At 50.0% G+C, this 143,018-nt stretch overlaps 1 protein-coding gene across 3 annotated transcripts; it reads right to left on the bottom strand.

Annotated features, from left to right (window-relative positions):
• Positions 1-58,661: 58,661 nt before the first annotated feature.
• On the bottom strand, positions 58,662-126,791 carry SLCO2B1 (solute carrier organic anion transporter family member 2B1). 3 transcript variants are annotated; one of them, XM_056327898.1, is made up of 15 exons: positions 126,639-126,791; positions 112,697-112,799; positions 101,240-101,377; positions 100,977-101,139; positions 99,273-99,500; positions 98,118-98,216; positions 94,990-95,120; positions 85,043-85,151; positions 78,001-78,165; positions 76,216-76,408; positions 75,208-75,364; positions 69,933-70,102; positions 68,033-68,097; positions 67,236-67,356; positions 58,662-66,180 (listed from the first exon to the last, which is right to left on the bottom strand). In XM_056327898.1, the coding sequence occupies exons 2-15, from the start codon at positions 112,775-112,777 to the stop codon at positions 66,006-66,008; spliced, it is 1,995 nt and encodes a 664-aa protein (XP_056183873.1). In that variant the 5' UTR covers positions 112,778-112,799; positions 126,639-126,791; the 3' UTR covers positions 58,662-66,005. The 3 variants fall into 3 exon arrangements, with proteins under 3 accessions (XP_056183873.1, XP_056183874.1, XP_056183871.1); XM_056327899.1 differs by lacking the exons at positions 101,240-101,377; positions 112,697-112,799; positions 126,639-126,791 and having other exon boundaries at positions 100,037-101,119; XM_056327896.1 differs by lacking the exons at positions 101,240-101,377; positions 112,697-112,799; positions 126,639-126,791 and having other exon boundaries at positions 99,273-101,119.
• Positions 126,792-143,018: the final 16,227 nt, after the last annotated feature.

The following is a 143,018-nucleotide window of genomic DNA, read 5'->3' as shown; positions in this document are numbered from 1 at the left end:
ACGTCTTAATGAGGAACTTAAATGCTGGGTAATAGAAATAACAGCTGAAACACTGTAGATTTCAATGCATGGATGGGACACAGGGGACTCGTCATGAAGCACTCAGCCACCTTACCTCTTGCTGGCAGGTGCCCCTGACAGTGGAAACTGTCCCAGAAATGGGGATAATGTGCTGTGCTCTGCCCCTACGGAGCTGCACCATGGTGGCCCTTCTGGGAAAGAAATGTCCCCAGGATCCCACACCCAAAGGCAAATTACTGCACGGTGGGATGTGACAGGCAGCCAGACAGAGGAGTTAAGCATGTTTGCAATATGCTGCTAATGAAAAAATGGGGAGGGAGGAGGATGGGCAAAGGGAAAGATGAGGCATGTGGCCAGGGACTGGAAATGCCAGCTGGATAAATCAAAGGACACACCGAGGTTATAGGGGGAAGCAATGAATGGCCACAGAAGCAGCATTGTCCCCTTGGAGGGCAATTAACACTTGATATACTTTGATGTTACTTGGCTTCTATATTTAATCTGAAGTCAACAAATCTTATCAAGGAAGGTGCTGGGCTTCGGGGGAGCTGCTGGTGCAGCTCAGACAGCTAAAGGGGCAGCCAGAGCTATGTCCCCCTGAAGAACGTCTGTACCTTGGTCATGAGGTCAGCCTCAAATGGTGACTCTCTGATAGCAGATTGGCCCAGCTAATCAGTTAATTGGGTTTGCATGTTGTAAAAAGGGTCCCTTGAAGTTAAAATCCCCTCCAGGGAGGGCTTTCCGACAAGCCCCCTCCCTCCTGATGGGATGCCAGGGAATTAAGCTTGGGTCCGGGTCTGATCAGCCCTTCCTTTGAATTTGCAGAAGCAGCACAGTCATGTGAGACTGCTGTTGCTCTTGGTTCATCAGAAAGGTGACATAAAAAAAGCAATGAAATGAAGCTTTAAAATGGTAATGTCTTATTTTTCTGATGTCTATATACCCGGGGGCTGATAAATATTCGCATTCCCCTTGATAAAAGCCAGTGCTTTAGAACTGTAATAGGAAGTTGGTCTGCCTTGCGGTTGAGTATAGATCTCGATAAATTCTAATCAGCTGCTCAGGAATAGACATGGGGGAGTGGGGAATTGATAGATAAAGTATCAGCTATTAAAAGAAACACCGTACAGCTTCTCTGGGCTGGATAAATCAAGGAGCCTTTTATATTCACGTTTACGTGTAACCGAGGAAGGCGAATTGATGAGGACTTGAGTTGTACTCTCGTGTCGGATTAAACTCTGATTTATGGTCTGGAAGATTACATTTAAATGTACCTGCTGTGGAAAATTCTTGTCTCCATTTTTAGCCATGCTTCTTTCCTACCAGCTAGGTGGTTAGTCAAGAAAATAAAAAAAATCCAGCAACTTTTCTAGCAAAGTTGAAGAGCCAAACACATATTTCAGCTGGACACGCAGGGGCTAAACTCTGCTCTCCGTTATGTCCATGTGACTTTGCAAAGATCATTTTGGAAGCAACATGTGCTCAGACCAGAAAAGCTTAAAGCAGCCTCTGGCCACTTTTCTCCTCTGAGCCAAAGCTGGTGTGTTTGGTGCTGCCACCCGTCCTTGACTCTTGGGGTCTGATGCATTCAGATTCACTCGGTGGAGGGAAATCTTGGTGATGATGGAAACATCAGAGGCCTTTTCTCACCTGTGTGCTGACCCATCTGCGGTGGAGCTATCTGCAGTTTTACTTTCTCAAGTTGACCAGGTCTATTTATCTCAGTCAGGCTTCTCACTGGTGCCACCAGCAGTGCTGGGGACAGCCTGGGGTGCTCTGCACTGCATCACTGTAGTGCTCCAAGGATGCTCTTCAGCATCGACCCTAACCTCAATGTGGTGTGGGTGCACGTGATGCCTCTTGCTGCTTTATTTAGCTGGGAACTCAAAATCATGAAAAGAGGCTGCTGGAAGAGCTCCTTCTTGTCAGGAAGGGAGCTGGCAGCACTTAAGGGATTTGAGTGAATAATTTCTTGGTGCCTCTCACTCAGGGGCTTTGCAAGGCTCCAAGGCTTTGCCTGACTTTTGGTGGGCAGAGAGGTAGGAAGTGGCTGGGGAGATTAACAGCAAGGTTCAGGAAGTCCAAGTGCCAGTTGCCGGAGTGACCAGAAAGAGCTTTCCAGAGAGAAAATGAAGGAAGAAATGTTACTTGGACAATAAACCAAGGACTCAGCTAGGCAGGGTGACTGTGGTGTTGGTCACGGGCTCTGGTGTATGTGAGGGCCAGGACTGAGTGCTGACCTTGCTCCCTTGGGACTGGCTGCAGTGATGAGCTGGAGCTGGGAATCGTCCCCCTTCCCTGGTGCAAGGTGCCTGTGGTGGGCTGACCCAGGCTGGATGCCACCAAGAAGCTCCATCGCTGCCCTCCTCAGCTGGGCAGGGGAGAGAAAATATAAGGAAAGGCTCGTGGGTCGAGATGAGGATGGGGACATCGCTCAGCAGTTACCGTCATGGGCAAAACAGACTCAACTTGGGGAATTTAGTTTAATTTATTACCAACTGAATCAGAGCAGGATAATGAGAAATAAACCCAAATCTTCAAAACACCTCCCCCCACTCCTCCCTTCTTCCCAGGCTCAACTTCACTCCCAACTTCTCTGCCTCCTCCCCGCCAGCGGCGCAGGGGGACGGGGAACGGGGGCTGCGCTCAGTCCATCACACGCTGTCTCTGCCGCTCCTTCCTCCTCAGGGGAAGGGTCCTCACACTCTTCCTCTCTCCAGCGGGGTCCCTCCCACGGGAGACAGTCCTCCACGCACTGCCCCAGCGTGGGTCCCTCTGGTGTAGAATCCTCCCCGGGCTGCGGGTGGGGGTCTGCTCCCCCGGGGGCTCCAGCACGGGCTGGGGGCACAGCCTGCCTGGCCGGGGGCTCCATGGGCTGGGGGCACAGCCTGCCTGGCCGGGGGCTCCATGGGCTGGGGGCACAGCCTGCCTGGCTGGGGGCTCCATGGGCTGGGGGCACAGCCTGCCTGGCCGGGGGCTCCATGGGCTGGGGGCACAGCCTGCCTGGCTGGGGGCTCCATGGGCTGGGGGCACAGCTTGCCTGGCCGGGGGCTCCAGCACGGGCTGGGGGCACAGCCTGCCTGGCCGGGGGCTCCATGGGCTGGGGGCACAGCCTGCCTGGCCGGGGGCTCCAGCACGGGCTGGGGGCACAGCCTGCCTGGCCGGGGGCTCCATGGGCTGGGGGCACAGCCTGCCTGGCCGGGGGCTCCAGCACGGGCTGGGGGCACAGCCTGCCTGGCCGGGGGCTCCACGGGCTGGGGGCACAGCCTGCCTGGCCGGGGGCTCCAGCACGGGCTGGGGGCACAGCCTGCCTGGCTGGGGGCTCCAGCACGGGCTGGGGGCACAGCCTGCCTGGCCGGGGGCTCCATGGGCTGGGGGCACAGCCTGCCTGGCCGGGGGCTCCATGGGCTGGGGGCACAGCCTGCCTGGCCGGGGCTCCATGGGCTGGGGGCACAGCCTGCCTGGCCGGGGGCTCCAGCACGGGCTGGGGGCACAGCCTGCCTGGCCGGGGGCTCCATGGGCTGGGGGCACAGCCTGCCTGGCCGGGGGCTCCAGCACGGGCTGGGGGCACAGCCTGCCTGGCCAGGGGCTCCATGGGCTGGGGGCACAGCCTGCCTGGCCGGGGGCTCCAGCACGGGCTGGGGGCACAGCCTGCCTGGCCGGGGGCTCCATGGGCTGGGGGCACAGCCTGCCTGGCCGGGGGCTCCATGGGCTGGGGGCACAGCCTGCCTGGCCGGGGGCTCCATGGGCTGGGGGCACAGCCTGCCTGGCTGGGGGCTCCAGCACGGGCTGGGGGCACAGCCTGCCTGGCCGGGGGCTCCAGCACGGGCTGGGGGCACAGCCTGCCTGGCCGGGGGCTCCATGGGCTGGGGGCACAGCCTGCCTGGCCGGGGCTCCATGGGCTGGGGGCACAGCCTGCGTGGCCGGGGCTCCATGGGCTGGGGGCACAGCCTGCCTGGCCGGGGGCTCCAGCACGGGCTGGGGGCACAGCCTGCCTGGCCGGGGGCTCCATGGGCTGGGGGCACAGCCTGCCTGGCCGGGGGCTCCAGCACGGGCTGGGGGCACAGCCTGCCTGGCCAGGGGCTCCATGGGCTGGGGGCACAGCCTGCCTGGCCGGGGGCTCCAGCACGGGCTGGGGGCACAGCCTGCCTGGCCGGGGGCTCCATGGGCTGGGGGCACAGCCTGCCTGGCCGGGGGCTCCATGGGCTGGGGGCACAGCCTGCCTGGCCGGGGGCTCCATGGGCTGGGGGCACAGCCTGCCTGGCCGGGGGCTCCAGCACGGGCTGGGGGCACAGCCTGCCTGGCCGGGGGCTCCAGCACGGGCTGGGGGCACAGCCTGCCTGGCCGGGGGCTCCAGCACGGGCTGGGGGCACAGCCTGCCTGGCCGGGGGCTCCATGGGCTGGGGGCACAGCCTGCCTGGCTGGGGGCTCCATGGGCTGGGGGCACAGCTTGCCTGGCCGGGGGCTCCAGCACGGGCTGGGGGCACAGCCTGCCTGGCCGGGGGCTCCATGGGCTGGGGGCACAGCCTGCCTGGCCGGGGGCTCCAGCACGGGCTGGGGGCACAGCCTGCCTGGCCGGGGGCTCCACGGGCTGGGGGCACAGCCTGCCTGGCCGGGGGCTCCAGCACGGGCTGGGGGCACAGCCTGCCTGGCTGGGGGCTCCAGCACGGGCTGGGGGCACAGCCTGCCTGGCCGGGGGCTCCATGGGCTGGGGGCACAGCCTGCCTGGCCGGGGGCTCCATGGGCTGGGGGCACAGCCTGCCTGGCCGGGGGCTCCATGGGCTGGGGGCACAGCCTGCCTGGCCAGGGGCTCCAGCACGGGCTGGGGGCACAGCCTGCCTGGCCGGGGGCTCCATGGGCTGGGGGCACAGCCTGCCTGGCCGGGGCTCCATGGGCTGGGGGCACAGCCTGCGTGGCCGGGGCTCCATGGGCTGGGGGCACAGCCTGCCTGGCCGGGGGCTCCAGCACGGGCTGGGGGCACAGCCTGCCTGGCCGGGGGCTCCATGGGCTGGGGGCACAGCCTGCCTGGCCGGGGGCTCCAGCACGGGCTGGGGGCACAGCCTGCCTGGCCGGGGGCTCCATGGGCTGGGGGCACAGCCTGCCTGGCCGGGGGCTCCATGGGCTGGGGGCACAGCCTGCCTGGCCGGGGGCTCCATGGGCTGGGGGCACAGCCTGCCTGGCTGGGGGCTCCAGCACGGGCTGGGGGCACAGCCTGCCTGGCCGGGGGCTCCAGCACGGGCTGGGGGCACAGCCTGCCTGGCCGGGGGCTCCATGGGCTGGGGGCACAGCCTGCCTGGCCGGGGGCTCCATGGGCTGGGGGCACAGCCTGCCTGGCCGGGGCTCCATGGGCTGGGGGCACAGCCTGCGTGGCCGGGGCTCCATGGGCTGGGGGCACAGCCTGCCTGGCCGGGGGCTCCAGCACGGGCTGGGGGCACAGCCTGCCTGGCCGGGGGCTCCATGGGCTGGGGGCACAGCCTGCCTGGCCGGGGGCTCCAGCACGGGCTGGGGGCACAGCCTGCCTGGCCAGGGGCTCCATGGGCTGGGGGCACAGCCTGCCTGGCCGGGGGCTCCAGCACGGGCTGGGGGCACAGCCTGCCTGGCCGGGGGCTCCATGGGCTGGGGGCACAGCCTGCCTGGCCGGGGGCTCCATGGGCTGGGGGCACAGCCTGCCTGGCCGGGGGCTCCATGGGCTGGGGGCACAGCCTGCCTGGCTGGGGGCTCCAGCACGGGCTGGGGGCACAGCCTGCCTGGCCGGGGGCTCCAGCACGGGCTGGGGGCACAGCCTGCCTGGCCGGGGGCTCCATGGGCTGGGGGCACAGCCTGCCTGGCCGGGGGCTCCAGCACGGGCTGCCAGGAATCTCTGCTCCGGCGCCTGGAGCCCCCCTGCCCCTCCTGCCCTGGGGGGGCTGCAGGGCTCTGCCTCTCACACAGTCTCACCCCTCTCTCCAGCTCAGTCGCTGTTCCCCTGGGTTCCCCCTCTCTGAAATCCTTTATCCCAGCGGCGCTGCCACCGGCGCTGCTGGGCCTGGCTTTGGCCAGCGGCGGGTCCGGCTGGGAGCCGGTGGCACTGGCTCCACTGGGCAGGGGGGCAGCTGCCGGCACCTTCTCACAGAAGCCACCCGCTACCAGAGCCTGGCCACACAAACCCAATACAGTATCAGTTCCCAAAATGTTCATTGCAGTTGCCAGCCAGAGGATGTCTGGAGGGAGTTGGGTGAGAAATTAAAATATTTTGCTGATGGTCATTTCAGATGCAGTTGTATGTGACTATTGATGCACTGGCCCTCGCTGCGGGGTTCTGTCCTGTGGAGAAAGGTCAGGATTTGGGGTGGCTGCTTGTAACCACTGAAAATAATGCAAATACAGACCTAACACTATAGATCCTTCCCTGGTTTTGTTTCTCATTTTCTTCCAAGGTTTAATTTAAGACCCCTACCTGCCTTCAGAGAGGGATGGCAGTGAAGCTGCTGGGCTCTTGGGGAAGCCTGGCATCTTGATGTGACCTTGGGCACTCCTGGGGACATTGGAAAATAAATTTTGGAGGTTAATGTTTCCCCAAAGGCACAGACAGGAGTTGGCAGTGTATCCTGCCACCATCAGCCTGGCCTGAAAACAGCAAAGGAATAATTCTTACTGACTTCTAATTTGCGGCTTTTGTGTCTCATGTGCTCAGGCTTTCCTCTGAAAGCAGGAGGGCTAGAAAGAATAATAGTTTTGGCATGGTGACTGCTGTTCTCACATAATCCCCTAACTCCCAGAGCTGCTGCTTTAAGCCAAGTTTTTGTAATGCAGCTTGTGACAGTCCAGGCATGTGGCCTCATGCTGCTGCATGGTGATGGGTCAGGTTGGTCCAGGAGGCACATGGAGTGTAGTGGATTGATGTCCCTTTGGGCTGGTCTCTCACATCTTCCAAACCATGTGCCACAAACACTCCCAGATTGCACCTGTCCTCTCCTTGGCTTTTGTCCCTGTCTTGTCCCTGAGCCAGATTTGTTGTGTGACATGGAGCAGTCTGTGAAATACATTTGCCTGGACCTGGCTGCCCGGATGATGCTTCCCTGAGCTTTCCATTCCCAGCTTCAGTAAGACCAGAGCTGCTGCCTTTCTCTTGCTCTGCTGCAGACCACTAGCCCAGATAAAAAACTTGTTTGCAATTACCAGACAGAAGAAAGAGGAGAAAATTGCACATCATTGATCAGATGAAGGAAAGACAAGAAAAAATGAGGTAGATTGGATACCGTGTGGGACAGGGTCTATGTTGTTCTCCTGAAATGCTGGTGGAAGACCTTGTCCGCTCAGAGCCAGAGGCACACCACCGAGCAAACATCAGCTCTGGGAGGATCACTGATGAGACTGGGCAGCAGCACAAATCCAATACTTACCCCTTTGGGAAAACCGCATTCACTGGGATTGGCAAAAGCACAGATAAACTACATGGAGCAGCGTGGAGGGCAGCATCTAGGCTTTGCATGAGCATCTCCTTCCATCATCTCTTGTCCCTGATTCTGGACCTGTATTTTGGACCTGGTGGCAAGCACGTCTGGACCCAGCAGAGTGCATCAGCCCTGGCCCCAGGGTGAGCTTTTTAGAGGAATTTTGCCTGGGATAAAACCTGGCTCCCCTGCCAATATTGGTCCTTTTCACCCTGCAGGAAATCTGAATACTGCACCTGAACTGCCTACAGCAAGTAAAGGGTGGAAGTGTGATGGGGAGAAGATGTTTAGCCCAGCTGAACTGGGCTGGTTGGGTAGCAGTATGGCTTTTCTATCCCTTTTCCCTCTGGCATGAGGGGACCATGACCTTAATTCATAGAATGGCGCAAATAAATGCACATAACTCTGCCTACAGGTAGCTTGACCATTCACGGTGAACAGGTAATCACAAACACGTGTTTTGCTGAGCCTGGTTGAAAGTGGCTGAAAGCCCAGACAGCCCTGCTCAACTGGAATGAGTAAACCCTGTTTCATCCCATCACCTCTCTGGCATCTAACTCTGCCAAGGCTCATATCCGTTTCCAGAAACAATGTGGGACAGCTGGGGAATGGAAGAGGATAGGGTCACCACCACCCTCTGTCTACCTGGTGCTTTGCACACCCTAGTGAGCGCAGCATCATTTCCAACGTTAGCCTCAGCAAGGTATCATGCAGCAGCATGGTCTGTCTTCTCCAGGCTGAATTTTCCTGGTTACCCATCTCACTGGTTTGCTTTGCATGGGCTAGCAAAAGCAGGTGCTGGATGAGGCTGTTTTCCTTCCCTGATCCTGTCCTGGGGCTCCCACCCCTGACCTGGGGATACTGTTGTCAAAGAAAGAGGTCTGTGAAGCATCCCACTCACATGTGGACCTTGGAAACACCTCTGTGTAGCTCCTGCTGCTGAACAGTCCTGGCATGTTTCTGAGGCAGCATGAGGGGAAACTCTTCAGAAGCTATTTGGAGTTATTGATAAGCCAGGTGGGAAATCCTCATCTGATGGAGTGCCAGCAGCCTCTGCAGAGTGGTTTGGTGGAGCTCGACGTGCATGAGCTGCACAAGCACTTGCTGGATCCCTCATTTCCCAGGACAGATCAAACTTTCTGCTTTGCTCAGTCCAGCCCACGTAGTGGTGGTGGTGGGATCCTGGCAGGTCACTGGTGTGTTTGCAACCGCAAACAAGGTGGAGAGCTAACATGTGTTCAGCATAGGGGATGAGGCAGGAAGCAGCGAGGGAGAAGCACCAAGGAGGGAGGAAGGCAGCCATGTAGGTGCATCGTCTCTGGAGGATTCAAGAGGCAGAGAAAAGTGATGTGCATTTTAGACCAGCAATAAATCCCCATCCTGCGTTGTGTTTACCAGCAGGGAGGGTGCCTAAAGCATTCAGCTTCCCCAAACTTGGGTGTTTAAGTTTGCTCCTCAGTAAAGACTGACAGTGACAGCAGCAGTGTCCATGCAGAGGAGAGCCCAGCCAGCTCCTGGCCTGCCCAGAGCTGGGCCTGTGCCATCCCCACTGCCTGCAGATGCTCAGGCCCCTGGATAAAGCCAGCACATGCCTTTGCACAGCCTAACTCCACCCTGAGCTCGGGCAGGGGGACAGGGCAAACCTCACCCACCTCGTGCCTGTGATGGGAACCACCACCAAAGCCTCCTGTGTAAGCAGTGCCCAGCTCTCGCCCATCCCCTCAAGCCTCTTCTGCAAGGGAAACTGGTCCGAGATGGGTCAGATCGGCCTTGGCAGGGGTATTACACCCATGGCACCAGCCTTGCTTAGAAATTAAGAGCATAGTGACCCTGGGGGGAAAAGCTGCTTGGCTGACTGCTGGTGAAGAGCTCTCATTTCCACCTCTCACAGTGTGCAAATAGCTATTTGCAAAGGGAACTGGCTCAAAGCGAGACATTAACCATTCGCTTCCCCCCCCCCCCTTTTCCTTCCAATGCCTGTAACTGATCCTTCAAGGCACCTGCTGTATGCAAAATGTGTTTTCTTGCCCGTTTCCAGGTCAAGCCTTGCTGCAACATGAAAAGGTTTTGTCTTTGTTCAGGTCCTCTGAGGAGGAAGGAAGACAAGAAGAGACCAACATCTCCTCTTTGAACCATGACTTTTAAGTCACTGCATGTGTCAGGGCAGGAGAGGAGTCCTGAATGCTTGACCAAAGCTCACCTGGTCATCTCTGGAGGGATTACCCTGCTCCTGGATTCAAATAGTCTTTTGACAGTGAAAGAGCAAACACCGCTGTTGCTCCCTGGCCCCTGTAATACAGCAAGGCACTTTGTCCCAGACAGTTTCTAGGGCCACATGAGATGGAGGTAGACTGGAGCAGCTTGGGGCTGGGGATGGTACAGAGCACACGTCAGTTCACCCCAGTGTTGGTGGCTGTGCAAAATGGAAAGCATATTACCTAAAAAGAAAGCTGCTCAGTTGCCTGCAACCCCCCCTGCCCAGAACATCCTGAGGTGCTCTACAGCCCCATCCAGCACCAGCGAGAGGAAAAATCTCACAAATTTGTCAGGAGAAGATGAAAACCAGAAGGCACTTTCCACCAAGCTCACATGCACTTGGTTTGCTCTTCCCTCTGAACGCCTTCTCCAAGAGAAACCTGCAATGGTCCCCTTTGATGGCTGGAGCTGCAGAGACCTGCAGACACTCAGGTGCCATCTCCAGCCTGGGTTACTGGGCACCACCATCTTCTGTGAACAGGGACCCTGATGGAAACATCACAGAATCACTGAATAATTGAGGGCAAGGAAGGTTTGGCTGGTTGTTCAGGACCTTGTGCTTCCCCGGTCTGAGCATTTCCAGGGATGGAGAGTCCACAGGCCCAGACTGCTTGGACTCCCACTGCTCCTGCTCCGCCAGCGCAGCTGCCTCTTTCCTGTCCCAAGAACGTGCTTTCCTGGGAACATCTGGGAGATGCACCTCCCTTTTTATTTAAGAAAAACAAAGTCATCATTTGTTTTGGTTAAATTTGAATTGTTGCAGACCTGCAGGCTGGAAGTAGAGCTATCAGCAGACAGCCCTACTGCTGAGGGGCACAGGAGAGCTCAGTGCCAGTGGCAGAGCTGAGAGCAAAAACCTAACTCCATCGTTCCTTGTGTCTTTTTAACCATGAGAACATTTTTCCTTAAAAAATGTTCGAAAGCATCAGATGAACTATTTGATCCATCAGTAAGCAGGGTAAAAAGGGGGTCCCTGTGTCTCCAAATCTGTGGACACAGCAGAGGGATGCATTGGGGTCCTGCTTTGTCTTTAGCACATTTGTATCATTTGGAGCCTGTTTTCTGGGGACATTGCTCTCCTCCTCTTTCCCTCTTTTAGAAAGCAGAGCAGAGAGTACAATCTACCTTGTAAATACCTTCCAAATTCAGCTTAAAAAAAAAAAAAAAAAAAGGGATAGTGTCCATCCTGAGAATGCTCCAGGCTCTGAATATTCACTTAAAAGCCTGGCAAAGGAGGAGAGTTCAACTTTCAGCCTCATTAACTAACGAAGCTCCCCACAGCTCTGCTGTCGCTCGCCAGCCACCACTGCCCAAGAGGGGCAGGTCCTCGCTGAGGCATCGGAGAGGGCTATTTTTGAGCTGTGCTCCTTGTGCATGTTAATGAAGCTCAGCAGGGGATGTGAGCTATTTATTCTCTTTGGTGGAAATGCAACCAGCCTGTGGACTCGATGCACTTGGGCGGATGAATGCTGGGAGCACATTGGAGAGGTGAATGTGAACCAGAGCTCATTTCTCTCCCCTGCCCCGTGGAGAGAAAGCCAGCACTGCTCCATCTACCAACACTCCACCATGGGTCTACCCTACCCTTGGTGAACTCTCCTCCAGGTGGGAAGGTCTCAAGGGTCACCCTTCTGGAGAAGCCGAAGAGGTGTATATAGACATCATGACCTATGTCCACCAACAGCCTTGGAGACACTTGGCAGCTCGGCATGCAAAGCCCCTTGGCCATGGTGCCCCCAGAGATGTTTCTGATGGGAAGCATCCCATCCGTCCCTGTGGAGTTTTGTGATGTGCTGAAATGTTTTCACTTTTAGCACAGAACGAGAAGTGAGGTTTTTTATTGCAGGCTGAGGTGACCCAAACTGAGTCACTTCTGTTTGCTGAATCACACTCCTTTGTTTTTAAGTCAGTTTGACATTCATCACCAGCAACATTTGCTGTGAGGATGTCAGAGGAGATGAGGAACTTGGCGCTCCTCTTTACCTCCTCTTGTAGACCAGGATGGGGACCTGGCTGGTCTGCAGTGAGCTCTGTGTGATGATGTGGTGCACTCTGAAAAATAGAGAAAAGCCCAGAAAAGTTATGAAGCACCTGAGCTTCTACTCCTGTGACTTGCTGGAGCAGTCAGACCAGTTTCATCCAGGACCAAATAAGCAAAACTCAGACTTTCTGATATTGCTTAATATTTCATCCTTGTCCTTCTGCTCCATGGGGAGTTTCTGTATTTTGACACTTTCATTAGGTAGGAAGGTGGGTTGGAATGAAGGTCGGAATTTCCCAAGGGACAGAAATTCTCATTTTCTCTCAGGCCAGCCCAAATAATAAATCTGCAACCAATTAAACCTCCCACTTATCCCTATTCCATGAACCATGGCCTCTTGGAAGTTCATGGCCTCAGCTGAGGTGAAGCCCCTCTATTCCTTTCACTCCAATGGCAGAAGCTGTTGACCCTAGGAGACACCATTTTCCTGTCTTTTGGTGATTTCATTCCAGGCATTCACCTGGTCTGCTTGTACTAGCTGTAGTTTCTAGCCCATGGCTGCTCTGGTTTGTCTTTACAAGGCTGCCGGCAAGCACTCTGGATTATTTACACATATTTTGATTGCAAACATCAATTAGTTTGGTCACAGCCAGGCCCTTGTAATCATTATTCTTGCAAGGACCAGAAGCTTTTAGCCTGCTTTGTTTGTTTTTTAAATGTCAGAATCAATGGAGTTTGCAAACATGGAGAGGGAAAGCGATACACATGGCCCGTCCTGATGTCAAAGTCAGGAACTAGAAGTAAATTTAGAGACTTACAGGTTCAGAAAAAGGGTTGTGGGTGAGAAGAGGACAAGAGAGAGGAGAAATGGTGGTAGTATCTGACAGAGACATGGAGAAAATTTCCTATAGCAGAATACAGTGCAGATAATTGCTAGGTCCACCAGTAAATCCCCTGGCACTTTGAGAACGATCCTTATGATCTTTGCACTTAACGAGGGATTTTCCTCTTAACAAGTTCTCAGCAAGTTCACACTCGGCAGGTACCAGTGCTCTGCCCCTGGGCAATGGCGAGGTGCAACCTGTCAAAAATGCCCCAGAGCATCAGATGACTGAGCTGGAACACAGATGCATATATGCTGATAGCAAATATAGAGGCATAGTGCTGAGTTCCCCAGTGCTTGAGGTGTCAGCAACTGGGATGGAGGTTAGGGCAGAGCAGGGAGAGCTATTGATAAAAAAAAGCGGCATGAACAAATGGAGAAATACTACTTGAAAAATGGGGCTGTAAGGTGCTATTGATGAGCCTCTGAGACACTCAACGCTCTGCATTTATAAGTGATTGCTTGAAGACATCTCTGTCAAAATCGAGTGTGGAGATTGAGCGCACCCTCAGTCGGTTTGCAGATGACACCGAGCTGGGGGCAGTGTGACCTGCTGGGGGGCAGGGGGCTCTGCAGGGGGTCTGGGCAGGCCGGGCCGAGGGGCCGAGGCCAGTTGTATGAGGCCCAACAGGGCTGAGTGCCGGGCCCTGCCCGTGGGTCACACCAGCCCCCCACAGCGCTGCGGGCTGGGGGCAGGGGGCTGGGAACTGCCCGGCGGGGAAGGGCCTGGGGGGGCTGGTCGGCAGCCGGCTGGGCATGAGCCCCCAGTGTGCCCAGGTGGCCACGGCGGCCAGCAGCGCCCTGGCCGGTGTCAGCAGCAGCGTGGCCAGCAGGGCCAGGCAGTGCCCGTCCCCCTGTGCTGGGCCCTGGTGCGGCCGCCCCTCGAGCCCTGGGCTCAGCGTTGGGCCCCTCACCCCCAGGCAGACCCGGAGGGGCTGGAGCGTGTCCAGAGCCGGGCAGGGGCTGGGGAAGGGGCTGGGGCACAGCTCTGGGCGGGCGGGGGGAGCTGGGGGGGCTCAGCCCGGAGAAAAGGGGGCTCAGGGGGGCCCTTCTGGCTCCCTACAGCTGCCTGGCAGGAGGCTGCAGCGAGGGGGGTCGGTCTCTGCTCCCAAGGAACCAGCGGCAGGACAGGAGGGAACGGCCTCCAGCCGCACCAGGGGAGGTTCAGGGTGGGCACTGGGAGAAATGTCTTCCCCGACAGGGTGGCCAAGCGCTGGCACAGGCTGCCCGGGGACGGGGTGCAGGCACCGTCCATGGGGGGGTCAGAAGATGTGTGGATGTGGCTCTTGGGGACATGGGTTAGTGATGGACTTGGCAGTGCTTGACTTGATGATCTTAAAGGTCTTTGCCAACCTAAATGATTCTGTGATTCTATGATTCTATGTAATCCTGCTAGCAAATACCTCTGCATATGCATATCCTCTGCAGGTAAGCCTAAGAGACCCCTCTCAGGAGCTGGGGCTCATCCTGGGTTGATATCTTGTCTTAGGGTCATCACCGGGAGAGGACAAGCCATACCTCCTTTTTGCAGAGAATCAGGAATTGGGATGGATCCCTATAGGGAACTGTCATCGATTCTGGGGCTGTGTCATCCCGGAGGGAGAACAGCAGTGTGTGGCTGTAGTCCTGTAGCAAGTGCGGGAGGAAGGAGATGAACCTGACTCATGCACTGCTGCTTCTGCTTGCAAATGGGAGTTCATGGAGGATGCTCAGGAACTCAAAGAATTTGTCGAGGCAGGCAGCTTGGACCTGGGTTGTTAGGAAGATGGATGGGGACCATATGCTTTACTAACATCAGGGACACAGATGAGCAGGTTTGAGGCAATGGATGGCTGTCAGCTCTGTCACAGTGTCAGGCAGTCTCACATTTGAAGGATTTCAAACCCATCCTTTATTTCCAAGTAAATAGTAACACCAGACGGGTACTCTGGCTTCCAAATCATCCACCTCCCCAGCTCCTCCTGGGTGTTCATGGACGTATTGTACAAGCTGTCCCCTTGCGAGATGACTGCAGGTGCCTTCAGACCTTTCTGATGTTTGCACAGGGTGAGGATAGGAAAGGACCTCCAGGAACAATAAGGGAAAGAAAGAAATCTGGCAAGGGAAACAACTGCAGGGACAGGAATCAGCCCAGGAACATGGGAAACAAGAAGAACCTAGATTGCTTTAGAAATTATGGAAGAAGCTTTGCCTGTGCAGAAGAAGGGGTGCTGGTGGGGAGCTAGGTGGGCTGGGGAAGTGGGCAGAGATGCTGAGAACCCGTCTGTCGTGGGATCAAAGTCTGCAGCATGGGCTGTAGGGGATAGGTGGGTGCTTGCCTTTAGATCCACTTTTTCCCTTTGAAACTATATTCCTGCTGTGGAAGGTCTCAAGGGCCGATTACTGCTATGGCTTGAATTCACTTAGACTTCACGGACTTGCTGTGCCCAGGGTGGGAAAACATGAGACCTGGAGACCTCCAAGGCAGCTGAAGAGTAGAAAATGGTGCAGCTGGTCCTGCTAGGAGAGGGAACCTATCCCAGGGAACAGACAGCTACGGACATGGGGATGTTACCAGCACCATTCACCTTACAAGATGGCACTGGGCTACAGCGGGCTGCTGGATGAGTGAGATCTTGGGTGATTTTGTGAAGAACCTTGTCACCTTGGAGAAGGAGGAACATGTGCCCCTTGCATATACTTCCGGCGTTGACTTTAGTCAACAACAACAAGCATCAGCAGCCTCTGAACAAAGTTACCACCAAGAAGTCTCATTACCTCAAATACAAGCCTTGCCATTCAGCCCCCATTAAACTACACTATGAAATGTGGCTGCCCTGATTCCCAGCAGTGCTGCATGGTGGAGCGAGCGCTGCGGGGTCTCCTAGAGCTTCCTGACATTTGATTTATCAGCCCAAAATGCTGCGTCACCATGAGCAACTTGCGGTTAATAACTGATGCAGCAGAGCACTCGGGGATGTGCAGGTGATAGGTGTCACGAATGTGCAAAATGGGGCTTTGGCTCCAAGGTCAGGGTTAAGTAAGGCTGCGAGATGTACTGGGGAGCTAAAGGGCAGAGGGACAACTCCTTTGCCCTCTCTCTATTGCATTTTGCAAGACGTAGGAGGGAGTGTGACTCTGCTCAGCACAGGTTGAACTCTAAGCCATGTCTCTAAGTTTGCAGCAGTTCTGCAGAACCTGCAAAACATCCAAGACAGTTTGGGGAAGGGCAGAGGGATGGAGGGAGATGACAGCTGATAAATCACAGCGAGAAGATCAGGACTCTCAGGACACAATGGCTCCAAGACTCGTGTGGAGTGCCCTACTCGCACCCCACCCTGCAGGCAGGGTGACCCCCAGCTGTGAGCTGCCTGCAGGGGTAGGAATTCATCGCACCCCAAAAGTCACCAGTCCCAGGCCTGTTTACATAGGCAGGACCCAAAGGAATGGATTTGGGCCTCAGAAAATTGAAATTAAGGTTGTAGAGTGTTCTCATTTTTTTTATAGCCTTTCCCTCCCAATCTTTAATCAAATGTTTCTTCAGCTTTTTATATAGTTCCTATCAAAAAAACCCATCTGTAGAACAAAATTTCCTTCACTTCTAGTTTAATTTTTTTTTTCTGCGAGTGGCAAAATGTTCTTGTCTGAAAAATATTTAATGAATTTTCCACTGTCGCTTGCATTTATTAGCCGTGATTTCCTATTTCTGGCAACATGCTCTGCCATTCCCATCTTCCAGAGCCCACTAAATTATTCAACCCATTTATTTCTGACTTTGGGTATTGTTCTGATCTGCCGGTATGCACTAGTCAGATGGTAATGGGGAAGCTTTTCTTCCTCAAGCTGGGGAATCAGCCCAGGCAGCACCCGATGTGAGTGCACAGGGACACTTCTCCCCGTCGCACTGATTTTTAGCAGCTCCACTGCAAAAGTCTCTACCATGCTCAAGTCCCTCCTATGCAAGAAACTGTCCTCGGGTGGCAAGCAACGACCCTGCCCCCTCACTCTCCCTGATCCCACTACCCCATGGTCAGAGAAAGCTTATCCTGTACGTGGGGACTTACCCAAGGCATGGATATTTGTGGGAACAGGCTGGCTTTAATGACCTCCTGTATGGGAAAAGCTCCTCCAGGACAACTCTGCCTTGTGCTATGGAGAAATCCACTCTGTCTCCAGTTTCCCACAAACACAATGTCGTACCTGCTCTGAAAGTGGACTGACCTGTTAGTATTTATCTGGTGCAAGGGCAGGGGGGGTTAACTGGGAAAGCAGCCCACATGTGGGAAAACTGTATTTTCACACACTGCCTTTCTAACATTTGTTTGCCAGAAAAGAAATATACCTCCAGGCATGAAACAAATTGGTGCTATTTATGCACCCTCCACCCATAAAGCAATCATTTCCTGCCTAAAAGCTCCGTGCTGTTGGAGAAAAGGACTTTATTATTTTGGAAAGCAGGGCTTCTGGGAGGAGATCATTATCACAGTTTAAAAGCTGGATAGAGACTTATCCATTGCTAAAAGTCTGGTATTAAATGTACTTCTGTTTACTGATATTCATGCTTTCCACCTGGCAAAAAAATCCCCCACCAAAAACCCAAACCAAAAATCTCGATTTAGTAAAGGATATTGGTATATAAAGTATAAACCCATCAAAAAGATTTTAGCTGCATGCTCCTTTTGATTGCCCAGTACCCAGCTTTTCACCAAACATACATTACTGCAAGCAGGTGACTGAGGGGGGATAGGCTGAGAGAAACTGGGAAACAAGAGGTCACTGGTCCTGTTTTTCCCTAAAACAAGGAAGTCAAGAACTACATTAATAATTGAAGATGTAATTCAGAGAAAGTGTCACCCCTTGCCTAGGGGTTTGTGGCCCCAGACCACAGAATAGTTGAGTCTTCTCCGCCAGGAGTGCCTTGCTCTCACACAGTCATTCTCTGCAACATCTTTCCTGCCATTTGGAGATATATCAAGGTCTATTCATCTTGCACTGCTTCACAACAGCAATTAGCATGTGTCACACCTCAGCCATCCCATAACGCTGCTGCACCATTTCCCAAAGCTCTGATTTGACTGCTCTGCCTCTCCAAAACACTGTGAGCTGCTCCTCCTTGGTTTAAGCCCCTTTGTTGTCTGTTTCTGCACTCCATACCATTGCTTCTCCAGCATGGGAAGACTGGCTCAGCTTGACCTGGGAGATGGCAGGCATGGATGAGTTTCTGGAGAATGTCTTTTTGGGTTGTCTTCCATTCTTTCCTTTACTTTTCTGGATAAACTTCAGTACAGCCACATCCTTGGTGTCTCCTAAGTCCCTCCTCGGCTAAGTCCCAAGCTCTGATGCCTCCTGAAGTTCTAACAGCAGTTAGGTTCACAGGGTTTTATGACCAATGCTCCCACCAATGACCAAAACTGACTTTTTGTAGTTCCCCCTGGCTGAAGATGCCATTTCCATCCATCCAGGACATTAGCTGCCCGTTAAAACAATACTGCTTTTCTATCCAGCATTTGCACAGCACCTGGCAACGGCATCGAGTCCCCAGGGCAGCTCCTCAGCACTGCAGCAACAGTAATAACTGCACCCTCTGTTGTCCATGGGCAGCTCATCTTGTTTGAGGCTAAACCCTGCCACAGGTGAAGAGAAGTGCATGCTATTTTGAATGCAGGAGGGCTGATTTTCTCTGCCCACAGGGCTGTTCTGCCTGGGACATGCTCAGGTCTGGCTATGGTGCAGGCCCAGCCTGGAGAGGCTCCCAGAGGTTCTGCATGGCTTTGGAGGCTTCCATGGCCAGACCACCTGGAGATCTATGCACGAGGTCCTAGGAGGGCTACAAAACTGCACACACTCATCAGGGACTCAGATAAGTTTTTATTTTTGAACCCGAGCATCTTCTTGTGTTTGCATGATGCAATATTTGAGATAATAATTCCTCTCGGAGCAGGGTTGTACTGCAGAATACACCAGTGAATGACCAGGCTGGGTCTGGAAGCAGCAGAGCTTGTATTACCTACATTTTTCCTCTTATTTGCAGAATTCAGTCTCCTGTTACCCTGGATGAGAGAGAAGCTATTGCAATCATAATTAAATGTCACATACATTTAACAGAGTGCAAGTCTCTATTCCACAGTCCCTCTTCCATCTGGCTCCAGCACAGCTGAGATCAGACTCTTCACAGCCTGTGAAATGATATTAGGGCAGTTTCTGTTTATCACAGCCATGATTGATGCCTGCAGTCAGCTCATGATATAATGAAGGGAGTTCAGGCAGTACAATGGGGGTGTATATTTAGAAGATTAAATAGTACCTTGTGAGCCATTAAGTATCATAACATTAGCACTGGGGAGGTAAATAAGAAGCGTAACATAAGGGTTGGTGAGTCACCGTATCAGGGAGTTGCTCTCCGTTCAATAAAGTACCTATTCTTTCTTAAGAGAGAAGAGTTGGAGCTGGATGACACTTACTGTGAGCCCTTTCATACCACTGCCTTTCCTTCTGCAAGCTCTGCAGATGGCTTGAACGAGTGAGTCTTTCATTTCCCTGCACCAGATGGGGGCACAAGCTTGTGAGGGTGGCTGGTGAGTGGTTTGGCCCCCAAAGCTACAAGCTTGCCAGTGGCAATGTTCTCCAAACACTGCCAAGCCTATCTGCCAAGGGGAAGAGAGCACATCTCCACAAACAGAGCCTTCCTGGGATGCCCCATCTCCTGCTGGACGGCTGTTTGCTGATACAAGCCATCATGCCAGACAGAGATGGATGGGGGTTTCAAGCCGTATGAGAAATGGGCATCTTTTCAGTATGGGGCCAAGGAAAGTGCTATGCAGCCTGGCAGTGCCATGGGCAGCAGCTAGTTCTGGTAGGACCTACATCCAGGGATGAAAACAAGCTTGAGCGAGAAGCCCAGGGATGTTTACCTTCTGCAGGAAGGTGAAAATGATAGCAAGGAAAAAAGATTTGGCTGTTTTCATCATGGTTATTTAAGTAAGGAGTTGTGCAGCCAGGCTGACATGGTAGGACATCTCAGATGTGTGATGACCTTTTTGGCTGAAGCTCTGCTCTTCTTCATGCGTGTCCGCTTCTCTACAAGCACTTGTCTGCTGACAGGGTGACTTGTGCAGCTGTGGCTACTTTTTTGGTTGAGACCTCTCCTAATGATGGTATCATGATTATGGTATCATGATCGCCTGCATCTTTGTTTTGGAAGTAGTGCCAAAGGTTCACACTTGGTATTGAGTCAAACATCTGCAGAAGAAAGCAGAAATGATAGCACAGCACATCAGGTGTTCAGAAGGGTATAGTGTTTTTGTGAACACCATAGGCCACCCCTGGGATCATGGCGGGGAACCAGAGCCCTGTGCTTCACCCAACATCCCAGATGCATGCTGAGCCCACACTATAGATATTTCCAGGACAAAAGTGGAACCAAGCTTTACTTCATTTCTGATTTGCAGTTGCCCTGGATGGATAACAGACAAGAAGAGGAAATCTCTCAGGAGCCTGAGCTTCTGCTGAGCTTGCAGCAATCCCCTTGTGTTGCCAACTCAAAGCCACCAGTGCTGTTTCAGCCCTGTGTTTGCCCGGGACCGGACACCCTCCATAGGTCCTCCCGCAGTCCTCAGAAACCTGGCATCCCCTAATCCCGGAGAGTCTCCTGGCACTTCTGTGCAACCACCTGTGTCCTTGTTCCTGCCAACAGCCTTGTTCAAAACTTGTTAGATCAGGTCTGCAATTAAGTTCAGCAGGGGCTGGTTTATGACAGGTAATCACTGGGCTGTTGCTCATAGGTAGTGACAGACCTCACCGATCACAAATAATTTTGATGTCTACCTTGCTGCATGCCAGTTTGTATCTTCATTTCAGCTGCAGTTTCCCTATTTGAGCTGACAGCAGCTCTCACCATCTGGAGAGAGGTGTGCTTCTCCTTGGCCGAGCTGTTTAGCATGGAGCTGCCGGAGCATTAGCAGGCATCAGAAACTGGAAAGCGTCAGGTGTTTATTTCTCCACAAGCTGTTCTGGGATGTCTATAAATAGAAAGTGTGCTCCAAAGTGACCTGAGAGCAAAAGCATGTTAGATGTCTGTGTCTGGGTGACCTGAGAGCAAAAAGATGCTAAAGATCCATGGTTTGGTGGTCCAAGAACACAAAGCATGCTAGATGTCCATGGTGGTGGCTCTCTGACTAAAATGAGGCTAATGCTGACAGCGTGGTCCAAAACCACCTGTTCAAGGGAAGTCCTTTCACTGGTTGAGGTGAGCTTTGCAACAAGCCCTTAATTTCTACAGGTGATGTTTCACAGTGAGCTTGAGCTAATGGTAGCAGTGTGTGGAGAGTAATGGGCTCTGCCTTCAGAAAATCTCCTACCCTGCCACGCCCTGGCCATGCCTCCCAGACAGTCCCTGGTCTGGTGCAGGGGTTTGGTTGGCTGCATGACCCAGTTTGGCCAGAGACCATTTTTCCAACACTGTTCGTTCAGACAAGGTCTTGGGGACAGGTCCCTGGGCAGCCCCATGGAGAGGAGAGGGGTACAGCAGAGGGCAAGTGGGATTCCACTTTTGGGGTATCAGGTTGTCTTGGATATAGCAACCTGGAGAGCCCATGCACAGAGTCTGCCTTGGAGTGTCATGGACCCAGAGGAACCTTCTGCTTGGCTCTCCACCTGGGACAAAGGCTATTGACTTGTCCAAGCCCACTGGGCTTTAGAAGAGGTCTTTGCCTTGCAAATGTCTTGGTCAGAGTGAAGATATCCCCTATAAACCACCTTGTAGCTGGAAAAAAGCTATACTGTATGTCTGCCCACCGAGAGACTGCAGAATCCAAACGTCCATGGATTTCCTCTGGGGCGGAAGACAAGGTACCGAAAGATGGAGGTGGAGACAAGGTGACCCATTGGATCTTTGCCATCTGTGATAGGAGATGTTGCAGAGCCTATTTCCATGATAATGCTGGCTCCATCTAAATATGGCTATGTGAAAAAGCTAATCAGAAATGTTCATAACGATCTCGTGTCTGTAGGGGAATTTGGGCTCGTTCAATGAGCAACATTTCACAAACATGTTTAATTTCAACAAACAGTTGAAAAATTCCCAGAGTGGAGTGTTCTTGTAAAGTTGAAATGGAGCAGGCTCATTTTCCCTTTTGGAACTGTTTTCAGGGGCTTTAATTTAAGCATGTTATAATTAAAAAAAGTCCCAAACCAGGCCAGAGTACCGTCCTCTTTAAATCAAAAGCAAAACAAGACCATTTGCCTTCGCAGGAATTTTTTTAAAAATTATTCTGAACAGGGAAAACTACAGATATATAGAATTTCATAAAATAAAATAAAACAGGCTTTGTCCACATCTGGGGTTGGGTAAGACCTGTGGGCTGGGGGATTAACTAAGTGATTTTCCAGCATCAACCATGAGACCACACAGAGATTTCCACAGTGTGGATTGCTACTCAATTCAGTGCAGAAAAGTGAATTATCCCAATCATCAGTGTCCTTCTGGCTTTATTAAAGGCATCAAACAAGGAACCAGCATTTCTGAACTACTTTGTCAGAGAGAAGAAAACCTCCTAGAGCAGGAATATCGACAGAGTTTATAAACTCTGTCCTGACCTCACCTCCTTCACATAAACTTGCTGGCTGAGTCAGGACGATAAATCTGCTGCATCTCATTCAGGAAGGGAAATGATTATCCATCCCTCCGTAATGAAAGAGATTTTATTCTGAAGCCTGCTGTGTTGGTGATTTGCAGACCTTCCACGCGATGGGAAGGGATTTACACAGCAATAATGCAGCTGTGCATCGGTGTGCTGCTGTGTGGCACTTCCATGTCCCCCAAAAGTCATCCAGATGATTGTGCATTAATGCTGGCCACGGGAAGGAGAAAAAGAAGCAGGAAGAAAGATCTCAGCTGAAATCTAGAAGCAGATGGGATAAGGATGAGGCATGGAGGGATAAAGTGCACAGCGTGCTGGCTCCAGGGCTGGGAACAGGGATTTTGCACCAATACACAATGATCAAACACAAGGGCAGACAAAGGGAAGAGCAGCGGGATCTGTTTGGAGATTACCAACACTAGTTCATTGAATAAGATGGTTTTGTGCCTTTTGCAAAGGTCTCTCGCAGGGCCTTTGGGGAGTGCAGCAGAAAATGGAAGATGTGCTCACTCAGCCTGGCAAAGCCGAGGTTATACACAAGGGCTTGAACCAAGGAGCTCTTCCCATGCTGGATGCAGCCTTCCTGGACTAGGGAGGCAGAAGGGTTAATTTTCTCCTTGACAGCAAGAACCAAGAGCTTATTTATGATGGACAGCAGCTTAGTGAGGCCATGTTTAAACAGCCTTATAAAGAGCAGAAGTGGTTTGAAAGCTCTGAATGGAAGCCAGTCAATTTTATTATTTTTTTTTTAAAGGCTCAGCAGGCTCTAAGCAGAGTTTGGCTTTGGTGCATGGCAGATGGCTCAGGAGATGTTTCTCTGCTCTATACATAGTAATTTTTGACCTAAATCTACTTTTGCCTCTTCTACAGAAAGCACACGTATTTTTGCCGGTATGGGAGATTTCCAGACCTTTTCCAGGCCAGATCTTCTGGGAAAGGAGAGGGCAAAGCCCACTTCCATCCCCCGGCAGGACAACAGCCCATCCCAGAGACCACACCAGGTGCTCTGAGTTAGTAGGGCCAACAGCTTTCCCCTCTTGAGGACATGGGTGCAACTGGGCCAAATTCATTGCACCACTTGAACATCTTTCTCCATGTTTTGGAAGCCATTTCTAGGGTACAGTTCAAGGCTGTGGGATCAAAACAAGCTTGGAGTCTGGCTCAGCAGAAATACCTGAAGTGAAGCTGCATTGCCCCTGCATGTGCACCTCCATAGCAGTGTCAATGATGGATATGTCGTGATGCAAGAGTGCCTTTGCTTTGGCCACAGAGAAGCTCAGACCAACACCTGGCAAAATGTCTGATTAAAAGCAAGATATGTATGAAGAAAATGAATACTGGACTTCAGTGCAGCTGTATGCAAGATGAGTAAATCCATGATCTCAGGAGGAATTTTAAAACCTATTAAAATGTAATGCTTCTTTCTGCTAGCAATGCCTTTTGGGCTGGTACTGCCAGGGGTTTATTTCCAGTCCTAGTTGCTCATCCATGAGGAGCCCTTAGAGATGAGACAGGATCTGAGGCCACCTTCCTCAGGCACAGATGATGTAGGGTTTATTTGAACCATCAATCCCCAGACCCCAAAGCAGGAGGGTGTTACAGGGCTACCTGCAGTGCTCCTGGCAGGAGATCAGGACCGGTGGCCAAGGCTCACCCTGCCACACCACTGCTTTGCAGCCAGCAGCTATGTGCTTCCACTCTGCAGGTTTTCATTCCCCTACTTTTGCCAGTGTTTAAAGAAGGAAGAAGAAATGAAGTCATCAGGGATTCTGTAACACAGGAATCCTTTCAATGTGCTAATGCACTTGCATTAGCGCTAATGGGCAACCACCACCAGCAGGCTCTTGGGAGGAGGGAGGGTACAGAGCCGAACTGCGCTGAATTCCTCTAATGCTTCCTTAATCCAACTGTTCTTTAAAAGTGTAATGAAAAGAGCTCCTGTTTACAAATAACCAGGGTATCGCAGAGGTTTGTAGCCATCTTTGGACTGTCTCGCTCTTTGCTGAGACAACAGCCCTGGGCTGCGGGTTTGTCCTTGCATTGCGTTACCAAAGCCCACCCCTAAAATCAGAAATCAGAAGTGTGTCCAGTTATATGACCAGGCTGCCTAAGCTTGGTCTGATGTACAACAACAACAACATTTGCAAAGTGCAAATCGCGCTGATGGTTACGTAACTGAATTATCCTTCCATATGCCAGACAGCAATTCTACAGTTAATTGATTTTAATCTAATCATTTGTAGCCAGCCGCTAGTTTTAATCAACCCTGCCCACCCCCAGCCCATCGTTTTGCATGAGCCATCTTTCCAGCAATTACTGTATTTAATTATATGAAAGTCTGGTTACGTTTCATTAATTCTTGTCACATTACCACAACCCTCTATTTCCACATCCAGAGTCCAGCCACCTCATCATCATCATCCATTACAGTATACAAGCAAAGGCAGATCCTGGTTCCAGTTTCATTAGATTTTGAAAGCTAATTAGCAAGATTCAGAGGAGGCAAAACATGGTTACTCACCCCTTTTCCTCTTCCTCCTCTTCCCACAGCTGGAGCAAAGCCACAGCCTGGCTCCAGCATTGAAGACCTGCTGCTTGCCTGGGGGCATCTGGTGTGGAGGCATCTGAAGCAGGGCAGAGCCCAAAGCAGTCTCTGTTTTCCAATATGCTTCATTTTCCCTTGAGGAAAGGCACTTGGGACCTCCCAGGTGAGGGGGATTATCCTGTTCATGTATGCTATTCAATTTCCAGCTCTTATTAAGAAGCATTAAATGCATCCTTGAGGATGGGCAAAGGGAAAGGCACAAAACCTTGTACTGGTTTGGGTGCAAACACAGCTGCGAGTCGCTGTGCAACAAGGTGGGTGGTCTCTATAGGTGGTGGGTGATGGAAAGCAGGGGCAGGGGAAGAAGGAGGAAGAGGAGGGAGAGTGGGAACTGACTTCCAGGAGGATCTGAGGGCAAATTACACACCACAGACCAGGCAGCACCTGCAAGTGCAGGCAAGAGCTTGGATTTGGTGCAAGGCTGGAGAAGTGACTGTAATTGGGGTCAGTGGGATGTATTTGGCTAGCACTCAGGATGTGATCTGTGCCAGGGCAAGAGGCAAGAGAGACAAAATTCCCTGTTCAGCCTGGTTTGGCTGACTCCGGAGGCTCAGAAATGGTGGCCCAGCACATGGCCCAATTTGAATGGCCAGGGTGTCCGTGATCCATTAAGAAAAGCCAGATTTGGCCAGGAAAATTGCAAGCAGAGCCAGATTTTTAAGCAAGTGGGAAGTTCAGGGTCTCTTGGATGTTCAGAGATGTTGCTGGAGTGACGTCTGCTCCAACCTGAGCCCAGACTCAGGTCCTGACTTTGCATGATTTCAATACCATTGGATTACTGAAATGTGATGCCCCTCAAAAAGCAGGCACTGGATCCCAGATGCACAAGCGGCCAGTGCCTGTACAGGAGACCCCAGCCTCCTCTTCCCTCCACAGAGTTCCATACTTGTCCATTTCCAACAGGGACACAACCCCACTGGCCGATGGGGTGGGCCAGGTAGATCACCAGAGGTCAGACCTGTCACTGCTCCTGTGGCAGGAAACCCTCTTCCTGCTCCCATCAGTGACAAATGACTAAGTGATGCTGGGATGAAGAAACAGGAATCTTCCCGAGACTGGGGTTTGAGGAACATGCAAAGGCATGGGAGGATTTTGGCTTTGGAAACGCTCTACCTACAGGCTGCCCATTTGTCTGGGTGAGTCACCTCAGACATGGGGTCCAGTTTGTTTCTATTTAAACAAAAAATACCTAATAAAAATGAAGGATTGTTCCATGTCTAGTTGAAAACCACAGCAAGCCCTGCTATTCATGTAGGAATGTGGATATTTCCTTCTCCTAAAGCATTTTTGTGAGAGTCCACCTGCTGCAGCCTGCCTGGAATTACATGTGGGGGAAAGGAGATGCCAGGGGGTGTCATAGGGGGTGTCCCTGCATCCTTCTTGCCATCCTCCTGCCGATGCTGGGGAGATGTGGGCTCTGGAAGTGTCCGGGCCATGGGGCTGGAGCATCTCTGCCCTGTCCTGTGTCTCTCCGGACATAGAAGGGCAACCCCTCAATCCAAGGAGCAAACCCAGCTCAGGGGGACAGAAACCCCACGCACCCAAAATAGGTCAGAAAAAGAAGACAATCACTCCAAATAAGGAGATGTCACATATAAATAATGTATTACCAGCAGAATTGTATAATGAGGGTTTTATGGACTACTAATAAAACAAACCGTAAAAGTCTCATTGCTGTCTGAGGTAACACAGCCAGCATGAGCAAGTAATTTTGGCTCTGGAGACAATTTTGTGTTTAATCCTTTGTCTCACCATTTAGGCCAGTTTTAGACAGATATGAATTATTGAATCCAGCCAGACCTGCCCTGCACTCCAGCTAGCCGTGATCTCAGTTGCTGAAGAGTTGTAGTAACACTGGTACAACCACAGCAACAGTACTCTCATAGGGGCTTCTGTGTGATGAGCTCATGAGCTAAATGAGAGAAAATTATATGTATCATAGAATCACAGAGTGGTTTAGTTTGGAAGGGACCTTCAAGACCAGCCGGTCCCACCCCCCGCCAGGGGCAGGGCCCCCTCCCCCCAGCCCAGGCTGCTCCCAGCCCCGTCCAGCCTGGCCTTGAGCCCTGCCAGGGATGGGGCACCCACAGCTGCTCTGGGCAGCCTGGGCCAGCGCCTCGCCGCCCTCACGGGGAAGGGTTTCTTCCTCATGTCCAACCTAAATCTCCCCTCTCTCAGCTTCAAGCCATTCCCCCCTGTCCCACCACTCCCTGCCCTTGCCCAAAGCCCCTCCCCAGCTTTCCTGTCGGCCCCTCCAGGCACTGGCAGCTGCTCTAAGGTCTCCCCGCAGCCTTCTCCTCCCCAGGCTGCACAGCCCCAGCTCTCCCAGCCTGTCCCCACAGCAGAGGGGCTCCAGCCCTCTGACCAGCTCCGTGGCCTCCGACGGGCCCGCTCCGACAGGTCCGTGTCCTTCTGATGCTGAGGACCCCCGAGCTGGATGCAGCGCTGTGGGGGGTCTCAGCAGAGGGGAGCAGAGGGGCAGAGCCCCCTCCCTCGCCCTGCTGGCCCCGCTGCTGGGGATGCAGCCCAGGGCACGGGTGGCTTTCTGGGTGTGAGAGCACATTGCTGGGTCATGTCGAGCTATATGATAACTAGAATGATATTACAACCTTGATGCTGGTAATTGCATAGATTTTCATATCACCTCTACATGTGATATGAGCATTTTATACACATTTATGATGCTATAGATACACTTGGTATTAATTACTCATAATTTCTATGATTATCCAACATAAGGCAAAATAGAGAGTACTCCAGCTGAGAGTTGACATGGGAGGCAGACCCCCAGCCGTGTGGCTGGGGCAAGGTGGGGAGCACAAAAGCATTCTTGCGTTCCAGAGGGAGCTTTCTCCATATCCAAAGGAAAATGCATTATGGTGTCTGCCAAGCCCAGGATGATCTTGATTGCTCAGAGAGGCTTGTCAGCTCTTTGTTGCAGAGAATCTGGCATGACTGGAGTGTAGAGTGGTGCAGATGATTAGTGATGGAGACTGACTGGGTATGAGGGAACATGTTTGTGCAGGAGAAAGAACCACCTATATCTCTGTGGCTTTGGAGGGTTTTGTGTTGGACACCAGAAAGCCCCATCAGTCTCCTTCCCTGCCTTTGCCAGACCCTCAGATGTACTGAAGCCACATGAACCCATTTTTAAAGCAGAACTGCTGGGGATCCAGTGATTCTCTCCTAGCACGCTGATCTCCACCGACTGTGTCCACCTCAGACTTTCAGTCTTAGGTTCTGGAGAGGTGGCCAGAGCTGGTGAGGAGCAACAAGCCCTCATCCCCATGTGCTGTAAGTCCGCGGGGCTGGATGGGTGGACAGCAGAGGGCTCTCAAGCCTTCAGCAAGAACAGTCGCCCAGCTGGGAGGATGCCCCATGTTCGCCGCTCTGTGAAACTCATTTGGGCAGGCTGCAATGAATCAGCTGCTGGAGATAGCGATGGTGTTAATAGGAATTTACTTCTGCTGCGGAGGAAGCTTGTTCCTTGATGAAATGCTGCCCCTGTCGCTGCCAAAACAGAATGGTGTGATTAAGTACGGCCAGGTTTCCCTGCTGGCTCCACTTTTGCCTGGCTGTATTGCTAAAGCTTTTCTTGATAACTACCCGAGGAATTAAGCATCTTTTGGAGATAAAAGGGGGGTGAGGGGGTGGAGAGAAAAATAAAAAGCTCTGTTTTCTAGTGCAGAGAACCTGTCTCTGCAGAGCAGTGCTGTGGGTGATGAAGTGCTGGGAAACTCTTTGAGATCAGGCATGCTGGGTCCTCCTCTTCCCACCCCACAGGGACTTGTCATCAATCTGCCTTTGGCACGAATCTGAGCAGGGGAAGGAGAAAACCCCCTCTCTCCAGATGGGTTGGGAAGAACCTGGAAGGTTATTTTGGTATTTTGAGTGGGAGTTGGGATGGGGGAGGATACCAGGCTGGGTTTTTCATCTTTCCCACATTCCCCATTGGAAAAAAAATGGAGTTTGCACACACACACACACCCCCCTCCCGAGGCAGGAAGGATGTACAAAAGAAGCAGTGGTGGGTTTTCCATACCGGGCTTGGGATTGCTAATCCCCCAGGGATTCACATTCCCATTGTCGTCCACATCCCTTGTGACCCTGCATCTTCACCATGCATCGGGTCCCATCTATGCGATGAGGACAAGGATACATTTGTTTGTTTTTATTTTTGAATGGCAATGGCTATTTAGGAACCCAGACCAGAATTAGGCACTGTTCTGTGCAGGCTCTGCCCTGTGAGATACTCAGGGATGTCGGCGAGTCCCTTGAACCCACAGCACGGGCAGCACCAAGGCTCTGCCATATTCTCTGTGCACATCCCAGTCCCAGAATAAAGCTGTCCCGTGCAATGGGACTGCAGAGATCGTGTAGGTTCATGCCATTTCCCTGGGCCACATTCCCTGCCTTGGTGGGGTGAGAGTGGGAGAAGCTGAGGGTTATCACAGCCTTTGCAAGGCTGGGAAGGAAACTGCCAATAACACCTTGCCCCTTGCCACTGCTGGCATCTATTGTGGAGATCTGCCTTTTTCATTTATGTGTAAATAAGCCCTTTTCTTTCTGACACCGAGCAGTTCTGCAAGTAACTCAGGGTAGGAGCTCATCCTGTGCCTGGGCTGACTCTGAATGTGCAGGGGGAGTTCAGAAGAACAAAAGGCTTTCAAAAAAACCTCCTGTCTGGCTAATCCCATATGACCTGACATCATCCTCAGTGTGGAGAACAAGGTGGTGAGCTTGGCTGCCTCTGAGCACACCTATTAAATTGTGTCCGCTCCGTCATGAATTATGTATCTTTACATTTCCATTTCACCACTGCCGCTTGTTTGATGAAATTCTCCTCTGTTGATAAAGATTAAGCCACCTTCTTCAAAGTAAAACGTTGAAGCAGCCCTGTGTTTAATAAACCGGAGGGAGAGGGAATTGCGTTCCCGGGGCAGGGTTTGCACTGCAGCACTCCAAGTTTGCAGCATCATCCTCTGGTGCCTCCTAGAAGCTGGGAGAAGAGGCGAATGCAAACCAAGGGTGGGTACCCAAGTGTGAAAGGTTTAACAGAGGTGATGGGGTTGTTTTATACAGTATGCAATGTGTGGAGGTGAGCTGAGGGCTGGCAGACTTCATCCTGAGCCTTCCTTGTCTAAACACCAGTGCTTGATGTTGCTTGAGATGCCCTGTAGCAGCCAGCCCACTCCCCAGCAGACATGCCAGGAGCAGAGAGGCTTCCTCTGAGCTACCTGCAGCCCTGCATGGTGAACAGAGGTGATGATTAGCTGCCTGCTTTCTCATCAAACCTTGCATGCAGGAGGGAAGTGATTTACTCAGATATCATAACCTGAGAGGCTGACACAAATCCCATCACCATCTCTGCCTCCGTCTTGTCTTTTGTCTTTTCCCTGGGGAACAGCCCAGAGCCCTTACAAAAACCATGGCTCTGATTCAGGCAGGGGGCAAGCCTGCCTCTAAACCACCATGAGATACAGCACCGACTGCAACAGCTCATGGGTTAAACAGCTGAGATGTCATGCAGCCATTTGCAAATATTGGTCACAGTCAAATACAAACAGCAGAGTGCATGTGGACCTGCTGCTCCCTGTAGTGACAGAAGCTGGGGATGGTTTGTCCTGGTTAAACACTGTCGGGAATGCAGGAAGGTGTGTGCATGTCTGGCTTGGACATATTTGTAAGGTATGTGGTGTCCAAAAAGGGGATCAAGGATGGTCCAGATGCCAGTCCTCAGGAGTTTCCCCTGGATACTTTGAGATCCCAGTGTGCAAAGGCAGGAGCGTTTCTATAGCAGATACTACCAAGAAAGCTCTCTACTGGGTCAGGGGCTGGAAAGTACTCAGAGAAAGAAGAAAACAGGGTCAGAGTCAGGGAACACTAGCAAAAGCAGTAGTATTTTTGTGGAAAAAGGTGATCACTTGTGAAATTAAGAGACCAGGAGGGTTAAGTTCGTGATGTTAAAGTTGCAAGTGCATACGCCATCTGGTAGGTCGGCACTGTGCATCCTCGGAGCAGCATGCACTGGCAGGGATGGGGGTGTCCACTCACTTCTGCAAGGAGTCATGCAGTCTTTTCCATCAGCTTGGCAGCTTCCATCCCAAAAGCTTAACAGGCTTTTTCTTTGGGTTTTGTCCTAATACTCTATCTGGAGTATAAGAAGAAGCTACCACCTGCCATGAGTGGTTTTACAGAAGGTAAGAGTGGAGAAGAAACATGTAAATGAGATACAAACCAAACCAGGTTTGGCATCACCCTTCAGGGCAGCGGTAGCCCAGGAGGAGAGGACACATCTCCTGCCTCCTCATTCCCCTCAAAGCATATATTCCCAATGAACAGCCAGAGTCCACAGCAGGCTCAGAAATCTGGAGGTGCAAGTGGAAGTGGGAATCTCTGGGAATGGCTGCCTTGAGCCATGTCCACACCACAGCATTAACTTCTGCAGGATAGATAATTATTCCTTCATTGAGCATGCATCTTCCCTGCTCCCCACCAGCTGAGTTCCCCTGCCTATCCCCTCTCAAGACCTCTCACACGTCGACCCAGGCCTATCTGAAATGCTCCTGCTTTATTTCTGCCTTTCTCTGATGGCATCATGACATAACTCTTTACAAAATACAACACAAACAGGAGCAATACACCCAGACAGCCCCATTCTCCATTTGACCAGTGAGCCAATATTTGCTTTGCTGTTTCATTTTCTGAGAGGAGGGAAGATTGATGGGACAGCAGGCATACGGCAGACATAACTCCCTTTGTCTGCAAAGCCCATCTTCTTCCTCTGCACAGGTGTGAGCACACACGCAGTTTTTCCTGGGCTGGTTAGAGCAGAACGTCCCTGCACCCCCACCTCACGAGTCTGCTGCTGACCCAGTAAACCTTTCAGGGTGTCATACCTGCCTTAGGGTTATTTTCCTGCTGAAAAACAGGTTACTGAGGCTGGATTTCTCTTAACCCGGATCATTTTGTTTCCCTGGTCTAACCAGCTGCCATGAGAGGTGAGCTGCAAAGAAAGGGTGAGCAAGAAGAGCCAAGCAGAGGACAGCCTCCTAAATAACCTTTGCTTTCAGCTTAAATATTGAAGGCATAGTCCTTGCACGGTATTCATTACTAGCAAGTCATGAATCCCCAAAGCTCTCCAGGGTGTGCTATAAGTGGTTTTTTTGGCTGTTCTTAGCTTTTGAGTGCCTTGCAGCCTTGCTCACGCCTACTCAGCCTCTGTGGCTGCTTTCAGTCCCCAGCAAAACTTGTCCTTCACCTCTCCATCCTCTCCATGAAGCTTTTCTCCTGGCTGCTATTATTTGTGGACTTGCCTCCTCCTTTTTTTTTTTTTTTTTTACCAGAAAGAAGCATAACTCCTTTGTACACTGTTTCTGAAGATTATAATCTGTACTAGCTTGAGCCCACAGAGTAAGAATATGGACGCCTGCATAGTTGTCAAGTGCATGGTCTGTAGTCTCATTCACATGGATAACATCTGCATGAACATATCTTCTCATATTCATCAAAGGGTAAAAGGTTTGGAATGAGGGTAGGGATTTTACAAGGACATGTGGACATGCTGTCAGATGTTTCTGTAATTGCTTGCCAGCTAGCTAGCCATTAAATCAGCCACCAAACTCTCTCTCTTCAACAAAATGTGGGCAGTTTTCCTTAATGAACCCACTAGAAGATGAGGATGCTGTGTTTCTGGTGGTGTCTCTCCCTGTCAGCATCTTGTCAAGCTATGCACAGCTCTGGTTCACCCCAGGAACTGGCTGGAGCATCTGCCCAGCCCTGCCCTGAATCTCACCTGCTGTCCTAGGGCCCTCACTGGGACTGGAAACGCAGAGCCTGGAGACAGACCCAGGACCTGCCTGATGATCCTTTGCTCACGTGGGCAGGGAGACTGTGGGTGGATAGCAAACTGGAAGGAGCCTGGGGAGGGACTTTGGCAAAGCATGGGATGTGGATGCTGGAGACACATCAGGGAAAGCTATGGATTTCCATCTGTATCTTGGAGCTGGTGGTGGCCACCATAAACAACCCTGTAACAAGCATCCTGTATTCCAAAGCATAAAAGCATTTGGTGCAGCCACAACAGCCCCGATGCACAAAACTGCCCTGCTTATCTCCTTCCACTGCCCCATCCTGCCAGATACCAGGCACCAAGCAATTTGAGGCCAGATCCACAGCATTTAGATCACTGTGGACAACCGTGTGGTGCAAAGGTGAGGAGCAAGCTCACCCACAGCCTCCTCACTGTGCTGTGGCTCCAACTGCAGAGCATAAGCCCCTCTTTGCCCAGCTGCACCTTGCAAGAGGGAAGGCAGGGCTGAGTCAGGCCACGGTGCTGCTGCCCAGAAGCTCAAGCAAGGACTGTCCTTGCAGCCAAGGGGCTTCTAACAGAGCTGTGCCCTGAAGGTCCTGATGCAAGTGAGGCTGCTTGGATGATTTACACTGAAGGTTATGAAGCTCTGTAGCCTCCAGAGGACCTACCCATACGGGATAGCTGGATGAATTGGCTTCCTCTATCTCTGCTTTCTTTCCCCCAGCAGTTTGTCAGTAAATCAGAGAGATGTCAGATGTTATCAGCACTTGCAACTCTTTTTTTGGAAGTGATACAGAAGTGCATAGGTGACTTTGAGAGTGCTGAAAAAAGGAAACAAGAGGTTAATAAATCTCCTTCTTAGAAGTATCCATTCTAATGTCCTTACCCCATTCCTGGACTTGCACAGAGATGTGACACCCCCTTATTCCTTGGCCACGTTGCAAAGCCCTCTTTGAGCTCCCCTCTCTTGCTGAAGGAAGGAGAGGTGAGTATGTCTTGGGAGAAGGGAATCACTCCAGGGATGAGTTATTGCAGGGGAAATCTGATCAGGCTCCCAGTTCTGACCCTCTGCCCCCTGTGCTTAGCGCAGCCCCACACTGCTTTTGATGGCACCATGTGGATGTACAGCAGCTCAGCTCCAGGGAGGTGAGGGCAGTTCCCCAGAGCAAGCCAGAATTAACCTGTCAGGGCATCTGAGACAGTAGCAGGGAAAGAGGGGAGATGGGACAGATTGCAGGGCCAGGAGTGATGCTGGGTACCTGGCTTAGGCAGCTGCATCCCACCTGGGGCTGGCAGTCAGCTCCCAGCGGCAGATGCCCCGAACAGGAAATGTCCTCCTGCATTCCTTCTGGCCTCCAGCCAATCTAGCTAGCATGGCTCATGTCCTCATTGGTCCTGTGTCCTCTCTGCCACCCCTGTATGGAGGGAAGGCTGAGATACCTCAAGGGGTCTCACATGGTTTCAGGTGCTCATATACAGGCAGCTGGGCTGAGCTAAGGGATTTAATGGCATATATGAGTGTCTGGAGCTGTGTTGGAGATGCCCCAGGTGTGGAGGAGACCTGGAGGCAAGGAAGGATGCTACTGGCGGCTGAACTGAGTCCAGTGGAGGATTGTGTTGCTGGTGCATAGGTGCTTACTTTAGGGTGAGCAGAATTGCTCTCCAGACTCCACCAACAGCAAAGACTACATCTGCACTGAGTATAACAGGAGGTTAGACGCTGAGCACACACACAGGCGTTTCTTCCTAGACTTCTCCATTCATGTGTCTACATGCTGGACACAAACCCTATCCACATTTTCCACCAAAATGAGATTCCCCAAGACTACTCCATGCCATAAAAAGCTTTGAGTGGTGTTATAGTTGCTTCCACTAAAAAGCTCTCTCTACTACCTCTGCACCACAGGTCTGACCTGCAATATATGGGGCTGCCCCAGGTCCACAGAGCCCATATCCAGACGTGTGCTGGCATGAAGCCTACGCCCCCTTTGCTATTGCCACTTCCAAGATCAATGCAGGCTTCTCTTCCACTTGCTCCTCAGCTTTTCCTCTCGAGACAGACATGGCTGCCCCATCCAACAGTCAAACCTGATCTTCTCTCTCCTTTGCACTTTTCAGGTTGTTCTCCAGAAGTGCAGCTTGGCACTGGAAGAGATCTGCCACCTATTAATTAACTCGGTACCCAATGGGTGTCATCACGCTGAAGGGATCTTTGAGGACAGCATTGAAAATGATTAAGAGTTAGAAGGGAGTGATTTATTGGCGGAAGATTAGAAGAGTTAAATATATAAAGCCCAAGTGAATGATGACAAAGGAGACTCTGATGCCTGTGCAGAGTGGTTTGAAGGGTATAAACACCCGAAAAGAAGTGGCATTGCTGAGATGGGGCATTTCACCAAAAGCCTCTGGGGAAGGCTCAGGGCAAGGAAAGGGAACTGCTCTCTGCAAGCCTTCAGTTATCAGGGGCCACACTTCCAAATTCACTCCTTTAATTTAAATGCAGTGAAGGATAATTGGCTCTAATGCACCAGAGACGTTGTTAGAAAGCCAGAAGCTCAGTTTCTCCTCCCTCTTCCCCAGCAGAGGCTCCTCAGTGCCTCAGATCGCTCTGTGTTCAGCACTGCTGCATCCTCAGAGCTCTGGGGAAGCAAAGACCAGCCTAGTACCTGACAGGCTTGTCCTGCTGCTGGCACATATTGCAGATGCCGGTCAACGCGGAGGCACAGAGAGCAAAACCTGCTTTCCTCTGAAGCACTGGATTTTGCTATCATAGACTTGCTTGATCAGAAACGTCAATCTGTATGTGTTGGGCAGATGCTGTCTCTGCAGAGTGAGGTAAATGCGGTGCTGGGAAGCCATAAGTTATCCACGCTGGAAAAAGCCTCTCATGCAGGGTTGTGAATAGCAAGATCCGTCCAAAGGTGCTATGGATGCGCTGTGTTTCCTTCCTATTCACCATGAATGCCTGGGGTATATGCACATGGGAATACTTGTTCCCAGCAATACTGGTTTCCTTGCCTTCCTTCTAGCAGAGTTCACCTCTGTGTCTTAAAGGGCTGCAAAATGTTCATGCACTGTTCTGATCACAGTTAAATGATAACCCAGCTAATGAGTTCCTTGGTGCCAGCTGATGTAGCTGAGAGGTCACTGCCAAACTATTCCAGTGTCTGTGCAATTAAACATCAGGGTCTTCTCCCCAGTTTATCTGACCTCACTTCTTGCATAGAGCTGCAGCAATTACCCAAAGCTTCCAGAAGGCAAAAAAAACCAACATAAAAATAATTGTGTTGCAGTTAGTCTAGTTCTTAATATTTTTTTCTTTTAAAAGTTTGTACCTCTTAAACGAATGCTAATTATACTTTTCTTATGGGCAGCATTTTATCAATACAGCCAACTGGGACTGGAACACCAATTAAAATCAGAGAGAGGAGAACTACAGCTGTAGCAGAGCACCTGATTTTTTCAAAATTATGACATCAACTTAATTGCAACTTTCCAATCCATTTTCCCCCCAATTAATCTAAAGTGCTCTATTCTTAGGAGAATTTCGGAGCCGTGATAAAGCAAGTCAATGACCTGTTTTCTGACCCTCTGTTAAACTGCTAATGACTTTTTTGGCGGGTTTCATCTCCATTTTAATTGATGATGGACACAGTCAAAACCTAGTTAGGAAGTTGTAAGCAAAGCTGAGCTCTGCCTTTTGTGGCAGGGCCATCCAGTTTGGCTTTGGATGTGGAGAAAGAGAGTGGCTAGAAGACTCAAAACTGAGATGTCAGCTGTAAAAAAGATAAGGAAGCAGTGCAGTTAACGCTGAAGAAAGAGCCCAGCTGAACAGATTGTTCCGCTCCACCTAACTTGCATCAGGACTTTGCTGTGTGGCTCCTTAATCCACTGTGTTGGAGCAAGGCTGCCCTGTTTCCAAAGGAAAGAAGACAGGAGGTGGTGTTGGCAGCAGGGAGACGGGAAAGCCAGGGAGACGGGAAAGCCAGAGCCTTGTACATGTCCATGACCAGCTGATGATCTCTGCTGGGTAGGAAGCCATCTGCCAATACTCTGTACCTCTCCTACCTGAACGCCCACCAAAGCTGCAGCCCACAGCTCTTCTCTGTCCTGCCCCAGAGCTCAAATCCCGCAGTGTCTCACCTGTTCCTCATTTCCCATTCCTCTGCCCTGCAGCCCTGGTCCTCTGTCCAAGCTCCTTCTTTATCCCGGGATATCCCCATCTCCACCAGGCTCCTCTCTCTCACCTTGCCCCGTAGCCGTGACTGCTTGGTTGAGACCAAAGGTGTTCTCAGCCCAATGTCTCATGTCTAAAGCAGATGCCAGGTGAAGAAGAGGGAAGGATGCACAGTACTGCCCCCAAACAGACTGCCCGTTCCCTGCCCCTTTGCCTCTTGATTCTTCTCTGGCTTTACATGAAGAGGCAAATGCTACCTCCTCCACGGGGGATTTCCATCTTTTGCAGCTTCCAGCATCTCTACTTACAAAAGCACACTTGAGAAGGATCCTCAGGGCAGAAGGGAGGACATGTGTAGGTCTGTAACTGAAAAAACGCTGAAAGATCCAATTCCTTTGGCATTAGTGAGTGCTTACAGGCTTCTCAGGAACGCAGCGTGCAATTATCTGCACTGCTTAATTGCTAACTCTCCTTCAGCCTGTGCCAGCCAGGTCTTAGAATCATAGAATGGTTTGGGTCGGAAGGGACCATAAAGATCATCTCGTTCCAATACCTTTCACTAGACTTTCATCTTCTTCAAACAATGCCCAGACATGAAGCAGGGCAGCACAGACCAGGGATTGCTCCCAGGCAGCAAAGTGGACAAACCCTCCAGGTTTTGTGGAGGAGAGGACTCAGTGGCGTGGGCACCGCTGTGCCACACTGCCTGCCCTTGGGGCTGGTGAGCATCTCCCTGGGTTTAGCATGGGAGAGGCAGCGAGGGGGTTCCCTCCTCCCATCTCAAGGTGCTCACGGACTCGGTGATTTTCATAAGACCATTATGATCAAGGAGGGAGGCCGTGGCATTTTGACAGCAATGCATAATTCTTCAAAGGAGTGGAAAATCTCCACATCCACATCTGTTGTAGTGGGTAATTACCCTCAGTGTTAAAAACATGTGGCTTCTTTGCAGTTTGAACCTGCAGTGTTTGGCCCTTATCTGATAGCCATTAGCTGGCTGGAGGTAAGCCTCCTGTCCTTTCAGGCATCCTCTGCCTTCATTGGGAAACACAGAGAGCAATTTAACAGCCTCTTAACCTTTGCTGTAATAATCTCCATAGCCAGGACTTCTTTCATCTCTTGCGGTAGCGCGTGCTTTTCTGAAATCATTCGTATAACTGTTCCCTGCAGCCTCTCCCATTTATTTCTCTGCTCTTTTAGAGCTTGGACACAGGAACAGATCCATCATTTCAAAATGACTTTCCAAAGAGTGCAGCTACAGCTAACAACACCTCCTGGCTCCTGCACAACTTTCTCCTCTGAGCGGATCCCAGAGCTGGGTCACCCCAAAATACATGGTGCTCAGCTCACGGCCTGCTCGTAGCAAACATAGTGCAAACCATTACGGGTGTTTGGGGGGTGTGAGACTGGATTAGTAGAAAAGAAGACTGAGAAGGGACTGGCAGAGCTCAACTAGACACCCACTGTCCCCAAAAGAGGGTCAATGCAATTAAACCCCTCTTGGCTGACACCTGGCTCAACCCCAGCCTCCCTCCCTCCACAAGCACTCAGCCCCATGCTGTGTTCTCCTTCTTAGCCTGATTCTCTCTCACTGTAATTTCAGTCCATGACTTCTTGTCCTGTCCCTGGAAGAACTGTTTATTCTCCCCATCTTTGAAACGACCTTTTACATAATTGAAGACTGCTATTGTGTCTCCTCACAGCCGTCCTTCCTCCAGATTAAGTGACACCAGCTGCTTCCCAATAGCTCATGTTTTCCCGGCCCCTAATTATTCTTTTTACTGTCACATGAACTCTCCCTGGGTTGCCCTTGAACTGCGATGTTGAAACTGGACCCAACTTACAGTGGTCTGTAAGTAGAGAAGAGGCAAAGCACCACTTCTGCTGTCACCTCCTCACTGTGTCAGCCCTGGAGAGATCTGTACATGCCTGAAAAGGGTAAATAAAGCCTGATGGATGCCATGGGTTGGTATTGCTCCTGCGCTCCAGGAACTGGCTTGGAAGAATCATAGAATCACAGAAGGGTTTGGGTTGAAAGGACCTTAAAAAGTCATGTAGTCCCACCCCCCTCCAGGGGCAGGGCCCCCTCCCCCCAGCCCAGGCTGCTCCCAGCCCCGTCCAGCCTGGCCTTGAGCCCTGCCAGGGATGGGGCACCCACAGCTGCTCTGGGCAGCCTCTGCCAGTGCCTGGCCACCCTCAGCATAAAAAGTTTCTTCTTTCTATCTACTCTGAATCTCCCCATTTCTTTGTTTAAAACTATTCCCCCTTGTCCTATTGCTACATATCCTGCTAAAAAGTCTCTGTCCCCATCTTTCTCATAAGCCCCTTTTAAATATTGAAAGGCCAAGAGGACGCTGCATCTGGAATTGCAGCATACCAAGTTTCCTAGCAAGCCTTAATGCTGCAAGATCATGGAGATAAATAGGTTGTGGTTCTCCAGAACCAGTTTTGCTCGGGGAGCCATGGTGACAGTCCTGAAATTACTGAGGACATTGCTGTCACAGAAAGGAAGACTGAGGATGTATGACAAGAAGGCGGCAATTAAGATGCTCCCGAGGTATCCAAAAGTGTGATGTGCCATTCATCTGTGCCAGAAGCCCTCCCATTTGTCAAAGCTTAAAGAGAATGAGACATAACTGACCTGGAGGAAAAAAACCATCAGTGAGAAGCAATTGACAGTCATACAAACGAAGCAGGTCATATTCAATTCTCTGTTCACAAAGGAAACCATGAGAAATCACTGAACCCAGGTTTTGCTGGTGATGATAGAAGGAACTAATGAGTCTGGAACTTTTACGAGCAACTGCTTGTGCTGCTGGAGCAGGGTGATTACTGGGGAGGGTATATTTTTCGTCATGATAACCATACTGTATATTTGAAGGTTTCTAAAGGGGGAAAAAACCCCACTACTTACAAGCTACACCAAATTTTATCATCTTCTGTCTGTTTTCACTCAAGACAAAGATTTCTAAGGGTCAGAATTTACATACAAGCTTAGCTCTTTGTGGTACATTCACAATATGTTAAAAGCCCCAGTGTCGTTCGGCGCCAAGCAGTCACCTCACAGGTCTCTTGAAGATTTTGGCTCCAACTGAAATTGATTGTGCAATTATTTCTGGAAAACCCCACTGTAATAGCTGACATGCTGGCCCCAACATGGGCCAGTGCCCAGGCACAAAAGTCCCTACAAGTCTCTTCTGCACCAAGATTTCTCCTTCTTCTCTCTTTCCACTAATCTGTAACAGGGATATTATTTGCATTCAGAGAACAGAGGTGCTTAGAGCTGACTGGAGACATGACAGAGAGAAGCCAGGAAGGTAACTAAAGCAGGTGGAAATGCTGGCTGAAGAAATGGAGTATTTTTATTCTTGCAGTGTCTCATAACCTCTAACTTCCACCTGGAAGCAACGAGGTTGGTCTTTAGGATGTCATACAAAGACAAAAAGGTCATCTGAGTTGGAAAAATATGTACAAGACTGAGGATGTAGCTAGACTAGCCTTGACCTTAGAGCCTCTAGCATCATTGCCATTCCTGCTCATGCCCATCCAACCATGAGCACCACAGCCAGGTTGCTATTTCATCTGATTCACTTGGAAACAAAGAAAATTATGAAAAAGAAGAAAGTAAAGTATGAGGACAGTGCATGTATCTTGTAGCAACCTCTCTCTTCTTAAGGCCAGACACAGAAATTTTCCCATTTCACATCAGCTGAGACAAATACCATGCCCAACTGGCAGGAAGAAGAGCTGTGCCTTCTCCCAGATCACCCAGCACAGTGGGAAGGACATCCCTGTGACCAGAGCACCACATGCCTGTAGAGCTGGCGGTATCACAGAAGATTGCCTAGCCCAAAATCTGCATCAAAGAGTGGTGGAAAGTGGCTGGAACTCCCCTCCCTTCAACTCTTAGGTTGGGAGAAGGGCTTTTTCAACAGGTCTGCTCACCATAACACCTTGTTTTGCCTTGCAAACAGAAAGCAGCAAGCAACTGCATGTTGGCAAAGAACATCACACTTTAATGTGAGTGAAACACATCCCAAGAAGGAAAGGCACAAATTTCTTCTATACCCTCCAAAAAGGGAACCTTTGCCCATTCCTTTTGTGCTTTTTTCTTCTCCGTGCTTATTATTGCCCTGGGGACCATTGGCTTGGATTTCCCCATGAACGCCTCTCAGATGTTAGGCATGTCCCTGGAAGATAGCTTAGGGTAGGAGAACCAGCTCCCATCCCGGAAGGGTCCCATGGCTGTCTCCTTGGCCTTGGATGCAGTCCTTCAGTCTGGAGCTGCAGGACCGGGACACACACATGGGACTCACAAAAGGTGCCCTGGGCTGCAGGCTCATGGCTTTTTGGAGCATGAACCCCTTACTGTGCAGCCACGTAAGTTCTAATGAAAGGTTTTCCTACTTCTCTGGGGTTTTATTTCAACAAAGAAGCAATTTCCCAGTCAGTTTTAGTTCTTCTTGATACGCTGCCTTAATCTTTGGTACTTTACGGTATTAAATAGCTGCCAGGTTTCATTGCAGGAGAGCGCAAATCCCTGTACTTCTGCCCCAAAAGGGCAGAAATAAACACAAATGTATTCACAAGTGAAATCACTCTTTTTTTTTCTGTCTCACTTATCTCTGGTACTTGAGCAAGACTGCTCCTGCGGCTTTCTTCTCCTTGATCTGGTGTTTTTTCTGTTCCCATCATCTTCTTATCCTCTTTTTTTCCCTTCCTTGGATCGCTGGAGGCTCTACCTTTTATGCACAAACCCAGCAGCTTGCTTTAATCAAACATAGCAATTAAGGAACTCTCAATTACAAGTGTCACCCATGTCATGATTTGTTCCTTCAGGACTGTGAGGCTTCAGGATTTTGAGTTCACTCTATTATTTCTGTGTCTGAAAAAGTCTGAGGGGAATTAAGCACAGAGGATTGGATCACAAAGAGAAAGCACCCCAAAGAGTATCAGGCCCTCTCTCCAGCATCCCCAGACTGTTCTCTCTGGGGATTCACCAGTTTTATCCTGATGCTTTTGCAAGCTGACAGGCACCAGATACTTAACAGCTTGATGGGAAGTCTTCCCTGCCCTCCCCATGGTACATGAGGAGACTCCAAGCAAAAAAGAGGATGACTCTTTCCTGGGGTTTTTCATACACCCATTTTAGTATAGAGAAAAAAGATGATGATGGAAGTCATGAAGACAAGAGACTGTTTCATCCAAGGATGAAAACCAGACCAGGCAGACATGCCAAAGCTGTCTTGGCTGAGTCAGACTGTCTTCAGCACTGCCTGTTCTCTCTATGTGCACTCCAACCCTCCTCCTCTCCAGGCTGCAATGATGGGGCATGAATAGATGTGCCAGGAAACACTCCCTTCTCTGAATTCTTGGATGGCTGATGGTTGAGGGTGTGGGAAGGTTGCCCAAGGGCAGAGAGGGCCACTCACATGTCCTATGTGCTGGGAAAATCCATTAAGACAACAGGTCAGCTTCTCATCTGGGTCCCCGTGGTCAGGACGGACAGGGCTGTCTGGGGTTTCAGCCATCATTTGAGACTCATGCTCTGGGAGGATGCTAATCCCAGCCTAGAAATGCCCATGTTCTCTCTGACTGTAGGCTCGCCCATGGGTAGCTGCTCTGACAGAGATGTTTTCATGCTGTATTTGGACAGATGAATCTCCCTGCAACGCTGGAGCCATGCTGTCTGATCCCACCTGCATCTGATGGTTGTTTTGACAAAAAGATCTAATTTTGGTTGATTTGGAGGGGGACTGTAGCTTACTTTTGGGAAGGAGGTGATTCCCAGAGGAACCAATGCTGCATTCTAGAAGACTGAAAGACACACAGTAGTTTGAGGACACAACAGGAGCACCTCCTTTCTTCTTCTTTCCCTACCTCCTTAGAAATTTGGTATCCTTAATCTAGCTTCTTCCCTTTGTGGAAGGCAAATGTACAAGTGAAATATACTATCTCCAAACCTGTAGCTCCCTCTGCACTAGAAATCAGCCAGGGATGAGCCACAGGCTCCAGGCTTTGCTCATTATCTCCTAGATTGTTTCATTATTAGCTGATTCCTGGAATGCTGTTGTCCAACCATGCCTAAGTGTGGTTTGGAGGACAACAGGGGCCAGAGGTCTGATCCAGATAAGCAATTTGGATGCATCAGCCAGGGAAGGGAGCAAGTTCATCTCTGCAGATGTGTGGAGGCTGTACTTTTCACCTTCCTCCCGTTTACTAACAGACCCAGCCTTTAGCAGTGAGTTGCACAAGGTTTTACCACAGATGAAACAGCTAGCTGTGTGATTTAGTTCAGGCAATGATTCCTGAGCAGTGAAGTGAGTGAGTTGCAGTGAAAAAGACCTGCAGAAAGATCATGAATCTATGGGCTGAGAGGCAGAGGGCTACAGAGAGACTTCCAATGCTGGGGTTTGGGTTGCAACTACCAAGCATGTGCTTTTATCCCCTGGGGACTCAGGTTCCCCTGCATAAATGGTACTGGTCGAGTTGCCTACCAGAGGTGTCCAGAGCAGTTTGAGATGCCCTTGGGCATCCTGGCAAGACCTGAGCTGCTAGCCACCAAGGGCAGAGGTTTCTTGTAGGTCCCGTCTCCTGGCTGCTCACCCCATTCAAGAGGATTCACACTTGATCCAAGCTGCTCTGCGCTTACTTAAAGGTTTTCATGCACACTCATGTTTACGTCAGACTTTTCATTCATACACATGCATAAACCACAGCACCAAGGAGTTCTTTGCAGCCACCGAACTTCAGCAATTCCCTGCACTCAGAGTGAGGGCTGGCCATGGCTGAAATTTGGGGAAGGGGGAGAAAGAAAGGTCACTGGACTTCTGGCTGGGTTATATGCTGGAAAAGGCTGTTTCCCCCTTCATAGGAAATGTGCACCTTTATCTCTTATAAATATGCCCTTTCTCAGGAGCTTGATGCAGCACACTGGCACTTTTATTTGCATTTTGTGCCTCTGGGCAAGAAAGACTAAAATAACCATTAAGAAATGCCAGCTGAGGAAAGAAAATAATCTCATGGCAGAATGACAGCTCTTTAGGCATGAGCTTCCCCCAGCCAAGGTCGAGGATGGATGTCTGCAGCCCTGCCTACTCCTACCTATTGCACCAAGGTGGCAATGGGATCTGTGGAGCAGGGAGGCTGGGATATGGGTTTCATTCCTAGAAGATGAGCCTTGGGGGCTTGCACGGTTCCTGACAGAGCAGGGCTCCAGATGTCTCTGGATAGTGGGTTTGCAGGTGCACAGCACTGCAGCTGGAGTGACAGAAGTGGTTAGTCGAGAGCAACGGGGTCCAGTTCCCTGCTAGTTAAGCTCAATCAGTCTCACTAAAGTTGCAGTGAGGTATTTTGGTCCCTAAAGGCTCCTGTGGATTTTGCTGCTTGCAAGGCAGCATATGTGATACCCCTGGGAGATGGGGAAAGCGTCTGTCAGGTGCCCACCTTCACACAGACCAGGACACAGGGGGAAAGAGTGAAGCCGGTGGGACTGGGATCCCCAGCCCTGAGAATATATTTTCATGAGGATGATCAAGTTTTCAGAAAGCCTGGATTAGCTAGCTCACCCGGAAGGTGCCGCAGGACTGAGAAAGACCTGTTATCTCCATAGTTATGTGGGACGTGGGATGCTCTGGAGCTGTCAGGGATGAAGTGACTTACCTAATGACAAGGTGACAATGATGGGACAGAGTCCCAGCCCACCCTTAACTCGAGTCCCTCCAGTCCCGCGGAGCCCTTGCCCTTGGCCTATGTAGTGCTGTGACCCACTATGCTGTGACTGCAGAGCCGTTATCAGTATTTCCCTGAGAGTTTAATTTCTCATTGCCATCTGTAAAGAAATCTGGGTACAATTAATATTACCCCGGGTCCTTTCTTGCCTTCTCTGCTGAGTTCTCGTGCAAGCTGCTTGTCTGTTCTGCTCTCACAGCCATTTCAGTTTATTACAGCCCTTTCACTTGACAGATGCTGAGGCTTGATGATGACTTGTATATGACTGATAGACTGGGAAGCAGCTGGGAGCACTCACTTCTAGATGGAGCCCGAAATCCTCTTTCAGCTGAGTGCTGGAAAGGAGCAGGGACACTGTAAATAAAGCTCTGGAATTATTTCCTCAGGGAATTTCTGGATATTTCACATTTTGGGTCACTCAAACCTGTCCAGGCAAAATATAGCCCATGGAGATGTTGCTCTATGAACATCCAGTGAGATCTGCGCCACCTCACTGCTGGCATCTTGACTCATCTGGATCCTTCTGCTGGGCATGGAGAGGGGCAGATAGGTCTGGAGGACATCTCGTCCTGCCTTAGGATCATGTGTGTAGACCATCCTCTGCTTATCCCTCCCTGCAGAACCAGTTTATCAGGTACTGAACATGCAGACAGGTACATCACTGAGCTTGAGGCTGCATTGGCTGAGGCATCCACCCAAGCACAATCCCTTTCCATGCAGTTTTTCTATCCTGCTGTATAAACGCCGTATTCGCACTAGCCTGGAAGAACTGGGAAGGGTTATTTTCACTGACATGATCTATAGGCATGAAAAGCTTTATCTGGCTCTCCTCTGGATCAGGGGTCATATAACAAAGAAGCAATAAGACCATCAACAGGAAGACTTTATTGCTTGAGTGTTTTGGGGTTGTTAGCTTTTTCTTGCTTGTATCTGAATGTCCTCACTCTTGAGGTCTGAAGCAATTGAGAAGAGCAAGCAGCAATCCTTGCGTGGTGGTATGGGTGATGAGAGAGGATGGACCAGGGTCTGGTGGAGGTGGGGAAGGCCCATGGCTGTCAGGATCTGCAGCAGACCCATCCCACCATTCATGCTATAAGATGATCAGACACAAAGGAAGCAGCCCAGGTGCTCCTGGGAGTGAAGGGACACCAGGGTGGTCAGCAGGAAAGTGGCAGGCTCTTCTCCTGGCTATGGAGACAACCCCATCAGGGATTTTTCACAGAATCACAGAAGGGATTAATTTTTAACTAACTTCCCATGTGGACATTAAGCCCACATTCCTTATCCTGAGAGGTGCTGCTAACAGGCAGAGAAATCTTCTGTAGATCTGCCTGGGTTTCACTTGGCTTGCTCCTTCTGTCATCCATGCAACGTTTAAATTGTGGCCTTTATCTGATCAAACTACATTTCTGCCTGCTTCATCTAGTAGAAAGTAAAGAGGTATTTTTTGCCCTGGCCTCAAAGCCTCTGACTGTTGCCCCATTAACAGTCAAACACAGGCTGCCCAGAGCACGGTGGTTTCCACCAGCTGCTCTTCATAGAAAATCTGCAATTGAAGTGCGGAGCGCTCCAGCCTGCCCTCGGCAAACAAGAGTTCACAGGGCCCTCAACCACCAGGAGCAACTTCTGGGAAGCTCCAAGCTAGAGTCCTAAGTCCTCTATTGGATATTTAATACAGGTGAAGCCTTGCACAGCACAGTAAAATTCAGACTTCTCTTTGTTTTCAAAGAGTTTGGTTTTAACAGTGTCAGGATGAAGACCTCAGCTTTTGGCTGCTGAAGCTTACTGGGACCCATGGATACTCATCAGATTCCCAGCATCCCTCAGAAGCTCCATGCATGTTCCACCCCTTCTCTGAAAGATCCTGGGTTCTCCAGACATGCGGAGGATGATGCTCATGAGCTTGAAAGAAAAAATCCTTCCTCCCAGGATCCTTCAGCTTATAGGGCCAGGATTCACTGTAAAGTGTACTGTTTTGCTCAGAGTTTTGGATCATCTTGAAGACCCTGTTATGCCTCCCTGCTGATGTATGTGACTATTTCCCTTGGTCCAGAGGGCAAGGTCACCCTGACAAGCCATTGCAATGCTCAGCCCATCACTTGGCTCAAGGCCACCTCATCTATACTGTTTCTCTTACAGAGTAGCCCCAGGATTCCCACTGTGCCTTCTCTGCATATGTCCAAGGGACCTTAAACCCCTTTGTCTACCATAGGTATGGGTTTAGAGGTGGTACAGCAATCAGGCAGCCTAGGAGGGCACAGAGGTCATTTGCTGAGGACTGTGACAAAAGCTTGGCTGAAAAGCACAAAGAAGGCACAGTGGCATCCCTCCTCCTCTTAATGTCCTTCTCAGGCTCATGCAGTGCCTTTCTCCAAAGCTGGAGTGGTTCTGAAGACACATAACTGGGGTCTGGGAGGGGAAGAGGGTGTCTTCAGCATGTGAAGAGGGATTACACACAGACACACAACACAGTTCACGCTCGTCTGAGTTCTTGTGCAAATCAGCCGCTTGCTCTCCTTTATCCCCTGGCACTTCTGCTGCTCCCTCCGATCCATCTCCACTGAACAAAGGGTTCCATGATACATCGATGCCATATTGTACTCCTTCCCAAGCTCCTCTTGTTCTGCGCCTGGGATTTCCCTGAAGGTTCGTGTTTCTCCTTGGCTTGATTTATACAGCCACATTAGATAAATGACACTCGCAACATCTATCCTTGTTATGACAGTTGCACGACATGCACCCTGCACTCATTTCTCTTCCACTGACCTCGTCGATCTTCACTGGAGTGCGCTTGGATGAAATGCAAAGGGGGAGAGCTGCAAGTACTCTCTGCATTGATCAGGGGAATATTGCAAAACGGCATGGGATCATAAGCAATGCATGTGCCTTGGTGATGGGTTGTTGTTCCTGCAGCTAATTTAAAAAAGAAAAAAAGTAAAAGGGGACAGACTTCTTAACAGGGCCTGTAGCAACAGGACAGTGGTTTTAAACTAAAAGAGGGGAAATTCAGACTAGATAGAAGGGAGAAATGTTTTATCATAAGGGTGGTGAGACATTGGCATGGGTTGCCCAGAGAGCTGGTAGATGCCCCATACCTAGAAACATTCAAGGTCAGGTTGGATGGGGCTGTGAGCAACCTGATCTAGTTGGAGATGTCCCTGCCTGTGGCAGAGGGGTTGGACTGGATGGTCTTTAAATGTCCCTTCCAACCCAAACTGTTCTATGGTTCTACGATTGTCCATTCACTGCAGAAGCCCTGAGTTTTAGGATCATAGAATAGAACCACAGAAGGGTTCGGGCTGGAAGGGACCTTCAAGACCAGCCAGTCCCACCCCCCGCCAGGGGCAGGGCCCCCTCCCCCCAGCCCAGGCTGCTCCCAGCCCCGTCCAGCCTGGCCTTGAGCCCTGCCAGGGATGGGGCACCCACAGCTGCTCTGGGCAGCCTGGGCCAGCGCCTCGCCGCCCTCACGGGGAAGGGTTTCTTCCTCATGTCCAACCTAAATCTCCCCTCTCTCAGCTTCAAGCCATTCCCCCCTGTCCCACCACTCCCTGCCCTTGCCCAAAGCCCCTCCCCAGCTTTCCTGTCGGCCCCTCCAGGCACTGGCAGCTGCTCTAAGGTCTCCCCGCAGCCTTCTCCTCCCCAGGCTGCACAACCCCAACAAGAAGGGGGAAGCTGAGCAGCGTTTCCTTCCACAGCACAGATAAATAGTTGTGTGGTTTCCTTTTTTCCCTTTTCTTTCTTGAGTTATAGAGAGTGACAGAGAATCTCCTCTTGCCCAGAAATGCAGTTTTGAGTATTTGCACATGCTGTTTTCTTCCTGCTGTGACTTTGATGCTGTGCTGCACAGGTGCTCTGGGTAGTTAGCAGCTTTTTCAGAGTCCTGAATCCCCACCCAAGGCAGTGGGGCATGCTGGCTCACAGAGGCACAGTCAGGACGATGGTTTCTCTTCCCAGTCTTTTCCCCTCCAACCTTTCCAATCCAAATCCCTGCTCCCTGTGTCCCCCTCTGATGTACAACACTGATGCCCCATGGCCCAGGCTCACTTATACCCATGGATCGTCCTGTGATAGGGATTATCACTCTGCTACCCCACTAAAGCATTAGGTTTTGGTTTTTTAAATGCAGAAAGCGCCAACGGTGTGGAGTCAGGAGGGCTGCTTTGCCCTGTGTTTGCAGTGCATGTTTCAGCAGCAGTTTCAGCTGTTCCCGATGCTTTGGCACTGATGGAGGTGGATGCTGAGCGTGCTGTGGTCATCCCAGGGCTGGTGCTGCTGCAACCCAGCTGAGGTCCAGTGGGTGGTCCCAGTATGACATAGGTATCTGGGACTCTGATGACTTAAATTTCTGCCCTGCTGTGTAAGACAGAGAGCTCTGCCTTGCAGGGAGGAGCACAATTTGCTGGCCAGCAGTGTATGGAGGTTATTAATGGACGGCATTAAAAACACTTGTACAAAGTGGAAAACTTCATAGTCATCCTGCAGCTGTGGAGGGACATTGGATTTAAAAGCCAGATGAGGCTTTCCCAGCTCTTACTCCCCAGGTTGCTCCATCTCATGCAAGGAGTCCCCACGGCGTAACATGCACGGTGCCATGTTGCACCTGACCCCAAATCAAGCCAGTAACCCTCTGGTTCATGACAGAGCCCCAGTAGGTGAAGCCAAGGGGAACCTTGAGCCTTCTCCTCCACAGCTGGTTGTGGTGTCCTGGATCCCATTCCACTTCATGTTTCATCTGTTCATTTCACTCTTGCCTTTGCTTCTGTTCAGTTATTTCTCCTTCCCTATTCATTATTAATATATACATTTGCTGCCTAATTTCTCCCTCCTTTTCTATTATTTAAGTATGCTCAGGTTATGGGTAGGGTCCTCTGGCTCAAAAGATGCTTTCAAATTAAAGCTGCAGCTGTGTGTGGACCAGAAGAGATTAGAGGTGTGCTTGAAAGCCTCCATCATCTTCCAGGGCTCAGACCAGCCCCAGCGTGTGCTGCTTTCCAGCATCCCCAACCCGACAGGATCTGAGGGTGTTCAGGACCTGCTGCATACTTTAAGACCAGTCCATTTGGTCGGTATGTGCCAGACTAAATCTTAACAATTACAGCAGGGCTGTTATATTTGAAAGCGTTTAATCCTGCAGCCTGCAGGGATATTGTGTTCTTCTGAATAGTTTACGTCCTGCATGATCTGGCGGAAAGAGGAGTACAGAAGAGGGACACGTGTTGGAGAGGTGGGCTGGGGACCCCGCAGCAGGATGTGCTCCAGGTCCCAAAGGGATGTGCTGGGGAACGGCCCCTTCCCATGCATTTCCCAGCACCTGCACAGACTTCTCACTCCTCAGTCCAGAAACAAGCAAAAGGACCTCTTTCCCTCTGGGAACCCAGAAAACATTTATTATTTTACATTTCTGGAGAAAAAGCAAACATAAAATTTCTTTGTGGAAGGAGGCAGGGCAGGCTCCACATTAACCCTTGTTCATCCTCCTCCCCTTGTCCTCTCCCAGAGAGGCTTTGTAGGCAAAAACCATCTTGGTGCTGTGTGACCTGGTCCATCACAACTTCTTCTCGGGCCTCTGCTTGGTGGCCCTGCAGCAATGGCAGGTCACATGCATCCATCGTTATGTGCCAGCCTGTGGGATGCTCTTGCTGGATGGGGTATGCAGGAACATATTTTAGACATTTAGGACCCCAGTGTCTTAAATGATGCTACAGGGCTGTGTTTGTATAGCCGAATCTCAGCTGCAGTGGGAGCTGAAATACTCAGTACACACGGAGGCATGCAGATGTCTACATTTAGGGGATTTAATGTACAAGCTGAATTGCATCTGTATGGGGGGAAGGGTGTGAGGAAAGATGCTTGTGCCTGGAAAATTGTCATGGGCCTCATCAGTCACTGGCTTATTTCTCTGCTCTGCGCACAGCTTGCACTTTCAGTGTCTCCCAGCCTCAGGAAAACAGGTGTGTGAGACCCGTGAGTACCCTAGGGGCAGGTCCACGGGGGTGTGAATAGGATGGTGGAGACCACACAGGCGATCAGGCATTGCGTTGTTGAGAGGTCTTGTTGCTTTGCAGCATGCTCCCTGCAGCTGAGACCTTGCTTGAGCTGCCATGACTCCTGGCTTTTCTTGGATACCATTGACTCCTGCAGCCTCTGTTCCCAGAATATCCTCTACAACTGTTCCCTTGAGGTATGAGGAATCCAGGAGACTTTGCAGCTGGGATTTCAGGGAACAACATTGGCAAGCCAGGCTGTTAATCACAGCTTTTCCCCAATTTCCTGAAACCGTAAAGCTGTCATTTCCTCTGGGCTTGCGGGTCATTATGCCCAGGGTCCAAGAGCAGCATGTTGCCTTATATTCCTAAACTTCTTCAGTCCAGGATGAGCCCCAACTCAGACCTGGGACCACCTGGCTGTGTCACATCTCTGCTGGAGGGGACAGTCACAAGAGCTATGCCCCTTCCAACTCCAGGTGTAGGAGGTCAATGCAAAAAGACTCAATGTGAGACCTTCTGGAAGGGACAGTGATACTTGTTTTGATCCAGATGAGTTTCAGGCTTTTGCTCCTAGGTTTCACACACTCCCCACCTGCTTTCCACATATCTGCCAGCACCAAGGTGTGTGTGCCTCAGTCGGCTCGGGATCGTCTACATGCAATGAGGTAGATCAAGACTCCAAAATGTCTGGTCCTTCCTATCGCTCATGGATTCCTCTTCATTGGAAATGACAAGCTTTCTTGGGAAAGGGGTCTGCAGCAGGTCTCTTTTGAGTCAATATCTTGCTTATTTTGACTTTTGTGAGTCTTAGGCAAAGCTGCTGCATCTCCTTGCTTTGGGGTTAGGCATAGCTCCTGCCTGTCTCCTAGTGGAACAGCAGGATGAGGGCAGCTCATGGGGCATGGGCTGGCACTTCCTTGTCACCCTCGCATTGCCAGAACTGGTCTGCACCAAAGAGGGTGGCTGGAAGGAGCTGTACGGGAGAGTGGGTGTTGGGCAGGCTGGGAGTAAAGTTTACGCAGTGTTCCCAGTTTGTTCATTGTTGATGGTGTCCCCATTTGTCAGTGCCTCATCCTTATCTGCCTGGCTTTAGTGTTTCTACAGGAACTCTCACACACAGGCATTTCCCATCACACTCCACCCAGACCACCCTCAGCATCTCTGTCACAGACCTCTGGCAAGCACAGGGTGGCATGCACCCAAAGGCACAAAGTCTGGTGTCTCCTGCCCCCGTGCTGGAAACAGAGGATGAAGAGAGATCTTTCTCCATGACTTCCTTCTCTGGAGGCAGCAAGCCACAGTCACAGAATCCTAGAATCACATAATCATTTAGGTTGGAAAAGACCTTTAAGATCATCGAGTCCAACCGTTAACCCAGCGCTGGCAAGCCCACCACTGAACCATGGCCCTAAGGGCAGTCTTCTGACCCCCCATGGACGGTGCCTGCACCCCGTCCCCGGGCAGCCTGTGCCAGCGCTTGGCCACCCTGTCGGGGAAGACATTTCTCCCAGTGCCCACCCTGAACCTCCCCTGGTGCGGCTGGAGGCCGTTCCCTCCTGTCCTGCCGCTGGTTCCTTGGGAGCAGAGACCGACCCCCCTCGCTGCAGCCTCCTGCCAGGCAGCTGTAGGGAGCCAGAAGGGCCCCCCTGAGCCCTCTTTTCTCCGGGCTGAGCCCCCCCAGCTCCCCCCGCCCCCCCAGAGCTGTGCCCCAGCCCCTTCCCCAGCCCCTGCCCGGCTCTGGACACGCTCCAGCCCCTCCGGGTCTGCCTGGGGGTGAGGGGCCCAACGCTGAGCCCAGGGCTCGAGGGGCGGCCGCACCAGGGCCCAGCACAGGGGGACGGGCACTGCCTGGCCCTGCTGGCCACGCTGCTGCTGACACCGGCCAGGGCGCTGCTGGCCGCCGTGGCCACCTGGGCACACTGGGGGCTCATGCCCAGCCGGCTGCCGACCAGCCCCCCCAGGCCCTTCCCCGCCGGGCAGTTCCCAGCCCCCTGCCCCCAGCCCGCAGCATGCAGCCGCATGGGCTGCTGTGTCCTTGGCTATCTGACTCATTCCTCTGCAGCACTCCTCCTCCTTCTTTTCATCTCTGGAGGTCTCCATAGGCTCTGACATGGTTATCTTTCTCTCTGTGCCTCTGCCTACTCCATCCCTGGAGGTCTAGTTTGTGTCTTTATGCTAACAACGCTCTTCACATTGTCTTCTTGCTCACCATGGCAGTCTCTCACCCCCAAGTAACCACTTTATCCATGTATCTGTTTTCTCCAGGGTCACCTGATGGGAAACCCATCTGCAGATACCTGTCTCCATCTCACTTGCCTCCCTCACGTCCCACCTTCAAGGGCTCCCTTTAGACCTGTCTACGAACAGAGCTGAGGCTGAAGGACTGGGTGATGTGCAAACCCACCATGTCTCAGCCTGCCCAGACCCATGTCCTCCCTATGTGGTCACTCGTCCTCCTGCTTGCAAAGATTTCTGAATATCTCTGTATTTGTGCCCAGCCTCTGCTCCAGAGCACTCCTGCAGTCACAAGAAATCAGGAGCTGGGGAAAAAAAAAATGAGCACCGGGTCCCCAAAAACTTCCTGAGTGCAATTTGGATACAACTCGTGTCCAATGTGTAGCTAGGTCATGGCACTGGGAGAAGCAGGAGATGGGGAGGGTGGAAAGGGAAACCTCTTTTAATAGCAGGTGTAACAGCAAGGTTTCGGTAGCAAATTTAGCTGGGGAACATTTGTTCTTTTTTCACTGAAGTTTGCTCAGAAAGTTTTAACAGTGTGCACAGCTTGGAACCATCTCAGGTTCTCGTCTCTTTAGCAAATGACATTTTAACTAGAAAAGTGAGGTGAGAGGGATTAAACTGTTATGGCAGCCTTTATCAGTGCCGTCTGAAAGCACTTCTGTCCTTCAGCTCCCTGAAAGCAACAGATTAGGGTGAAGCTGGGAATATGCTCAATGACGCAGTGTCAGTTCTTATCAGATGTGGAGGATAAAGGATGTTGTTCCCTCACCACAATAATTTCAGAGCCTTCAACAACAAGCTCCCGCACAACTTTGTTATAAGTACATTAAACCCCAAAGATGAATTTCATATTTCATGAGTAATCATTACTCAACCTGTCTCTAAACACAGAAGAGACTGCCTGATTTATTCTGCTCTGTTTCTCTTGGACCTTCAAGTAAGAACAACTGGAAGAGAAGGAGGGAGGGCACTTAGCAATAAGTAGGAAAACACATTCAGTTTAGCAACAGGGGGAGTTAATTTTATGCCTCAAAGTGCAAGGGGTTGTACCTTCTCCGCATAGGACAGCAAGTGAATTCTGGTGAATGCCAATTTAATTTGAAGGAATTATATTAAAACTCTTATAATGAAGGCCCAGCAACCTGGCCAAATCCCAGCAAATTCTGCCTTTTCTGCATTCAGGCAGCCGCCATCAACCCCATGTCCTGCTGTGCTCTTGGGCAAGGGACACAGAGGTCACCCTAGAGAAGGCTGCATTCCATGGATAGGGCAGTCGTTCTTCAATGCACAGCTTGTTAATTCTTTTTTTTTCTGGAAGTATTTTTTCTTTGAGATTCAGCTGAATGAAGAAAGGTTTGTAAATGGCAGGTCCTCGGGGTTCTTTGGTGTCACAGCTCTGTAAGGAAATGTTGACCCAAGTAACTAAGACTGCAATGCAAAAACCTGTTTGAAAGGACAGTCAAATGCCACACAGCACTTCAGAGCAGGCGACAAAGAAGGGAGTCGTTGGATAAATAGCTGTCAGATGATTTTCTTGGTCTTGGTCTGATGGTACAATTACTGCCTACAAGAAAAGGCCACCCAAGCCATCAGTAGCATTTCATGGGGTTTGACATATTTATTTCTTGGTTCTTGTTGTCTAAAAAAAAAAAGCACTATTTTGGAAAGCATGGCTGTGTCCTACCTCTCCCTGCCATGCACCAGGCAGACCCCAAATGGCAGTGGGTTGTTGATCAAACCCAAGAGCAAAGCCAGCCATTGGACACCAGCAATGCTCTCTTCAGGACACAGTCCTTTCCCCATGATCTCCTGTCCAAATAGTGGTGTTGTCCCTGCTCTGCTGGTGAGCTCTCCTAGAGTCAGAGCATGGCTCTAGCTGTTTGTACAGCTGCAGTTTGCTTGGAAAAATGAAACTCTAAATTTAGAGACTCTGTAGAAAGTGAAAAATTGGGGGTGATACTTGCTATGCAGTGGAGAAGCATTTGCGCCACTTCTTTAAGTGGTGCACCAAGATATGGTTGCAGCACAGAGAAGCAGAGGAGCAGCTCAGATCTTTCCAGAAGCTGTGACTTCTTCAGCTTTTCCCCTTCCTCCTTTCACTTGGCATGATGGAAAAGGCAGGTGGCCCTTTCTTTGCAATACTTCTGTCGGGCTGCAGCTGCATCAGTGTGAGACCTTCTGGAAAGCAGCATCAGATCAGGCCGCACAGGTGTGATTCAGTGATTCTCTACCTGCCACAGGACCACAGGGCCTATAAGCCCTCATACTGCCTTCTTCATGGACAGCCTCTGTCAACCAGGACACTGCAGGGTCTGTGCTGCTGGAGTGGCAGATCCCAAAATCTCCTCCCACCTCTCCCCTGGTGCTGGGGTGAGGAGCCTGGCTGAAACCCTGGAGTCCATGGGCTTGCAGCCCCCCCAGGATGCTGCCTTTCTTCCTATCCCTGGACCCAGATGTGTGCTCAGAACCCACAAAGCAAGGAAGAAATCCAACTGACGGCTGTGCCAGAGGCTGTTTTCATGCTTGCCTGCACCACGCAGTGACCTCAGCAAGAAGCATGGATTTCTCTTACAGATTTCTGTGTCAGGGTCTGTTTTCTTTCTTGTCACTAGCTGGAGAACAAGCCACAAGACCAAGGCACATGTTGTTAGACATGGGTGCTGCCAGATAAAATCACAGCAGCATTTTGCATTTCCTTTATAACTTGTCTCAGATGCTGGACCACAGCAGAAACCCCAAAATCAAGCTCTCCTGCTCCCCATCTGACAGAAGATGCTTTGAAGTATGAGATTTTCTTCCCTTTTACATTTGCAACCATGCCTGATGTCATTCTGGGCTTTGCCAAGACCTATATGAATTTTACAACCTTTTAACACCCAAATAAGTCTTGGCTTTAGCTCTCCCACCTCCCAGGGAGATGTGCAGGTGAAAAAAGTCATTCTTTGGGAAAACGTTTCCTGTGACCATACTGAACATGTCACCTGTCAGGTTCATTCACTGTCACACAGCTGGCAGCACCGACAAGGCAGTGATGCCGGCAGCGTTGCCAGCTCCTGAGCAGTACCAGCATGCACAGCATCCCTGCGGGGTCCCAGGACATCCCCTCCATTTTGCTGCTCTTCAGCACTTTGGTATAGTGTGGGAGGGCAGATTGGAAGGGGCTCAACAGCTTCATATATATTTTGGTCTAAGAAAAGAGTGTTCCTTTATTATAGTCACCCTTTGACTTTGGATTAGACAGATGGATACTTGCATCTCCCATTCCTAAAATCTTCCACCAAGGTGCCCCGGGCTTTACGATCTGCTCAGGCACCTCACTGCAGCTGAAGCTTTTTCCTGATCCTCCACCTACATTTTTTCCCCATCTGATAGGATTTTTTCCTAGAAATAACTAATCTTCCCTCCTCCTTACAGCTACTCTGTATAAGAGGTGGCTGCCATATCCCTTTTCTCACAGGGCAGATTTTGCACCCGAGCTCTCCTTCCTTGGCACCGCTGTTTTGCTCTTGATGTTGAATCCCAGCATTATTGATTTCAGGCCATTTCTCCAATCTGCCATGAATGATCTGAATCCTAATCCTGCTGCTGGCAGCACTTGTGACCACAGGCAGGAATTATATTAGCTCCTCTTTCTCTTATCGTCCAAGTCATTAATTAAAATATTGATTAGTGTCGGAGACAGGACAGACCTTAGTGAGATCCTGCTAGATAAAACCTTTTGGCTAGGCTAGGCAGTAAACTACCCGTAACCCCTGGAAGTGAAGCTTTCCAATTAAGCATGCTCTTTCCCCTTCTTTTTTCTCCTCTCTGCATGTTAATTTCGTATGGCAGATGATCAGTTTATGACAATACAGTGGGGTAGTGTCAAAATCCTTACTTAAGTCAAGAGGTTGCACTGCTTCCCCAGATGGGCCAGTTACCTGCCCAAAGGAGAAATTAAATGTTTGATGTGACAATCCATTACATTATTATCCAGGAGATTGTACATGCATTAGCAATTCACCATCTCTCTGGTGCTCAGCGTTAAGCTGGATCTGGATCTGCCCAATTCCTTCGTTTTCCCTTTCCAAGATCCTCCATAAACCCCCAGCCTCTGTGAACTGTGGGGTTAATTAGCAGCGGTTCAGGGCTCCCTTGGTTCATCTTTTCAGCATCCCAGTGGGAACTTCCCGGACCTTCCTACACTGAGTATTTCTACCTTTTTTTATATACATATTTGAATGATTTACCTTCCTCTTCCCCAGCTTGGGGACTGGATGCCTTTCGCAGCTCTGCCTCAGTCCTAGGCTGTGGCCAGGCACAGCGATTCTTCGTGGTTTTGCTTCAAACTGGGTCTCTTCAACGAGCATTTTCTGGGAACAGATTTCAAGCTGCTGGAGGCAGTCTGAGCGAATTTTAACAGAAACATCCAGCGGGTTTTGATACACATTTTTTGTTGGCATTCTGCAGTCACCAAATCCACATGGGACCATCCCTATCCCCTCTGCTGAAAAACCTGCTCCTTCGACAGCAGCAGATGACCAGAAGAAACCATCTGGGCTTTGACTGCAGTAGAGCGGTGGCCAGGAGCACCATGGGGAGATATCTAGCTGAGATAAATAGACCAAGGGGATGCTAGTCTATTTAAAAGCTTTAGCTTTTCTCTTTTCCGGAGGAATGAGCATTGTGCTTGGCTATAAAGTAGCTCTCAGCTCCATAAATGCCTTGGAACCCTCCTCACTCAGACAGACAGCAAGGAACCAGGTTCATTGAATCTTTGGCAAAGTCTGCTGATGTTTTTCTTCTCTAGCCTGCAAAGATTTGAACCAATTGTGAATATTCATGGGCTGAGCTGCAGCCCAGAAGATAGGCTGTTTAGTGGGAAGGGGTTAAAATGCCAGGAACGGCACCAATACAGACATCTACAAGATGCGACACATTGAAAACCCTCATGAAGATGGAGGGTTGGAGTCTGGGTTCCTCTGCCCCAAGCAAGGGCTCTAATCATGGGGCAATCAGACAAAAAAGAGAGGTGCTGTGGCTTTCCAGACAGAGATCTCCATCACACCTCCCTGGTATTTACCTCTGCTGGGTTCAAGCAGCTCCCAGTACATCTCAGCTTTCGTGAACCCTATTTTGAGGTGCTGGTCCCCATCCCTGTCTTGTGTAAGAGACTGTGGGGAGAGCTATCCCAGCCATGAGTGGGTCCTCACCATGTCAAGCACTGGAGATGTAGCTGTGCCCCTTTTTGAACCTTCATCTGTGCACGGTGGTACTTGAAGGCAACCAGCTCCTGCTCTACTGCTGGATGGATGGAGTCTGGGTGCTGGCCAGGGACACCTGAAGAACTGCTGTGTTAAGCTGTCTCAATTTAATACAGTTGACAAGAGCAATTACTGAATTTGCTGCTCTCACCATTTGCACTGCCGTTTGTCACTCCTCGATAATGAAGTAGGCATCTTTCTCGGCTGGGACAGTGACTATCTTCTGCCTGAGTAATTGCTGGCCTCTGGCAAGGGGCTGCTAGGAAGGACTGGGTTATCTTTCATCAGGGATGGAGAAGGTGGCCTTGGCCCTGCTTTGAGGAAAACAGACAAACCTGGGAAACTTCTCAAATTCCTCCCTATCCTCTTTTCTTTGAGTGCAAGCCTCTGTTGAGTGTTGTGCTGATCCCCACACCCTCTCTCATGCCATCTCTGCCATTTCCCAGATCCCTTGCAGCTGAGAAGTGCTTTGGGCATGCAGACCCTGTACTGGATGCAGCCATGCTCCAATTTTGTGGGTTCTCCCAGCTGATGGGAACTTGGGGGATGAAACCACACTCCAGAGGTTCTGGCACTAAGTATCATCACTTTTATGCTCTGGCCCGTGCTGAGGAAGTCCCATCTGTGCCTAGCCAAGTGCTGCACTTTCAGAGGTGTATGAAGGAATTAGAGAGACTGGAGGAGGCAGTGATGGATTTATTAAGGGTTTAGAAAACACAAGCTAGGAGGGAGAGGCTGAATCTGTTGGGTTTGTTTACTCCGTAAAAGGGAAGGTCAAATGGTAATGGGTACTTAAAAAAAAGGTTGCTGTCAAGAGGATAACTATCAGGTTTTCCCCTGTGTCTCCCGAGAAAAGGCGAGGAAGTGTGTTAATTTTGCCATGGAGAAGATTTGAGCTGTCTGCTCTGAAGGGCTTCCCAGTGCACTGACCACTGGGCTGAGCAGCATGGGCAAAAGGGGAAAGCCAGCTCTGAGAGGGCTGGTCCAGCTTTATTTTGGTGCCTCAGCTTCTTCTGGTTTGAGGATGACAGATGGTAAATTGTTGAGATACTTTGGTGTGGTGCCACTTGGGTACCGCTGCTCTACCAGCACCGTGCTGCCTTGGCTACTGAGGGATGCTGTGCCACTGTTGGCACAGAAAGCTGGCTGGGACTGGATGAAAAATGCATGGATCTGGGTTAGATCTGCCAAGAAAATGAGTTCAGGGCTGGTAACAGGAGGAGGAATTGGATCCATCAGGGGAAGGTTATGGGCTTGAAACCTTGGGCTGTTAGAGACCTCAGGTCACTATAGCAGCCGTGCTGGTGGTTGGAGACTGCTCTGCAGGACAGAAGCACCTACCTACTGGACAGACCTGCCATTTAGGGAGGTTTGCTGCTTGCCTGGAGCCCAGATTCAGGATGTTATAGAAAAATTGCTAAGGCTCATCCAAATTTCCAGCTTTCCATGGCAGTTAACTGCACGGACATCAATCACTAACTCAGCCAGGGGACACCATCAGCAGATAAAGACAAATACAGCACTCAGGGTGTGAGACAGTGGGGATCCATGTGTGATCTCCATCATGCCAGCCAAAGGAAAAACCCCAGACAGGTAACAATTTCCCAGTGCAGATGCTAGAGGGGCTGAGTAAGGTGATGCGCTATCATGGAGAAAGCACTGAAAGCAAATGTGGCCACAGAGGCAGTTGGGGCTGCTGCCATCATGAGGCAGGCAAGGTCTGGAGGAAGGTAGGGAAGGTGAACAGCAGTTATGCCTCAGGGTTTCAGGAAAGCAGACTTTTGTTTGGAGACTCACTAGGCTGAATCCTCCAGGACCAGCCATGGAAGGCTGGGGTTCCCAGCAGAGTGGGGCTGTTTGTCAAGAAAACTTTGAAGAACGCAGGATAAGCCCTCATCTTGGGCAGGAAGAACAGTAATTTCAAGGGAAGGCCATTAATAAGGATCTTATCAATGAGCTAAAACACAAGAAGAGAGCATACCATGGGAGTGAGGACAGGCAACAGAGGAGGAGTACAAATACATTGCCTGGGCTCTTAGGGACACAATCCTGAACACCAAAGCCCCGCTGGAGATAAAGCCAATGTGGCAACAAGAAAGGATCCTATGGGTATTCTACTAGTCGAAAAAGGATCAATGAAAATGTGATTTCATTGATGGATGTGGAAAACAGCTGGTGTCAGATGCTGTGGAAAAGACTGAAGTTCTCAACACACCCTTTTAGCCCCTGTGTTTACATGCATATCCATCTCCTAGACCTTTGTGTCCCCCAGGATGGTTGGGGAGGTAAATGGAGAGCCCAGGGAGCAGGACGACTGCTCAGAGAAGTTGGAACATTCACATCCATGGAGTCAGATGGATTTCATCAGAGGGTGATGAAGGAACTGGCCAACATGTTTGCAAGGTCACCCTCTGTCATCTCTGGAAAACTGATGATCTGAGTCCCAGACAACCAGAAAAGGCTGAGAAGGTGTTGGCTTGTAGGCAAAGGAATGTTAGATGGGCTGAAAACTGGTGGGACTATCAGGCTTAGAGACTAGTGATCAATGGCTCTACATCCAGCCAATGGCTGGTAGGAAGGGGAATTGTTGACCTCAGGGATCAGTACTGGGGCTGATACTGTCCAGTAGCTTCATCCGTGACATATATGATGAGAGAAAATGCATCTCAGCAAGTCTGAAAGGGTTACTAAATTAGAAGAGGTGACATGATGAATGGGACAGCTTCAGTCCAAAGGGACCTTGAGAAACGTGGTGGTTGGGTCAACAGAAGCCTCTGGAAAGCTCATCAAGAAGTGTGAGGTAATTTGCGCATGGGTCAAAATAAACCCACTCACAAATGCAGGTTGGGAACTGCCTGGTCGACTAGGAACCCACTGAAAAGGATTACAGTGCACACCCGGTTGAATTTAGGCCAGCAGAGCACCCTCACTGTGAGAAAGCCAAACCACATGGTGGCCAGCACCAGAAGGACCTTGAGGAACGTTTTTATCCCCTACACTCAGTCCTGGTGATCCCACACGTGGGATATAGTGTGAAGTTTGGGTTCCCCAGTTCAAGAGGGATGGAGCTAAAACAGAGAGGGCCTGGGGGGGACCTGGGGCACATGGTCAGTGGGAAGAGGCTGCAGGATCTGGTTTGTTTAGTCAACCCAAAAGGATGCTAAGGGCGATTTAATGCCACCCTACAGCTACCTAAAGGGTAGAGAGGACAGATCTAAACTGTTTTCAGCCACAAAAGAAAGCATAACAAGGGGCAACAGCCCCAACGTGATTTGGGCAGCTCATGCTGGACACTAGGAAAGGCATTTGTCACCAGAAATGTGGTGCAGGCCTGGCACCAGGGAGGCTGTGGCATCTCCATCCTTGGAGGTTTTTCTAGGTCAGGTCAAAGTCATGGCTACCTTCATCTAGTGCTGGTGATGATCTTGCTGACTAGATGACCTACAGAGGTCTCTTAGAACATTTCTGTGATACTGACCTTTAAGACAGGACATCAGAGATCTTGAGGGGCTCCTACAATGCTACATTTAGTGACTGGTTAACTGGAGGCTGCAATGCACTGGAGACCAGCCACCACGACCACATTAAAAACATATGTACAAAGAGTGCCAGCATATGATGAAAAGATGCTGCAGACCACAGAGGAATTTGCAGGGGTTGATATGAACAGGGTGACCTGACAGCGGTAACTGCGCAAAAGCGGCTCCCAGCCTTGGAGCTATTTTCCTGCAGAGCTGTCTGTTAACCAGCTTGCTGCCTCTGCTGGAACTGGTGCCACCCACCTAACCTCCTCACAACTTGAAAAGCTCTCTTGTAGTTTGGGAAATAGCCTTTGCTCCTGTTTTAATACATCCTTTTGATCCTGTGCAATTCTCGGCAGCCCTAAAAGCACTCTTCCGTATTCAGGTCTGTGACCCCTGGTATTACAAAGTGCTGCACGGAAACATCCAGTGCATCCAGTTCCTGAGCCGGACATCTTTCCTGTACCTGCCTCACCATAGGTTATCTCCTTTAGCCTTCCTGGACCACAAAGGAGCAAGATTGAAGAAAGTCAATGGAGTTATGGCCCAGCTGGAATGACTGATGTTAACCTCCCCTGTGCGATTTATGGCTGTTGCCTAAGACATACCCTTAAGTGCTTTGTAAAATCTATTTTAAGCTATCTCCAGGGGAATATCTCCTCTGGGGAAAACCTGGCAAAGCATAACAGCACCGGGTGGATTTTGCTGAGGCTACACCTTCCTTTGCTTTCTTTTTTGTAATCCTCCTACCTGCCTGCCCCTTGCTCTCCATCAAACACTCCTCCTCTTCCCTTGGTGCTGACAACCTTTTCATATTTCCTGGGGTTTATGTCCCTCCCTGCTGACAGCAGGAACTAGCCTTTTTAATCTTCTCTTGCAAGTCAGTCCCTTTCAACAGTGTTCTAGAATAGGAGGGGAAAGGGAAAAAGTGATTTTATTTCTCTTTATAGAAACTCCAGCCCAAATTAATGGAAATTACCATGGCAAAAGCATAATAACAGGCTTATAGTTGACCACAAAGCTAAAATACACAGTTTGCAATTGCCTTGGATGCTTACCCACAGGGAACCCTCCTTTGCTGGATGGGTAATGAGAAAAGGAAGAATTCAGGCTGAACCAGTTTGTGCATTGCCTGAGAAAAATCTCTATACGATGTGATAGGAGTTTTCCAAGTGGAAAATGGATGTGGAGTCCCAAGCCCAGCAGTGACAACAGGCCATGCTGGGAGTGAACTGGCCAGGCCATCCTGCGGGTTGCTCCTGCATCCATTGTGAGCCCAGCAGACCTGGCCATCGCTCCAGTCAGACGGCCGAGGGACAGTGCAGCCTGCCTGTCACCTGAAATAGCACCGCGAATCCAAGGGACATCATTGAACTTGCTGTTCATTTTTGCATGGTGCTGTTTGTGAACAAACTTACAAGACAAATTGCTGTTAAGGGTGGGTTTTCTCCCCCTTTTTCTCCCTCTTTTTCTCCCTCCTTTCTACAAGCAACACCACTGCTTTGGTAATCATGAGGATTAAGAAACAGCTGATGCAATCTGGGGGGCTTTCAGAAAGGCTGCACAGTTGTCCTTTGAGGGTGTTTTGTAGTTTAACCCCAGCTGGCAACTAAGCTCCACACAGCTGCTAGCTCCTTCGCCCTCCCCGGTGGGATGGGGGATAGAATCAGAAAGGTAAAAGTTGGAAAACTCTAGTGTTGAGGCAAAGACACTTTAGTAGGTAAAGCAAAAGCCACGCATGCAAGCAGAACAAGGAATTAATTCATCTCTTCCCATGGGCAGGCAGGTGCTCAGCCATCCCCAGGGCAGCAGGGCTCCATCACGCCTAACGGGGACTTGGGAAGATAAACACCATCACTCCAAATGTTCCGCTCTTCCTTCTTCTTCCCCCAGCTTGATATGCTGAGCATGATGCCATATGCTATGGCATATCCCTTGGGTCAGCTGATGTTCCCTCCGACCTCCTCGTGCCCCCCCAGCCTGCTCACTGGTGGGGTGAAGAGCAGAGACCTTGACTGAGTAAGCACTGCTCAGCAGTAACTAGAACATCCCTGAATTACCAACCCTGTTTCCAGCACAAATCCAAACACGTGGCCCCATACCAGCTACTGTGAAGAAAATTACCCCAACCAAAACCAGCACGGTCCCGCTCTGATTGATAACAGGAGAAGTCTAAGTGCTAGGCTCTGCAAGAGCACAGCTACGCCCTGTGCCTGTCCCCACCACTGCCCAACAGCCCGGCAGGGCAAACCCAGCAGCACAGGATGAGCAAAGGGTCGGCAGCAATTCTGCAGAAGGATTGCACCAGCCGACCAAAACTCAGAGCCCAGGACTCCTTGGATCTCTGCAGTGGCCACCGACCAGGCTGTGCTGCTCTGGTGCTCAGGGATGGTCTGGTCCCCATCTGAACTCCGCTGTCCTAATGGTAGGGAGGTGCAACTTTTCTGACTTTATAAAGTCATCCTGCAACCCTATCCAGGCGTGTTGCTGGCAAAGCACACTGCAGCTCTTGGCTTTCCTCACCGTAATATGAAATGAATTGTGATGTTATTAGTTTGTTGTGGTTTGGAAAGTACCTTGGAGTGACTTGAGTTGTGCTGAACAAGGCAGGAAACTGCCAGCGAGCCAAGGGCTTGTGCTTAGCCAGGAAAGAACCTTCTTCCCCGCCGGATGCAGGGAGGATGCCACAAATTCATGGGCTGCCGAGAGCTGGAGGGACCGCTGTGAACATCATGGACTGCCTGTTCCCTGCTTTTTCCCAAAGAACCTCATTCTTATTCCACACCTGGTAACAGTCTGGTCTAGAAACAGATGCTACCTAGTCATGGCTTGAAAACTGAGAAGAGTGCAAACCCCCCCCAGATTTGGCCTTCCAATGCTCATGGTTAGGACACGCTACTCATCCTTCCTTGAATAGGTCCACCTACACCTCCTCAGCATCCACTCACACGTCTGTCTTCTAACACCTTCTTATAAGCCAAAAGTCACTTCTGTGTGTAGGTACCCATGAACAGGGCTGTAGAATCTCTTAACCAGCTCATCAATGAACAAAAGGCAATGGACAAAAATATGTTAAAAAAGCCTAATAAAATAAAATAAAATAAAATAAAATAAAATAAAATAAAATAAAATTAGCCTCCTACTCTGAAGGATCTTAATTGGGTCTCTCAAAACAGCTGGGCAAACAGTGGTGAAATATCTAAACCAGCCACTTAACCACTGCACCTTCCACCTTCTACCACCTTACTTCTCTGCACACCCCAGACCTTATGGTAGGACTACTCACCAGGGTGTGAGGAATTAATGAATTTTCTCCACCATGTATCTTTTTTCTTTTGCGCATATTTGGGCTGAACTTAGAATTTTTGGTTTCTCTACCGGATTCCATTCTGCAGCCAAAAAATACAAGTTACCCAATGTTCTGTGGTTTCACACTGATGGTATGAGACCAGGAACACAATTTGTGCTTGGGTGCAAAGGAGCCTTAAGATGGGAAGAATGCAGAAAATAGAGGCAGCTGCACCAAAATAAAACCAGACTCGACTTTCACCTCATAATTACAGCTGCATCTGACAGTAACCCCTTCAAAGAGCACAGCATGGCTGCCTGGCTCTGTGGTCAAACAACTTCACTGCAAGTTCTGCCCAGTCTGCAAGAGGGCTGGATTCAACCTCCCTCTATGGTCCTGCATTCCTGAGAAAAGTTCTGCTTTTGTCAAACTGGAAAATGGGAGGGAGCCTTAACACTCACATGCTTCTATAAGTTCCTGTGATAAGTACTGATGATGCAAAAATAAAAATTATTGTTATTACTGCAAAATGTGGCCATGCTGCCAAAGCTCTACGAGTCTGTGGGTGCTGGAGTTTCTCTCCCAGGCGAGATCTGCAGTTCCTTCTGATGTCCTCCCTGCCCAGCACCCTCATCCCTCCTTGCCACCAAAGCAGCATCTACACAGCAGCTGGGAAAGCATGTGAGTTGATCCTTGCAAAAATCCCATCAATGTCAGCTGGTACTGGATGCAGCCTTCAAGGAAGAAAGGCCATCTAAGACTGCAAGAACAAAAGGAAGAAGTTAACTGACATGTTGGGGGCTACAGACAGACCATCATTTATGGAGATGTATGGGTTCACTAAAAAAAATTTTCTTAAAAATTATTTATTTTAAAAAATCCAAACACAAACCCTTTCAGCTATATGGTTAACACCCAGAGCTGGCATCACGGAGACTGTCAGAAGGAACAAATGCTTTGGAGGACATAAATCCAGAAGACTGCAGTGTCCAAAGGTTAATAAATGTGGACTAATCCATGTGAAGGAGCAAGCTGCATCATGGAGGTGGAGAAGGCAGGCATAGAACAGTACATGGCAGTACAGGAATAGTGCACCCCACCCAGAAGGTTAGGAAGCAGCCCCATCGTCCACATCCTTCACAGTTCAGGTGTGGAGTGATTCACATGGCTTCACCTGCCCAGACATGGATTGTAATTCACATTTTTGGTGTCACACTTTGGATTCTGGGCTCTTTCTGGAGTTTCCTGCCAGTTTCTCCTTCTCTGGGTCTGCCTTTGTCTCTGCTGCATTGCTGGCTTCCCTCTCCTGCCGTCTGAGAATCACATACACGGTCACGAAGCACAGAAAAGCACCCACCTCAAAGAAAAACTGGAGACCAAGGTACCTGTGAGGTGGAAACACAATAAGTCAGGGTATCAACATTCCTATGTGCACCAAGCACCAACACCTGATGTCCCAGGCACCCAGCAAACACTGAACATGGGGGAACATGGGGACGGGCTCCTTGGGCACATTCAGCACTGGGCAAGCGACTGCTGCAAGCCTGGGTCCCAAGAAGGGTGGGAAGAGGAGGCGGACGAGCTATCAAGATGCATTTGTCCTTGGCGTTACATTAAGACACCGTATCTCCTGGTAAGCAGGAGGCATATAAAAACATATCTTGGGGTTGAGGGTGAATAGGACTTGCTGCAGCTACTGGTCAGTGAGTCATTCAACAACAGTGAACTTACAATGGGGATGGAAGACCACCTACAACTCCCTTCCAGCCTCCCCACAGCGCATGGGCTGGATTTGGTGTCTTCTGCATGTTGGGCTGGGCTGTTCTGGTGGAAGATGAACCCCAGGGTGCAAGGCACCCTGCACAGACCCTGCACCACCTCACAGGCATCTTTGAGGCTGGGGTCACCCTTGCTGCTGCATTACCTCCATGGAGGAGGTGTCAGGACAGGCTGCTTGTATCAGTGCTGGTAAAATGAGTAATTAGAGCATCACACAACAGCCCAGCTTGGAAGAGACCTCAGGAGATCATCTGGTCCAAGATTTTGTGGGAAAGGGAGCCTAGATGAGGTTATCTAGCACTTTGTCCACTTGCTTCTTGAAAACCTCCAGTGATGAGGACTCGACCACATCCCTGGGGAGGTTGTTCCAGCAAATGGTTGTTCTCATTTTAGTGCAGGGAGTGCTTCTGGAAGTGGACCTCTGTGGTCTGTAGCAGTAAATTACCATCATCCTTGGGAGGGTTTTGGCCTGGACTGATGACTGTCCAAACCATTCCTGGGCACTGCTGGGAGTTAGCACAGGCCAGGGGGATGTGAGTCTCCCCATTTGCTTACCATGACATGCACAACAACTCATCCCACGTCGGAGGTGGCCTGATGCCACATTCCCCCTGGATTTCCCTCTGTAGCCTCAGCCCTTAGCCTGACTGCTCATCCCTACCTTTGCCTGAAGAGGTTATTGTCATAGTATCTGCAGGCTGCCCTCCTGTCGCACTTCTTCTCCCAGAGGATGCAGGTCGTGTCGATGGCGCTGCCATACAGAACGGGTCCCGGCATCCATGCTGGAAGCAGAGGGTCAGAGGGGACTTTCTTATGTGATGGGAGCGCCTTTCCTGGGACAGACCCAACCCTGGTTCTTTTCCCATGTGCTAAGGGATTGGAAAGTCCCACAAAGCCGCTGGTCCTGCGCAGCACGCCAAGGGCTAGCTGTGCATTTGCACACAAGGTGCAAGACAGTCCTTCTTTATCATTGCTCTTTGATAAGGGACCATCGCTCATCCCGGGAACGATGCTCAACTCCTTCATGCACTGTGCATGCAAGCACCTTCCCACAACTGCAGTGGCATATTCCAGGGGCCTCCAAGTGAACATGGATTTTCACCACAGGAAAAATAACTAGTGGGCTCACAGGACATGATTTGCAGCCACCTGACGGGCTGGAGGCAAACAGCAGTATCTGAACACAGCCAAGGGCTGCCCTCCTGGACCTAAGCTTATTCCCTGCCCTCTTTTATTTAGCTGCGTAGGTGTACCCCCACAGAGATGCTCGTCCCTCCCCACCATGTGCAGCCTTCCAGGCCCTGCAGGGAAGCATCTTTCCCTGGCTTAGGACAGACTTTGGCCAGCTGAATAAACAGTACTTCTGCAGCCCTGGAGCTGCTCAGGGATAAAATCCCCATGAACCCCCAGGAGCTGCCATGATTTTCTAGGATGGCATTTCAACACATATTAATTTACCTAAAACTCTCAGCAGCATGAACTGTATCCCAACAGCAAATGATTTGTCTTCAGGATGGATGCTCCTGAAAAACAAAATGGAAATGTGTGTCCCCTCTGGCAATTCTGCAAAGAGGGATGTTTCCCTCCCTGGCATCACACAAAGGTTTGCAGCACCTCACTCAAAAATTCATCCTTCCACCTGACCACCAAGGACCCCTGGCAGCTCCCATTTACATCAGCAAAAATGATGAAGGGCTAGAAATTCATTAGGGCTAGAAATAGAAGCTTACCACCGTCTTTTCTTAGCCTGAAAAACCTACCGAACTCCATGAGAGGCAGGGAGGAGCTCAGCTAAGTATTTTTGCTTTTAATTTAAAGAATCCACGTGAGTAAAACACAAACAGAAACCAATATAGCCGCTGGCTCTGCCAAACACAAACAATAAAAGGGATATTTTTTGTAACTGAAGAAGTGATTTACCCGTGGAGGAAGTGGCTTTTTTTGAGGTGGGGTGCCCCAGCATATATTTCAGTGGTACCACAGTTTTCTGAAATAAATATTTCAGACTGTGGTTCCTGCTGGGGTCACACATGGGGGAGGACTGGGTGGCAGAGGACCTCCAGGTCAGCACACCTCCAAGGACTCAGCTTCCCTTCCCTCTCTGACTGCCTGGTGTACACGTAGCTCACTCTTGGCAGAAAAAGGAGATTTAAAAATACCTGGCCGTCAAGGTAAAAACAGGCTTTAACCACAACTTTTCCCTAAAAAGCAACTGTTTGGAGTGCTTCGACCACAGAAACAAGCTTGGAAATATCATTTATAGACTAACACAGAGATTCCCCTATGGATTTCCCCTCTCTCCCCACACAGCCCCCCCCACACCCTCAGCCTTTCCTGCTCATCCCAGGCTCCAGCCCCACCAGTCTGGGGCTCGTGTGGAAGCTGGCTCCAGCCTGCCCCATGGGCAACTTTCCAAGGCTGTGAGAAACCAGAGTTCTCATAGCTTCTCTGCCCTGGCAAGGCAGGCTGTATTCAAGCGAGATCCATGAGAAGAAAGGAAGGTAATTAAACTCCTTAACAGAGAGCTGCATTAAAATGTGCCAAAGTACTGCTGTGCTAAATTAATGCCGAGTTATTGGTGCATCTCGTTACTGAGGTATCAGCTATGGGTGGGGAGAAGGAACAGGATGGCTGTTGGACCTGGAAGTTGTGCTGATACCAGGAATAGGGGGTGCTGAGGACAACGTGGGGTTCCTATGAGCCCCACGGTGGACGTGCTGTGGGGGCCTGGCATGGTGTGACACCCACCCACCCACCGGCTGCTCCCTCCTTAAGCCTGTTGGTGAGCACCAATGCTGCCTGCAAGAGCAATCAGCCATGCAGCACTGGTGGTTCCATGGCAAAGCCTCCAGCAGCCCAAGGTCTCCGCTTGCTGCTAAACTCTGCAGGGATCAGCAGCCACAGCCAGAGAGACCTTGAAAGAGCCTCTGTAGTCTTAGGGCAGCAGGAGCTCTGTTAGTGCAGGGTCTACAGGAGCAAGTCCTGAAGGTCTCTCCTGCTTCAGGTCCTGGAAATGCTCAATGCTTCTGGCCAGACCTGCTGTGCCAGGTCTTTGCTAGCAAAGTACAGCCTGCTCTTGAGCCATGCATAGCCTAGAAGATGGACAACCACATGAGCTGCCAGATGACAGGAGCAGGGAAGCCCTGTTCCCTGTTCCCTGCGACAACTCGTGCAAAACCCATGTAAAAACAAAGGGAGGAACTGGGCATGAGGTGCAATATAGGGCTGATCTAACCTTCCAGTCCCTCAGCTGGAGAAAAACTTCTTCCTCAATTCAAGGACCCCTTGGTTTTCCAAACACCACCTCTGGATGCTTTTTCTGGCTGCACCTAGACCACGGCCAAACCAGTCTGCTCACCTGAGGATGAGCATGAAGGATGGCGTGTGGGACATGCTGGCGAGGATCCCTGCCAGGCAGGACAGGACCACAAAGGGCAGGAAGAGGTGGAAGCAGTCGGTGCCACAGGTCCCGGGCTTGGCGAACCCCGCGAGCCCGTTTTTGGAGATGCAGCTGCAGTTGGTGTAGTTCTGCAAAGAAGAGAGAAAACCCAAAGCTACTCGTCCGCTCAAAGCTATGGAGATACCAGGAATAGCTGCCAGCTGTCATAGGAAGGGAGGGTGTTTAGGTTTTGTCTGTAAATAATTAGCAGTAATTAGCACTCAACACTTCAGGGAGCAGGGGGTGGAAAAAAAGAAACATACAATGAAGCTGGCTGGGGATAACAGACTGAGTGGATGAGAAAACACATATTGCCATGCCCACTTCCAGCCTTCCACACGCTGTCATCTCTGACAGGAGGTCCCAGTCCCCAGTAGGAGATATCACACAGGTGAGCACACACAGCTGATGGGGAAGCTGGGACCACCACAGTACCTTGGTTCATCTCCCTGTACTTCCAGAGGCACCTGGAAATGCTCCTTACCCAGACACATCCTTGCCCTGTTGGTGTGAGCCCCAGCAATGCCTCCCCACCCTCTGCAGCAATCCTACGCTTGTGCTCCCAGCCCCGTGTTGCACGCCTGTTGTGCGCTGAAGATGCCTACACATAATGTAAGCTTAACGTTATCGTTTGCCAGCTGAACACTTTGGCATCCTGCATAAATCTGGGGTTTTGGCATGGACAAATCTCACCCACAGCTAATAAAACATTGAAGCCTGATGTGAGCTTACACACCTGTGTTCCATCTTTTGGAGGAAATAGCTGGGGAGCATCCTGGGCTCCATCACCTGTACCCAGCTTGTCTCCTGCTGAGAGACCCTTCATCCAGGGGCTACGTGTAGAGCAGAGCTGGCAACCGAGGCCAGAGCCCAGGCTCAGGGGGGCACTAAATCAGAAAACACTTGCTAGGGGAAAATGCAAAATCTCACCTTTGAGAGAGGATCATAAATAACTGGCACAGCATTAGCAAAGGAAAGATGCCCTAGGGCAAGGGATATGGATTTTTTTCTTTTCCTCCAGAATTTAGTCACAATTTTCTCTTTTCTTAACAAGAAATGTCTTTTTTTTTGAAAGAGACCTTTAAATAAAATGAGCAGGATCTTATTGTTGCCGGAGGGGGACAGATTCATGCCGGGATGGCAGTTTGCACAAGGTGATCTCAGAGACAGAGGCAGCCCAGGGTCTCCCAAATCCCCATTCCTACATCACTGCCTGGGGAAGTGGCATGGGTGACACCCATAAAAGAGACCCACAAGGCTGAGAGCACAATGTGGGGGGAGATTTGGGATGAAAAGGCATGTAATTCCTCCTCCTTCCTTTAGGAAAGAAGATTTAATATTTTAAATTAAGACTGGGATTTATCTTCTTCAGCCATCTGAAATGAACTAAATCAAACTCATCATCTGGGCTCCTTCTGCAGTCATGGAGGGAGAGGTGGGTCTCCAGAGGACCCACCACAGAGAAGTGCCTATGATAGCCGAGATTAATTTGGGCCAAAGCAGTTAACAAAAATGCAATTAGATAAATTCAAACTTGCTTGATCTCTGTGACCACTACCTTTTCCAGAGAATCACAGTCACGACATTAAGGGGACTCGTACAAAGCCAAATGGAGACCAAGGGCTGGAGATACACGTGGTGGAGGCACAAGGCAGAGCTCTTCCCCTTTCATTCAAAACCTTGGAGGATTTTAGAGCAGGGAGCATGACCCTGGTTGCAAAAACCTCTGAGCAGCGGGGACAAGCCACAAAGCCACCAGTGGCCCATCTCTGTGAGACGCATCGTCTGGGCAGCAGTGCCACAAGGCTGACGCAGCCCCAGGGCTAGGCAAACCACCCAGTGAAGTGGGGAGAGGAGAATAACGGAGAGCAGCCCTGAAACCAGGGCTGTGGTTTCTGGGCAGGAGCAGGCAGCTGGGTGGCACACAGCCAGCCCCGGGTTTTTCAGGGCTGTGCGTCAAACTTCCCCAAAGTACCATTTAGCAATTGTTTTCTTAAGAGAGAAAGCTGTTCACATTATACTCTGCCTGATGCTGCCTTATTTAATCCTTTTTTTTTTTTTTTTTTTTTTTTTTCTTCCAGCTGGGACCTTCCTGTATCCTAAATTTTGGGGGTTGCGCTGACCAGACCAGACCAGACCAGACTCAGCTGGCAGCAGGGAGACGTCCCCACTCCCATCCATGGCAATGCACGATGAAAACGGAGCAAGGCTCAGAAACCCAGAAGCCCATGGCACAGAGATTCCTGCAGTCCTAGGGGAGCTTCCATGGCCACCTCACTCCAACAGGTCATGCTGGACCCAAACAAACAGCAAAGCACTAAAAAGCTGTCACTGCCAGGGAGCAAAGTTTGTAGGCTCCTGCCGTTGCCCATGAAATTTGGGGACATCGGGCAATGCAAAGAGCAAATCGCTTTCAGTGCACGAAGGCTTTCAAATGAGAGTATTAAAGCCAAGCTTGCACCATGCAAGCCTTCTCTGGAAGGGCTGCAGCAAAGCTAAGCACAAAATTGTAGGTTTTTCTGCACAGTGGGAGGTTTTCTAGAAACCCAGGCATTTGGGACACGGAAAGCAGTGGGCAATGAGTGCTGCAGGTCCCTGCTCTGGCAAAGAGGTGCTGAAAATGGTAAGAACAGTGTAATGCAGCAGAGAAAGCAGGAGCTGAAAGAATGCCATAACCTATTTTTTTTTTCTTTTATGCAACAGGTACTACCCAAGAGGGTCTGAGGTTGCTCTGCAGACACCTGAGCTCAGCTCCTAGTCCAGCATGATAAAGGAGCAGGGCTCAGCATCTGTAGCCACACCACTGCATGCCACGAGCTCCCATCCCAGGCAGGTGCAACGTGCTCCAGCTACGACGTGCTGGCACATGGCTCAGTATTTATACCAACCTACCAAGACACAGTCCCTGTGCAGGAGAACCTCTCACACAACTCAGATTGGGTCAAGCTGCATCAGTAGGCGGAAAGAAGATTCAGCAAGTTATCTTAGTGCTAAAGGAAGAATTAATGCTGGCTTTACCAAGTAGTGTTTGCATGGCACCATCAAGGGAGCCCTGATTTTGCTCTAACGTGTGGCTACACATAATTATATGTATAATGAGTGCAGGAGTGGGTCACACTCAGGAGCACAGGGTGCCAAAGGGCTGGAGGCATCTTTGAGAAGGAAGAAACAGTTGAAAAGGATCTGCTGTACAAAAGGCAGGTACAGGGATGCATAAAAGTATGTTTGGGACTAAGGTCTGGCAGAAAATGTAATTGTTACTAAAATGAAGTGTTGTTAATTAACAAAATGCTGCTAAAAAGTGCCCAGACAGTCCCATGCTGCCATGCATATCCTGTGCCAAGAACACAGCGGAAAACTACTCACCCTATATGAATTGCTAACTTTTTTCAGATAGGTATTTGAATTGGCAAAGATTTCCATACTATTTATTTGTTGAACCGTATTGACTGGAGACCAGACAGACAATTGGCACGGTGAAAACTCAGCTCTGTTGGGGTTTTGGTAGCAGGCAGGGAGGAGCAGAGGAGAGAGAAGCACAGGGCAGCGAAATAACCCTGCCAGGTCTGCAAATCAAGGGTAAGCCCAGAGCAAACCCCATTTCTCTAGCCCTTGCATCGGGACTCTCCTGCTAAGTTATCCTCTCATGCAAGACGTGTGCCTTGACAACTGGCACTTGGGGAGGGGATGCAAGCTGCAACTAGAACATAACTTTTTAAGCTGCAAATCTGCAGTCTGAAAGGTGGATTAACATTACTCCAATGAGGCCCTCCCAGAGCATTCACTGGAGGTCTGCTAAATGTCACTGCTGCGTGCACTGGGGCAATGGTCCCTCCAGGCCTGGCTTGCCCAGAATACACAGAGTTGCTCCCAGAGTCTCCAAAAGCAAGATTTATCTCCTTTCTCTTGATCTATAGATGTAGCATAGCTAAAATGAATTATATGATGGAAACACCCAGGCTGCTTCTGCAACTGTAGGTATCAGTTGAGCGTTTTCAGCTGGTATTTCCCCTCACTCTGCAGGGAGGGAGTTTGGACCAAGTGTAGTTTTGCATTTTGCTTCAGCAAAAAAATTTAAATAATTAAATTATTCATTCTAGGCTTTGAACAGTATTTTAGGTAAAGGCCAAACAAAAACTATGGGGTAAGCACTATGGGTGATACCTGCTGCAAGACATCAAGGTATGTGAAAATGTGTACCACATGCACTGATATTTTGCCTTCACAACCCTCGAAAAATGGAAACACTCGGACTCCATCGAGTTTCAGGGAACTTTGGGCATGTGATGCCTTAATTGGGAGCCTGGTTTCATAGAACCACAGAATGGTTGGGTTGTAAGGGACCTTCAAGACCATACAAGTCCCTACCAGGGGCAGGGCCCCCTCCCCCCAGCCCAGGCTGCTCCCAGCCCCGTCCAGCCTGGCCTTGAGCCCTGCCAGGGATGGGGCACCCACAGCTGCTCTGGGCAGCCTGGGCCAGCGCCTCGCCGCCCTCACGGGGAAGGGTTTCTTCCTCATATCTAATCAGTAGGTCAAGGATCATAGATGGGGCAATTCATAGCAGGAGCCTTCTGGAGGTGGGCTGCCTCACCCTGCTGAGAAACATCCACTTGAGTGGAGAGCATGGAGGAACATCCACAATCAACATCCCTTGAGTACAAGAGGCATCCATGGATGTGAGGTCATGCTAGGTGCTGAGATTGGCCCTTCCGTACCGCCCATCCTCCTGTCCCACCACAGGAAACACAGCTAAGAAAGGTGACCTTGTTGGTGACCGTTTAGGGGTGAAGGGAAAGCAAAAGGCAAAAAGTCCACTCAAACTGCTAGGTAGCAAGGGAGATACTGAAACTAGGGTTTGTGGAGCAAAACCTGACCTTGAGAGGAGCAGTGGATGGGGGAGGACACCTTGACATCCTCCAAGGCTGGATACCTAAAAAGGTTTCTGCTTGCTGCCTTGGCCCAGGACCTCTACTGGCAAGGACTGCATTAAGCTGGAGAGCGCTAAGAGACACCAGGGTTTTCCTGGGACATTCTCAGCCTTCCCCTGTTCATTTCAAAGGGTCATGCCCAACACCAGGAGCTTGTCCAACGCTAACAAACATCAGAAAACCTAATTGCCAGACTTGAGTACTGCATTGGTCGTCCCTCATTAGCCATCCCAAGGCAGGACACGAGCACAGTGGAAATGACTCACCAAGACCGAGTTGTCTGCATCAATATTTATGACTCTGCAGCCAGCAGAACAGGGTGAGATGTATTCAATAGCATTAGAGCCGCAGATGGGGTTATAGGCTTTCTCAGGGCAGTTACACTGGAGGTTACACTCCAAGGTGTGGTGTCCAACTTCAGAGCTACAGCAGGAAGAAAATATTAATCCATGGTATTGAGCATCATTAACATGCATCTTATACAGGAAATATACTGCACGTACATTGAGGTTAGTAAAGAAACGCTTGATTGTTTAACAAAACCTTCCCCATATGCAAGTGATGACCCACAGAAATTCCACTTTAACCCCACAAGCCTGCGCTCTGCCTGGGCAACACATGCTGACCACAAATGGTTAAGGGAGTCACCCACTTACTTCAACAGTTGGGCTCGGTAATCTTAAAGGCCTTTTCCAACCTAAACAATTTTATGATTCTGTATTTGGCCCCAAATGTGGAGCCTTGGGGTATTTGCAACAGCACGCTGTGGGAGGCGGTGAGCTGAGGGCTTGGATAAGCTTCCACCGAGACCACGGGATGCTGAACGTGTGATTTTACAGAAGCCATTCCCTTGAGGGAAGACAAGAAGGTCCTGCTGGTGTTTAACGGTAGAGAGAAGCAGCCACAGCTCTGAAGGTGTGATTCCAGGGCTGGCCCCTGCCCAGATTATTCACCTGTGAGTAACATGCCACACTTGCCAAGAAGAAATTTTAATTTTGTGCGGTTTGTGCCAAAAACCATGTTCATTTAAGGTTTCACAACCAGTCATGAAGTTAGAAGGAGTAAGGACGCAGCAGATTAAGTGTTTATTCACAAAAGCATTAATTTTAGACTTATTTTGTCACCATTAACTGTTTCTCATGAAGGAATAAACACATTTCTGGGCATTCTGCTTAGCTCCCACCTCCACCCTGAGGAGTGCAGCTGGGGATGGGGTGTCCCCACAGCCCTAGGAATGACCCACTCATGCCCAGCCTAGCTGGAGATGTCGGTACCTCTCGCTGTAGGTAATGCCTGCAACCTTCTGCGTGGGGCAGCCGAGGAAGAGGAGGGGGAAAGCCATGAGCAGGCAGAGGAACATGCCGAGGACGCATATGGCGCTGCATTGCCTCAAGGACATCTGGAACCGCTTCAGGATGGCACCACCCACAATGATTCCGACCATCGCCCCAGGGATGTTCACAGCACCTGGGGAAAGAAAGGTAGGTCCTATACCTTGTTTTCCATCCTCCAAGCTGTATCCGTCCCTTCATTATAGCAAAGGCCTGGAGGATTTGTTGTTGGGTTCCTCTTTTTCAGCATGGGTGATCTGGAGGGGATCAGCGGTTTTGCGGGGACTGCTGGAATAATGCTAAAAAAGAACAGCTTTGCCAAAACAGCAGGATCCCACAGCAAGCTGGCTGCCTTATGTATCCATGCGTGGAAGATGTAGAGAGCAGTGAAAAGCTATGCTTCAGCCAGCAAATGTGATTTTTTTAGTGTAGACAGGAGAAAATATCAAGTAAACCCAGAGAGGATATGTAATTTCTGTGTAATGCAGTAATGTGCCCACTTCTGTGGCCATCATTGTGAAACTGTGAAGGTTTCCATGACAGGCTTGGCATTTTGCAAAACACACCTTTACAATGGGATACAAAAGTGCAGATACAGAAGTGCAATCTATTTAATTCAACAAAGGCTCAACGGGGAGGTTGCTTTGAGCCCATAAATACCCACACAACGAAGGGATTTCCAACTACAGAAAGCTTTTTGATTTCACAGAATAAGGCAAAGCAAGAATCAGTAGCTGGGAACAAAAGCTAGATAAATTTGTCCAAGAAATATGGTGCATGTCCTCAACAGAGCAGATAAATCAAGCCTGGGAACAAGTCAGCAGGGCAGACCAGTGGAGGACACCACTGCTTAAGCATTTAACCTTTCTGCCTGTACTTAGCCGGGGTTGCTGGGCTCTGCCAGTCTGCTCCGCTCGCTTTCTTCTGACTTATTCATTGCAGACTTCAGAAGACTCTTTCTCTGAGGATGCATGCTGTTTGTTCAAAACTATATTTTAAATACTTCTGTGTCTGGGCCTCTGAACTCTCCAGCTGATTAAAAGAGTAGGATTTTATTCTTCATATTTTTATTACCGTGAGAAGATCGCACAGGGAGACCTCAGGCTCGGACAGGATATTCTGGATGTTACAATACAAGCAAAAGCAGTCTGATGTGATGAGCACATATCCTGCTTAATACTTGTTATTTTCCTTCAGGACACTACCAACAGCAAGCAACGTTACAAGTCTGACTACAACAAACATTTTGAAGAGTTCAGACACGATCAGGACACCATCTGACTGGCCTCTTGCTGCAAAGCATCTTCAAAATGCATGCATACACTTCTGCAGCTTTTAATTTTATTGACTATCCACTTTTTAAAGGACCCTTAACCCAATGATCGATGTAAAGTAATCCCTGCTACAGAAACATGCGCAGTTCCTATCTGATCCTTCTCTGCTTCCTTGATGCAATGAGTTGGTTTCCTCTTCTTGATTACAGGGAACAGCTTTAGATAGCAAACATTTCTCTGGGTCTGAAAAGAGTTTTTTTCTAGCAAGCTCAGGCTGCAGTGTAAGGGGAGGAAAGTAGATAGTAGCTGAAAAAGCATACGGACAAGGGCCTCGTGCCACGTCTGTCTGAGGCAACGGAAGGAGACTGGCAGCTCCAGAGGTGCTTCTTAGTAATCTCTAGATTATTCTCTAAGAGGTACTCAAAAACTGGCAAGCCTTGACAGCAACACTTACCAATGATCATGTTGGCCAAGGACGCCGTGAGGGAGAACTGTCTCTCCAGGAACTTCCCCATGAATGTTGCTAAACCAGCAACCATGGCAGAGAGGTTGACCTGAGCCAACACCACCAGCAGGTAGACGGGATGACGCAGGTTCCTCAACAGGACCAGAGGAAAATCTGAAAGAAAAAGGAGAAGCCTGATGCACAAAGACGAGGTGTACAGCAAAATATTAATCCATGGAAAGTGGCAAAACCTTTACTTTCCCTACATATTTTTTGTGCAGAATTAACTCTTTCAGAGTGGTGAGCTCTTCTGACTGTTTCATTTACAAAAAAGCAGGATGTGTGCTTTCAGGGATTATTATTTCAAGGCTCAATTGCGTGACCACTTGGATATTAAAAAGTCAGGATGAAGCATCAGGACACTGCAAAAAAGGGTGAGAGAGGGAAGCCAAAGATCCCTCCTGCCTCAGGACCAGCTGTGGGATGAGTGAACCAATGGCAGAAGTTAGTTGTTGTAGGAGATGAAGCAAAAAAATAGGGTTTTCAGTGTAAAGCATGTCCAGCCTCAGAGTGAATGCCAGAAGAGAGCAACTCCTCTCTGGACATACCCCACCTCTGCAGAGCTTACCTTTGTAACTGTTAATCCTTTGGAATTGTTGTTAAAGGTTGGTCACTTTCTGCTGAATGCCCATGAAGTTGAGACTGGGAACTTCCCTAAACACATCGTCACACAGGCAGCGTATAAAGGGTCTGTGCCAGTGCAATAGGAAACTGTTGGAGGCATCAGCAGCGCAGCATAGCATAGCACAGCATAGAGCAGAGCAGAGCAGGGCAGGACAGGACAGGACAGACGGACAGAGCAGGACAGAGCAGGACAAAGCAGGACAGGACAGGACAGGACAGCACAGGACAGCACAGGACAGGACAGAACAGAACAGAACAGAACAGAGTAGAGTAGAGTAGAGTAGAGTAGAGTAGAATAGAATAGAATAGAATAGAATAGAATAGAATAGAATAGAATAGAATAGAATAGAATAGAATAGAATAGAATAGAATAGAATAGAATAGAATAGAATAGAATAGAATAGAATAGAATAGAATAGAATAGAATAGAATAGAATAGAATAGAATAGAATAGAATAGAATAGGCCAAAACATTTCAGTTGGAAGGGATCCACAATGATCATCTCGTCCAACTGCCTGACCAGTTCAGGGCTGACCGACACTTAAAGCCGGTTGTGAAGGGCAATGTCCAAATGCCTCTTAAACTCTGACAGGTGTGGGGCAACAACCACCTCTCCAGGAAGCCTGTGCCAGGGTTTGGACCCCCCCTTGGTAAAGAAATGTTTCCTAAGTAAACTTTAAATGAAGTATCTTGACCCAAGAAAATCAGTATCTCACACCAACACTTGGGTGATATGCTGAAGCAGTCCTGAACATCTGCTAATGCAGAACACCTTCTGCAGCAATACCTCCTGCTAAGCTCTCCTTCAGCTGCCAGCATCTTACGATGCTTTAGGAGAAACACAAGTGGCTCTGCAATAGTTTTTCAGCCTCAGCTGAACCTCTATAAATACTGTCTGTATCTCCTGCCTTCGATGGGTGGACTGTAGCAGGATGGTTGAGAGCAACATGGAAACCTGCACATCTTTCCCCGGCCACCTACAGGCTACAGCGTGATTACAGGGGTTGATACAAACACACTTGCCCCGAGTAAACACAGCCTCAGCTCCTTTCCCTGAAGCTTTCTGGCAGGGTTCCTGCTGAAACAAAAACAAAAGTAGCTGGGAAGTCATTAAAATTTAATTTATGTGTTTGCTGCTGTTGCAATTTCAATGGTGGGGTTTTTTTGTTTCAATCGTAAAAATGTATTTTTTTATTATGGGCAAGAAACGCTCTGGCAAATTCCCCTGTGGCTGGACTCTCACTGCTTGAGGAAAAGATTTCTTCAGCCTGCCCAGCACAGACAGCTGCCCCATGCCATGGGAATCGGGATGCCTGATGCTGGCACCCGCCAGCTGGGAGGCTGCAGTTCTTCAGCCTGCAGTGATTCCTCCTTTGTGCACACCCTGAGCCCACTTTCTGCTCATGCCCTTGCTTCCCCTGAACTATCGCCTTCCCCCGTGCTTTGTGCAGCTTTGCAGCACGCAAGCAAAGGGCGTGCATAAGGGCAACTTCCAGACAAACAGATGATGAGTTTCCCAGATGAGGGCTCTGAAAGCCAATATGCTGAAGCAGAGATAAGGAATTAACAGGGAGGATTAATGCAAGGGCCTGCCATAAATGAATGATGTCAATTCTTAGAAGCTCACAAACAATTGGGACAATCTTTGTATCTGCTCCAGCACAGAGGTGCTCGGAAGATCGTAGTGGGGAGAACTATCTGGTGCTTGTCTGGGAGTTGCCCCAAGCTGTGTATTTGCTTTAGATGTCCTAAAAAGTCATGTGAAGAGCGAAGGTCCCTCTGTGGATGTGAGGGGGTCCCCCACATATGAAGGCAAAGCTCTCGCCCATAGGAGTATTGCCTCTCCAGCTCAGCACTCTGCTCTCAGGGTTAGGCAAGCAGCTGAAGACGTTGGAGAGCAGCAGACACATGGCACTAGAGAGGGTCCAAGCATGCAAGGCTCATTGAAGGACCCTGAAATACTGACACACTGGAGAGCCTGGAGGCTAGCAGTCAACTGGAGAGGGAATGAGCTGCGATGATATCCCTGCCCATGGCAGGGGGGGCTGGAACTAGATGATCTTTAAGGTCCCTTCCAACCCAAACCATTCAATGAATTTTGTGGGCTAGACCAAGGTGAACCCCAAAGAGAGGAGGTGGTTTTGCTCTTAAGTATCAATAAAGGTCTTCCTTTTTAAAGCATATTCCTAGTTTACATACTGGAATATCTCAGACACATTGCAAATATGAAACCTCAACTTTCACCCTAAAAGATCTCCCAAGAGTTAATCCAGCCTTTTGTGGAGGTAGTAGGAATCCTCTACCAAAAAGATTTATTTTCCCTAGAGTTCTTTGGTCTTTCCAGTCACACTACAGCCCCTCTGACACCCCAGATCACAGCTATAAAGCTACAGCAACAAGCAGGTCTCCTACTTCATGGTGGGAGGCAGTGAGGTTGCTGTCCTCTGCAATCACCATCTCACTACTAATTCGATCTGTCCTCTGCAATCACCATCTCACTACTAATTCAATCTTCCTTACACCTCCAGAAAGGAAGCTGGGCAGATACTAAAAACAAGTGGAAACTTCAAAATAATACTAAAAAAACATCCTTGAAACCATCTTTAAGTACCATAGAGAAACAAACAAGTCACAAGCCCTGTGGTTTCATTTCTTTGATCACCTTTAACGGATTAATTCCCAGTACGCGTAAGAGAAACTGCACACCCACCCAGGTGTTTTCAGCCAAAGCCTAGAAATCACTCAGGCTAGCTAAATCCTGCTTTCTTGATTACTGCAAGCAGGTCTGACGCCTGCAAAAGGAGCACTTCATGAATACCAGAAGCAGGGTGCAACCCAATGTCACGCAGAGCATCTGTGCAAGAGCCAAGATCATTACCCACAGTACCGTCAGCTTTCCTACTTTTGAACAACTCCAGTGCATGGAGCCTGCTCCCTTCTTGGGTAATTGACCTCATTCTCTGGAAATGTCCCCGGTGCTTTGCCTGAGTATTTATCCTGAACACAGCCCCATCCTGTTATTGCTGATTGTGCATAGAAAAGCTCTTCCTGTCCTTGAGGTAGTTTCCAGGGCTCTGCAAAAACTGTTCTCTGCTCTTTGCACCTTGCCCCAGAAGTAGTTAAAGCTTCCAGCGACTTCCAGAGAAATGGAGAACGCGAAGCACCTAATGGGATGGGGTCTAAACCATCCTTATTTTGTTCTCAATAAACTGCAAAAATTCCAGCAAGCCTTATTTTGCGCTCAGTTATCTCCATGTGCACTGAAGCAACAGAACAAATGACAAAATGTATTTCCTTCTCCATAAACATGCTTCATTTTGCATCATTTAGGCTGAAATAAGTGACTAAACAGCATTACTGAACATCTTGCTTCTCCAGGTCAGCTTAGTAATTTAAGGCTTGCCTCTGCCAAACCCTTAAGAAAATTATGAACTCTTACAGGTGCTCTTCAGCCTTACTTCGCTCAAGGAGCAGCCTCAAGGTCTTTGCTGAATCATAAACTAACCAGGCAGTGTCCTTCTCATCTGGAGTTTGCCCCAAGGCTTGGGCCAGGTTTGGAGCAGGATGCTGCATTTTTCCCACCCGTCAGTGCCAAGGGAAAGCCATCCCTGTTCCCTCCAGCTCACGACAAAGGGACACTTGCCAACAGGAGACACTGCCTCCCTCCCAGGCAAAGCATTCCTGGTCCCAGGTTGAGTTTGCAGCCATCCTTCATGGGTGGCCCATGTGAAAGTATGAGGCCGGTTTGCAAAACACTTTAAACCTAGTGATGAGCCAGTTGTCCAAGTGTTGACTCAATTGGCTCCAACCCCAAGTGCTTGTTAGGGCAGGCCCAACACTGGTGGTGCAAAGGACCTTCTAACTGAACGTGGATGAAGACCGTTTTTTGGCAGATGAGCCAAAAAACAAAGCACAGCCCTTATCTCCAGGGCCATTTTCAACACCTCAGCCAGAGGGAGGACTCTGTTTTACGAGGGATGCAGTAGGAACAGGACTGAAACATCATATGGAAAAATCTGAGATCTTGTGTGGTTCTCATTTGATCCGGTCCCTGCTGGTATCCTAATGCTTTCTTTCATCCCACCCCAAAGAGGGGACCCATAGCCATCAGTGACTTTCAGCTCACTCCAACAGGGGACCCAATAGCCATCAATGACCTCCATTCCACCCTGAACAGAGGACCCACACCCATCAACGTGGAGCAGCTCTGGGGCTGCCTGTCCCAGGGACAGCACCAAAGCACCAGGCAGCTCTGGGAAGGGAGCCATCCGTAAAAGCTCCCTTGCCCCTAAAACTGCATTTTTACAAGCAGTGAAAAGGTTTGATCACAAGACTGAGTTAATACACAGGTGGCTATTTCTCTTGTAAGATACTCTAGGAATCTGCTTTGTGTCATTTCTGCTGGTGGACTGGCCCTGCCCATCTGCTAAGTGCCCATCTCCTGCCTTTCTGCAGAGCCTCCCGCTCCCCACGCTGAACGCAGAGATGCCAGATGCAATCACAAAAAACAAGGAGGTATGTCTCAAAGATTTCACAGCACAGCCCCATCGGGTCCAGCATGCTGAGACCAAAGTGGGACCCCTCTTCTTCAGAAGCCAGGTCATCCTTTTTTACTGGGATGTGGTGCAAAGAAGGCTTGCTATGAACACGGCACAGGGACCAGATTGCCCTACAGCATTTCTCCATCACGTGTGTTTCATTCTGTCTCTCTTTTTAAACAACAGAAGGTAAAAAATCGCAAGGTGATTCAGGCTGGAAAATCTTCAAAAGCTGTTTTCATAAACTATCACGTAGAAAAGAATAGTAAGTATAGAGAGGAAAGAATGTTTGGTGATGGAAAGAAGAAACAAAATAATCAGGAGAGTCACAAAATGGGAGGTAAAATTCTCTTCCTGGTGACTAGTAGGTGAGCCATCACTAAAGCCTCCAAACTTCACCCAAACTGTCTCCGTCTAACCATCACACATTAGCTACCCCCCGGTTTCTGGCTCTGAAAAGAGTTTTGTATTAGACATCCCAGTGATTTCTGCAAGATTGCTCTCCTGACAAAAAATACAGACACTTCATATTTTTCAGGACTGGACTTTAGGGGATAAACTCTCCGAAATAATGAATTTATTAGCACAGCTCCCATAGCCCTGACAGCAAGCCCCAAGCCCGCAGAGGGAACAAATTTCCTTCTGTCTTCACCCAGGAGCAGGGAGCTCAGTTTTATTCATTTCTCAGAGGCAAAGAGCAGAGCATCGGTGTGAAAATCCCATCCGAGCACTATAAATCCGTGCCCACACAATCGTTTCCATCACACGGGTTTTTGAAATGACAGTGCAATGAGGTCAGTGGGGGAATAACCCCCTGACTTATTCCTCTAATTCAGCATTAGGCCAGCCAGCAAACGGTGCAACTAGCAAAATAAAAACCTGCCCACGCTTGTCCAGCTGTGCCTGCCCTGCCCTTCATAAAACAGAGAATTTCCAATAAATTAAAGGGATAATATTCAGGAAATATGGAGGAAGCTGACATGGGTTGACTTCAGAAGGTCACTTTTCTTGAGCATTTGCCAAAGTATGGAGTGTTTCTTTCAAAAATACAACAGCCCTTAGCAGAGGCCTCCATAGACGAAAGCCCAGCTGATTCCCTTCAGCACAAAGAGCCTACTCATTGCTAAGCTAATTGCACTGGATTAAAATCACCCTGAACAAACATGCATTTGATTTTAATTGCTCAGACTCTGGCTCCAGGCAGCACTGGCCATCCTTGGTGGGACAGGGAGGGCAGCCTGGCTCGGATATTGTCACCAGCCTTGAAAGAGGGGGTCTGAGGAGGCTTTTGGGGGTGAGGAGCTGCCAGTGCTACTGTAGGGGTCTGATTCCTGTTATGACCTGAGAGCTGAGCAAGAGCAGGTGGATGCACCCAAGCTACAAACACTAACTGCGGGGGTGGGAGGAAGGTTCCCCTTCCCATGGCCTTGCTCCAGGCTCGCGGCTTGCATCCCTCTTTCCTGCCTGACTTTGGGTTCTGATGAGGTTTTGGCTCCTGTTTCCCACTGCCCCGATGAGCCATAAAGCCACGCAACATTGAGAGCTACCAGCCCCAGCTTCTTTGATCACCATGAAGTGGCATAGTCTGGACACGATGGCAAAGCATCTGCTGTAAGCAGACGAGGAAGAGATCTGCAGATCTAATTAAACCCAGCAACATGCCTAAATTGCATCTTGAGGGCTTACCTAGGAGGCAGGATGAGCACAGGGAGGAACATCCCTTTTTCTTACCAGCAATGCAGCCTATTGCATTGCTGTTGCCAGGACCTATGTTTGCACAAGTGGAGAAACCTCATCCAAGCGGGAGGTGGGGGATGCACACACTTACGTTTGATGAACTGGGTCAGAGAGAGGTTTTGCATGTGTTCAGAACTCGACCTGAGCTGGCTGAGCACATCCTCGCTCTTCTTGCTGTCGTTCTCCTTCCCACTCGCCACCTGGGGACAGACGAGAGGCTGTCACTGCACCGACCATGCCAAAGTTTCCCCTGAACTCGCTTTTTCTCTCCCAATTCATGACGGGCAGCAGCCCATGCTTCTTGCAGATGGAGTCTGCAATGTTTCTGGGCTTGGCCAGCACTGTCCATGACTAGTGTGGGACCTGTAGCCACCGCAACCTCCCACCTGCAGCTGCTGCTGAGTGTCCACACTGTTGGGTTTCCAATGGTGCTGAGAGCATCCATGCCTGTGTCTGTGTTATGGGGCAAGAGCCAGCTTCCCTGCCTTTCCCAGAAGGAATGAATCACACTTCAAAAATACCAAATGGGGCCGTTACCCAGGTACAGCGCACTGTGTGCTCAGCTCACACGAAGGTGGAAATTCAGGAGGTGTAAGCCTTTGCATTAGGAAAGACGGATATCCTCAGGGAGGTGCTTTTCTACCCCAGAGGGCCTGTTTTACCTCTGGGTCGGGGTGAAGTGGGAAGGAGCAATACACCTAGACCTCCACCCAAAGCAGGTTTGCACACTGGTTTTGGATGGAGGATAAACGTTTTCCCTGTGTCTCTTTGTGTAACAAGGTGCTGCACAGGTGCCTTTGCCCCTACTACCAGCAAGGACAGCAGGCAGAAATTGTAGGAGGAAAAGATCCAGGCGAGGAGAGGGTCTGGGAGGGAGGTAAAATATTTTTCATCTCCTAAACCAAGGCTGACCCAGAGCAGGGAAGTACTGTGGGGAGCAGCCACATACCCCTCACTTCGCCCAGCCCCTTTCTTCTCCTGCTCCTGGAACCCCCAGCTGAATTCTACCAACTCCTACTCTCTTTAATGCTTTTAATTTCTTCTAGCCTCATCTTTCCCATTGAACAGCAGCAGTATGGAAGGGACATCCTCTCCCACCCTGGTCCATGGGAGGGGACAGATCCTGCAGCTCCTTCCTCTTCTTTCTTCCCTATTCAGAGGAACAACACTTTGCAGCTGGAGAACAGATGGGTCCAGGCGTCTCTGCTTAATTTAGCCTCAGCTTGTGCTTACAGCTCTGCAGGACACTAACCCCAGTGCTCAGTGTCACGCTGCTGCTGCTCAAAAGCAAAGAGCTTTTTTGAAGAGGAGAGGTGGAAGATGGAGGGCTTGGATCATCTAAGGTCCATTGCAGGTGCATTCGATGACTGCATGTCCAAGGCAAGGGTGTGACATGCAAGGGCACTGTCACCCCCTCAGGATGCTAAGGGAGAGGAGAATTGCTTGGATGTGCATCAGATCCCCTGCTCTGCAAGGTTTTTTTTGAGAATCACTGAGATGGAGGGCATTAATCAGATTACATGCGGTACTATACATGTGTATTAGCAAAAAGTGTTCAGCAGGAGTGCAGTTTTCATGGAAAACCACAGTGTGTTTTTAGCCAGGCCAGACCCAGCAGACGCTTCTCTGACATCCTACATCAGCTCAGCAACGCCACTGTTGCAACTCTTGACACACATTTAATGAGTAAGTTCAATGAGTTAATGAGTAAGACAAATGAGTTAGTTCAACAGAAATTAGATGTGCTTGATTCACAGAAGGAACTGGACAGCTCTTTGCCTGACGCGATCTCTTCTCCTTTGAAACCAAGGCTGACTATTACACATCAGAAAGGTCAAAATGTCCCGTGCTGCGAATGCCATATTCTCTTTTTGAAGAGGGTCTGCAAGGCAAAAGCAATAAAACTCCTTTCATGGTTTTTATTGCCAGAGCTCAGCATTCAATACATTTTTCAAATGCAAAGATAAGACCCAGCTTCTATTCACTTCTCAGTTAGGTTACAGGGTCTCTTCTCTCTGCTCAAAAAATGCAGTGCTTTCCAAAAATACATCCAAGCTGCTACTGACTGTGGCTTTCTTAACTTCCAGTTGTTTATACTTCAGAGAGTTAATAGTCTGCTGAGCACTGTCTGCATATGGGGGGGAGGGGGGGGAGCCCCAAATCCCCCCATATGGGATGCCTCTGCGTGAGTGTGACCCTTGCAAGCAGGATGTTTCTCTGCACATCTTCTGGCTTAGCACTCACCCGAGGGGCAGCTGCTGTTTGCACAGGGAGCAAAGCCATCAAGGAGGAGGAAATCTCCTCTCCCCACGCTGGCTTGGCCCCTTGGTATATTTTTTGCTGCCTGAAAGGATCAGGAAATGCATTCCTCTGGGATGAAGCAGGCACACACCAGGAAAGCAAGCTGCGGAGGGACCAGCACAAATCCTGCCTGCTCGCTGCAGGCAGGGGGGCGAACTATGCTGGTTCTACTGTCAGAGATGCTCAAGCCCTGCCAACGATGCCACGCTCCTGCCACTGGGGATTTTAGCATTACTCAGAGGAGACATTTTGGCAAGCCAGAGTTGGTAGGTGCAATATCGTGGGCTGGCTGCTCAGCGCTACCCCGACTGTCTGCCATAGCACCGTGCCAAGGAAAAACAATTGTGGGAAACATCTTGCAAAATTCCCACACACTTGGACTTTTCAGGATGGTCCCTTAAAGGGCTCAGTTTCCTGGTGCACGTCCACCAGTGAATGGGCTCTTGTTGCATCTCATGATTTTGAAATGGGATTTTATCTATCGCCGTCGCTGCCAGCCTCGTGGCGGGGTGGAGGAGGCAGGGAGGCTTTTGAGGAAGGAGGATGACGCTCCCTCATGCTTTGCATTAGGAAGAGCATCCCTAACCTGATCTCAGCCTGGGGAAAGCCCCCATTTCCCTGCACGGACATGAATAAAACAGGTATGACTGAGCAGGGCTGAGACCTGAGCATGCTTGGCAGGACAGGTAAATGAAAGCAGCTTGCCTGTGAGCTTTCACCGACCTGTTATTGCACCTGTGAGAAGGTGCTGACAGTCTGGTTTTATTCAAATACACCACTGCAAAAAGGGATAAATAACCTGCTCTGTGACAGAGAGGTTTTCCTTGCTTCATTTGGGGCTTCTACAGAGTTTCCCTCCGGCTGTGCAGAACCTGGCGCTCCCAGCTCAGTGAAAAATAAGGTCAGAGAAGCTATTTTCACATTAAACAAACCAAATGTAAAACCTCATGGCTTGAAAAAGAATTCTTTTCCTCCTACGAGGTCATGCTCCCTACAAGCACTTCATTATGTCTCTTCCAGCAAGTGTGGGTCCCAGCAGGGACTTTATTTCCTAGAGCAGTAAAATAACCAGCCAACAGGCACCTTGCTCACGCTAAATGGGATGATTATTTTTAGCCACTGTTTGTGCCTGTCTTTAAAGCTCCCTGGGGAAAATCCAAACGTGGAGACCACCTCATTCCTGTAACATGCCAGTGGCACCACCACGCCCTGCCATTGGCCCCCAGTTACTTCCCAGATGGTGCCCTGTATTTCTAGACTGCCTTGGATGGTGCTTGAGGAGCTTTAATGAGGCAGCCTCCAAACATTGCAGCCCCAGGAGCAAATCTTTCCGAAGGATTAAGATTTCTCTGTCCCTGTGCTTTAAACTTTCCCTGCTAACTAATAACCCGAATTGGAGCTGGCAGTTAAGAGTTCCCCATCGGTTATTTTCATTTCAGCTGTTCACTTGCACTGGAAGCACACCGGGTCACTGCTGAATAAACATGGGACGATCTGTATAAATGCAGGCAATCTGTACCCAGGCAGGAACCGGAGAAGTTATTTTTCACTTCCTCAGCACTGTTGCACAATGTCTCTGCTTGCACAGAAGGGTCAGGTTGCTGCCCCAGCTCCGTCCCACCATGCTGGACGTGGGATGTCTGTTGGGACGCCTGGGGACAGCCCCCGACAGAGCCGTCAGCTCTTTGCACCCTGCAAACACCCTGCACGGGTTGGGAAGTCCCCAGCAACCCTGGCAAAGGGCAGGAGGCTCCTTGCAGGCTCAGGCATGCTGGTGCAATCCTGTAATGTAGCTGAGAGCAGCACCAGCATCCACGGGGCAACCTCAGGGCAGGGCAGGAGGGGTCCTGGCTGCATTTGACCTGCAGGAGCTTCTCCTCATCACAAACATTCTGCTTCAGGACCGGAGGGACAGGCGTTGCCAGGACCTTGCCAAGCAATGGTGCCACCTCCAGCGGGAATGGCGATGTCCAAACATTTGAGATGGACATCTGTAGCCACACATGTCCATCACAAACACATCTCTTTCAAGGTTCTCTGTGCTCGCAGCCCACTCCTGCCACTGCACACCAGGTGCTTTGGGGGATAAAATAAGTTGATCCAGCCTTCCCACTGAGGTCCTAAACTTGCCAGCTCCCCACTCCACAGCTTGAGGTACTGCCCAGAGAGATGGGTTTTGCCCTGGGCAAAGGGAGGTGACCTCTTAACCTTCTGCTTTGCCAGGATGGAGCTGCATGTCCAGCTTGGCGTTCCCCTCTTTCCCCAAGCATCTACTCCAACTATCCGGCAGAGCAATTGAAAGTAAAATCTGGAGATACTGTACAGATGACAGGGGACACATCCCCCACCATCCCAGCAGAAAATCCCATCAGACGCACTTTGCTAGGCCATCATGAGTCATCTCATTTCTGCACGCCCTGAGCACTCCCACAGCTCACATCCCTCCAGACCCACCATGAAACACCTCCAGAAATCCACCTCCTCTGTTCTGCAAAGGATTTCATCTCCCAGCCTCTCCATCCCATCCCTTGAAGCACAACTTTGCCCCTTCTACCTCCCCCATTAGCAATGCCAAGGACAGAGTGTGGCTCCTTTCCACTCCATTTCTGCACATCTTCCAGCTGAGGTGCCACGTGTGAAGCTTTGAGAGGAAGGACCCAACATGGAAGAGGTTGTCATCCTGCTCACCTCTTCTGGTTGGCACCCACATGACCCCCAGATGGACGGGTACCTTGGGTTAGGGACTGATGGATCAGCAGCAGCCTGTTCTCCCTCCTCAACAACACCAGTGATTTAATAAATAAAGGCAATGCAGTAGGTCCAGTCTCTCCAGACCGAGGCAAAGCAGAACGTGCAGCACCATATGGGAAACCATTAATTACACTGGAGAACATGAACATTAGGAAGGTAAACACAACATGGCTAAATGGGAGGAAGAGAATGGAGCATCCCAGACGGATGTACTGAGCTTCTGTGAGGTGCTGGTGGCTTCCTTGGTGCTTTGGTGCAGAAGCCCCAGCTAATATTTTCAGAAACCCCCTTGGTATAGTGAGACGTCATGTACTACTTAATCTGCAGAGGAGAGGGAAGGTGGGAATTGTCCATGCAGAGGGGGCTGGGACACCATATAGGAAAAATAGGCAACTAAAGGGCTGAAATAACAGAAACCGAACCAAACAGTGCAAAGGGCACAGCCACACATTCAGGGTTTAAAACTAATTTCCACTGCACAGCTGGAAATGCTGGAAATGAAAGGGGGAGGAGAATGAGAAATAGCTCCAAGTCTATCTCTGCATAAGCATCTGGTGCAGCCATGGAAGGAGTCAGTGTGATGTGAGGAAGAACTGAGGACAGTGTTTCCAGGAGAGCTGGGGAAGTGCAGACTCTGCTGTACCACCACTGAGGACCAGATCCAGACTGATACAGCACTGGGAAAACCAGCTTGTGGCTGGGATGGGTGACAAGCAGGGCTGCTGGGATGGAGAAGCTTTTTGGCAGCAGAAGACTAGCTAGCTTCCCTCGCCCAGCAAAAGGAAGGGTTTCTATAACCACACCAATATAGCAATGATTAGGAAAAATTATTTAATTGGGATTACGGGCAGAATAACCAACTAAAGAGTAAAATATAGGGTGGAGATTAGGCAAAGCTTTGCAACATGCAGGGAAATAAGTTTTTGAAACCTGCTACCAGTGAGGCTTAGGAGGAAAGCACTGATGGGATGGACCAATATCCAGTGTGACTGTTAACCGGAGCTGCCAGGGCTTGGACACAACTGGGACATGTAGATCTCCTTCCCATAAAATCCAGCTGAGTTTTCACACAAAGGCATCTGTTTGCAGATGACATGTGCTGACATTACAGGGGAGGCTTTGTCAGGGCGAGGAGGAAGCGTCACTCACCCGCTTTGTGCAGCGTCCAGGGGACGTTTGGTTCTACGTGACTTTGGAGTGTCACAGAACAAAACCTGAACTGGGACAGAGTCGGGTGTACAAGACAGATCTTGCAGGTGAGAAATGCTGGGGGAGGGCAATGCTACTTCTTTTGTATAAGGTCCTCCTGAGAGCACCTTTCCCCTTTTCAAACCCTTTTCACATCACCCACGGAGGTGCAGGGACTGGGGAGGTGCTTTATCAGCTGCGATGCAACAGCTGCTGAACCTGCAGGATGGACAGACACCGTGGCCAAGCAAAAGCACAGGGAAAGTAGTCAGAGTGCAACTGCCTGCATAGGGATGCAGTAACATCGGCAGCAACAGATGGTAAAGCATGAGCTAAACCTTGGCTACTCGGCAAGTGGAAAACACTCAGACACTGTAGTTCCCCACAATCCAGGACACAACCCCAAGAAATGGTTCAGGCACATGAAGGCAGGATTAAACTGAAATTATTGGGAAAAAAATGATCTTGGAAACTGGAAACAGTTTGTCCAGTAACAGCCTCATCCTCTCATGCCTCCCTGAGATCATGACAACTTCATAGCTTTGCTGGGATCGTTTCTCAAATAGGATTATTCAGGATACTTAGGTGCTAGAAACCTACTGAGAAGTATCAAAGCAGAGAAATAAAAATGTTCTGGGTCTGGAGTGGCTGATTTATGAAAAAAGATCAAAAGAGCAAACCCTCATTATCCTTAATGTTAACATTAAGTGCACAAGTCATTCCAGGAACTTCAAAGAAAGAAGCTATCAAATAGAAGTGAAGCTGAAATGTCATTGCAGAATAAATAATCTACATCTGTCTCAGCTGATGGGAGGAGGCAAATAAATCTCCGAAGAGGCAGAGGGCTGTGCTGTTATTCAGTGTTTGCTGGCTGGTGCCCATTGAGGAGGATGGTCCTTGGTCTGGAGAAGCCACCAAGGGCTCAGATGAGTTGTATGGAGTGAGGCAGGAAGAAGAAAGGCACATGAAGGTAGGATGAGAATCAGAGAAGGGAAATAGTGCTTTTGGCTGCGAGAAGTACTAAGACATGGACCAGCCTTTGCTACTGAGATCTTGTTTGGTGGACTCTGCAGTGGGGAAACACACCCACAGCTTGGTGTGGACACATTATTCCCAGACAGCCCCATCATCTACTGAGACATCTGTGGTCCCACAGGTCTGCAGACAGCAAGTGGCAAAAGGATAGCTTGGCCTGGGGCACCTGAAATTCCTTTTGGGCCTCCAGAAATGAAGCCCACAGCTGGTGGTGCAGAAACATCTCAGCTTCTTCTGTGGACAGAGCAGATCTGTGCTTTTCCCATGTGTTGTTACGGCTGCTGTGCCTGGAGGTATTTTCTGTGGGTACTATACCGTGCTGGGGCTTTTACAAACATGGTGGGAAAGCCCCCAGCTGATGCTTAAGTACTTGCAGCTTGTGCTTGCTCTACTGATAGCTTTTCGTCCTGCTTTGGACAGGCAGAAACCCTGAAACTGAAAGCAGCCAAGGAAATGCTGACCACTTGAATGAAATGAAGCTGCAGCTGTATTTAGACAGGGTTGACCCAAAGGTTATCACAATGTCCATTCCTGCTGGTCTGTAAAACCCTGTGCTGAGCCCATCCCTCCCTTCCCTTCTTGCAGCATGTTGGGGACGGGGCTTTGTGCCGCAGAGCTGCCACAGGGGTCCCACCTTCCCTCACTGCAATGCCACATCTCCCCCTCTCCATCCCAAACCAGAGCCGAGCACAAGAAGAAACAACAGCTTTGCTCTGTGTAGTGAGAGGACATTGCAAGCAACCCTAAAGCCACAGCAGGAGCCACCACAGTGCTGGGGACCTACAGGAAAAGGGTGGCTGCTCCTCCGGGGGCAGAGGCAGGTAACATTGGAGTCAACACTTTCCCAGAGCTGAGCTTTGTGCACGACACACATTACCCTCCTGCGCTGCATGTCTTACCAGCTCTACCCATCCCTCCTGCATGGTTTTGAGATTTATCCCTGGCTGATGATCTTTTGGAGGGGAACCATGCCTCTAACACGCTGTAACTCGGTGGCCTTAGAGAGGCTGCTGCCTCCAGCTCACTGCAGGGGGTTGCCCTTCGTGATGGAAAAGCGGTCACAATTCTACCCTTAGCCAAACCCTGATTTACCACAAGAGCAAGCAGGAGAAAGTGATTTACATTTTCCTTTCTGCTATACCTACAGAAAATCACCCGTGATAATGCAGATTTCCTACAAAGCTTTGAGCGCTCCCACCGCAGACAGATGTTTGGCCCAGAACAGCATCTGGCAAAGTTGCTACAGAGGTATTTTTTTGTTTTTTAAGCAGAGCCCCTTGCTGCTGCTGGCATGGGATGGGCATGAGCTGGCTTGGCTGGCCCTGACATCTCCTGTCCTGCAAGGGGGGCAGAATGTTGCCATCGTTTAGGTAATTTTCTTATTATTGTTTTTTTAGTGTAAGCAGTTTCCAAAAGCTTTCTGGGGGAAATGGTATAATGGGGAGAAATTCAGTAAGACCCGGGGTGCAAAGGGTGCTAAGGTATGTGGGACTGTTCTCTACAGATGTCAGCCAGCAGAGTAGAGTGAAATCTTCCTGATTTTTTTTTTTTAAATCAATATCCAACCAATCCTTCCTTAAACTCTTCAAAATTTTTCGGGCTGATCAGAGTGCAGCACTTGCAATAAAGCACAGTTGTTTTAGTTCAAAGTACATTATTTTCTCTCAAAAGCCATTTATGAAATTAATATTCCCATCAGCCCTAATAAAGAACCTTTCTCCTAAGATGTAATGCACCCTTGCACGCTGAGCAGGTTCTGCTAATATACATCATCCGTAATGACCTTAAAGCAAACCAAGCTTCACAAGGATAAATCAGGCACGTTGCATTCAGTATCGCCCTCGTCCCACAAAGCTCTGAGCACTTTCCACCCCATTACCTCGCAGGACTGCAGCACCTCTGCAAACCTCACAACATATATAACTTAGGAGTAGATCGTTGTACACCTAGAAGTGTAACTGGTATAACAGGTCACATTTTCCCAGGCAGGTGAAACCCAAATCTCTCTAAGAGTTGCTCATTCCCGTGGAAATTCAGGCAGCTGCAGGAGAAATGAAGAATTCTTCTGCACCAGACAGCACACGGACTTGTTTAGGCAAGAGAGTTTCAATGTTGCCCCAAGGTAAAATATACGTGAAAGGCAATTACACAGGCTAGAATACAGCCAAGGCATCCAGACGAGCACAATTTCACCTACTAAGCGCGTTCCAGCAACTCCAGGAACATTCAAAACCATAGCATGATGCCTTCTCTAGAAGAACAATTTGCTTTGTGGCATCCCTCACAACACGCTGGGACCCGCAGCCAGCAAAACACTTGGGAAGCTCGCAAGCTGTTTTGTATCTTGGCATGAGCACTGAAGCACTCAGGAGGGCTCTGTAGAAGTAGAAAAAAACCCCAACTTGGTAGTAAATACAGGAGGGTTGCTGTGAGAAGAACCTCAAGCCAGACAGAGCTTTCCCGGTGTTACATGTTCCTACACAGATGAATCAACACGCAGGTGCTACTTCAGTGCCCCACCAAGGAAATTATCACATCCATTAAACTACCTGCACCATGCCGGTACTCATGAAGCATCAGCTTAACATACAAGAGCCTCTGACACGGGAGATGAGAGCAAACTACAGCTCACATCTGACTTCGGGATGCAGCTATAAACCGCATGCCCACTTGATAGTCACGTGTCCCACGGACGCAGCAGCTAATGCTGGTGGTGAGGGAGGAACATGGAGATAAATCCACGAGGGATTGGTGTGCAAATACCTCTTTTGGCATTTCCCGTGGGAAGAAGAAATAAGGCATTGCAGACAGGGCCACGAGACTGGCTGCGACCAGGAAACCGAGCCACCAGGCACCGACCCACCGTGGGTCTTTATTCATGAGCTGGACTTCATCTGCAACACAAATGGAGAAACAGGCATTAAATCAAAGGTGAACAGAGGGAGCCCAGTGCACCAAAGGGATGGCGATGGGTGGCCCCGCTTACCACAAATTTCAGCCAGCTCCAAAGTGGTGTCTCCCAACCTGGGAATCAATGGTTTTGGGGTCTGAGCAGCATTTGCACGTGATGCATCCAATGGTGCTAAATCACATTCCATTCTTTGTTATCACCAGGGGTGCCTAAAAACCCACTCAGCCCTTTGATGGAGGCAACTAGGACAGAGGGATGTCCTAGATCCGGAAAGGCAAAGGAAAGCATCCCCATCACAGCTTTTTCAGAGAAAGGATACCCATGTTGTGAAAAGCCTGGAAATACTCACTCAAGGGGATAAATTCATGACATCTATCCATACGGAAGGGAAAAACCTTTCTTAAGATTAAAATCATAGAACTGTAGAATCATAGAATGGTTTGGGTTGGAAGGGACCTTCAAGACCAGCCAGTCCCACCCCCCACCAGGGGCAGGGCCCCCTCCCCCCAGCCCAGGCTGCTCCCAGCCCCGTCCAGCCTGGCCTTGAGCCCTGCCAGGGATGGGGCACCCACAGCTGCTCTGGGCAGCCTGGGCCAGCGCCTCGCCGCCCTCACGGGGAAGGGTTTCTTCCTCATGTCCAACCTAAATCTCCCCTCTCTCAGCTTCAAGCCATTCCCCCCTGTCCCACCACTCCCTGCCCTTGCCCAAAGCCCCTCCCCAGCTTTCCTGTCGGCCCCTCCAGGCACTGGGAGCTGCTCTAAGGTCTCCCCGCAGCCTTCTCCTCCCCAGGCTGCACAGCCCCAGCTCTCCCAGCCTGTCCCCACAGCAGAGGGGCTCCAGCCCTCTGACCAGCTCCGTGGCCTCCGACGGGCCCGCTCCAACAGGTCCATGTCCTTATATTGGGGGCTCCAGAGGTGGACGCAGTAAAATGGAGTTAACTACCGTTAACTCTCAGCAGCCAGGAGCAGTGGTTTAGTTTTCCGCAGTCTGGCTGCCCACAGAAGGACCCCCTGTTCACAGCAGGACTGGGACCCCAGAGCTGTGCCCACCAGTCTGGTCTGTCAGCCAGTACCTGGTTTGCAGCTCAACCAACAGAAGGCAATTGTTAGAAATGCCTTAATAAGGATTATATCCCTTTCTTCTGTCTGTCTTTCTTCAGCCGGCCCAGCCTCCCCCACTGCCGAGCTCAGGGCACTCTGCCAAAGACAACATTTTCTGTGGGGAGGGTACTTGGTGTAAATAAAACAGGATATGCAGAAGCCGGAATGCAAATTCACAACAGGGTGAGCCTGAACCAAGAAATATTTCTACAGAAAAAGGGGATACCTGTGGTTAGACAGTATTCACGAGCAATCCCAGGAAATGAGTCCTCCCAGAAACCTCTTCCTTAGCTGTGAGGTTTAACACAAACGAGCTATTCTCACTGCAGGGGTGCAATTAAAACTGCAGTCAGTTCACTGGCTTTCGGTAGCGTAGATACTGCCACATCTAATCCCCCATCTCTGGAAGCAACAAATGGTAGGTCAAAGAAATTTGATAATATCTTCCCTGCAAGATGTATGGAGCAAACTGGAATTTTAAATCCCTTCCTGAACAAACACCAATATTTTTTTTCTAGGAAAACATGGGGTTACATTAGATTCAGCATTAAGCAGCCACAGCTCGCTAGCTTTTCCCAGTAGGCTGAAGGTAGCTCTAAAACCGGGTGTTCTCCAGTTCTGGCTACTCAGGCACATTTCTCATTCAGCATCCATCTGCAGCAGGTGGCCTAGGAGAACCGAGCACCAGGGTGTGCAGGCAGACAGCAGACCCTAATCCCATTTCTTCATCCTTCAGAGGCAGATGAGCAAAAAACATCTCACCAAGACTCCCCCACTGAGGAGGATGGATAGCTGCAGCAATAAGCTTGGACGTGGCAGTGTCAAGACTAGACTGTGCTCTTTGTGATGCAAATATCATAAATGTGTATGTTGACAAAGTGCAGGTGAAAAAAAATCTGGTGAAGTCAGTGAGCGGGAACGAGCTGGAGGCTCTGAGAAGGAGCCAAAACTAATGCATCTGTAGTGTCAACAGCCACTGCTCATCCAGCCTCAGACCTGATGCTCTCTCTGGTCACCACCCGAAGGAGCCTGTCTGCCCCTTTTGTCAGATGAGGATGTGCAGAGTTGTATAATGTGTGTTTGCTCTGTTAATAACCAGGAAAGAGCCAAGATTCAAGAGCAGCCAAACAGGAGACGACTACAAATACTTCAATAGCACGGCTCAGGAAGAGACATTTGAAAAGGAAATCCCTTTCACGCTCCTTCCTTGCCCTATTCAGCATTTCCCTTCCACTTGTTTTCACCTTCCTTCCTCCCGCCCTCCCCTCCCCTCTGCTCCTTCACACCCCAGGGTGCTGGTACCCATTCTCCATTCCTTTTCTCTTATTTTTTTCCCTCCATCTTGCTCTTTCACATTTTTTTCCAGGTTTTTCTCGTCCCCCACATCCCCACTCTTCCCCGCTGCTGGCTGACAGCAAAATGGTCCAGCTGCTGTTGCTGGCATATGGCAGAAAATTCGCAGAAGAATGGACATCAGGTCTGCTCTAAAAGCACAATGCAGATGGACAACCCTCTAATCAGACCTGGCAGCAGCCCAGGGGTGAGGGTTCCCCAGGTCTGAAGGATGTTATTAAAATATGGGATACCAGCAGCCATGGGGCTAGGTTTAACCCTGCAGATGCGTGGTCGGGTGGGAAGGACACATTTATCTGGGCCACCCCCCTCCAGCGCTGATGGGAGCGGTCTCAGAGCATCCCCCGGTGATGGAATTGATTTAAGAGGGGAGACAGCAGGCAAAGGGAGCCAGCCCCTGCCCCACAGGTTGCACCCTCATCACTGGGGGGTGGGATGCCCAGAGTGGGGCTGGACTGCTGCTGGCCCAGTAAATGGGATGCAGTGTGAAGGGTGCTGGCTGCCTCTCTGAGGGCACGTTCACTCACCTCCAGTGACTTTGTCGATGTCGACGTAAAAACGCAGCATGGCAGAGCCCAGCATGAAGCCCACCCCCGGCCCGATGACAGTCACGGAGAACAAGATGCCTGCAGAGGGGTGAGAGCAGAGAGGGGCTCAGCCCTGTGTGAAGGGACCACGGGGGCAAGAGATGCCTTGAGGCAGGACTGGGCTGGACCAGTGCCCACCACATCTGCCTCCAGCACAGGCTATTTCCCTAGCAGCTTTCTTATCTCATCCCTTTCAAAAGATAACAACCCTATTTTTTCCATGCTCTGTTCACAAGAAAGGTTTGCAAAACTCAGATCTTTCCTGCCACTTCAGCTTCCTAGAAAGACTGAAATACACCCAGGAACAAGATGTGCCCCTCAGCATAAAAAATCCAAAGGTTTTTTTTACAAGATGGAGATAAAAGTGAATTACTGATGAAAAAATTAAACAAATCTAAGATTCAACTCCTTTCTTAGAGGTGATCATTTCAAGTAGGTTTGGAGCATCTACTAGAGCAACATTTGATGCAGTAATTCCAGTTTCTTGACAGTAATGGCCTGGGTTTGAGCCACCCTTGCTGTCCCATTCAATTCAAAAGGCTGTCACAGTTGACAGCTGCAAGAGTTAGAAGGACCTGTAAGGACCACCTCATCCATCCCACCACCCTGGGACATCCCTTTTAGGTGTGTCTTCTCCAGCAGCCCTTCTGCTGAAGGATACTTGCCTACCTCCCAGACGGTTGATGCTGCTTTTTTAGCTTCCTATAATTTTCCCTATATCTAAACAAAATCTTCATGGCTGCATCTGCAGCCCATAGCTGCCTCTTGTGAACACAGAGATCAGATTATTCCTGTTCTCTTTGTTGAAGCCTTTTTTGGTGGAGGACACAGTCATTACGCCCATCTCCAGCTTATCACTCTCAGGTCCAAAGTCCCAGCATCTCCCCTAAATCATCTTTTCCAGCACCCCTGGTCTGTCTGCAGTTTGACCAAACTTGAAGCAGATGATAAGCTATTTTTGTGGAAACCTTCCTAGAGCTGGGTAGAGCAGAAGGGCTATAGCCAGCTCTGTTCTCATTAATGCAAATTAGTCATCTGGCCTTGCTATTAACTTAATTCTGATTTCCCCTCTTCCCACAGCAACCCCAGCCTTACCCAAATAGAGGGGGGAGTTCCTCTCGCTTGCAAAGTCGTCGATGTAGGAGATCCCAAAGGGCTGGATGGGGACACCTCCAACGCCCAGCAGCGCCTGGGCGGTGAACAAGACAAGGAGAACCTCGTGGTTCTCTCTGGCAGCGTGGGGGGTGCAGCCAGCATTGCTGAGGTTCCCCCAGGACCCCGGGACCCCAGGCTGGCACAGGTCGGTGGTGTTGCTGAACATGCCTGCCATGACAAGGGGAGCAGATCTAAGGAGCTTGGTTTGGAGAAAGCGTTTCCCTAAGACAGCAGCAAGCGTGTAGGTATGCACGTGGTAGATGTCAGGTGAAGGAAAATGCAAAGAAAGTGCAGAGATTGCTGTGCAGGTGTTCACAGTGAGATGGGTGCATGTGCCATGAAAAGCCACCTCCGCTGAAAATGCAGAGCTGAGATCACTTCCAGGACCTTTGATAGATCTTGCAATAAAGGTAAGTGAGAAAACCTGCAGATTTTGTGAATAGCTGCTCAGGAAACCAGAACGCGTTTTACCCAGAAATGGATTGCAAAGTGAAAGTGCTGATTCTAGCAGCTTTATCTTCCTTAAAATGCTCAGGGAGGCGGTGGTGGTGTTTGTAGCAGGATTTCCATGGTTATGCCCCAAATAACATGCAACTCTTGAGTGCACGACACAGGGCCACCTGCACCAGCACTGCTGAAACATAGCTAATTGTTCCAAACTGTCCTTAGCAGCTGACCCCTGTTTGCAGACATGAATTATTCACCTATTTAAGTCTTCCTTTACTGTCTGCAGCTGTGTGAACCAGCTGTGCTCTCTCTGAAGAGTCAGAAAAAAGCTGTTTAATGAAGGCTTCTAAAAGATTTGCTGGAGCTTCATGGCAGGATTTGGGAAGGTAATAGAGAGTGAAGGTTCTCTTCTTTTTCTCTTCTTTTTCTCTTCTTTTTCTCTTCTTTTTCTCTTCTTTTTCTCTTCTTTTTCTTTCTCACCCTTCACCTTCTTTCAGGGACAAATCCCAAATCCACCCTGACCTGTTCCTCCGTGAGTGATTTAGTCCTGCACGTTTCTCACAGGAGGTTGATTTTCTGGTGGGATCCAAAAACTCAGAGCATTCCCTGAAAGATGGCTCAGCTAGACAGAGGAAGATGGGTGGGTGAGGTGCCCCACAAGCAGCAGAAGTTAGGTGTGAAACTGATGCTCCCTTATTACACACAACAGCATTTCACCCCCAAAGCTGCCCCCGACATCGGGCTGAGTCAAGCTCCTTCCCAGACCTCTCATTTCCCTTCTGCAAAGGGCCTCAGGTGATAGAGTTTATGAGACTTTCTCTTATCTACATTAGGAAAATAAGGGAGCAGTTCACATGCATGAGGACAACTTGGCTCAACTCGTGGAAGCTGAAAGCCCAGATGGCTGGAGAAGACCAGAAGTACCTGGTGTTTGCCTGCTGTGTGGGTGTGCAGAAGGCAAGGGGAACCAGAGGCACAGCTTACGTTTTGATTGTTTTCGTGCCCTTGCCCATGGTTCCAGCTGTCCCCTGGCTCTGCTTCCCACCATCAGTTGTTGCCTCTCAGGGCTGAGATGATTACCTTCTCAGAAAATTAAAATTTCTTGAGGAGAAACCTACAGCTTTCAGGTCCCAACCCCTCCAGGGAAAGTAATTCCCTTTTTCTGTTACAAAAGGCATATATTCCTAGAGTACCTACTGGCAACGGACCGGTCATACTCGTAGGGTCCAGTTATGAAGTGGGGGAGAGACATGAGGAACCCAGCCAAGGAGACGAGGATGGCACCGCAGCCGATGAAACGAGGTCGGTGCACTCGGCTCCCGAAGTAACTTACAAAGACAATCAGCAACGTGTTCCCAACCTGCAGCAGGACACACAGACCAAGAGGTCTCACAAAGGAATGACAGGAGCACGGGGACAACGTCCACCAGGTAGACTGGGAGAAGCAAGCTGTTTTTCACCTCGTTGAAGGAAGCAAGCAGCCCTGATGTCTGGCTGGAGAGGCCATATCGTCTCTCGATGGTCGATATGGAGCTCTTCAGATAGCCGGAGACCAGGAGCTGGGACAGCTGCAGAAGCCCGTGGCAGAAAACGAAGAACTGTCAATACAAAAAGAGAGTGTCCAGCACGATTACTGGGAGCTGCAACAGAATCAACTGCATGTCCCACACAAAGGCACGATTACTGAACATAAAACCTTTGACCATGAGCCTCTGAAATGTTACCCCTGCACCTGCCATCAGCAGTTTTCTGAAATCAGCTCAGGGCCATTAAACTCTGCTCTGGCAAAAATTACAATAGGGTTAGTATTTGCGAGGAGAGTCTGCTTTCTTCAGCTGAAAGTGGCTTTGGACAAATGGATCATTTCAGCTGGGATGGTGCTAGTTTGTGTTGGCCTTGACCCTGAGATCCAGCAGCAGAAGTGGGATGTTGCACAACCTTCCTGCTCCTGTCCAGCCTGAGTCAGGCAGCCATCCCCAGTGCTGGCAGCAGCTCTTCTGGGACAGGAATGAGCCCTTCCACACACAGCAACAAACAGTTTCTTTAGAGAAAGTCAGGAGAAGGTCACGGAGAGTAATTCAGACCTTCTGTTTTCCTTTCCTTCCTGGGAAGCCCTGGATGTAAAGGACTTATCTCCTTTCAGAAAATGCGATGATTCTTTTCCACCTGCAGAAGGAAACCTTATCAAAGACTGTCATCCCCCAGAAAATCATCTGACCTCATCTCTTCCAGAATTTGGGGCATACTGGTGCTTTGCTTCCCACGTGGCTTGACCGGCCACACCATTAGAGAGCAGCATCCATCTTCCTGCTCCTCGTGCAGAAGCATTTTGCAAATGCCAAAAGAGGGATGGTGACCACCTCCCCTTCATCCAGAGCTCTGCAAACTACTCAGCAAAGGAAAGGAGCTGGCAAGCTGTCTCCTTCCCTGCTGCCACATGGCTCTCCATAGGCATCCTTCCAGTCCCCAAACAAGTTAAAACAAAGTGAAAAACAGCCACGGAGGGGCTGAAGTGTGTCCAGAGCCGGGCAGGGGCTGGGGAAGGGGCTGGGGCACAGCTCTGGGCGGGCGGGGGGAGCTGGGGGGGCTCAGCCCGGAGAAAAGGGGGCTCAGGGGGGCCCTTCTGGCTCCCTACAGCTGCCTGGCAGGAGGCTGCAGCGAGGGGGGTCGGTCTCTGCTCCCAAGGAACCAGCGGCAGGACAGGAGGGAACGGCCTCCAGCCGCACCAGGGGAGGTTCAGGGTGGGCACTGGGAGAAATGTCTTCCCCGACAGGGTGGCCAAGCGCTGGCACAGGCTGCCCGGGGACGGGGTGCAGGCACCGTCCATGGGGGGGTCAGAAGACGTGTGGATGTGGTGCTTGGGGACATGGGTTAGTGATGGACTTGGCAGTGCTGGGTTAATGGTTGGACTCGATGACCTGAAATGTCTTTTCCAACCGAAATCTGTGGTTCTATGATTCTATGAGACAGACCACTCAGCCGAGTGCAGGACAGGCAGTATCCCTGGGTCCTTTCAGAGCTGCTACCCTCAGCCTTAGATGCTGCCGAAAACCACAGGGTGCTGCTTTTGGTAGATGTTTTCCCAGTGGCTGGCTGGAGTGGGGCATTGCTCCAGCTCCATGTGTTTTGCAGCCAGCTCTCACCAGGCAGTAGTCTTGCCCAGAGGAGCTGCTCAGCCTGGCCTGGATTTCTGCTATGTCTTGTTCTGATCCAGGGCTGAAGTGGGGTCGCTGCCGAACTGGACTGCTCTGTAGGCAAAGGGACTATTTACAGCACAAAAAGGGAAAAAGAGGATGGTCAAGCCCCCTTGGCTCCCTGACAACTGGAAAATTGGGGTATGGGTATCACCGCCAAAAGTGATGCGCTGGCATCATACAAAGCAGGATGCAATCCACAACCTTCCCCCCTCCAGGCTCATGTCACCACTGAGAGATGCAACAAGTTTTGACCAAGAAAACATCAATGAGCCTAAGGAAAGCTTTCCCAGAGTCAGCTTTGCTAAAACTCCTACTTTCCTGCAAGATGTGCTGACTATGTCCAGGTACTGTTTCCTGAATACACAAGTTCAGATGGAAATGCTGAAGCCAGATTCATTTTTTCCTAGGCACTCACAGCACACAGGCCAGCGAGTACCCAAATCCAAGACCTTCACAGCATGTTGGCCTACACCAGCTCAGCAGCCTCGCATCCTCTTCAACACAGGAGGTCAAAATGGTTTGGGAATCTGGTATTTTACTCTCCTCCATCTGGGCAAACTGAAGCACAGAAAAGAGAGATGGCCCTGCAAAGGATTTGCAGTGGCTTGGTGTCAGCGCCAGGCATCTGGGTCCAGGGGCTGTTTGCTGCTCGCCATCAGGTCACAGCACGGCTGGTGACCTGTCAGGAAAAGAAGGAACAGGCCCATGGACCGTAGATCTGCTGGAGAGATGTATGTCCCTCTTTGTCTTTGGCTGCACACATGATGATGCATTTTGTCCTGCAGCAAAACCCACTTGTTTACATTTCTGTATCTGACCACAACATCAGGGTCTCTAACTTGTATGGTCCAGAAAGACAGTCTTTGTGCCTGGAAGATGAGACCATTATTGACACCAGCATGACCCTGGTAAACAGAGGGGGAGATTTCCCTGAGGACCAACTGCTGCAGAGCATAAGCTCAGCTCTGCTTGAGAACCACAGGGTGTAATTGCCTACAGCACCTCCAAGACACCAGAGGTCATATGGACAGGCACACCAACATGCATTTCTGTCCCAGGAGATCTCAGCAGGGCTAACCTTACAAAACCTGCTTTCATCTAAATCCTTCCCTGCCAGCAGAGCTGGCTTCTTCATACTTGCAGCAAAAGGAGGGAGAAGCAGCAGGCAGCAGCGCTGTTACACATGAAGGCAACACACTACAATCAAACGATGCCTGCTTATCAGCTCCCAGGGAACAAACGCCTCAACCCAGAGCATTCCTTTCCACCCTCTCAAAGTACAGGCTGTGAATCCTGTCCGCATCGTAAGCCTAATGTGGCCAAAATGGAGTGAATCAGGTCACCAAGAGCCATGAATCAGGTCTCCTCCCTTCAAAGACAGTTTTGGTTGAGTCCCGAAGGTTGAGTCTATACTTGTAAATGAACCCAGCTGGGGACCATTCTCTGATACCCAGGCCACTGGGAACAGTAGCCTGCATCCATCTTCACCAAACTTCAGAACAGGGCAGTTTCACCCAAAACACTTGCTGGGAATGGTCCCCAGTTCTCAGCTTCACAGTTTTTGGGGAAAAGTAGCAGCTGGCCCAGGGCCAAGTCATGGAGTAGGTGATAATTCAGAGGTACAGCCAGGTGAGCTGTATGCTGAGGTCTGCTCAGGGTCTTGGTACACAAAATGCCCCCTCCCCTCTTGGAGGAACTGATCCAGGGACTGGCATCAATGTATCTAGCTGTGGTTCCCCAAGCCTGTGCTGGGGTGAAGGTCCAAGGGCGGGCTTGGTCCTGCCTTTGCAATCATGGAATCAGATAATGGTTTGGGCTGGAAGGGACCTTCAAGACCAGCCAGTCCCACCCCCCGCCAGGGGCAGGGCCCCCTCCCCCCAGCCCAGGCTGCTCCCAGCCCCGTCCAGCCTGGCCTTGAGCCCTGCCAGGGATGGGGCACCCACAGCTGCTCTGGGCAGCCTGGGCCAGCGCCTCGCCGCCCTCACGGGGAAGGGTTTCTTCCTCATGTCCAACCTAAATCTCCCCTCTCTCAGCTTCAAGCCATTCCCCCCTGTCCCACCACTCCCTGCCCTTGCCCAAAGCCCCTCCCCAGCTTTCCTGTCGGCCCCTCCAGGCACTGGGAGCTGCTCTAAGATGCCCAAGAATACAGCCACACCATAATGTTCATCACAGGAGGATTATAATTTTCTTGCAGCAACCTGCTGCTTGTAGCTCCAGTCATCCAGACCAAACTCCTTCACTAGAAGAAGGTTCCTGCATTTTCTACAGCCCACAGAGCAACCATCACCTGTCTCCAGCACCACCACACCACCACCACCACCCCCCACACTCAGGTCTGGGGGATGCCCTCCATGCCACAGTCTGGAAGCCAGGACTTCAGGGGATAAACATCCTGTCTTGGAGAGCAGAGAGCTCCTTCACTGAAATCTGCAGTGCATTTTGATAGACTTATCTTTCCCTTTTCCGGAAAAGAAAAGCAGTGTTGCAGGTTCTGGGGAACACAGAGAAGAGCACAAGCCTGGGTCAATGCAAGGGTATGAGGATATTGTTGGTGTCATGACATCTCAAGGGGATTGCAGCAGCCTAAGGACACCAGAGGTGGAGGACAGGGCGCCTGGGTAACTCCAGGAGCTGGTGGGGTGGTTAAAGAGCCCTCAGGGATGCACCATGTCCGACCGAGGGAGCAAGGGCGGTGAAAGAGCTGCAAAGGCATCCAACCGCAGTGCAAACAGCAGGAAGAAACAAAGGGAAGGAAATCCCCATGGGCTGCCGGGCAGAGCTTCCTAAGATCAAGCTATCAATAGCAGTTTTTAATTAAACATTTCAATCTCTTTTCCTCAATGTGGGCCATTTCTAAAAATGACTGCTAGCAACCAAACACATTAGAGGGGCCAACATCTAACATTTCTGCGCTGTGTGTGTTGAAAGAGCAGAGACTGAAAGATTTATGAAAGCCTGGGTACCCAGGTGGTGACTGCACTAGGTGCTGCACAAACGTTTTCAGGCACAAGTCAGAACCCCAGAGCAAGCAGGGAAACGTTTTCAAAGTCAAAATCAAGGTAGAAGTGGTTGAGAAGGAAGAAACAAACAAGGAATGTGAAGACCGTTGCCTGCATTTTCTCCAACTTCTGCAGTGACTATAAAGCAGCTAGTTTGGGGAAGATGTCACAGACACTTGGCTTTTTGCAGGATCTGCCAGACTTCCTGCATTTCCCATTTCTCTATGATGGTGATTTGCTTTCCTAAGGTAGCAAAGTGGGAGGTCTTGCAATTGAAGCTCTGCAAGGCCAAGTCTCCTTCTTGCTCCTCAGGGAGTCATTGCGGGCAACCACCCTAACCATGGGGCAGTTTTAGGCTGGGGAATATTTTAACGAGTGCGAAATAAAGTAATTGTTGTCATGTGATTTCCAGTTTGCCCCATCATAGCTATGATGATGGTGGTCGGTGTTTGAGACCCAGCAGTGTGTCTGTCACGGGGCTCCCCTGGAACCTCCTGTGATATTTGGTGTAGGGCTGACCACATGCAGACTCAGGTGCCACTCTACACCTTTCTCAGCTAGATCTGGGAAACAGCCCATGCCACAGGGCAGGCAGATCCTATATAGCATCACCTTTCCATGCCATCTAGTTACCTTTCCCAAGGACTCAAGGCTGGAGTTCCTCCATGACTGGACTTGGGACTGGTGCGATCAGCTGGCCTAGGTCTGATGGGCTACCACAGCAACAGGAGAAGATCAGAAGGTGACCTGGGTCTGCAGATACTAGCCTTTTCCCCAAGACCTGAGTCCTGACAGCAGGACATATCCACAGAAAGACAGGAGCAGCCCCAGAGCTGGGTTCTCCCAGAAGCAACCCCAAGCCCAGCTCTCTGGCACCTCTTTCCCGTGAAGGGCCAAGCCATACTCATAATTTCACCCATCTACATCAGTAGAATTAAAACAATTCAGAGAATACAAACAAGCACTTGCATAGGCTGAGGAGGAAGGAAGGGAGAGGTTTTTAATGGCTTTTTTTACATAAACATATCTGAAACATTATTATAAGAGTCTGCTCAGGCTCTCCGTTGAGATAACACCAGATGTTGCACTAGACCAGGGACCAATGTAGCCCTGCCAAAACCAGCACCTTTGCAGTGCCAGGGTGCAGAGCAACCTTCCTCCTCTGGAGCTGTGCCACCATCACTTCCCGTCACCAGTGAGGCATGGAGAGTGCCTAAGACCTCTTCCCAGAGGGAAGGGCAGCATCCCTGCCAGGCCTGTGCTCAGGTGCCCTCACCCGCAGGCAGCGATGTCCCAGCCCAATGCTTACACCCTCCACAACCAGCACTGGGATGGGTGCATCTCTGCTCTACCACACGTCAAAGGAGGAGCTTCTCTGCAATCATGCACACCAGAAGGAACTTGCTGCTTTTCTGCTGTTCTCTATATTTTTTCATATATTTTTGCAGGCTTTGCTCTACTAAGCTTGTATCACATCAGCAAGCTGCTGTTGCTCCCTCTCCCTTAGTGTAAGAGAATAGAGAAATGTACTCAATCCTAAACAGCCAGTAAATTGCAGACCTGGGGGTTGAACACAAATACCCCCTCTCTTAGCGGTCTGCAAAAAAATTCTTACAAAGCTTCCATTGTGTTCCTGGTGTTGATCGTGCAGTTTGGCAACAGATCTTCCATGTAAGGGCTCTGAAAGCCGCGCACCCAGTCTTGCCCCCGTTGTCAGAGGGAAGTCCCTATCACGCTGTTTCCATGTGTTTGGGAGACTTTTGCTGCTATTTTAAGAAAGGGGTTTGTGCCTTAGCACATGATAAAATCCCATGCACTAGGCTGTGCATACAGAGAGGGGAAAATGGGCCTGGGAGGAATCAGTTTTTTCCACTTCAATCAATACCAGTTGCATGTAATTGGGCACGAGTCCCTACCACTGCATAGATCCACTTGTAATAAAAGCTCGGGGCAGGGTCAGCTCTGGTTTGTTCTTGAACTAAAGCACAGAGCAGAAAACATCAAGGGCTGAAGCTCCCACAGAGAGTGAATGTCCTCAGCCAGCTCCTCGATGGCTTTGGGAAGCATGCCATCCCCTGAGGAGGGATGTTGGATTCACAGCTGTGTCTGCTAATGAATCTGGAAGCCACCTCTGAGTCATTAACATCATTGGGCATGTCTTCAAGGTACAGGATGGCAACAGGCAGGGTCTGGCAGGGACGAGGAACATGCCCATGGGACCATGGCATCGCCCTGGGGCTGCTCACCTTCCTACGTGGGGCCCTACCAGGAGGGGTTTCACTGACCACATCAACACACAATGCCTGAAAACATGTGCACCTTAAACAACCCAGCAGTGATCGCATTCTCAGCCACAGTCTTCAAATGTCCAAGTGGACTTTCATGTCTCCCAGGTATCCCAGTTTTACTGGACAAAACCTCTTTGTATTGACTACGGTGGCTCACACTACGGACTATGCTTTACTGCCAAGCAATTAGTCACTTCCAGCCTGCTTCCTTTTCATCTGCAGGTGAGCTGTTGCCATAACGCACACATAGGCCTTCCAAAAAGTTTCTCCTTCTGTAGCAGTCTCCATCAGAGGATCCCGAACTACTTCGTGTCTACGAGTAAGCAGTTCTTCAGCAGAACTGCTCCTCCCCAAACTTGTGTGTCCATCATGAGATGCTTAATGCCAAGCTTGAAGCCAAGCCAAGACCTTGGACTTGAAGAGAAGCAGCAGCTGACTTAATTTAATCTGCTCTGATGGATTGTAGGAACTCATGACAGGTATCTCTAAAGGCTCAGAGACCATCAGCCCCAGGAGCATTGCCCAGAAGGACAGTTTTGAGTTATGCCTCTGAGTTGCATTTTGACACATGGCAACCAAAAATGGAGAGTTTTCGTGACAAGCTCTCTCTCTGGAGATTTTTTATAATTTTTTTATTAATTAATTATTTATTTATTTATTTCTAAAAAATTAAATTGCAGTGCTGTGATTTTTGGTCCTTCATCTACTTCAAACGCATAAACCACATTGTGCAATGGGTTTGTGTTTCTGCAAGAGCCATTCAAACCCTGGACTTGACATTATATTTTCTGAGGAAGTCATTTAGAAACTGGATAGGGTGACCTAACTTCTTGAAAGCAAAAAAAAAAAAAAAAAAAGATCTGGGGAAAACATCCTGTGCTGACTATAATTGTGTGTTTGGTGACATGCATGGTCAGGTCATCTCTGCCTTAGGGACGAAAACAAGTTCCTTCAGCAGTTTAATGTGAAACATAGAATCAGAAGAGAGGATTTGCTCTCCTTGGCCACCGGCTGCAGCCAGGGTAACACCTGGCAATGGCTTCATCGTGGCTGCTCCCAGCCTGCTGTGATTGCAATCATCCCTGCAGCCTCCTGCAACGCTGCTCTGCCCTGGAGAGATCAGTCAGGGATTCCCTGCCGAGCTTTCCAAGCACAAACCCAGCAGTAGGTGTCTATCAGAAGCAGAACTGGTGTCCACCGTATCCTTTACTTCTGCCCTTCTCAGGGTGGGCTCCAGGGACCCTTCAGCAAGCAGCAGACTCTATCAGGCATGGGTGGTTTCAGAGTTGCCCATTGCCCTGCCCAGGACTCGCCTGCAAAACTCCCCACCAAGAGTTTCCTCTACATCTACCTTCACAGACACCTTTGCTCAGCAAAACAAACGTTGATTCTGTTCACAGATCCGAGCTGACTTTGCATCTCAGCAGCTTTAATCTTTGAAGTTTCAAACCCCTTTAAAACATCCCCACAAGGAAAAATCAATGGGATTTTATTTTAAAAGATAATCTTGCTGGTAAGTAAAAAAAAAAAACCTCAAAACCAAAACAGCTGAATGGACTGAAAAGAGGAGTGGGGGAGAAACCTCAGGACCGTACGGCACCGAGCTCTCCCCTCTCCTGTGCCTCCAGCCTCTGCAACTCTGGTAGCCCTGTGCCTTGGTGACTTCTTCTGAGCTCATTTCACCTCTGCCACAAGGGATGAGGTGGACTAAATTTACCAGCATTTGTAACAAAAACCCCAAACCCAAAAGCTTCCCCACAACAGTGACAAAGAAATCTTACATTGAGCGTAGCAATAGACAATGATGCGATCGTTACTGATGAAGTACAATTATTCGGCCAAAAAAGAATGAACCAGATGCTGCAGGAGAGAGGGTGCCAGCCCAGGTGCAGCCCGTAGTTCTGCAAAGAGCTCCTCTTCGGAGAGGACCTGGGATTGCACAGAGTCCGGCAGGACACTTACAGCACTGCGTTGCCATAAGGGCGGGAGCCCCTCTGCTGTGGGGACAGGCTGGGAGAGCTGGGGCTGTGCAGCCTGGGGAGGAGAAGGCTGCGGGGAGACCTTAGAGCAGCTGCCAGTGCCTGGAGGGGCCGACAGGAAAGCTGGGGAGGGGCTTTGGGCAAGGGCAGGGAGTGGTGGGACAGGGGGGAATGGCTTGAAGCTGAGAGAGGGGAGATTTAGGTTGGACATGAGGAAGAAACCCTTCCCCGTGAGGGCGGCGAGGCGCTGGCCCAGGCTGCCCAGAGCAGCTGTGGGTGCCCCATCCCTGGCAGGGCTCAAGGCCAGGCTGGACGGGGCTGGGAGCAGCCTGGGCTGGGGGGAGGGGGCCCTGCCCCTGGCGGGGGGTGGGACCGGGTGGTCTTGAAGGTCCCTTCCAGCCCAAACCCTTCTGTGATTCTGCGATTCTATAACTTTGAAGAAGCAAGGTATATATGACTGTCTCTGGCTTACATTAAAAATTAAATGAAAAGACAACAGGAAGAATAAGGAATCTGGTCTCCCAGCTTACCAGGTCACTACCAACTCTCCTACGTAAAGGAAACTATAATTTTCCGCACATGCTTGCAGTGACATGCTAGGAAAAGCCCATGTTAAACCATGTATGTAATACTGCATATTACATACATGTAATATGTATTACATATTACAGAAAATCCCCAAACCTGTGACTGCATAGGAACAGAAAAAGCATTTTCCATCTTGCTCTCCATCTATTCACTCAGCCGTTTTGGACCTGCTCCCACATCATACCACCTTTGGCTCCCTCAGACCTGTGTGTCTCAAGCTCCCGCTTCACAGTAGTCTGTTCCCATAGCAAAGCACTCCCTGGCTGTCGTCTGCCTGTTTAAACAAGAGCATCTTGAAAGCTGATGTTCACAAGCCAAACAACATGCTCCATCGAACATAGCATCTGCCATCCAGCCAGGCCAATACCTGGCTTATTTTTAGTTTCCTGCTTCCTTGTGACATGTGAGAAAAGAACGCAAAACTTTCAAAATGTCCTTTTTGTGGAAAAGAAGACAGATATATGAACTTGATTTTGATGCAAGCTGAGCACTTGCTTTTCCTGACATCACTGTGGTCAATACTGGTTATTATTTCCACTTTGCAGATGTCTTATCAAAATGTTTACACCCTTTTTTTCTTTTGAGTGTCACTACACGTCATCAATAGTACCTTGCAGCAGACCACCAGTCACACAAGTGGTGTGATCATCATCATTACATGGGACTTTTTAGAAAAATACTATTACCACCAACTATAAAAAGAGAAAAGGATTCCCCACCACCTCCACAGCCAAGGATCACGGATCCTCCTCTGCAAACAACTGAGCATGCAAATAACAAGCTGAGGACCCCCGCCCCTGGCACCAACACAGCCATGGGTAGGAGGCAAGACCATAATACCTGCAGGCAAGCTCAACATCAACATGCTAATCCCAAACAGGCAGCAGTGGCCCCCCCACCAGAAGATCTCAGCTGCTACTGCATCCAGCCTCACACCACTTCCCAGCTTTGATAAGGGGCGAAAAAGGGACCTTCACCCAGGGTTCCCCATGGCTCAGCGGTTTGGGTGCTCCAGGACAGGGGAAATGTGGCCTCACACCTACGTTGGCAAGTCAAGCTGGTCCTGTGCCTTCCCTGGGCAGCCCTCCGACCATCAGATTGCTGTGCAGAAGTGACCACCACCACCTGCTGTTCCCACCACAACCAGCTCTTGGGGCTTTTGCAAAGGGCTTAACCAAGTCCACTCGTCTAGCTGCCTGCACTGGGCCTGGCAGAGCTCTTGGGTGGAGGTGTGGAGGAACCGTCTCCCTGCACGGCCCCAGACACCCAGCAGCAAAACAAGGAGGAGCTGGGTGAGCTCGTGTCAGGGTCAGGAGGTGTCGCAGGGCGGGTGGCCTGAATCATTGCTTAGGACATACGTTTTCCATGAATAAATTCAAGCAAGGGAAGCCAACTAGATGCCATTCCTTGCCTAAATGGTGACTAATACCCCAAGTTTTGCAGGCTGCTGTGTGCTAAGCTTCAAGCATCAATTCCCCCTTTCCTCTATCTCTGCTGCCACCATTACATAGAAGCATTTATCAAGGGTATCATAAAAAAAAATTATTTCCATGAAGACCGAGGCTCATAGCTGCTTTGAGATCTGGGATTTGTTTCTCTTGGAGGTTTTTTTTGGGGGGGGCTGTGGGAATTTCACTGACAGTTGTTAAACACTGCAGAAGCTGCAAGTTAAACTTGCGCTGCAGCATCGCTCTCCCACCACTTGATTTTGGACGGAGCTGGCTGCACATCCAACAGCACTTCTGCCACATTTTTCAAATACATTTGGTAAACAGAAGTCTTATCAATGCCTTCTGCAGGAAGTTAAACTCCTCTTTACCAGGCCAGTAATCCAAGAGGGGATTATAGAAAGCAGGAGGTATTTACCTTGATACTGAGAAATGGGTTCCTGCAGAGCGTTTTCCGGGAGCGATCCAAGTAGCTGCTCTTTGTAGCGGTACTTGTCATTCTGTCAGTCTGCTTTATCCGCCTGCCAAAATAAATCATTCAGCACAATGCTAAGTTGCTCTGCCTAAATTCGCCTTGCTCAGCACAGCAAAATCCTGTCATGCTTGCAAACACCCCCACAGCAGGCACACAGTTGTCGTAAGGAATTGTTAATTATTCCTGGTTTTCATTTTCTCTTAGCACTTCACTTCGACAAAGCAACACAGCAGCATGCAAAACACTAACGTGCTAACTACAAAGGCACCTAAGAGGTTAAAAATTATCAATCATTTCACTTCCAAGGAACAAAGCAGTGCTGGGCCAAGATCCCAGTATTTCAAAATCCCAGCCATACAAGAGCATATCTGGGGCCAACGCCTTCCAACAGAATGATGGACGATGTTCTTTAAATATTATGGGGGTGAGTCCTGTTTAGCATCCTTTTCAATGACCGGAGTGATGGGGCAGAGTGCACCCTCAGTCAGTTGGCTGGAGATACAAGACTGGGAGGAGGAACTGACAGAGCTGATGGTTGTGCTGTCATCCAGAGGGACATCAACAGGCTGGAGGAAGGGACACCCAGAGGGACCTCAATGGGATAGAGAAAGGGGCACCCAGAGGGACCTCAACAGGCTGGAGAACCTCATGAAATTCAACTTCATGCAAAGTCCTGCCCCTGGGGAGGAACAACCCCAGGCATCAGCACAGGCTGTGGGCTCACCAGCTCTGCAGAGAAGGACCTGGTGTTGAACGTGAGCCGGCAACACTTCCTCACAGCAAAGGAAAGCCAGATGGGCTGCGTTAGGAGGAGTGTTACCATGATCTCCAGAGGTCCCTTCCAACCTTCTTCTTTTCTGGAGACATCCAAAACCCACCTGGACACAAAAGTGCAACCTGCTCTAGGAGAGCCTGCCTTAGCAGGGGCTTGGGCTGGATGGTCTCCAGAGGTCCCTTCCAACCCCAGCCATTCCATGACTCTGGTTCTGTAATCTCATCTATTCTGCGATCCTGATCCTGTAATAATTATTTCAATACACATAGAAGGGATGTGGGCAATTGTTACTGCCCCAAGCTATGGGAGTCTAATTGCTCTGATCAACCCCTTCATACCCTTGAATCACACGAGACATCTTGTCTTCTTTTTGTCTGCTATCAACCACCTGCCTAGATTGACCGTCTAAATTAGGAAACAGATCTCCAGACCTCCCCTAATACCACCTTAACCCCAGCCACAAAGAGCGTCTTAGGGTCTTCACACAATGCATGGGGCAGGCTCTGGTCTCCACCGTGCTGGTGCAAACCCCCTTGAGCCATATTCTCCTTCCATGGTAGCTCAGCCCCACAAACCCCAGATAAGCTCCTCTGATTTGGTTAGATACATCTGAGACCAGGATCCAGCCTCTGCGTTACATATTGCACTGTATCAAGCTGTCTGAGCTTTGTAGGTTTGTTTGCAATATGCATTTACTCACTGACACTATAGCTGGCGGTCAGTGCTACAGAGTGAGAAAAATACCCACAGCAATGGAGAGATGGGAGAAGAGGCTGAGAAGAAAAACCCAACTGTGCATTAGCTCAGCTCTTAGATGGTGCTGGAGCAGCCTTAGGCCAAGTGTGAGGGAACTGCCCAGACATGAATCACAGAATCATAGAATCAGAGTCATTTAGGTTGGAAAAGACCTTTAAGATCATCAAGTCCAACCGTTAACCCAGCGCTGCCAAGCCCACCACTAAACCATGTCCCTAAGCACCACATCTATGTGTTTTTTAAACACCTCCAGGGATGGCGATTCCGCCACCTCCCCAAGGCGAGGTCAAGCTCACCAGCTGTGGCTGAGGTCACATTTGCTGCTGCATGTCTGCATGGGGTGTAAGTGGTTTCAGCTCCCCATCACACAGGGCTGGTGGCTTCACCAGGGCATGGTGTGCAGAAGTGTGCTCATGAGATCAAGCGGCTTTGGAGATGCTGGCTGGCCAAATTGCCTTCCCAAGAGCTGACTACAGCCAACCATCGCTCTGCCTAACTGAAGGTGGGGGCTGGGGACCTCCCTACAGCCTCAGAGGCAGAAGCTCCTGCCTGCAGGAGCAGGGCTCAGCAAGCCCTTCTCCATCCCTCCATACGTTGGGTCTGTGATGGATTAAAGCCCTCCTTTCCCACCTCTCATTTTCACCCATGGTGGTTTTGCATCTCCACTGGAAGAATCCTTCCACTCTAGCTTTCTGGCTCCCAACCACCACCTAAATTTAACCGTGCAAAGAAATGTACATCAGTGGGAAGCCACCGTTCCCCTCCCTGCCCCGCTGACCTCCTTCCCTTTGGACCTGCGCTCCCTCCTCCCTTCTCACCTGCTATGTCTGTGGAGTGAATGATGCACGGGAGGATGACGTCTTTGTTGGGTTTTTAGTACCCAGGCTTCCTGCTCAGGAAACTGTATTGTTTGGAGGCACGTTAAACACATTAGGCTTTAGCTTGTTCAGTACACTCTAATAGATGTTTCCACCTCAGTGGCATCTGCAAGCTCTACAGCAAATGGGGTGAAAGGTTTTGCATTATTATTTTGTGTAATTCTATTTCCCCCATGATGAGAGGCAAAGGAGCACATACCACAGCCTCAGACAAATTAAAAAAATGTTCAGGTTGATGTAAACTCTAGTAAATGTAGACTGCCTTAACAATGGCATTTATACAACCCTTAAGTGCAGTGCTCAGAAGTAAATTCAAGAGGGGGACCTGCACTCCACTGAGTTACAAGCTCCACAGCATCCTCTGCAAAAAGCAATTGCTGCCCTCAGCCCCATTTCAAGAGACAAGATATTGCTACAACAAAATACAGGATGGGATCAATAAAGTAAATTTGATCGTAAATTAAAGCATCCATGAAAAGCTCCCTGGAACCTCTGGAGGATTAAGCAGCACAAGAGCAAAAGCACCTGCCTCTCTCCAGACCATGGCATCCAATATTGCCTGTCTCTGGGAGCAGCGCTGTGATGAATTATTTACAGCTACCAAGTTTGTTGCTGGAGCTTCTTGAAAGCTCAGGGGTGATGCAGGGAAAAGAAAAAGGGATCCAGGGTAGCAACGGGGGGAAACTAAAAGGAGTCTGGGCCTGGATTTCCAGGGATGGGCATGCTCATGGAGTTGGTAATCACTGTAGGCTTAATGCCCTTCTTGCCCTGGTTATCTGTATTAATGTCTTTGCTAGCCCTCTGCACCAAAGGTGCACTCAATTAGACCTGCAAACAACAAATCCTGTGGTCTGGAGGAATATTTTGGTCCCCCTGCCCATCCTTTCCAGGACCTTTTGTAAATGTGTGCATCCTTTAACACTTCAGAGTGTCCAGGAAGCTGCTACACCTGGAATTAGTCCAACTTCTTCCCTAATCAGCTTTCATAGTCTTCTCAGCAGAAGAAAATGGTAGAAAGCACTGGTAGAAATGTTTTCAGTAATCCCTGCCTAAGCAGGTTATGAACGTCCCTCACCCTTCACCGTGCCCCAGATTCACCACAAATTTCTTTTGTGTTAAGGACAACCTGCAATCATCTGTCAGCAGCTGGTGGCCAAGGATGCACAGCCACATCTGACTCCATCCCACCACACACACCTCCGTCTCACCACCAGCGAGGTTTCCTGATTCCTTTTCAGTATTGCCTGGGCGTGTGCACTGCCTGTGAGAGAGGGAGGTGGGAGAGCCCCGAGAGACTGTGAGGGGAAACACTCAGCGGGGATCTGAGATGATGCAAAGGTTGCCAGCAGCTGAAAATGAAGATAACCTATTGCACTTAGATACCATCCATCCATCCATCCACGCTTCTTTAAGAATTAAATAAAACAGAAAAGTATTTTGATCCAGCACAAAGGAGAACGAGCAGACCAAATATTAAAGCTGATAAGACTTAGTTGATTAAAAAAAATAATAATTTGCATGAAGGTAGCAGCATGCTGAGGTCGGACTGGTGCTTATTGCCTTCGTCTGGATCGAGCCCAGCTGTGGCAGCACCCTCTGGGGATGGCATTTGCTTGGCAAGAGCTGCTTTTTTCTCCTAGCAGATGGACATCTCCAGATGGAAAGAAAGACTATTTTCAATTAGTGCTATTTCTCCTAAGTAACGTCAAGAGGTCTCACTAAATCTGCTCCTCTGCAGGAAGGAGGCAGAACTGGTGCTGCAGGCTGGGTACAGCAGGGGAAGGAGGCAGAAAGGAGGGATGAGACAGCAAATACTAGAACATACACCCATGATGGGGTAAGGGCAGCGGAGAGCAAAAAGAGCAAAACCGAGTGGGACTGGGGCAAGGGGGGAACTTGCCTGGCCCAGGTCTGCAGCCTGATGGCCCAAGCCCCCTCCGGCACCCCAGGAAGAGGATGCGCTGTGGGAATTCCTATCCCTGCCTTGCTCCAGGCATCCCAGCGCATTGGCCATGGTACCCGTGGAGCGTGCAGGGGCCACACCAGCACAAAGGGGAAAGGTAAGGAATAATCAGTCCCAGAGTGCCACCCCTTGATTCTGGAAAACCTGACCCAAACCTGCTTCCAGCCCAGCCCTGCAAGACCAGGACCAACAGCACCCCACTCCCAGGGCAAGCTGCTTCCCATCTCTGTGCCTCAGTTTCCCCAAGAACAAGCCAGGGAATAGATACCACCTGCCTCTATAAAGTGTTTGTGGAGCAGTGGATAAACTGGGAGAGGGAAAGGCTGTGGGCTGTGGCAGCGGGGGCTGTGTTTTTGCAAGGCTGAAGCATTTTGCAAGGCCTTTTGGCAAGCAGTGGTGCTGCTTCTACAGCACTGCAAGGAAGGACCTAACTGGAGACCAGGCTCTTGCAGAAGCTGTGAATGCAGGAGGCCAGCACCCTTTACAAGCACAAGCCCAGAGTGGCCATCCCACTTATCTTTATTAGCTACTCGAGAGCAATTAGGCTGTGTTTACACAATATACCATGATTATACAACGTGCTTAATGAGAATCAGAGGCTGCATTTCCTGGCTGTCTAGAGGGCTGGGGTGGCTGGAGAACTAGGCTGTGGCCACGGGCAAATCCCTGCCTGCAGGAGTGAGGGATCCGAGCTGCCTTCAGACCAGAGGGTAGCCTGGCAGCACCCCCTTCCTTCCCGAGCCCCCTTCAACCAGCCCCAGAGACACGGTTTCTGCATGTTGGTCTCCTGGTGCTGGCAACGGGACATTTCTGCAAAGCTAGAGGAGGTGTCACTGCTTGACTCTGCTCTAGGAGAACCTGCTTTACCAGAGGGTTGGACTAGATGGTCTCCAGAGGTCCCTTCCAACCCCAACCACACTGTGATTCTGACTTCAGTCTTCTGCTCCTGGTGAGACACAGCTCAGGAGAACATGGCCACTGGAAGCCTGCCTGGTGAGTTACTGGCCAAAGAGGATGAGCTTGGCCCATACATGGATGGGAAGGGATGTCTAAGAAACATAACAGTGGGGCAAGGAGTAAGGGCAAAGGCACATTTCTCCCTGAACACCTCCCGAAGGAGGTACCTTCACAGCAAGGGTCTCCTGCTCACGATGGTCTTCACCATGGATGGCAAGCAAAGACAAACGCAGCCAGCATCTGCTCCCCATCACACCTTCGCATCTCCCTAGCTCCCAGGGCAGCAGGCTGCTGCAGTTCTGCTATGAGAACCCCCTCTGAGCATCTTCATCCAAACACTTCACTGCTCATCCTCATTTCCGCTCCTCGACCATGAGGAGTGAAGCCCCACGACCAAGCAGCTGCTGCGGCCAGCCCCACCGTTTCTGCACTGCTCTCCTGTGTACAGCTGCACCCATCAGCTCCGACACAGCTGTATTCATCTGCACACTTCATCAGAGGGGAGAGGTGCTAGCTTGGCCTGCAGAGGTATTTACAATTCAGGCACTGCTCTGCTGGAGTGCTCAATGGCGCATTTCACCTTTCCTACCCCAAATCACAGGAGTGTGAAATTCATTTTCTAGGGAGACACAGACACTGAGAGGCTGGCGTCAGGTGGGATGCAAGGTGACAGGCAGAGGTGGCAGGATCCATGACCACAACCGGTGTCGCTGACCCTGGCACAAAGACCTTTAAAGCCAGTGCTGCACCCTGATGAAGCAGAAAATTGCTTCCTTAAAAAGCCTGCGAGTAAAATCTCAAGCAAAATTGCTTCTCCTATAAAACTCAGAGGGACTTTCCATGCTCAACAGTGGTGTTTGGGACTCCAGTGAGGTGCACAGGTGGCCAGGTTTCACCTAGGGTGACCTCTGGGAGATGGATGTTTTCAGTGCGGGGGCTCAGTGAAGCAGCTCATGCAGCAGGACCCCAAGCAGCAGCCACCAAGCACCCATGGGTTTTACTTATATACTTCAGGGAAGGTGATGGATGGATGGATGGATGGATGGATGGATGGATGGATGGATGGATGGATGGATGGATGGATGGATGGATGGCTGTTCAGCGAGCAAAGGTGCCTGATGCTGCAGATCCATCAGCTGATACTATTCCTTCAGCTGCAGGTGACGGATTTCTGCTCAGAGCCCTGTTTTCTCCACAGTTTTGTCCTGAGTCACAGCATCCCTCGGAAAGGCAGAGCCTGGCACAACAAGCCCCGGGTGTTGTGGGCACAGGGAGCTGAGCTTGGGTGTGCCAGCAGGTCAGTCCCACACCAACTGATGCTAGCAGGCTACGATAAAACTTTGCCATTAATTACAGCCTTGCTTGCCTGATGTCTCATCTCTGCTCCCAGGAGATAGTGACCCGCAAAGTGGGGGGCTACAATGTGGGGCCCCCATATGTACAGAACTTGGCCAGATAATCGCATAAGCCTTTGCAGCACAGATTAAGATGCTCCACTTGTCCCCAGGCCACACTTTCTTTTACAGCAGGCCAGCAGAAGTACCCCAAAACCTCCCAGTTTCTCTGGGACTTGCACAATGGTCCTGGCTGCCATAGCAGGGGACCAGGCTCAGTGGCACCAGCGTCCTGTCCCATTCCTGAAGACATAAATCTATCACAATGCCTTCATTAATAGCAGCATGGCTCCTGCTAGCTGAACAAGGAAAAGCACAGGCTGGGCTCAGCAGAGCTTGGGTAAATAACGGCGAATGTAACACAGCAAATTAAATCCCAGCAGGGGAGACAAAATGCCAGCAAATATCCCATAATCTGTCTTCCTTCTGCTCAATAAATCTACAATCACATTGGTAAGACTGGAATAGTGTCAGTGTGTGTATTTATATGAGCGTGCCTGTGTTAAATGGGAAGCCGGTTAGGAAAATGTGGGTGCAATGATGTTCGTAATACAACACGAGGAAAAGACAGTGTATACACATCATTCCCTCCATGGAAAAAAGATTGAGAAATAAAAAAGTATGTGTAGATGTTCCCAAAAGCTGTTTCTGTCTTGCACCAACTGGCAAAAAGAAAGTGAAAATGAGACCAGCTTGGTGACTCCTTGCAATGAGAAATGTGCCAGGGATAACACGTCCCAGAAACCTCACAAGAAGCTAAGCCAAAGAAAATCTGTTACCAAGAAGTTAAAAGATTAGAAGAAAGATGGGTGTTGAAACCCATGAAACACAACCATGGGTGATGAGGAAGAGGCAGCAGCCCTGCTTTGGCATGGGGCAGGGCCGGCTGCTCTCTGGTCCCTGCCAGCCCTGACCCCTCTGACTTGGGAAGGATGAAGCCCTCCCCATTTTCGTGATGAGGTCTCACAGAGCTCCCTGCCCTCCTCGTCATGCCCTGCTGAAGCTGGAGACTGTCTTGGAGGTGTCCTCACCTTCCTCAGCACTGCAAGATGCGGTGAAAGGGTGGGAGCTCACCCAGAGATGGGAACTCTCACGCCATCTCCCATGGAAGTGAGGCACGTGGAGGAGCTGCAGCTGTGGATGCTGTCACACAGCTGCGGAACTCACCTGACCCTACATGTGCACTGGGGACACCTGGCCCTGAACCACCTGCTGGCCTATGCTGGCAGTCAACAGGGAGAGACCAGCACTTCCATGGCCCAACCCAACCCAATGTGGCCACCAGAAGAAACATGACAAGCCAGTCGCATCCTCAAGGTGTATTTGCTACTGGCAAAGGCAGCAACGTATCCAGCCCGGGGACACAGTGCAAAGCCCAGCGGTCTGAGGTAAGGTGAGATCAGACGCAGTCGCATTCATTCCCTTGGGGGGGAACACATGGCAGGATAAAATGGAGAGGGTCTCCACACTGAAAAAAAGAAAAAAAGGGTTGCTTTTGGGTGGTCATTTTTGAGCCAGCACACAGCTTTCCTGCAGCTCTGCAGAGCAAGGCCGGCAGAGCCATGAGCACAGCATGGGACTGTCCCCATGTGCTGGAGGACCTTCATGGTGGCAGTCGCCATCATCATGCATCCTTGGGAAGAAGACGGTGCCCGCTGCACAGGCTGAGGTGCCAGAGGGGAAAGCCTCTTGCCTGCCAGAGGGGAAAGCACCTGAGAGCAAAAAGCAGCTCAGAGCCCAGAGGGAAGGCATCGCAGAGGGTGCAGGCGAGGGAGGCGCTGGGGCTGGGGTCCCCAGTCTCAGTGAGTTACATGAGCAGCAAGGCTGGGAATTGCTTAATGACATGAATCATTTGCAGGGTTTCCTTTTCAAAGGCTGCCCAGAGCTATGGGGCTGTCGGGGTCCAGTGCCCCAGAGACCCTCCACTCACCGTCTTGCTCCTGCTGCCTCCCAAGCTCTCATGGGATGCATCCCGCTCTGTGCAAAAGCAACTTCTCGTTAAACCTCACCACGCTCCTGCCCTTGTTCCTCCCCGTGTGAACTATGGGTTGGCTTGTGCCAGCAGCTGCGCTGCGGGTGAATGCAGCTCAGCTGAAGGACGTGTGGATGTGTAAGATTTTGCCAGACAGGAATCTCACAGCTGTGCAAGTTTTACTCCTCTGTAAGAGCTTAGGCAGTGTATTGAATAGAAAGTTAGCCCTCTCCTCTAGACTGTGCCAGATGCTGAGCATACTCTTGTATGGGGGACGAGCAGATGTGGCGTGTATACCAAAAAGTGATGCCTTGTGTCCTCGATGGGGATTTCCTATTTTAGCACCACCTCCTGTGTGTTTGGCAGGGACATAGTCTCTCCTCCAAGCAGATCAAGACCCCAGGACAGGAGTTAAAATGATGAATGAAATATGAAAAAACCTGTTCCCCAGTGGGGACCTGCCTTTCCATAGGCTGCAGACACAGTGCTTGAGTCTGTGGAGAAACATCTGCTGATAGAAATCTGAAGGAAGGTGACCACAAACCAGAGTTTTTCTAATCTGGGGTTTTACATACTGTAAATACCTTCCTGGTACTTTTTTTCCTCCATACGTTACTGATGCTTGGACAGGAGGGAAGACATAGGGAAAGATGAGTATTTTTAAAGAGCTGTAGGACTTTGCAGTGCCGTTGGCAAGGAGCAGCTGGAGGAAATGTATGAAAGCAAGAAAAAGGCAGGGGCCAGAGGGGCTTCAGTGACTGACAGATGCAGACAGGCTCTGATGAGAAAAACTAACTTTTTGTAGGGGAAGCTATTGCAAAACGAAGAGCAGGAGACACTGCAAAAGCCTCGTGCCTTGAACGCACAGCCTGAGTGAAAGCCCCAGGAGCTTCCTTGTGCATAGCCTTCCTGGAGCAATCCAGATGTTGTTTGCTATATATAATATACATATATATATATATATATATAATCTACAACTTCTACAAAAACCAAAAACACCCAAACCAGGATTTTCCATCTGCACACATGGTCTGCCCAGGACCATGGACCTGATCCCCCGCGCTGACGTGAGTATTGCGTGAGGAGCACCTATACACCAATTTCACTTACTTCCTACCCATTTGTTTCCATGGGACATTCAAGAGCAGCTCTTTTCTCTCTCCAGGCTAACCCATTGATTAGCAGCCAAAGTGCTGCCAGATTCCAGGAGGAGACCAGTAAGATTTACTTCACTGGGAGCTGGAAACCGTGCCGGCCACCCGCACACAAGAGGGATTGATCGAAGGGTAGGTGCAGAGAAGTGCTGCTATGAGGAATGGGGAACCGAGAGTAGAGCTTAGGAGAAGTGAAAAAATTCCTTAGCCAGCAAAAGAGAGCTGAAGAGGAGCTGTTTATAAACACCCAGGAGGAAATGCTGTGAGTAGAAGGGAGTTGGTGACATTATGGGACTATGCTGGGACCAGAAGCAAGTGCTGGAGCAAACAAACCCTTGAGGGGGCTGGATCTGGCAGGAGAAAGGGAAGAAACACTGATATTTTGGGCGACAGGGGAAATTAATTCATGTCACAACTAAGTGTCCTTCTTCCATTATTTAATATTAATGGACTGCAGAAAGTCATCTTTATTATGGAGGGCTGTTGCTTCTTTTCTTTTTGCTGCCAGTTTTTTTTCCACCCTGTGGAAGAAGCATCTCCTGCTCACCTCGAGAGCAGTTATGGGCTGGCGTGCTCAGACAGATCAAGAAAGCTCAGTGAAAATGGAGATTGTTTTCTGGAAGTCCCCGGACCTGCAGCTTGCCCCGGCCAAGCTGTCTGTCTGCAGCCCGGTACCCAGCCAGCAGCGAACCCTCTCCTACATCCCTGGGAGCGATCTTGTCCCAGGGTTTCTCCAGCCATCCACCCAGTACCAATTTCTCCCAGCGGATATTTCAGAGCCTTGCAGAGTTTGAAACATGTTTCAAGCCAGAAATTCCCCATGTCACTTGCTGCTCTGCAGCGTCTTACGCTGTCTCCACTTCTTTTGAAAATCCACAAACCCTGGGGCTAACGACAGGTCCTGAGATGTGTAGTGAGGCTCCCAAGCCATCCCTCTGGTCCACATTTAGCAAGGTAATGGCTCCGGACATGGAGCATTTAATCCACCGGATAGGTTAAGCCAGGGCACATGCAGGATAAAGGTCCTGCATGGTGCAGACCAGCACCCCCAGGGAAGCACTGGGACCAAACTGAGAGCCAGGAACCACATTGAAAGGGGAGGGGTGAGGATCTATTTTTGACCAGACCAAGGTCCCCCAAGACGCCTGGGTTGCTGCTGCAAACCAAGCAGCCCAGCAAAGCTGAACGGCTGGGTAAGGAGTGCTCGGGTGAGCCAGGACGAAGCATTTCAGAGCCTGGGAACACCACCCACGCCCAGCAGCATGGCTGGCAAAAGCCAGAAAACTGGAGGAGTAGGAGGGAAAATGAAGATAAATTAGAGTACGTTGCAAAATAACCAAATAATAAATAACAAAAAGGAGGGCTGGGAGTCAGGAGGGCTCTCACAGCAAGCTTGATGTCAGTGGTTCCCCTAACAGCCTTTCAGAAACTTTATGAGGGAATTAGCCAAAGCAGAGCACAGCTTTGTACATGTCTGTGCAAACAAGGTGGGGGAGCAAACCCCCACTCAGGCTACACGGCTTTTCAATAGCTGCTGCCTCTTAGTGCATGGCAAAGCAGATGGGTGCCACATGGATGCCACAGCAGGGAGGTGATGCTCCTTTCTGATGTTTTTCACCTTTCTGGCATCTTGTCCCTGAGCACAAGACACCGTAGACCAGTGCAGGGAGTGGGGAAAAAAAAATAAAAAATCAGTCATGAAATTTCTGCACACAACTGATAAAAAAGGTCCTCTGGAATGGATCGATATGGCTTGGACCACTGTTGAGAAATCAGATCCTGATGGGAGCTTGGATAAAGCATGCTCCATTGCCCGCTGGAGCTGTACCAGCAACTGCAGACGAGCTGCACTGCACTGCCTCAAACGGATGCTGGGTAAGGTTGTCATATGCAGCTCACAGGGTGAAATATAGACATGAATTTTGATAAGCTCCTGAAGCAGCTCAGCTCTGGCCTGTTTTTATGGCTGGGTACCCTTGGTGCTGCTCATAACCAGCCCTAAGTGTCTCTCTTTTTTGCCTCATTTGCTGTTGCTCTTTCATAGAATCACAGAGGGGTTTGGGCTGGAAGGGACCTTCAAGACCAGCCAGTCCCACCCCCTGCCAGGGGCAGGGCCCCCTCCCCCCAGCCCAGGCTGCTCCCAGCCCCATCCAGCCTGGCCTTGAGCCCTGCCAGGGATGGGGCACCCACAGCTGCTCTGCGCAACCTTTAATTTACTCCAATATCCTTGACTGGGATTTTCCTTTTTGCTCTGGAACTGGTGCACTAAGCATAACAGTAAAGAGCTCAGAGCCTGCTCGGGTCAGACATGAAGCAGCAGGACCTCAGAGCATCATGGTTCCAGGGATCCCACCCATTTCCCAGTGCATTGCAGGGGCTCCAGCTGGAGAAAGCCCATGGCACGGCTGCAAATCCATGCACGCTGTGACAAGGTGCCTTAGACACATATCCAGGTGAGACAGGAGGGAGGGAGGGATGTGCCCTTCTGACACAGGAATTGCCCAAAGCCACCAGAGATATAAGAGACCCAGGGTGCACCCCTACGCACCTTGCAGGGAGCCTTGAGCATCACGTGCCTCTTAAGCGAAGAAAAACCTGCTCAGGAACTGGAGCAGTAACAGGTTCTACCACCTCTGCACACAGACATAAAGCATCCTTGAGCAGCCCTGAGCCTGTGCCCTGAGGTCGCCCCAGACAAACCTCTGCTCCCTCTCTCTCCAACCTGGATGTGCTGCCAGGGATGGGTCAGCCTTACCCCTAGCTGACCAGGTCCACAGGGGTTGGAAGCAGAGGGGTGCAACAGCCCCCACCCAGGGTGGGACACCTCCCCATCCCATCCCAGCACAGCCAGCCTTGATGTCCCCATGCCCACCAGGAACACTACAGCCAAAATCAGACAGAAGCAGCAAGCACGGCCGATGCATGATCAGCTGGGCTGTGCAAAGCCCGGTGCCTTCTTGCAGCATTTAATCCCACCTCTAACCTGTTAAAAAACAGGGTTTTCAGGGAGGACAAGCTGATCCCACAGCCGGCTCCCAGGAGGCTACCCCACCTCCAGGTTGTTAAGCACTGGACAGTTTAAGGGACACATCTGCTCCAACATTTGCAAGAGCCAGAAGAAACCAAGAAGCCTGATTCACTCAGACCAGACCAGCTAAGAAAAACCCAGCAGGATGCTGGCGGGAGCAAGCAGAGGTAGCAGCTCAGCCCTGAACACAGGGCTCCCCCCCAGGCTAAACCCACACCTCTCCAGAGCAGCAAAAGCACATGACAAGGAGAGTTGCATTCCATCACCTCGATCAATGGGCTGTTTGCGTCTTCACCCCCAGCTGCAGAGCTGCACAAAGGCTTTCCCTCCAGCATTAACCCTCCCCTGCTCCCTCCACCGATTTTCTCAGAGCCAGGAGGTCACATCGGCTTTTTGTAACCAACGCTGTGATCCTGCTTTGGGTCAGGGTGAATCGGTTCCTCTCCCAAGGAATGTGCTGCCGGAGAAGCCTGGGCTTGGCCAGGGTCCCCAAGCGGCACCCACAGGGTCCCAGCCCAGGCCAGGTCCACACATCCTCCCCGAGAGCCTGCCAGGACCCGGGGTGAGAATGGGCATTGCTGTCAAAGGAGAAGCAAACCTGTAAGACAAAACCAACAGTGGCAGCCTTGGGGAATGGGAAAACTCCCTGCAAAGGGAGAAATAAGTGGAGCTGCCTTACTGGGAAAAAAAGACTCAAATAAATAGACGCAAGCAGAGAGGAAGCGACAAAAGACATGTGCAGAAAGCTGGCACGCAACAGGCACGCAGAACATTTGTAGTCGCTCCTTTTTTTCCCCCTTTAGCTTTTAAGCTGCTGGGAAAATCCAGCTCCTAAGCCAAAAGGGTTCAAGGAGTCTTGCAAAACAACTCAGGGAAAAGCAGCGTGAGAAACTTCGCATCCAGCAGACCCCCAGCCCGCCCTGCCGCTCGGAGGCAGACCCCGAGCGAGCTCGGTACCAAAGTCATCCTCAGCATCTCCTCGCAGAGGGCAGCTGCTGCCATACTCACAATTTCAGGACTCTCCCGATCCCAGTCCCACTGCGCTGGGAGCAAAAGTTTTCCTCTGCCAGCGGCTGCTGAGGCCATTCACTACTTTTACTTCCCAGCCTGGAGGTGGGGATGGGTGTGTGGAGGTGGGGCTTAGGCTGCAATTTCAAAAGCCGGAGTACATTTTCACCAAAACTTTTGCAATCTCTGTCAATAGGAATTTATTTTTTTTTCGTTTTCCCTTCTCCTGAAGTTGCAATCCAAAAATGACAGAGCTGCCCATGTGGTTTGCTGATACAGGGCTTTGCAAACCGCTTACACAATAGTCCCAGTCTCCAAACTGGTCTTTGCTTTCTTTCCATCTCCTGGCTCTCCTCCCTGCAAAGGGTCCCATCCCTCTAGAGCTTTTTCTTTACATTCATTTTCTTATTCCATTTGCTTTATCTGCATTTATTTCTTTAACTTACGAAGCTGTGGTGTTAGCCTGGGATTTGTGATTGGGAGCATTTGTTTATATAACCCCAGAGTATTTATTTTTCAATATCTCTCCCCATTGTTTTTTTGCACTAATTACTAAGGCACTTCCAGATAAGAACTGGAGGAGTTAACAAACAGGCAGACCCCGTTAAAGCTGTCAAAGGCAAACTGGAATTTGTCTCTTTGGAGTTCTGGTGCTTTCTCAGCCCTACCAGCCTTCGCTGTTTGTTCCTCCTCCTCGCCCCTGGTTGTTGGATTTGCTCCATCTGCTGCCGGCTGGGATGGGGACGTGGACCCGTGTGTGCCACGGATGGAGCTGGCCCTGGCCATCTCTGTGCTGCAGAGAGATGGGTGAGATGAGCTGCTGCCTGCACTTAGACACCATGAACAGAGGTGTGGGGTGAAAGCAGACAGAGCTATCAACTTGTTCTGGAAATGCATTGGCAAAGAAAAACTCGGCTGTCCCTTTTGTGTGAGCAGAGGTACAGAGGTTGTCCTACAAGCTGGAATTGCTGGGACCCACTGCTGAGCACCACCAGAGAGGCAAAGCTCATCACAGGGGGGTTTAGCTCATCACAGCCTGGGACACCTGCAATCTTTGGGTGGAGGCAGGGGGATGTAGTGTGAGGATGTGGTCCCCAACAGGAGCTGGCTGGTGGTGCTGCGTTTAACCTGTGGGCTTGGAAATACATCCAGGCACCCAAGTGAGGATGCTCATCTTTACCCACTCCGGAGGCTCGATCCACTCCAGGATGTTGTTCTCCGTCACCTCTGCAGAAGAAGGTGATGGAACCACCACGAAACACAGCTGGAGATATTTCAGGTTCTCCAGAGAGTGGCATAAACTGCCTCTCTCAAAACAGGTCCTGGATGTTCATCCTCTGGACCTCCGGCCTCACTGGCCTTTTGCAGCTTCAAAATTCAGTATTCCCACCATTGACTGGGAAAATTGGCTCTCCCCACCAGCCCTAACTCTGCCTATATATTTCTCTGCTCAGAAAATCCAGGAACCTCTCTGTGACCATCTGCAGATGCACTAGCTCAGATGCAGAGTTTGATTTTATACAGCTTTTAGGTGGGACTGGGAAGATAGTCCATCTCCAGCTCCCTGCCCTTTCACTCTCTGCCTGCTACTGTGCCATGGTAGTGGGAAGCCCAGAGGCTGCTCAGGGACCTGATAACTTGGAAAAAGGTCAAGAAAGCAAAGGTCTTAGCAGAACAGCCTCAGTTATGGATCCTTCGAGGCTCATGCCCTCGGTCCAGGGGAGCACAGGTTTGGTAGGGCTCCAGGATTGCTGTGGCCGTCGTTACCTCCCTTGAATTTTGAGGGGATGAAGAGGATGCCAACACAAGGCTGGCATGAGGCATTTGGTCTGGACAGTTAATGCTGAATGTGTTTTACTGCTTGGCTTGATAACCCACAGTCCCTGGAGGTAACATTTTCAGGATCAAATACCATCAGACTCCATGAGCTGCTGCTCTCTCAGTGGATCATACACCCTTACCCTGCACGCATCTTCCAAGTTCACTTTATAGTCTCCATAAAAACCATTTGAGTACATCTTTTTTTAAAAAAAAAAAAAACACCAACAACAAAGAGGTTGTTTTGAACATCTTCCAAAACCTGGATTTCAAATTATTTCAAAGTTCTAGAGGACTGGGTTCACCCCTTCACCTGCTGCTGCCACTCGGCCAGAACAACACACCCTGCCCTGGTGCTGCTGCCGGTCCCTCCCGCTGCCTCTGCCAAGGATGCCTGGGTGTACACGGCCTCCGCTGCCCTGAGCATTGGTGTCTGGGGCTGTCTCAATTGCAAACAGGTGCACAAACCCAGGCGAGGTTTCCCAATTCACACTTGTATTTCATGATGTTGCAGCCTGGGGACCAGGACAGCTGCAAAGTCACATCCAAGGAGAATACGAGTACTGGGGGAGATGGAGAGATCTTTGGTGGGTTCCCCATTCTCTTTTCATCCCAAAAGCCACAAGCTCCCAGATGGAAAGTCCAAATGGGATATTTTCCAACTCAGGGTCGTGGTGCAGCAGCAGCTGAGAAAGGTGCAGTCACATTTTCCTCCTGGCATTTCTTGATGGGGTCTGACAGACGGGATGCCCAGCCATGGGAAACAGGGCACGCTGGGCAGAGGGGCTTGATGTTTCTGAAGGGAAGATTATCTGTTTTCCCCACACAAGCTCATTAAATACTAATTAAACAGGCACTTTATTAGCCCTAGCAGCAGAGATGCATTTTGCTAAGTAGGAGACAGCCAAATCAGTGTGTTCAAAAATACTCTTCGCCCAAGTGACCCTGAGCTGTCCTCCCGAGCAGGGCTGCATCAGACAGATAATGCACTGCAGAGAAAATAAACTTTATCAGCTCTCGTCGGCACTGCAGTATCACAGGAAGGCATTATTAGATCTAAAAAAACCTATTAATATTTTACAGCTGCATAACTCCTTTCTTTCCAGAAAGGCTGTGCAGCATGCACAGGCAGTCCCCCAGGACCCACAAAACATGGTTAATTTGGGTGTAGGGGGTTGCAGCTCTTTGACAGGGGGGAATAACCCGGTGGGAAGAGGACACTCTCCAGCTGCAGAGGAGCAAGGTGCAGACACCCAAAATGGCCCAGACAAGGGGGTCATCAGCCCCCATGCCCAGAGAGCAGCAGGGAAAGGTGGACACCGCTTCCAGCAGCAATATCAAGCTGCTATATTGCACGAAAGAAGAGCACCATCTATTGACTCCTTTTACTCTTTTTCTAGCTGCTGTGAGCCAGCAGGAGTTTTCAACGTGCACAAGGCTGCCGCTTCATCCCAGGACCTGGGTGTTTGGCAGAGCACCCTGGAAGGCAGAGAAGCATCACCTCCTTGCAGCAAAACATCCTTGCCCCAATGGTCCAAGCTGGCTGCTCGCTGGCACAGCACCAGGTTGCATCTCCATGGTCAGACAGGTTTCTCCTGCAGCCCCAAAAGCTGCTCACCCATCTTTTCCTTTGTAGGGTGCAAAGAGCTTTCTGCAAAGCATTAGAGCTGAAGGGGAATTTGGCTGTAAGCTAACAGATGCCACAGGGCATGCAGCCCGGCCATGGCCGTCACACACAGCCCAGTGCGAGGAGGGGACAGCAGCCACCACCCCCTTGGGCTGTGGGAATTCAGTTAGCTATATATGCATTAGCTATACATGAATTAGCAATATGATTTGGTATTGCATCATGTGGGAATGGGATGCAGGCGAAACACTGGCAGAGTCGCCCAGAGCAGCTGTGGGTGCCCCATCCCTGGAAAAATTCCAGGCCAGGCTGGATGGGACTGTGAGCAACCTGGTCCAGTGGAAAGTGTCCCTGCCCATGGCAGGAGTTTGGACTAGATGGTCTTTAAGGTCCCTTCCAGCCCAAACTGTTCTAGGATTCTAAAAAAGCCCATGAACTCCTTGGAAAGGGAGTGTTTCTCTGGGTGCGCTGGCCCGGTGGCTCCCAGCCTGGTGCTGTCTCCTGCCTGCTGCTGCCACGCTCTGACCAAGAGCTTTCCTGCAGCTCTTCCAGCTTTTAGGTCACTGCAAGCCTTTGACCTTCAAATATTTGGATATGCAGACCCTGAGTGCGTCTCATGTAAGTGAAAAGGATAATTCCTATGGAAAACCAAGCATTAAGGGAGTCCCCGTGACTACAGCCAGACTGGGCTACACAAGGTGCTCCCACACCAGTCTCGTTACAGCCACTTCAGCGGCGTCAAACTCTCTGGAGGATGCGGTGGAAAAAGTGTTTCTTGGAACAATTAAAACCAGTTTGCAGCAAACGACAGCAGCATTTATCCTGTGCAAAGGCATGATAAAATCTCCTGTTTCTGAAATTACAGACATCTACGAGTGAATAAACCAGGACTTCCAGCCTGGGAGAGGCCATGTCAGTGAGCTCATATCTGCCCAGGCTCTGCTGGTTACTCCAGCTCTGCTCTTGGTCCAAGAGTTAAGCTGGGCTTGCAAAGGAGCAGCTCAGTGTCCTGCATGGGAGATGGAAGACATCACCTGTGGGGCTGAAGGCTGACCCTTTTCTGCACGTGGGGCTGGGAAAAAACAGCTGGACTAGGGCTGGGATTTTGCAGTTCAGCTCAGAGCCAGCCAAAATCCAAGACAGAAATGTTTTGAATTCTGCAGAAATTGGTTGCAGAGCTGGGATCTAAATGGGGTGGCTGGAGTCCACCGGTGGTAATTAGCCACCTTGCTTCTATACATTTTGAAGCTGCTTTCTGAATCCCTGCCTTGCCTTTTAACGCGTGCAGGAGCGCACTGAGGGCTGTCAGCAGCTGTAGCACAGATGTTGATGCAGTTTGAGTTCAGAAGAGGAAAGCCAAAGCCAAAACCAGAGGCTGAACTCATGGTTCCTTTCCTGTCCTTCAGCCACGGGACTTCCATTCCTGTCCTGAAGAAAGAGGAATCTCACGGGCTGTGCAAACGCAGTGAGAAGTATCCTTATTATTCTGCTTCCAAACTTCATCCTGGAATGCTTGTAGAGCAGCAGAGGAGGGAAATCTCAAGGCATACATATATTCAGCTGATATTTCAGTTCTTATGAATGGGCACTGCTATAGAGACACACAGGAGAGAAAATTGTGACAGAACTGGGTTTCGACATCTGCAGCAATAACTGGGAAAAGGCAGAGAGAAATCCTGCCTTGGGTAAAGGAGGAGGAAAACAAGAAAGGGAAAAACTACAACCTTCCCCCATTCTGTTCTTGCAAAACTGCCAGCCCGCTCCCTTGGGCGTAACTATTTTGGGACAGCATCGCCTGTGATGTGTGAGATGCCTTCAGTCATGGAAAGTCTTTCAAAATATGGGGTTTTATGAATAACACAGAAGGAATAATGTTTCCTGAAGGATATGCTTTGACTTGAAAACCTTCCAGCAGGAGATTAACGCCGCACTCAGAGGCTGCCTGAGCTCAGAGCATTTATGTTCCTGCATAATTGCACAAGATGCACTTCTCAGAGAGTTTCAAGTCTATTAATGCACTTCACTCCTCGGGGACATGGTGTCAGAGAGACTGTGATTTATGGACAGAGGCCATCATGCTGTTTGTGATTCAGGTTTTTTTTTAAAAAAAACAGCTTGCAAGTCATGATCCTTTGCAGTCTGGTCCAGATTTCCACCCCTCACTACATCTGAGTGCTACGTGTTAATTGGGAAACCTAATGGCATTATGTAAAGGCTAAAACTTGAGTATGCACATAGCAAGAATGCACTGAGAGGAACATCTGGTTCTCTATTTTTTTCTGGGGTTTTTTTTTGTTTGTTTTTGGGGTTGTTTGGTTTTCTTTATGAAGCACATCATACAAGCGGGGCCAGTGTGGAAAGCAAAGTCTTCCCTTAGTCGAGGATGTCCACTGGGTGAGCACTTACACCCGCCACCCTTTCAGCACGGCTTTAAAATGCGGAAGGTACTTTGCAAACACCTTTGTTGCCCACACGGTCTTTCTGCTGAGGCTGTAGATGGATACTAATTAATGGTGTTCGTGATGGCAGCAGAATTATTGAAGCTGAATGCATGGGAAACAGCCACCTGACCATGCCTAGTGTGGGCAGCTTGATCTACATCTAATGGGGAGAGCAAGGTCCTGCCATCTCCTGCCATTCCCTAAAGCTGTTCTGTCCATGCCGGATAACAATTAGCCTTAATTGCTTCTAATGACCTGAGTGCCCACAGCGTTGCTATGAGGGGGGGCAGGGTTTCTCCTAAGAAGGATCTTATTGAAAAGTAATTAGTCCCTGAGCCAGACTGCAGCGAGTTCAAGGCAGGCACCACCGGGTGCTTAATAATTGAACGAGTTCTTGCTTCTTGGAAGCATTTGTAATTTGCAGTTATTATTGAAGTGAGACTTTACATGAATTTATACACAGAAATCCTTAGAAGAACTGTGCCTTTATCAGCCCTCAAAGTTATCTAAATTTTAATACACTTTGTCTTTACTACAGTAAGCTAAATAAATTGCTAGGCAAGTAAATGCTATTACAGCCCTGCTAAAGCACTGAATGCTTCCCATTTTCACCAGCACCCTTTTTCTTTTTTTCTGAAGATTTTTTACTGTCACCTACCAATTGAAATGTAATCCCACCAAGGCCAGACCCAGCCCAATCTAAAGGGATGAGAAAGAACTGTGGTCGGTCTGTAGAATGGGAAGGTCCTCGGGAGGCAAAGCCAGGCTGTATGGCCCAGCAAGGAGAGACGTCCTGTTTGGGCTAAAGTGATTTAAAAAATCATTTTGACATTGCAAAACTCCATCTGGGAGAATTTCAGTTAAAAATGTGTGGGAGTGAGAAATATGATCCTTCAAGAAATGCAGCCCATGAGAGATGACAACTCCAGGGGGAAGAGAAGGGTTTGGGGATTTTGCTCTCCATGATGCCACCAGCTGGATATCGCTGAAACTGGAGAGTGATGCTGCAAGGATGCAGGGGACAAGGAAGGGCAGAGCAGTTCCAGCAGAATCCAAACAGGATTCCCCCCAATACTGCAGATTAAAGATTTATTTCTTTTTTTTTTTACTGTGTCCTCACCAGGAAATTCCAGTAATAACAAAAGTCATCCTGAAATTGCTCTGCCCTAGCACAGACTTTGCTAGGGAGAAGGAGGCCAGTGGAGATGTGAGGGTTGCATGATGAGCAGCTCTCCACACAGACACTCACTGGCTTTCATCCATAAATCCTGAATGAGGAGCAAAGGCAGCAGGCAGGGAAAGCAGGGAAGGAGCAGGACCCAGATGAGGACCTAGACCCACGCAGAAATAGGGTTAGTCCTAAGAGGGGTTAGCGATGAAGATGATGATGGGTCAGTCCACCCAGCATCCCAGGTGTATCTCAGTGCAAGGAGTGTGGAGGGAAATAGGAAGAGCTGGAAGCCTGGACTTGGGTCAGTGGCTCCTACTGACCCGTTAAAGACCCAGTGAAAAATTCACGCAACTCAAATATTAATAGAAAAAGGACTAATGTTTTCAGGAAGGGCAGACAGGGGCAAAAGAGGAGTGTGATGGCTTTGGTACCATCACAGAGGTACAGATTTATTCTGGAGTTCAGACCACACCAAGGATTACACTGGCTGCAAGCCCCTAGGAGAAGGGACAAGAAAATGAATGCTGTTGTGTGGGTCTGCTAGAAAGCCATAAAGATCAGGTGGAGGAAGATTTGCAGGCAGCTAACAGGGTCAAAAAAACTGAAGTTTACAGAAATGAGGGATTTTTAATTCAAGGGATGGATGGAAAGTGTTGTAAGAGTGTGGGCTGGTGCTCTGGCTTTGAGCCAAGAAGGAAGCCCAGGGAAGGTGGGAACCAGGTGAGATCACTGGGACAATACTGAAGAGCAGCAGGAGCACATAGCAGGGAGCCAGCCAGCAAGGACAGCCACCAGAGCTGCAAGGATGGCCACCAGTACACAGAAAGGAGGAAGCCCAGGGAGGAGCTGGTCTTCTGCTCCATTGTGGCATTGCCAGCCAACACCGCCTAATGGCTTTTTTCACATCAATGTTCACCGAAAGGTCAACAGCAGCTGCAAGCAAAGTGGACACCTACAGTGGAGGGGAAAGGATGGAGCCACAAATGGTGAAAGAGGGGTTTGGGGAGTGCTTGGATAACTTCAGTATTTTAAAATTACTTGGGCCTTATTTTAGAAGACTGAAGGACAGGGTCATTGCCAGTGCTGGGTTTGGAAAGTCATGGCAAGAGGCTGTAAATCTGGAACAGCGCAGAGCAAAAGCAGCTGAGAAAACAGGCAGGAGCCACACTAAGCCCCGCTGTGCCAGCTGCACGCAGAGATAAGCCAAGCTTAGAGCCAGCTACTGCTGACAGCCAAGGAGGGACAGCATGGGCAGCACCGCAGTGACATTCAGCAAGCTCCGAAGTCCTCTCCATCACAACCTTTGCCTCAGCAGGATGACACGGAATAACCTCAAAATATTGAAGTTTAATTTTTTTTCCTTTGATTTCCAAATGATTGAGTCTCACAGGAAAGCTGACGTGCTCCATCATTGATCTCTGTTCTACACCAAGAGAGCCTCCGATGAGCAGGACACTTGGCCACCTCTCCAAAGGGCTGAGCTCAGCTGCAGCAACATCAGAAAAATACCTCCCAGGCACAATGGCCCCTTCTCATCAAGTTAGACTAATTGGGTTTTCTAAACAGGAGAAGAAAATGTCCACATCTGAGCAACCGTCCTGCTTGCAAGGAGCTCTCAAGGTTGCAGGAGCAATTAAGAAGAAGACACCCATGTCCAGGTGGCCAGCAGCCCACCCCACCCCTGAGATGGTCCAACAGTGGTCCCAAGAGTATAATCATTCACAGTGCAACATTCCCCTGAGTCAGGACGGTCACTATTTAGCAACCTTGACTTTCTTTTCCACTGACATCCCAGGTCCCTCCTTGAATTTGTGTCAGCTTTATCTTGTAGTATGCCATGGGAGGAGTTTAATGACCGGATGGATGGGACTCCTTATGAAGAGCCACCTCTTCTTGTTTGCTTTGACGGACCTGCTGGTGGCTTCATTGGATGTCCCTGGAGTCACAGTGCAAATTCAGGTATTTAGGTTGCCTAATGAGAGGTGGTAGATGCCCCATCCCTGGAAACATTCCAGGCCAGGCTGGACTGGGCTCTGAGCAACCTGGGCTGGTGGAGGTGTCTCTGCCCGTGGCAGGGGGGTGGGACTGGGTGGTCTTGAAGGTCCCTTCCAACCCAAACCCTTCTGTGATTCTATGATTCTAACATGAGGTCTGCAGGGCCCTGATCAATGCACATCTCACTATAGGGCTCCACCTGACCAAATGGAGATTCCCACCTCCAGGTAGCTCCTTTGGGCCCAATAGAAAAAAACAAAACAAAACAAAACAAAACCAAAAAACAAAACCAAAAAAACAAAACAAAACAAAACAAACAAAAAAAAAAAAAAAAAAAAAAAAAAAACCAAAGGAAGCTCTGAGGACATGGTGCCTTCAGCCATGCAGGTGACAGTCCCGTTCAGAGGAGGAGGCTTGACTGGTGGCCACAAAGGTTTTTCCAGCCAACCCATCCAGGGCCTGCACCGTGGGTCCAGGACAGACACTGCAAACCCTGGCAAGCCTTGCTCCACCAGCGCATTGCTCCAAGTCCCTGCGCTAGGCACGGCTGTGCTGACAGAACCCCAAACCCTTTCTTAGCTCACAGTGCTGCACTAGGGGGTGTCAAAAGCGCGTCCATCGCTCACGAATCCAGCCATAGAGGAAAACCTGGATGCTGTATGCAGACAGCGGGTTTGTGTGGCTGATGGACACTGCAAGGAGGTAAGGCGTGAGGGGCTCCCACCCAAGTGCCAGTCACTTGAGCCATGTATCCCCCCAAAATAATGGGGGGTGCACTATTTACATGCTGAAAAGCTGGTGGGAACATGCAAAGCATCAGCTGGTAGTTACCACTGAAGCTTGGGATGGAGATGGGTGATGGAGGGGATGGGCAAGTGGGCAGATGGATGGAAGGAAGGATGGATGGATGACCTCTTCTGCCACCGGCAAGAGAAGAGGAGGAATCGGGCGGGCCCTAGGGACACTGGGCCCCCCCCCAGCCGGGGAACTGTGTGCTGGTGTGCCGGGGGGTGGCAGTGTTAGAGCAGAGAAGGAGGACGCTCCCTCCATGCGAGCAGGGAGCCTGCAAAGTCCCGGAGTCCGGATGCCCAGAGCATCCTTAACCCTCAGCTCAGCAGCTCTCCAGAGACTCCTGGGACTGGGAATGAATTTTATTTCTGTGCACATCTCTGGGCAAAGAGAGGAAATAATTAAAAGAAAAATAATTTAACTGTCAATTTTTAGCTAGGCAAAAGGAAAAAACAAACAGCAGTTCTGGGTTCTTGCTGCTCACAGTTTTGTGTGAGCTAGGACTGCAGCCACCTGCATCTGGAGCAGGTCCTAGGGACATCTCGACTTCCTGCCAGTCTCAGTTTCCCCATCTGCAAAGTCAGGGCTGTTCAGATGAATTTCCCAGTGAATCAAGTCACCACCACCCACCTCTCAACCCACTGCACAGAAAACCCCCAGCCCTGCCTATAAATCTGGGGCCACTCACCCGAAGAGCACCTGGGAAGCTGTGGGGTACAAGCTGCATAAGACCGGCTGTGCTTTGGGGAATCACTGACTCTTTCATCCCTTCCTAATAGCATGGCACATGCCTCGTGCACAGACAAAACACACTGGGGGAAGGAAGGTGTCACCCTCACCCTGCCCCAATACCCCTCTCTGTTCTCTTTTTTGCAACTTGAGCTATGGGGACGATTTATATAGGATTCACGCACTGTAGGGAAATGCATTTTTATGGCATCCAAATACTGATTAGATCTCACTGTGACATTCACCTTGTTTGTAGCACATCCATTTATTTATCTTTCCTTATCCAGCTATTTTATTAAGAATCGATTGTGCACGCTTGGCAAAATTGTGTAGCTGAAGAGTGACATCCAGTGTTTTACGCACACAAAGACAAATGAGTATTTTCCTACCCAGAACTTTTGGAATTCAAAATCAATGGGGTGGTCAATAATCTTTTAAACTGGGTTCATTATTCCAAAAGCATTGGTTTGCTCCTATATAGGATCACTCCCAGCTCGAGCACGGAGGAGGGCGAAGAGGGTGGAGATATGGTGGACGCAGATCTGATATGTGAATCCACACAACAGCAGGACCAGGGGATGCTCACTGAAATCAGTAAAGGAACAGTTTATAACAGGGAAGTCCTGGTTTTGTGCAGCAGGCAATGAATCTTGGGGATTTGCAGCCCATGAGGCTGTAGAAATGCAGAGGACCAGCAGGTTAAAGGGGAATTTACAGCCCACAAGGCTGTAGAGATGCAGAGGACCAGCAAGTCAAGTTGATGGACAAGTGGTCGATGAACAGATGGTGAAGGGGCTGTGTGACAGTGTTGGCTGCTGGGGCAGTGTGAATGCAGAGGAGCCCAGGAAGGGGCTTTCCCCATCAGCATCTCCATTGTGAACAGCAGACTGGGGTGAGCTGGGCCATGGTCTGACACGGCTGGGCACCAGCTGTGCTCTTATGTTCTTGGCCAAACACTGCTAATTTATTTTTTTATTATTATTTTTATGTTTTATCTTAAAAACAGAGAAATAATGAAACAGAAAGAGTGAAATCTATTTCAGATAGCATCCATGTAAGAAATTTTTGCATAAATGAATTCTTCACTGGAGCTTTTCTCTTTGAATCTAGCATATATATGAAAATGAAAGTATTTGCCGGCAAGTCATAGTTAGGAGAATGAAAGCACTTGTGCTGCTCTGGGACATCCACAGGGTACAGCGGAGTTTGCTTATGGGAGAACGAAAAGTGGCTCCAGGGTGACGCCCCACCTCTGCAGAGCAGCCCAAAGTGTAACCTCTCGCCACAGACCAAGTCACCCAGAACTTCTTAATGTGTCAGATCTGCAAATAAACAAAACAAAACAAAAAGTTTAAAACTTTAAAGCTCTTCCTGCATGCTCACTGGGACCCAAGCAATCAGAGGCTCAGGCTCCCCGAGGTTTCAGCACACTCCAGCACCAGCCCTGCAAGCCCTGATTATGCTGTCCCTAGATATTAATTATTCTGAAAAACATTTCTAAAACCCCAAAGAGCTGCAAGCCACGGAGAGACCAATTTCGCTGTTTTTACCAGTGTTGCCACCCAAGTGTAAGAATGAGTGTTTCAAAGCAAACACATTTGGAAATGCAACTTCTTCCGAATGTTTACGGGGAGTATTTTTAATATGAGGACCCAGGAGCTCTGCCATCAGGGGCACCACGTCCACTCGGATGCAATCAGAAATTCAAGTGGGAAATTGTTCCCAAAAATGTACGTCAGAAAATGCATGGAAACAAGCAGAGTCATTACCTGCCCTGTTTGCGCTAAGCATGACCATGGCTTAGTGTTGACATTACTTGTTCTCATGTCCACGGGGCAGGGCCAGATCCTGCCCCCTGCATGGCAAAAAGTGGACACATGCCCCTGGTCTTCTTGCACCAAGAGGTGCTCCAAGAAGTGACCGCAGAAACCAGATGACCAGAGATGAGCGTGCAAGGGGGGACAGGGTAGGAGTGGCAACCGCGTTGGTTTGCAACTTGTCAGTTTTTGAAAAATTGCAGAACAATTTGCAGATTGAGGGAAGGTGAGGGTGGGACATGGGGTGTCTGGGCTCTGAGCAAGGAGTGGAAACCACAGGGAGCACCAGTGAGACCCGTGCAATGGCAGACAGCAGAGGAGAAGCGGTTCATGAGCTGGAGGAGCAATGTGGCAGTGGGAGAAGGTAGCTCAGACAAGTCTGAAGGCGAAGGGAAGGAGAGGGTAGAAAAGGAGACGAAAAAGTAATGAACTGAGCTGAACTAGCATGAAGCTTGGCTCTTCTGCCACACCCTAGGAAGAGTGGGAGCTCCCAGGTGAAAGGACTTGGCCTTCAAGAGGCACCAGGGTCTCATTCAGGAAGGTCTGGTCGGCTTCTGCCTGACAGCTTTGCTGCCCTGTCCCACACCTGGCCAGATGTGCTTGGGAAGCAGGGATGGCACGGGAAGGCTGCTACTCAGTCAGCCGTAGCACAGGGAAGGGATCTGTCCCCCACCCAAACCCTGGCACAGGTTGCTCAGAGGGGTCGTGAAGTCTCCATCTGTGGAGATACTCAAAACCTGACTAGACAGAGTCCTGGGCAACCTGCTGCAGGTGACGCAGATGATCTCAAGAGGTGCCTTCCAACCTCAACAATTCGGTGATGTGGTCATTTGTCTTAAAGCATTTAGCAGCCTCCTTTGCTGACATCTGCCAGTCACACTTGAGCAAGTCCCTGCAGCTTCATGTGTAGCATTTTCATGGTGCAGCTTCTCCAGCTGTTCCAGATGTCTGCTTCCAAATGAGATGAGCTTCCCCAGGGGAGCATCTCACCCATCATAGCCTTGGGCCAGAACAGGGACCTCAAACCTGATAAGGTGTAAGCATTTGTGCTGACCTCTCCATCCTCCCGCCACCATGGCCATCCCACCTCGGCCAGCTGCAGACACCATGGTGGTGACAGCACTGGGGTCCTACAGAGCTGCACTCCTGGGAGGACATCTCTCACATACCACCAGACATTGGTGTGCTCAAGACCATACAACATTCAAGTTAAGCAGACTGTTGTAAACCAACACCTTGAGTGACTTTGTCCTGTCCCCAGGGAAGCCAGTGATGACATTTTAAGCCGGAGCCGCTCTTAGTCCTGAGGGTGTGGGTGTTTCACAAAATTGAGGAGTTTAATAAAATTGCCATCCTGAGGGAAGGATTGTTGTCCTGTAACATTTTTCCCCATCAATTATCTATCAGAGGCTAGATAATCCCAGGATCACCTATAGCGGGTGCATCTGAAGCTACCTGTAATTAAAAATTAAATTACAGCTGACAAGATCACATCTGGAATGGTTTATAGTAAGCAATGAGCTCCTCCTCCGTGCCATACAAGAGATATTTTATCACCTATTCTTCTAGAAGAATATCAGAACTATATGTTCAAATGACTAAACGTAGGGGAGACTTTTCTCATCCCTACTCTAAGCTCAGGAAACCACAGTTATATGGGTTTGTCTACATGGAAATGCAGCTGGTGTCTCCTTGTTAGTCCCTGGAGTGAGATGTGGACAGCAGGAATATATCCACAGCAGAAACATGATGGAGAAGGTGTGAATCTCACACCAAAACCTCAACAAGTGTTGTCAGCACTTGGAGGCTGTCAAGGGCACTAAGTCCATTCAGGGGGGACTTTGCACAGCTCCACCATCTTCTTGATTCTGGCTCTGATGGCTTTTGGTCAGGACATGACTGGAGAATGGCAGGGGGTGAGAAATTTAGGAAAAATTACTGAGGATTCAAAGATGCCTGCAAACCACCCATGACAGTAAAAGTTTATTTCAAAGATTCTGTTTAAAAACTATCTGGCTCACTCTGGCATGAATCCCATCTCACACTTTACACAGCAAACCACACTGGGATCCGTCTTTGTGTCCTCACATTCCCAAAAAGATCCCAACCTCTTGCCAAGCCCTCAGTGATGCTCTGCTGACCCCATCTCCCCCAGTCTGAGGATTCAGCCTCAGGACACTGGACCCAAGGAACTGGTATCTAAACCCCACCTATATTCTGGCTTGACTTCTCTTCCCAGGGATCATTCTGGGCAAAATGATGAGGATACACTCCAGGAGCACCACCAGACCCCACCACCTAGCAGAGCTCTCCAGCTCTTTCATTTATCAAAGACATGACTGCAGTTTGGAGGAATGACTGGGTCAGAGCAAGAGAAGTGAGACAGGTTTGAGTTTTTGTTAGGTATCTAGATGCTCCTGAGATGCAGGTGGGTGCAATTATTCACCAATTGCTAATATGGTAATCAAATCCATATTTTTCTGTATGGTGTCCATGGGTGATCCTGCACCACAGAAGCCTGAGTGCACCAGAAACTATTTACACAGGAAAGGATTTAACCCTTTCTAATTGCAATCCAACAGCTTTCACTGAAGACAGTTAAGGGACGGTGAAGGTATTTACGTAGGCACCTGGAGCAAGGGGATGTTTGTGTGGGAGGTCACTTGGAGAAGGAGTTTAGTTTGGTATCTATGAATTGCACCTCAAAGGGAATGTCTCCATTCATTGACCACAGAGCCAGGTGGCACTGTCTTCTCATGCCACGTGCCTCAATTTCCCAGTCCACGCAGCTCTCAAGGGCTGTCATTTTTTTCCCTTGGCTTCAGCCATGCTTGACAAAGCCTCCAAAAGAAGAAGCTGTGAGGTTTAGAGGCAACGGTCTCAGGGATGGAGAGGGCAAGGAGATGGGCTGCTCACAGACGGCTGAAGTAGTCACCTGGTTGTCCATGTAAAGGGGTTGTACATGGGCCAACATACCTAGACATACCTGAGCACGGTGTATGGAGCAGTCCTGGGCTCCTGTCTGAGGTGGAATTAAGAACCAGGGGCCAACCTGCAGGGATGGTACCCAAGGAAACTCCCAAGCAGCCAGAGATATTGCCCAGCACGTTGTCTTTGTGATTTCCCATCCTCCTACAACCAGCTAAGCCATGTACCAGGCTTGACCTAAAAATCCTGAAGAAAGGAGATGGAGCTAGACCAGATACAGTTCGGGATCCTCTGTGGTTGTTTGTATTCGAGCTGTGCCCGCACTTGGGAGAGCTGCTGCTGGCCCTCCCTGAGAGCAGCTCCCCTGCCTTGGCCATGCACTACGCCATCAGTGTATGCCTCGGGTGGTGTGGAGGGGGAGATGGAGACTTTTGCACCCTCCAGAGTGTGACCCAGGCATTGGAAAGGAAATGCCAAAGGAAGGGCCAGTATTGAACCAGGGGAAGCTCCTCCAGGTCTGGAAAGGAAAGACAGGTCTTCCTCCAGTGTTTCTCTACCAGCCTCAACACCACAGCTCACTTCCATCACATGACAGACTCTGTCTGGGTAGTGAAAACTCATCCTTTGCTGCTTCTGACTATGCAAATCTGTTGTACGATCACCTGCTGTGAACTGCGGCATGCAGCAAGGGGATTCAAAACTGTTGAGACGCTCCATCAGGAACAGAACGTGTGGCTGTCCCAGCTCAAGGCAAGAAAACATCTTGGAGAGCATCTCTGGGTGGGGAGCAGGGCAGCACCTTCAAACACCTTCAATATCAGTAGTGGCTTTGCTGGTTGATTACTGCAGGCATTTTGCCCTTCCTACCAAGGATAACATTAAGGAAGGGGAAGACCTTGTTATAACTTCAAAGTGCAAGTGAGTTATTGTCGCTACTATTCTGTTAATTCAATAATATTTGTCTGACTAATTAATTGTTTCGTTTTGATTTACTTTTTTCTCATGGGGTCCAGGATGGAAAAATATTATTGCAATACTTGTCAACAGGCTTCCAAAGAAGGAGAA

Source organism: Falco biarmicus, chromosome 2 (assembly GCF_023638135.1).
Source record: "Falco biarmicus isolate bFalBia1 chromosome 2, bFalBia1.pri, whole genome shotgun sequence".
NCBI classification, from domain to species: Eukaryota; Metazoa; Chordata; class Aves; order Falconiformes; family Falconidae; genus Falco; species Falco biarmicus.
The sequence above is the reverse complement of the archived record's forward strand: the minus strand, read 5'-3'. Positions and strand labels throughout refer to the sequence as shown.

Bases quoted from the DNA above. Each gene is read 5' to 3' on its own strand.
- SLCO2B1 (XM_056327896.1), bottom strand. From the start codon at position 99,975: ATGTTTCAGCAGTGCTGGTGCAGGTGGCCCTGTGTCGTGCACTCAAGA. The intron at 75,365-76,215 runs GTACCGACATCT...TTCCTGCTGTAG, and splicing joins GGCATTACCTACAGCGAGAG to CTCTGAAGTTGGACACCACA. The intron at 67,357-68,032 runs GTAAATTAATAT...CTCTGCTTCCAG, and splicing joins CATGCTGCTGAGAGTTTTAG to CATGGATGCCGGGACCCGTT.